Below are 144,179 nucleotides of genomic sequence, written 5' to 3'. Positions count from 1 at the left end.
TTCCTCCTGAGCAGCATCTCTGGACAAGAAGAACCCAGTCACCCTAGGGTCTGGCTCACTCTCGTGTTAGGTGCCTCTCTGGATCTCTCCTGGCTTCAGGTTTCTTGTCTCATCTTTTGGATTATCCAAGAGCTCCCCAGGAAGACCAGCCACATCAACAAAAGGAGAACTAATGAGAAGTGAGACTGACTTCAAAACTTTGTGTTGAAAGAGATTTGCAAATCTAGTACATTTTGGAAGTTTACATTTCCAGCGAATGGTTTAATTCTCTGGTTAATCTACAAACTCAACAGGAGAAGAAGACTTCATTTCTGGTTTAATTTCTAAAGCAAAAGAAGAATTCTGGGTTCTGGGATCTAGCATCTTAGCAACCTGTTCTTCATGAATGAGGAAACAGGATCGGAAAGGCCAAGCCCCTTGCCTAATTTCAGATCCATTAAAGAATCCTAAAATCCTCAGCCTGATGTTGTCTTCTTCATCAAAGACCCTCCCTGCAGTGCTTTTTAATGATATAAGATATACAATTAATAGGTTTGTTAGTGAGGTTGCTGAGGAGGGAGTGAGGGCATGTGCAAACTGGATGTTGTGTATACATACACTATGTCATTTAATTCTCAAATCACCCCTTGAGAAGGTTATTATCGTTCTCACTTTAGAAACAATAAAACTAAGGCTCAAGGTTAAATACTAATGATAATGATGACAGCTATCATGTGTTAAATGTTTGTTACATGCCAGTTTTAAATGATTTGCATGCAGCAGCCCTATTAGGTAAGCACTATTACTAAGTGAATTGTCTAAGAATACACAGCCTAGACTTGAATCAGGGCCTACCACTCCAACAGTTGTATTTGAGGTAAAGCAGATGTTCCTGAAGAAAACCAAAGTCCTATGTAAAAATGTGTGGGAAATTTCAAGAAACCAGTATCAAGCATGCAAACATGTTTATTGCATTTGTGTCCTAGATAAACAAACATGAATCTCTGCAAGGTGGATGGGCAAGGTTTATTTCATGTTTGTTTCCCCAGTGCATTCAGCATATTAGAGCTTAGCAAGTGTTATTTGATAGAAAAAGGAATGAATGAATGAATGAATGAATGTAAACTATTTTCATTGCTTTGCCATTAACTAATTTTATGACCTTAGGCAATGGCTTAGTCTCTCTAAGCCTTTGCTTCCTACTGTAAAATGCTGATGAGAAAAGGAAGAAGGTATGTAGTCCTAATCACTTAACTTACCCTCTGTGCTAATTTTTTTTTGGGGGGTGGGGGCCTTGAACTACTCCCCTGGAGCTCCCAGAGGGCTGAGAGAACAATGCGAGGCCTACGCGTACACCTTCAGAATAATTTTCCTTTCACACCAGTTTGTGTCAGGAGTCACCCCTTAGAGGTCAAGTCAGTCTCAAGATGGAGGAAGCAAAAAATTCTTAGGAACAGTATAGTGTCTCCAAAATTATTAGAGGCAATAATTTTGTCTTCCACAATCTTCACTCACTGGTATTAGGCCTGTGAATATGTGATGGTGCATGGCAAAAGACACTTTGCAGTTGGAATTAAGGTTGCTAATCAGCTGGCATGAAGTCAGGAGATTATTCCGAATTATTCAAGTAGGCCAGTATCATCACATGGGTGCTTTAAGTCAGAAGAGGAAGGCAAAAGAGTCAACGAGAGAAATATGGCAAAAGAGGAGGAGGCAGAAGAGACAGAAAAGATGCAGCATCATGAGGAATTGACATACTTCCTGGCTTTAAAGATGAAGGACGGAGGCCACGAGGGAGGCAGCCTCTAGTAATTGAGAGCAGTTCCCAGATGACATCCAGCAAGGGATCCAGAGCCTCAGCCCTACCGTCACATGGAACTAAATTCTGCTGGTAACCTGAATGTCACTGGACACAAATTCTTGTCTCTAGAAAGCAATGCAGCCCAGCAACACCGTGATTTTAGCCTTATGAGAATCAAAGCACGGAAACCAGAAAAATCCACCAGACTTTTGGCCTACACATCTGTTGGATAATAGATTTTTGTTGTCTTAAGCCACTAAATATGTAGTAACTCTTCATAGAGACTTTGGAGAACTAATACAGGTTTCAAGTAGAAACACAGGAGTCAATCTTAGGACCTGAGAAAAGGGAAATGTAATGCATCCACTTGGTTACCCTGGTGGTGGGTGAGCTGAAAAGTCAAAGAGAAAATAGAGGAAAACCTAGAGATTGGTACTAGCAGGGAATGATGACTACTCCTAGGCTTTAGGAACAAAAGGGGGAAACTGAATGACTGGAACCAAGGGGAGGATTAATAGGCACCATTTGGAACAGTATGGAGATGCTGCTCTTGCTGGAGATGCAACATTAGGTGTGGAAAGAGAAAAATGACTTCCCATTGACCAAACAGTGAAAATCTGGCTGACATGGCAACCTTGGAAACACAGCCTGCACAGCACAGGGTGGGGAGTGGTGAGGTAAAGGTGGGGAGGGAGACAGATCCCAAGTAAATGGGTCTAGGATTGAAATCTCTCTGGAGGTTAGACGGGAGGCAGCTTAGTTGTCTATCATAGATTTTTACCCTGATATATTTTGAAGCCATGTTATGCTCAAGTAGTTTAAAATTATTATATTTTTGAAGTAAACTTTTAAAAATTGCCATTATATAGTGATCCTTTTCAAGTCTAGTAATGCTTTTGGCCTTGAAGTATGTTTCTGATATCATAAAGCCAACTTTCCCTTATTTGGTGTTTCCCTGATATATAGTTTTCCGTACTTGTTACCTGTTGCAAATAAGCATTTGGCTAGATTTTTAAATATTCTTTTTTTTTTTTTTTTGAGACAGAGTTTCGCTCTTGTTACCCAGGCTGGAGTGCAATGGCGCGATCTCGGCTCACCGCAACCTCCGCCTCCTGGGTTCAGGCAATTCTCCTGCCTCAGCCTCCTAAGTAGCTGGGATTACAGGCACGCACCACCATGCCCAGCTAATTTTTTTGTATTTTTAGTAGAGACGGGGTTTCACCATGTTGACCAGGATGGTCTTGATCTCTTGACCTTGTGATCCACCCGCCTCGGCCTCCCAAAGTGCTGGGATTACAGGCTTAAGCCACCGCGCTCGGTGATTTTTAAATATTCTTACCTAAACATCTGTTTTTTAATTGGTGAATATAGTCTATTTATATTCATGATGGTTGCTGATGTATTTAGTTTTGTTTTTACCTTTTACTTGGTATTTTTAATCTTTTCTCTCTTTTTATGCTTCTTTCCCCTGACTTTTCTTCTGATTCAAAAGTTCTTTACTCTGTTTCTTTTCTGTCCTTAATTGTTATCTTTAAAATTTTAACATGCCTACCTAGCTTAAAGCCCCAAATTAATATTTCTACACCAATCCAGAAAATTGCGAGGAACCTAAAAACACCTGAGTTCTGGTAACCTGCTTCTGGTCTAACATGCTGTTATTTTCGAGTATTTTATTCCCATCTTGCTTTTTCTTTTTTATAATCTATTCAAAATATTTGATACATATAAAATAATATATTAAAATTTTATGGTTTGGCTCTGTGTCCCCACCCAAATCTCACCTTGTAGCTCCCATAATTCCCAAATGGTATGAGAGGGACCTGGTGGGAGATGACTGAATTATGGGGGCAGGTCCTTTCCTTGCTGTTGTCATGCTAGTGAATGGGTCTCATGATATATGATGGTTTCAAAAATGGGAGTTGCCCCGCACAACTCTCTCTTTGTCTGCTGCCATCCACGTAATATGTGGTTTGTTCCTCCTTGCTTTCTGCCATGATTGTGAGGCCTCCCAAGCCATATGGAACCATAAGTACATTAAACCTCTTTCTTTTGTAAATTGCCTAGTCTTGGGTATGTCTTTATCAGTAGTGTGAAAATAATTAATACAGAAAATTGGTACCAGTAGAGTGGGGTGGAAATGGGTAACAGGCAGAGGCTGGAACAGTTTGAAGAGCTCAGAAGGAAACAGAAAAATGTGGGAATGTTGGGAACGTCCTAGAAACTTGTCAAATGGCTTTGCCCAAAATGCTGATACTGATATGAACAATAAAGTCTAGACTGAGGTGGTCACAGATGCAGATGAACTTTTTGGGAACTGGAGCGAAATGGACTCTCATTACGTTTTAACAAAGAGAGTGGTGGCATTGTGCCCCTGCCCCAGAAATCTGTGGAACGTTGAACTTGAGAAAGATGATTTAGAGTATCTGGTGGAAGAAATTTCTAAGCAGCAAAGCATTCAAGAGTGACTTGGGTGCTGTTAAAGGCATTCAGTTTTTTAAGGGAAGCAGAGTATAAAGTTCAGAAAATTTGCAGCTCGACATTGCGATAGAAAAGAAAATCCCATTTTCTCAGGAGAAATTCAAGCTGGTTGCAGAAATTTGCATAAGCAATGAGAAGCCAAATGTTAATCCCCAAGACAATGAAAAAATGTCTCCAGGGCATGTCAGAGGTCTTCACAACAGCCTCTCTCATCATAGGCCTGGAGGCCTAGGAGGAGAAAGTAGTTTTATGGGCTGGGCCCAGGGTCCCCATGCTGTGTGCAGCCTAGGGACTTGGGGCTCTGCATCCCAGCCACTCCAGCCATGGCTGAAAGGGGCCAATTCAGAGCTCAGGCAATGGCTTTAGGGGGTGCAAGCCTCAAGCCTTGGCAGCTTCCACATGGTGGTGAGCCTGAGAGTGCAGAGAAGTCAAGAACTGAGGTTTGGGACCTAGATTTCAGAAGATTTACGTGGATGCCCTGGCAGATGTTTGCTGTAGAGGTGGAGCTTTTATGGAGAACCTCTGCTAGGGCAGTACCGAAAGGAAATGTGGGGTCAGAGCCTCCATACAGAGTCTCTGCTGGGGACTACCTAGTGGAGCTATGAGAAGAGGGCCACCATCTTCCAGACTCCAGAATGGTAGATCCACCAACAGCTTGCACCGTGTGCCTGGAAAAGCCACAGACAATACTAGCCTGTGAAGGCAGCTGGAAGCGAGGCTGTACCCTGCAAAGCTACAGGGGTAGAGCTGCCTAAGACCATGGGAACCCACCTCTTGAATCAGCATGACCTGAATGTGAGACAGGGATTCCAGGAGATCATTTTGGAGCTTTAAGATTTGACTGCCCTGCTGGAGTTTGGATTCGCATGGGGCCTATAGCCCCTTTGTTTTGGTCAATTTTTCCCATTTGGAATGGCTGTATTTATCCAATGCCTGTACCCCTATTATAACTAGGAAGTAACTAACTTGCTTTTAATTTTACAGGCTTATAGGAAGAAGGGACTTGCCTTGTCTCAGATGAGACTTTGTACTATGGACTTCTAAGTTAATGCTGAAATGAGTTGAGACTTGGGGGACTGTTGGGAAAGCATGATTGGTTTTGAAATGTAAATATATGAGATTTGGGAGGGGCCAAGGATTGAATGATATGATTTAGGTCTGTGTCCTACCCCAAATCTCATCTGGTAGCTCCCATAATTTCCATGTGTTGTGGGAGGAACCTGCTAGGAGATGATTAAATTATGGGGGCAGGTCTTTCCCATGCTGTTCTTGTGATAGTGAATGGGTGTCACAAGATTTGAGGGTTTTAAAAACCAAGTTGCCTTGTACAAGGTCTCTTTTGCCTGCCGCCATCCACATAAGATGTTAATTGCCTCTCCTTCCTTCTACCATGATTGTGAGGCCTCCCCAGCCATGTGGAACTGTAAGTGCATTAAACCTTTTTCCTTTGTAAATTGCCCAGTCTCAGATATGTCTTTATTAGCATCATGAAAACAGAATAATACACCAGGTTATAAAACATAACAATTGGTGGACATCCATGTACCCACCATCAAATGCATGGTTTATGTGCTACCTGTAAATTGTTATGTGCTTTTTCTCTATCCCCTTCTCATCTGTTTCCTCCTCAGAGAGAACCACTGTTCTGAATTTTTTGTTTATTACATGTTTTTATCTGAAAAATTTGCTGAGTTGCAGCAACAATGGAAAAATAGAAAAATTTGTTGAACTGTAGCAATAATAGAAAAATTTGTTGAACTGTAGCAACAATAGAAAAATTTGTTGAACTGCAGCAACAGTAGAAAAAAATTTAAAATTAAAAAATTTTAACAAAGGTTAACTAACTTTGTTGGATATGTTTAATAGTGTTACACTGTTTTAGGACTTTTTTTTTTTTTTTAAAACAAGTAGCTGCATTTTATTCTTATCTGCTGCTATATAACATTCCATTGAGATCATAATTCATTATCTATTGTCTTGCCAATAGGAAGTTCCTCCAGTTTTTCTATTATAAACAGTGCTCTTGTGAGAATTCACGTATTAGTCAGTTTTCACACTGCTATGAAGAACTGCCTGAGACTGGGTTATTTATAAAGGAAAGAGGCTTAATTGACTTACAGTTCCACATGACTAGGGAGGACTCAGGAAGCTTATAATCATGGTGGAAGGGGAGCAGGCACCTTCTTCACAAGGTGGCAGGAGAGATTGTGAACGTGTGAAGGAGGAACTGTTAAACACTTATAAAACCGTCAGATTTTGTGAGAACACACTCATGACCATGAGTACAACAGTGGGGGAACTACCCCTATGATCCAATCACCTCCCACCAGGTCTCTCCCTCGGACATGTGGATACAATGAGGATTACAATTCAAGATGAGATTTGGGTGGAGACACAGCCAAACTGTATCAATGCATGTCATCTACCAAGTATACTTAAGATTAGAAGAACTGTGGCATTGCTGAAAACTATTTAGCATTGTATTTTATCTTTACATTTCAGATCTGCCTACCTACTCCCTTCTGGAATTATCTAGATCTCTCTCCTGGAATCATTTTCCTTTCCCTGAATCGTCCTTTAGAAGTTACTAAATGAGGCCAGGCATAGTGGCTTGTCCTTGTAATCCCAGCACTTTGGGAGGCCAAGGCAGGTGGATCATTTGAGGTCAGGAATTAGAGGCAAGCCTGACCAACATGGTGAAACCAACCCCATCTTTACTAAAAAATACAAAAATTAGCCAGGTGTGGTGGCACACACCTATAATCGCAGCTACTTGTGAGACTGAGGCATGAATATAGCTTACCCCTGGGAGGCAGAGGTTTCAGTGAGCTGAGATCGCACCACTGCACTCCAGTCTGGGTGAGAGAATAAGAATTGGTCTAAAAAAATGACTTAATTAAGACATCACACTTTCCCATCTCAGCTCTGAGAATGTTGTCAGCCATTACCTTCCTCAAGATTAAAGTTTGAATAATTGTTCTTTGAGGAAAATTAATTACTTAAGAGAAAAGTACTTATGAATAATGACATTTCATAGTGCCCCTATCAAAGGGCTGAGTCTTTGCCCTATGACCATATACAAATCCTTCAATACCCACAGAGCTGACAATAGCATTTCTTGCTTCAGTTTTAAATATGAAAAACAGCCAAGGATATATAGGCACCCATAAAAAAGGGAGTGATCTAACATGAATGAGTGTAAAGACATTTCCTTGTTAAGTAGTGGAAAATTCATCATGAGCAGTACCTAGCAGACGTGCAGAGCAGCCATTGGATTGAGGAGGAGAATCAAGACTTCTTGATGTGATAGATTAAATTATTTGTCTCAAATTCTCCCCACTTTTTGCAGACACATCTTTGGCACACTTTTATGGTAGGGGAGCTTGCCTTTGGGCTTACCCATGTGACTTGCTTGGGCAAATGGCATGCAGGTTGAAGTAGGATTGCCAGCTCTTGGTCTAGATCTTGAGGGATTTGCATGTTTCTGATTTCCCTCTCTTGCTTCTATAATCACCATGTAAAGCCCACTAGCTGGCTGGTCCTGGGAGAAAAACGAGATGCAGATGGCGCAGAGTTGAGCCTGTAGATCCACGAAATTAATGGTAACCTTTTAAGACAATTGAGCCTTACTGAGGAAATAGCTAACCAATACAAGTAGAGATATTATCGAGATAATATACATCTCCTGATGTGCAAGGAGGAAATACATTATATGATTCACTTACAAAATAATATTTCATAATGTAAACATCAAATACTGATTTAACTAAAATCAAGATACAATAGTTATATTAGGAGGATGGGATGCAAAGTGAGTTGGGGTGTGTGTGTGTGTGTGTGTGTGTGTGCACTTGCAGTGAAAATTATTTACAAGGATAAAATACTCTTCTTTCAAAATAGAAAATTGTGGAAGAAAAATAGTTGCTCAGTAACATATGTTTTTTAAATTCATAGTAAGAGAATTTTAGCTGATAGTACGGCTTCTCAGCATAAAGACCAGAGTTCCCAGCCTCACCTGTAGTGGGATGGGGCCATTACACTAAGTTCTAAACAATAGGATGTAAGTGGAATTAATCTATATATTTCCTGAGTTATATTCTTAAATGAAAGCAACAAGCTCTTTCCATTCTTATCTCCCCATCCCATTGGATGAATTGTGGTCATGGTGACAGCCTGCCCTAGATTGGGTGATTAAGGTTCCTTCAAACTTGATGCTCTGTCATCAATTACAAAGAAAAATAATTATTTGTTTTAAGGCACTGTCATTTTATTCTCTGTCACAGCATCCAAACCTATATCCTAACACAGAAACCAAAATATAATGTATGAAATTGAACAATTAAGAATGAATGGTATATTATTTGGAAACATTTAATTAAATACCAGAAGAAATGCTTAAAAGATTTTAAAAAAATGCTGCCACTGGGAAGTCTTAAATTTATAGAGAGGGATAGAATAAGGAACCACTGTTTGTCCTTTTAATAAACTGTGTACATGCCTTATTCCTGTTAAAATTACATTAAAAATAACTCTCACACAGATTCAAACACAATTTTATAATTTGTGATTGCTATCACCTTGAGTGAAATATGTTCCAACACAGAAAATTGTGATTTAAGGTATTAGAGAAAACACGGAGATAACAAGAGTTTCATTTGAAGCCATACACTGCCGACAAAAGTTTGATCAACGACTTCGCTCTCATGTTTGTGATCCTAAAGCATAAATATATTATAAGACCAGTGGAGGGTTTCAAAACAACTAGACTATTACATGACAGTCAAGAAATTTGAGGAAAAAAAAAGTTTTGATGCAACTGTAGATTATCATTGTAGGGATAAATGAAGCACTTACTGGGCATTGCAAGGCTGTAGACCTACTTGCCTGAAGTGTGATCATGAGCTAAAAAATATATTATGTGGCCCACTTGTGACTTGAAATGAAAAAGACTGCATTAGCCTCAGCCATGTTGGAAGTGAGGAGAATGTTAACAAGACACTTTGCTGATATTCCTCTTTGGAAACACAGCCTCTTCATATATTGCTTTTATTTAAAAACATGCCTAATAGGTCCACAGTCTATTTTAAAATCAGCTTTTAGATGAGCAGAAAATCTAGGAGTTCAAAAATAATCAAGGCAGTGTGGACAAATGAATTGTTATTCATCAGAGCAAGAATCTAAGAATCTTGCAGTATTAGATTTGGAAGGGCCCTTAGATGTAATTTCCTGCAACTGCTTCATTTTTTTTTTAAAAAAAAGGGAGGCCAAATCATGGTGGTTATTGGCCTGGAGTCACTCAGTGACTTAAAGCCACTTTTTCCAGATGAAGAGAGTGAAACACAGAAGCCACAGAGCAAGAGACAAACAAAGTAAAAAAAGAGAAGGCCACTCCTTGTCTCTTTCCCTAGGTATCGGTCCCAGGTCCATAGGTCAGGCCTGATGTGAGGCATGATTTAGGGCAGGGAGAAAATTTACGTTGGGCAAAAAGTTGAAGTTTTGATTTTATTTTTTTAATTTTAATTTTTGACTTTTATATTAAGTTCAGGGGTACAAGTACAGGTTTATTACATAGGTAAACTTGTGTCATAAAGGTTGGTTGTACCAATTATTTAATCACCCAGATATTAAACCTAGTACTCCCTAGTTGTTTTTACCTGATCCTCTCCCTTTTCCCACCCCTGCCCTTTGAAAGACCCCAGCAAGTGTTGTTTCTTTCTTTATCCATGTGTTCTCTTCACTTAGCTCCCACTTATATGTGAGAACAGGAACATGGTTTTCTGTTCCTGTGTTAATTTGCTAAGGATAATGGTAAAGTTTTGACTTTAAAAAGACTAGACTTTTAAATATGTGAAAGTGAGCCACAGAAAGCATGATGAGATTGCTCTTCTAACTAAAAAGTCATCCAGAATACATGTAGTGTGCCATGAAATGTGGTCCAAGGGCAAGCACAGGAGGCCTAAGGGGAGCGGCTGATGACAGTGATATAGGAAAAAGAACTCTTGCCTAATGGCACCTCAGTGAGTTCCACCTGCTCAACAAATCAGTTCATGTGTTACAACTCATCTCACCTGTAAGCAGCCTGCAGCACACTGGGTGGTTGATCTTGGAATTCAGAGAGGTAAGAAGGACATGTGGAGGAGGCGGGAAGCAGAGAAAGTGGAGTTCAGTTTGCCAATGTTGAATTTGAGGAATGTATGAGGTATCCACCAGTAGGGATATTCCTACTAACAAATGCAAATGATAAGTAGGGAGTAAACTTTCACTTTCTCCTTTAACTCTAAAGCTTAGGAGAAATGTTTGCAATGAAGGTAGAATTTCAAAGAGACATTTGATTTTCCATGGTAATTGAAATCATGAAAGGTGATGGAATATTTCCGAGATAACATGTAGATGAGAAGAGAAGAGGCTGAAGATACAGGCCTGAGATATGGAGGCATTTGAAGGGTGAGTGAAGAGCAGCCCCCAGTGTTACTGGGAGATGGGAATGTGTGGCCAGAGATGGAAGAAAAACCAGAAAGAGAAATGTCACAGAAGCTGGGGAAAGAAAATGCTTTAAAGAGAAGGCATTGTGAATAGTGCTGAATGGAACAAAGAGGTGAAAACTGAAGGCTTTGGATTTGGTAAAACTAAAGTTATTCATGAGCTTGGTACAAGACTGTGAGAGGAGTGGTGGGGGTGGAAACACAATATGGAGGGCTTATATGTACTTTTTAAGATGAGAGGAACTTGAGCATTGTATTGTTCATTCTCACGCTGTTATAAGGACATACCCAAGATGGAGTAATTTATGAAGAAAAACATGTTGAATGAACTCACAGTTCCACATGGCTGGGGAGGCCTCACAATCATGCCAGAGGGTGAAGGAAGAGCAAAGGCATGTCTTACATGGTGGCAGGCAAGAGAGTGTGTGTAGAACAGCCCTTTATAAAACCATCAGATCTCATGAGAGTTATTCAATATCATGAGGACAACATGGGAAAAACCTGCCCATATTATTCAGTTACCTCCCATGATGTGTGGGGATAATGGGAGCTGCAATTCAACATGAGATTTGGGTGGGGACACAGCCAAACCTTATCAAGCATGTTTGAAGCTACTAGAAAGGAAGTGTCGATAAGAGAGAGGTTGCGCTGAAAGTAAGAGGGGTTGTAAATGATGGTGTAAGTTCCTTGAAAAGGCACAATTAGACAAGATTAGTGAAAGGAATTAACCCTAAATTTCTAAGAGTAGGAGGGATGTCTCTTCTTAAACAGGGAACAGAGAAAGAGTGGATGTGGAGTCATGATTACAGTTTAGTAGCTATTAGTAATAGTAACACACTTGGGCCTCATCAACAAAGGTATGCCATCAATGTCAAAGGAAGTGACAACCCCACTTAACTGTGATCTGGCCAGATTTTCTGGACAATGCTGTGTGCAGTTTGGATGGCACATCTTCAGTGGGAGATTGACTACCTGGAGGGTATACTTAGAGGCATTAAGCCCTGATGATACTTTCTGAAAATGATTGAAGAACAGGTAAATGTTAGCCTGGAAGAAGGCAAATTTGGCAGAGATGCAATCATGGTTTTAAAAGATATAAAATAGAAGTCACGGTTGGTCTGTTTGGTATTAGATGACAGATACAGGCAATGAGTGGAAGTTATATGTAGGGGCAAACCTTTTTTAGGGATATGACTAGAATTTAAGCATGAACTGACTTTTGACAAGGAATATTAGGAAAAGTGGGGAAAGCTAGCCAAGGTTCCACAGAGAGTTTAGGACTACATAAATGTTTCATTCAAAAAGTATTGAGTTTTTATCATGTGCCAGATACTATGCTGGGTTCTGACCACGCAATCTGAATCAGGCAATTAGCCTGGAACTAAGTGTGGGAAACAGACATATAAAAAGATACTTAAAATACAACCAGCTGCACTTGGCACTGCACACATCATTCTAGAAGATAGCCATAACTATTAATAAAATATTAATGCATTCTATTTATTTATTCATATATCTCATCACAAACACAATTAAGAATTTTATTCTTCTCAGATACAGCATTTTATGAGCACAATGATTGAACTCTTTAAAGAAAAAACACATGGTTGTTCACAACTAATAATCGGATTTTGAAAGACATAAGTACAATTATGCCAAAAGTTTCTGTTCTAATTCTGTGCAGATCAGAAGGAGCACAGGTCCTTTGAATTACTATATTCAAAACAAATCACTGAACTGAGATGGAGTAACAGATGCCTAGAAATTGCATGAAGGCGCTATAAACACTTCCTAACTACCTGTCACCTGTTCGTGTCAGTATTTATAAGTCAAGAGACATGGTTTTCACACGATGCCTGCATGTTCATTGGTTAAAGTAATTGGGAGAAACCAGGCCTACTGAATCTGGAAAATTCATGTGAGAGTTTTATGTAATATATCTAAATTTAGTGCAGAGATACCAACAGATACATGGGAACGCAAGATCAGAGAGTAGAGTTTCCTCACCCAGGCCTGGTGTGGAGTGTGGAGGAAGAGGAGCAGGCTTGAGACGTGCCTGGAAAGACACAGAATGGAACCCACCAGAAGGATGGGAGGGAGAGTCCAGGCAAGGAAGACTACAAAAATAAAGTCATGGGTGAAATGACACAGGATGTGTGTGTGTGTGTGGGGGGGGGGGTGTACGTATGTGCATGTATACACCTTTATACTGTGAGCAGTTCAGCAGTTCTGTAGAACAAAAACGTGAGGAAAGGTTTCAGTGATGAAATAGAGAAAAAGTCTTTTGAGCCTAGTTGAAGTTGACAATCATGTGAAGAGGTCAGAGTGGGCAAGACTGGGATTAGAGAAACCAACCAGAGCCTGTGGCCAGGGTCCAGAAAGAGGTAACAAGTACCTGGACCACTGCAGTGAACCAAGGGTAGGAAAAGGAAATAACATAGAGAAATACCTGAGACTTGGTTTTGAAGGTGACATAGTTTGGTTGTGTCCCCATCCAAATTTCATCTTGTAGTTCCCATAATCCCCGTGTTTCATGGGAGGGAACTGGTGGGAGGTAATTGAATCATGGGGGCAGTTACTCCCATGCTGTTCTCGTGATAGGGAGTGAGTCCTCATGAGATCTGATAGTTTTATAAGAGGCTTTTCTCCCTTTGCTTGTCACTTCTCTCTCCTGCTGTTCTGTAAAGAAGGACATGTTTGCTTCCCTTTCCATCATGATTTCAAGTTTTCTGAGGCCTTTCCAGCCATGAGGAACTGCAAATCAATTAAGTCTCTTTGCATTGGAAATTACCCAGTCTTGGGTATTTCTTCCTAGTAGCCAGATAACGGACTAATACAGAAGGTGATGTAGGATTTTGGAGTTTGCAGTAGAGGAAAGAGCCTTGATCAGGGTTTCAGTAAGTAAACACACTATCATTCTGGTTTCCCTTATGTGACCACGTGTTTTCCTGTGGCAGACCCATTCATCTACTGTGCCTCAGTTTCTCACTTGCCTGCAGTCTCAGTTGCCACTTCAAAATGGGGCAACCTAAGGAGAAGACAGCAAAGGTTTCTTCAAGCACAACAGTTCATGAGTATACTGTTTTCAGCTCTGGATAAGCAAATCACATTCAGACATTCAACAAATATTTGAGACTGACAAGGTGGCAGACACTGTGCTATGATAAATATTTTCCTGCCTTTGGAGGAGCAGATTAGGTTCTGGTCCCAGAACAAGTTTATTCCCTTCCCTGCTGGAAAGGAAATTTTCACCTTCATGCTAATTCTCCTAGGAACCTGAACTATTAGGCATGATTAAAACCAGGTCTTATCTGGAGTTGAAGCCGGTGCCATGAGATGAAAATACTAGGTACTGTAAAATAAATTTATTTTAAGGATAAAAGAACCCACAGAATGCTGGGCCTGCCCTAGGAACTAGTCTGTACTCAAAGTGAGCCATTAAGAATCATCATTTATCTTCATTGTGGTAATTTGTCCTTTTATGAAACGATTTCTGGATGTGCACTTTTACCACTGTTAGAAAGCTGGTAGTTTGGACAAATTCACAAAATAGGTTTCTAATTCCCTTCTGCTTCTATCGCATCCCAGTAATTCTCACATTATTTCTGGAAGATTAGCAGACACACAGTTGTAGTGACATAATTAGTATTCATAGGAGATAATAACGTCCAGGGGTTTTGTTGCTCTGAGAATCTAAATGAAAATATAAGGATAGCAAAAGTTGGATTCGTGGTAATTTCTTGGCCCAAATTGGGTGCTTGTTTAAATAAATTTTAATGTCATAAATGAGATTGTGTAATGCAAACATGCTGGATAAATCTTGTACAAGAAAGTAGATTTTGTTTACTTTATCTTTAGTGTCCTACCTGTAAACAAAGGCATTGCTCTTTCTGCAGAACTTCTGTTCTGCTATGAAATGGTTAATTCTGATAACTACTTCAGGCAATAAAATACTGACTGGAATCTTTCTGACATACTTTAGTTCTTGATTTTTTTAATGACTAATTGAAATGAAAGGTGGGGAAGCTTAATGTGAAGGAAAGACTGTGTTCTGTGCTGTGATTCTGCAAAGGGGTGTATGTGATACAGGGAGCTCTCTGCTCTGGAATTTTAAGTTACATATCTAACTGAAGAATCAATATTTCAATTAGATGCTGTAGTGGGTTTGGGATTACTGTTACTGTAGCTGAAAGATTGCTAGGCCTTTTCTTGGGAGGGGTCATTACTGTGAGCTGTTTTTTTTTTTATTTTCTTTTTAATCATTGCTTCCAGAGTCTATCCACTTTGTCTCAGTTCAAACTACTGAAGTGGCCAGTTAGAAAAGAACCAGAAAGGTAAATTATTATTACTTCCCTGAAGGCTTCTAATATCTGCAACGGCCATTTGAGAGAAAGTCACTGTTGTCTATTATTTTGTAAAGTCCTAGAATCTGTGACCCTTTGAATTGGCAGGACCAGTCTCACCATATTTTTTCAAATAGTGCTTCAACGATCACCTGGAGGTATGGTCAGTGAGAAGTTGACAGGACACAGTGTGGGTGGACCTCTTCCTCCCACCCTGGATTCAGTCAACCAGAGTAACTCCCCTTTCTTCTATTTATATGTTGAGTTTTATGTGAGATTTTATTTCCAAGATAATTTCATTATCTATGAGTGAAACATGACTAATGCCAAGTGAGCCTTTCTGACTTTCCTCCCAGATAGTTGTCCAGGCCCTATTGAGCTACTTCTAGGGTAGGACATTCACAAATTTGTCATTTTAAGTAACATCACCACTAGCACCATCACCAACCAAATGGTTCACTTCTAAGAATTGGAAATATTTGGACCAAGATAGTCCCATCTGACCTTGAAAGCCTTTCATCCTCAGAATGACATTTTGTCACCAAATGCTATTTTCTTGTATAGCCAAGAGTAACCATACAAATTAGTTACGATCATCCTGGGGATAAATGGAATGTCTTTCCCTCTTCTTTCTGATTTTTCCAAAAGGGATTCAGTAACTGCATGAAGCAATCACTCCTCCAGTCTTTTTCATCTGTGTTTCTCTCAATATGTATGGGGTTTTTAGCAATAGTATATCACAGAATTTAGATCATGATCTGGGAGAGTTGTTCAGAAATGTTTATTCCTATGCAACAATCTTACATGGCCAAACTGTCTGCTCCAAGAGTACTGGTTTTGCATCCAGAGCATTGGCTGAATCATATAAAATAATAACTTTGTATCTGTTTTTGCTGCTAGCTCTCTGAGAGCAGGAATTATATTTTAGTCAACTACCCTCATCCCTTAGAGCACTGCCTAATCACAGTAGGTGCTTAATAAATGTAGTTTTAAAATCTGGAATCAGAACACCTGTGTTTTCAGTCTCTTCAAAGACATTTACTTGCTGTTTGACCATCAATGAAGCATTTCACTCCTCTGAGCTTCTACTTCCTTAAATGTAACTTAGTGGAAATAAAAGTATTACCTCAGGTTGTTGAAAGAATTTAATGAAAGACCATGAGACCCTGTCAAAAGCCTGAGAAAAAAGAAGCAGATTATCAGAAGAATTCATAGTTCAAGAATTTATCAAGATATTTAAAACTTTGCCCTAGGATCAAATTGAGTCACAGGAAGGCCGTATACTTGCAACATATTACTCAGCCCCTCACAGAATGTCTTTAATTAAACTATTCATAATTGTAAGTTATTTCAGTATATATTGAAATATACCATAAAAATGGTTACAAAGATCTTGCAAACTGTCTTAAAGCAATGTTGATAAGGAAGATATTCTACTATGATTCTCAGAACTTCTTATATACTCATTTAATATTTAGAGCCATGAAAAAAATTAAAAATTTTAAAGGACTATTACAGTTTGATATTTGAGAATGATCTAAATATATCTCCATTTTTCCTTTGGCTGCTGGGTAGCTCAGAACCAAATTTGAGGCTCAATTAGAGAAAATACAATTCTCCACCAACAACAATAAGGATAATTGATCTAGTTATTCTTTTTGGTTTGCAGTATTTGTGCTTTTGTATTACATAGTCTTGATTTATTTTTTAAACTATGCTTTTATCTACTATGGAATTTCACATTCATGGGAGCTATTTTAAAATTATTTCATCAAATGTTTCTCAAATTACTTGTGGAATTAAAAAATTAACTTGATAGATACTTAAGAAAGCTGGATATAAATTAACATTTTGAGAAATTTAAATATCTGTGGTGGAAATGGCTAGCACCTGGCCCATCTTATAAAAAATGCAGAACAAAATTGAAATTGATCCTAACAGATATCTTACTGTTAGAATTTGGGATGAAATTTCTACTAGCTATAAGATTAATTATGTTGGATTCATAAAAACAATCAGAGATATATCCATGAGTCATTAAGTAAAACCAACAGGGTTCTGCCTGCCTGATAAATTATAACCCACTATCACATTCTTAGAGATTCGTCTCTATAAATAAGTACTGAATGTGGGAGCTGTGGCTGGGAGAACATGTATTCCATTGACTCATAGTGCCAGTGGTCTAGGTGTGGACAACTTCCTTGTAGTAGGCATTGTGTGTATGTGTGTGTGTTGGGGAATGATATTCAATATTCAACCTCTCTTCCTCTTTAGGGATAGCTCACACAATATGTGTAGATTTGGTGGGATGCAGACTGCTTACTACTGTATGAAAAATGAAATCTGGGAGATTCTTAGGACAGTCCCTAGTAGCTCAAAGCATAAGAACCTAACTTAAGTTGATCCAATATGCGTGCAACCTGAGACTCTGGCTTGATGATTTTGAGAAAGAATCAATCTCAGAGATTTTCTGGATAGTGAAGTGTATAGAACTTCCACAACCACAAACAAAATCCAACTGAAGGCAAAGTGGAAATGGAGAGATGTCAAGAGATCTGATCCTACTAAGTCTGAAACCTGACCTGGTTTTTGATACTATGTTTCTTGTACCTAAAGCACCCTAACTGGTATAACCCTCACTCCACAAGTCCAATAAATTTATATATCTACATATATGAAGGTCTGTCTAATGGATGCTGGGAATAGGTTAGAGGCTACTTCATATCACCTATTCTTTCTATATTGGGAAATTCAGGAATATTAATTCTGCAAAGTTCATTATCATCTGAGTGAGAAAAAAGTTGTTTAGAGGCTATCTGATATCACTTATTCTTTCTATATTGGAAAAATCAGGAATATTAATTCTACAAAAGTCATTATCACTTGAGTGGGAAAAAGTGTAAAGTGACAACAACCTATGAATATTATTGCAAACTTAATAGCACCTCAAAATTTAGTGGAAGCAAAGTTGCTAGAAAATGACTTTTACTGGACCCAAAAGAACACTAAAAATATTTTGGAATTCTCAATAATATCAGGAGAACATGGATGGCCTTTACAGGAGATCAGAAACTGATAAGAGAGCTAATACGTTGAGAAATAATATGACATTATAAATTCAAAAGGCAAAAGGATAAGACATAAAGGCAACAAAATGAAATGGAGCAGCATGAGGAAAGGGATGATTAAAAGAAAGCTAACACTGCAATCGGAGAATTAAAATCTGTATTTGAGGAAGTAAAGAATAGACCTTAGTAAATCAAATTAATTATGTGGAAATTAAACTTCAGATGCATTCTGAGAGACAGAGAGAGAGAGAGATTATATATAAATAAGTAGAGAAAAATAATCATCTCTATATAGTTATAGGTAATTTTATTTTCTTTTTGATTATTAGTTTTAAAAAAATTTCATCTATAATAAATAGGTATTAATTTAGAAGCAGAAAAGCTTTATTTTTTCTTAAAAATTATGTTTTTAGGCCAGGCGTGGTGGCTCATGCCTGTAATCCCAGCACTTTGGGAGGCTGAGGCAGGCGGATCACAAGGTCAAGAGATTGAGACCATCCTGGACAACATGGTGAAACCCTGTCTCTACTAAAAAATACAAAATTTAGCTGGGTGTGGTGGCATGTCCCAGCTACTCAGGAAGCTGAGGCAGGAGAATTGCTTGAACCCAGGAGGTGGAGATTGCAGTAAGTCGAGATTGTGCCACTGTACTCCAGCCTGGCCCCTGGTGACAGAGCAAGACTCTGTCTCAAAAAAAAAAAAAAAATTGTGTTTTTAATATACATTTCACTCCTGGGTATCTATCCAATCCAAACTTCTTTAGCATCCAGAGGACCAGGGAAATCTTAACTTGCATAGAAAAAAACAATCAAAAGATCCCTGTACCATGGCAACACAAATGTTTGTATCATCAAAGACATGAAGGCAGCTATTGTAAAAATGCTTCAAGAAAGTTTGAAAACACTGCTAAAATGGATGGAAGAATAGAAAGTCACATAAAAAGTGTAAGATAAACAAATGGAAAATTTGGAACTGTAAAGTACATAATAAAAATTTAAAAATTAACTGGATAGACTAAATAACAGAATGGATATGACAGAGGAGAAAGTAAATGAATTTAAAGATAGATCAATAGAAATTATCCAGCCTGAGTAGTAGGTGAGGACAATCCAAAAGGCCTAACATTGGTGTCTCTAAAGTTAAAGAAGGAGAAGATAAAGGGTGTAGTGCTAATAAAATAGGTGAAGGAATAATGACTGAAAATTTCCCAAAATTGACAAAATAAATTTAACTTATTATTAAACATATTCTGAAATTAAATCCACTTGCTTTGATGGTTTCACTGTCTAATTCTACAAACATTTAAAGAAGAGATAACAATGCTGTATAATCTCTTTGGAAATTAAAAATGGGAGTACACTTTCCAATTCATTTTAAAGGCCAGCATTACCTTAATATCAACACCAGACAAACACAGCACAAAAAGAAAACTACAGACAAACATCCCTCACGAACATAACACAAAAACCTCAACAAAAATATTATACGATGGAATCCATTACCAAGTGGGTTTATCCTGAGAGTGCAAAGCTGATTTAATGTTTGAAAATTGACCACTGTAGTTGTGATGATTAATTTTATGTAACAACTTGACTGAGCCATAGGGTGCTCAGATATTTGTTGTTTCTTTATTCTATTGGTTTCTATGAAGTTGTTTTTGAATGAGATTAACATGTAAATCAATAGAATGAGTAAAGCAGATTGCACTCTCTAACTTGGGTGAATCTCATCCAATCAGTTGAAAGCTCAAATGGAACAAAATGTTGACCCTCTAGCAAGAGAGAGAGAATTTGTCTGCCTGATGCCCTTCAGGCTAGAACATAGGCTCCTCTTGCCTGATGACTTTCACACTAGGGCATCACACATAGGATCTTCCTTGTTGTACAGTACCCTGCCAGGCTTTGGATTCAAACTGGGACATCAGCTCAGCAGATTTTGGATTTGCCAGCCTCCATAATCACACAAACCAATTCCTTATAATAAATTTTACACACACATATATGTTTATGTATTAAATGTGTATATACTTATACATTTTATTGGTTCTGTTTCTCCCAAAGAACTTTGAGTCATCCAGTAGCCAACCATATTAATAGTCTATAGAAGAAAAAAAACACAGGACTATGTCAATTTGTGCAGAAAAATAATTTGACAAAGTTTAATATCTATCCAAGATTTAAAAAACTCTCAGTGAAGATTGATATGGATTGGCTGTGTTCCCACCCAAATTTCACCTTGAATTGTAGCTTCCATAATTCCTACGTGTTGAGGGAGGGCCCTTGTGGGAGGTAACTGAATCTTGGGGGCAGGTCTTTCCCATGCTGTTTTCATGATAACCAATAAGTCTCACAGGATCTAATGGTTTTATAAAGGGGAGTTCCCCTGCACATACTGTCTCTTGCCTGCTGCCGTGTAAGATGTGACTTTGCTCCTCCTCTGCCTTTCACCATGATTGTGAAGCCTCCCCAACCATGTGGAATTCTGAGTCCATGAAACCTCTTTTTTTTTTTTTTTAATAAGTTTCCAGTCTCAGATATGTCTTTATTAGCAGTGTGAGAATAGACTAACACAGATAGAACTTCTTCAACCTAATAATAAACATCTATGGGAAACCTACAGGTTACATTATTATTAGTGATGAAAGCTTTCTCTTTAAAATGGGGAACAGGCATAGTTGTTCACACTAACCACTTGTATTCAACATCAGATTCAAAAATCTTAGCGAGAGCAATAAAGCAAGGAAAAAGACATAAAATTCATATAGAGTAGGAAGAAAGAAATAAGACTATTTTTGTTTGTAGATGACATGACTGTCTACATAGAATATCTCAAGGAATATACAAAAATATTTTAGAATTAATAAGTGAGTTCAGCAATGTCATATACATAAGATAAAAAATCAATTTCATTTCTATAAACTAGCAATAAATACATGGAAGCCAAAATTTAAAAGGTAATGCCATTTATAATTACTCCAAAGAAAACTAAATACTTAGGAAAATATTTAATAAAACATTTACAAAATATATATGCTGACTATAAAATACTGCTGAAAGAAATAAAAGAAAACTTAAATAAATGGACAGACATATATTCATGAGTTGGAAGACTTAACTTAGCAAAGATGTCAACTCTCCCCAAAGCTATCTATAGATTTAATACAACTCCAATTAAAATCCAAACAACCTTTTAAATATATATACACACTGATTTCAAAATTTATATAAAAAGACAAATGACCTGTAGTCATCAAAACAATTTTGAAAAAGAAGAATAAAGTTAGATGAATAACCATACTACCTGATTTTGAGATGTAATAAAAAGCTGTGATAATATTTGGATGTAATGGGGTGGTGAGAAATCAGCATCACTAGGAAGTGAGATGTATAATAGGTTAAATATTCTGAAGAAATAGGAAAGCTAAGTTGAAGAGATGATGAGCTGAAAGATAAATTTCCCATTCATATTTTGAATAACAAAAATATTACGTTTTGCTAGTGCAAGCCAGAGGACTGGGAGATACCCAGGTGGCTGATGTAAGTTACTATTACATTTCTTTCTTTATACTTACAACATTATCTAGAACAAACAAATTTAATATTTCACACATCTGTCTGAAATGGTTATTAAAGCACATTTGGCAATTGTTGTCCATCTCCAAATTGTACTGAAATAACAGAAGTAATATAAACATAAAAAAGATTCCAAGGCAGTCCTGCAAGCCAGGAGCAATGACTTCAGTAAATCAGTAACTCTGAGGAATTTCTGGGGCATAAACAGAAAAGGGGATCAAATCAATGATGCAGCAGTTGTGAGGGAATCCACAACACAGTACAGGCTAAGAAGGAGGCCCCTGAAAAAGTAGTTTTCCAAAATAAGTCTGGGGAAAAATTACAATATGTGGCAATGGCTGGAAAATGGGAAGAATCTTTGCCAGAGTTGGCAGGGTTGCTAATTAAAAGGCTGCCAAAGCGCTGAGCCTGCCCAGCACCTTCAGTGTGGATGGCTTTAGGGTTTGCCCTTAGCATGAATTCAAGAGAACGCATTTCTGGTAACATGGTTGATTTGCTACTGAGTTTAATTAACTTGCGCCTTAGAGGTGAAGACAAGTATAGGATCATGCCCGGGGGAAGGTCTGGCTGCTGCCAGGTGGTCAAGTCCCTGTAATCCAAAGGCACATAAACTCTTTGCAAACCCTGAAAAGAGGCCTATGCCTCTTTTGCATAGGCCCCTGTAATTACAATCCACAATCCCATGCACTGAAAACAACCTCCTCCCACTACCAGGCCTCTCCACTAGGCATAATGTGCACAGTGCCTGGGGCTCATGTCACTGTTCGGGGCCCAATAAAATATTCTAATTTCTTTTGAAATCAGAATATTTAAAAAAGAGTATACTTCAGCCTGAAATACACTCATCTTTATACCAATGTAGTTATGAAATATAATTTTAACTACTTTTGTATGGAGAACGGGGCCCATAAAAGTATAACGGTGCCAGGCTCACTATGAATAATAATAATTTTATGTCTTCTTTGTAAGTATAAACAGGTAGCTAGGAATTACCAAACTTTGTAAGAAAATAACATGAAATAGCAAATCAATCTGAAAAAAAAGGAAGAAAAAATTCCAAGGAAGCAGAGTTAATGATGGAAAAGATATAAAGTTTTGAAAATTTGAATTAGTATTTTCAGAGGTTTGAGAGCATTTCACATCTAAAAAATGAAATGGATTCTCTGAAAGCTAGTAATTATTTTGCATTTCATTTAAAGTTTTTTCCACGTATAGTAGTCCCCCTTATCCACAGGGATACATTCCAAGACCCCAGTGGATGCCTGAAATTGTGGACTGTATGGAATTCACTATACTGAATACTGAATACACTATGTTTTTTCCTAAACACTCATATGATAAAGTTTAATTTATAAATTAAGTACAATAATAGATTAATAACAACTAATAAACAGAACAATCGTAACAATATACTGTAATAAAAGTTATGTGAATGTAATCTCTCTTTCTCAATATTTCATTTTACTGTCTTCACCCTTCTTGTGATTTATCATTAAGTCTTTCTATTATAAGGCATTGGGTCTGGTTTCCATTCCATGATGTGAGGCAGCTGTTGACGGTCAATGTCAAGATGCATTACTTGGGTTTGTAAAATGGTGATGCTCCTACTTGATCATTCTTTCTTCATTTACAAGCTAAAAGATTTCTGTAAATAGAAACTTCCCCTCATCAGCCTTTTGGTTACCGTGAAGTTCAATTTGTGCCAAAAAGACAAAATAAATGCTTTATTTTGTAAATTATTATTAATTTTTAGACTAAATGGTCTGTGCCCTAGCTACTTCCAAGGATTAACCAAAGTGTTTGTGTTCACTCATTTTTTTTTTGCTTTGAAGTACTGCTGTAAACTGACAGATTTTAATATATTGATGTGTTTTAACCCATGCATTAAATTCTCTTCTTCATGTTCACATTATTTCATATTTGGCTAGTAGGAATCTCTTCAAGTTATTCTTCAGGCCAATTCTTAACATTTCTGTCCCAGACTAATAGTGAGCTATTTCTCCAGGCATCTTTTTGGGTTCTGGTAGTGGGAAATAGTGGTAGAAACTACAATATGCACTACTTTTCCTCTCCTATATAAAAACAGATATGTTCAGAAAATTATCCTTTAGTCTCTAAGTTGTAACTTTCTTCCTTTCTTTATTATTTGTCTTTTATGTTGCTTATAATATTTTTATTCCTTATTTATTTTTGCTTTTGTGTAAAATTTTAAACTCATTTAAAACAATTTTAAGATTCTGGCTAAATTCTATAAATGATTAAAAATACATCATGAGCACGTATTTGTAACCTAGACTAACATACTATCCAAAGTATTATTATTCACATTTGAGAGTTAAGACATTTCTAAAATAAATAAACCCTGTAAGTTTACCATCTATGCATTTCTTTTGAGAAAACACACACACAAATTTTTTTTTTTTTTTTTTTTTTTTTTTTTGAGATGGAGTTTCGCTCTTGTTACCCAGGCTGGAGTGCAGTGGTGTGACCTTGGCTCACCGGCTCACTGCAATCTCCACCTCCTCAAGCAATTCTCCTACCTCAGCCTCCCGAGTGGCTGGGACTACAGGCTGCGCCACCATGCCCAGTTAATTTTTTTTTTTTTTTTTTTTTTTTTTTTGGTATTTTTAGTGGAGACGGAATTTCACCACGTTGACCAGGATGATCTCGATCTCTTGACCTAGTGAAAAATTTAAAGCTTTTTACATATATTACTTTAACAGCCCCTTCTTTCTTGCTAATAGAATTCAGAATTTTGTCTAAGTACCAGATAGACATGTGTACAGGAATGGCTGGCCCCTTTTCAGCCTCAAGGAATAAATCATGGTTAGACTAAGCTGGACACAGTGATCTTATTCTCCTTGCCGGTGATGGGAGAAAAGAAGCTCTCTCTAAGTTCTAGAAAACACTGGGTGCTTCTGGAAAAAGATTTTCTTAAGCCCTATGGAAAGAAATATCTTTTTCTGTCTCAGATGCTATTTGTCTATAAATAACTCTGGGAAATGCTATCACCATTTTAAAACCATAAGAGGACTCATTGGTATGCTGAGCCTGGCAGAACAGAAAGATGAACACCTGGTGCCTTGATGACATGGTGGAGCTGCTTGATTAACCAACAGGGACTATGGCCAGGCTTCTAGTTATGAAATACCAAATTCCACTGCTCTACAAATCACTGCTGAAGGGTGCAGTGGAAGGGAGGACAGTGACAGTCTGTTCCTTGTGGGTGAAAGTGTCTTGATTGACTCATAAACTCCATGGAAGAGGAGGTTGAATAGAAGACACACCAATGAGCAAAGGAGCCAGCTGAGCTCATAGTTAGGCCTAAATGATTGTTATTTTTAATTAATTAATTATTTCTTTATTTTTTTATTGCATTTTAGGTTTTGGGGTATATGTGAAGAACATGCAAGATTGTTGCATAGGTACACACGTGGCAGTATGATTTGCTGCCTTCCTCCCCTTCACCTATATCTGGCATTTCTCCCCATGCTATCTCTCCCCAATTCCCCACCTGCTCGTCCCTCCCCCATTTCCCCCCAACAGACCCCAGTGTGTAGTGCTCCCCTCCCTAGGTCCATGTGTTCTCATTGTTCAACACCCGCCTATATTATTGAGGCTGAAATTAAATGGAAAGGATTCGCAGAACATAAGAAGCACAATGTAAAGAAAAAGAAGAACAAATCTGGAAGAAGTAATATTCCAGGTGCTTTCAAGAAAACCTGGGGAATATAGTGGTGCAGAGGAGAAGTAAATCTGTGCTAAAGATTTTGTCCATTGGATAGGATAAACAGGGGAAAGTTCTAGATAGATCAGCAGTTCTCAGCCCTGGCTGTGCACTAACATTATGTGGTACATTAAGTGCTAACATTTAGGCCCTACCTTGGACCTAAACTCTGGCAGTGGTGCCTGGTTATCATGTTTTTAAATATATATGTTACATTGCAGTCTTTTAAAACAAGATTAATGAATTTATATCAGGCATCTTGAAACAAAAGCAAGGCAGAATAATAATATTACTCAAGATAGATTCAAGATATAGTCTGTGTATTAAATGAGACACACAGGGATGTTTAATTTTGATGTCGCATATGTGGACTGGTCTTTAATATTTGAGATGTGAGCATTTCTATGAATCCAAATTACTTTGGAATTTTCTTTAATTTCATTTATCCAAGAAGACCAGTGGGCTCTCTTGGGAATTGAGGCCCTCATGACCCTTCCTGAGATTATTGAGAGCCTGAGCAGCCTACAGAGGATGTCCATCCAACTCCAACTCCAGAGCAAGGAGAGCCCACTTCCTGTACCTCCTCTCTGCAGTGACTTCTCACTGTTGTGCAGCAAGCACAGGCCTTTCTCTGTCCCGCCAACATAGCTGAACCACACTGAGAAAAGTCTCTTTAATGCTTGCTGCTACTATATCTCACTGGCCCAGCTACCAGCACAAGCCAGGTGGCCATTTGAAGGAAAGCATCTCTACTTCCTCAGGGCTGCATTTTATTCTTTCAGATTTATCCCTGTTTCTTCTAAGGTTCAATGCCCCAAACCCATCCATATACCTGTTGTAAAACTCGAATGCTGACCCTTGTTCTAGCTTTGAATTCATCATGGAAGATAATAGATTTTGGTGCATAAACAACCACCCTAACTCTTACTAGCGTAAGATAACAACCATTAGTTATTGCTACATATAGCATAAGATAACAACCATTAGTTATTGCTATATAGCGTAAGATAACCATTAGTTATGAGTCAACAGGCTGGGTGGTTCTGTTGAACCAGGCCAGGATAGGCTGATCGTGGCTGGGCTCCATCATGTATCTGTGGGAAGCTGGAATATCAGCGGGGTCTGGCTGGTCTGGGATGGCCTCAGTTGGAATGGCAGGTCTGTCCTTGCTGTGGTCCCTTATTCTCTAGCAAGCTGGTTTGAGCTTATTCTTGTCACAGCAGCAGGGTTCTAGGAGCAAGAGGAAAGGTGTGTAAAGGCTTTTGAGGCTTAGGCTTGGACCTGGCACAACATCACTCTGATACTCTGAGAGTGAGTCACAAGGTCACTCTAGGTTCAAGGGTGGAGGAAATAGATCCCTCTTCTTGGTGGGAAAGTTTGCAAAGTCTCATTGCAAAGGTGCACAGATTCTGGGAGGAGGAGTCAATTTCCATATTTGGAACCATCAAGCCTTCATTCCTTTCCTTTCTTGGACCAGGGTCACCACATTTAGATGTACAGGCTTCATAGTACACAGTTCCAGGGACCATGAGTCACATTCTAATTCTGTTCCACAAGGAACAGATCCCATCATTCTTTCTTAAGATGTTCTTCAGATACTTGAAGAGAGCTATTCACTCACTACACACACACACACACACACACACACACTCTCTCTCTCTCTCTCTCTCTCTCTCTCTCTCTCTCCTCAAGGGCAGCTTAGTCTCTGCTATTCTAAAATTCAGCTAACGTTGTTAACATATTACCTGTTTAAATATATAGAATGTCGTTAACTCCAGCTATTTTACATGGTGGTATTAAACTTGCTTAAGCTATGAAAACTTCCACTATTGACCCTTTAAAATAAATATTTATAAGTTTCATTTTTAGAAAAAACATTTTAGTGTCTATTTGTTTGTATTATCTACAGCTAAATATATTCTGTGGGTAGTTTAACACTACTATTTCTAAAAAATAACCCCTGGACTTAAGTATACATTTTTGGTGAGGCTATGAGATCATTCAAGTAAATGAAGAGCCTTGGCATTGTTACATCTCTTCCTTATTTTCATGAAAAAGGGGACTTTCATTAGGGCAGAGTTTTCATTTTGAAAATATTATTCCATTAAGATTGTTGCATTGCTGGGAGAGTAGATGAGTATCTATTTCTGTACATTAAGATCCAAATGCCATGTAAACTGCCTCCTTGAAACTAACGATTTTATTAATAGGTTCCTCTAGTGTTCTGTTCAGCATGGAGAGTAGGAGTGAGGCAGCGTCTTTAATTTACTGAGGGATGGAACACCTTTATGCAACTATTATTTCTGGAAGCAACCTTTACCTTTCTGAATGATCTATTTGTGCAATAGGATGGATGTTACAGATTTGCATTACCAGAGGTTAGAAATCACTCATTTCTGCAATAACTCTGGCAAGCTGATAAGAAATGTATTTTTTTCTTTATTAAACTGAAATTGAGAGTTTGTTAATAATCTTAATTTTTAAAAAAACACTCTATTCATATCAACTGAATCTCATCAAATATATTTATAGTAAAAACTTGCTAATTTGGTCATGTTCTTTAGGAATATGTGATTATTTAGAGAAGGCCTGGGGTAAAGTTCATCTATTAGTATTATCTAAAAGGTGGATTAATAAACAATAAAATGGTTTGAACCCAATTTCAAGGAGAATGCATATCTTTTAGACAATAAAATCTGCCTTTAAGTCCTTAGAAACACCTATTACACTCCAAATAACATAATTAAAGTTCATTTATATCGAAACTCATGTTTGTGTGCTAATTATTAAACATTCTTGCCTTCCTAATGAGAAAAGCCTTGAGATATGCTTGAAAGAAATAAACCTACAGTTCTGTGAAAATATATAATTTAGGCCACTACTGGACAATAGTTTATGCATGAGAGTCCATTCAGGATGAATAAAATCTTTGCAAGCTATGTTTATTTTTTTCTTTTTGTTCCAAGCAGGATAAAGTCAATGAGAAAACTGATATTCAGCCACTAACATATTACTATTATCAGGACATAGTAATATCAGATTTTGAGAAGTAGCAGTAGAATATGTTTTTCTGTTTCTTGCACTTTACATTTGGAGACATTTTAGAGTTTTCTGAGGGATGTTAGCATATGGTACTTCACTTGGTGCACAAGTGATACCTGAATTAGCGTCTCCTTTTGTTGCTAATGACAGAGATGCTCACACTGGTGAAGTCACACAGAGAGATGGCCACAGCACTGGAGAGAAAACTAGTTCATTTCATTCAGGGCTTCATGTGCCCAGCTGGAGTGGATGAGGCACTGGGCTATAGAGAAGGATGCTGCAGGTGCTGGTGATGGAAGCTTCTACCTCCCCTTCCTCTCTCCTGACTAAGCTTATCTCTAGTCTCTGCTTTACTTGCAAATTTTGCAAGGAAATGAGAATGTACTTTAACTTCCTGAACTTCAGTTTTCTTGTTTATAAAAGGGAGGCTTCAATTTGATTAGTGTTTCTAAAACATCATTCTTCCACATACCATATGCACAATTTTTGCCATGGCCATGATCCATCAGTATCTGGTGTGGTTTGACTGTGTCCCCACACAAATCTCATCTTGAATTCCCATGTGTTGTAGGAGGGACCTGGTGGAAGGTAATTGAATCATGGGGGCAGGTCTTTCCTGTGCTGTTCTCACGATAGTGAGTAAATCTTGTGAGATCTGATGGTTATTATAAGGGGGAGTTTTCCTACACAAGCTCTCTCTTTGCCTGCTGCAATCCATGTAAGGCATGACTTGCTCCTTCTTGCTCTCTGCCATAATTGTGAAGTTTCCTCAGCCATGTGGAACTGTAAGTCCAATTAAACCTCTTTCTTTTGTAAATTGCCCAGGCTCAGGTATGTCTTTATCAGCAGTATGAAAACAAACTAATACAGTATCCTTGGTTTGATATCTCTCTATTATTTCATAGACTTTACCTTTCTAAATTTATTGATTGCTCTCGGAGTTCCCTCTTGGTGGGAAAATTTGCAAAATCTCATTGCAAAGGTGCACAGATTTGGAAAAAGGAAAACTTTCTATTACTATCTTAAATTAAAAACCAGCATTACTTTCCATAGAGAAAACTGTTAAAATAAATACCATGAAACAAACAATGACAATCCTCACACATGCAGCTGTGTAACATGATGCAGCCAAGACCTTCTTGCTATCTGTTAAAAGGGAGACCGGCAAGTATTAGAGAGTTGGAAAAGACAGTACTTCATGTAGACGTTCTCCTTGACACACTCTAGTAATGAAAGACAATTGAAAAGGGAACACCTCTTTCCTTTTATGAGCCAGTCACTTCATTCATTGTCTGTGCAGCACCCAAATATCTTCTCTACCAGCTGTGGTCTGCATCCTGCACTTTGAGAAACACTCACAGAGAGGGAAGGTCTTTGAAGGTTCTAAGAAGCTTTCATTTATCTGATTTTAAAGACCTGAAAGATTGGAATCCCATGGCAATCAATGACTATCTTTCACAGCTGTCAGGTACTAGAGTTCTTTTTCTACTTCAGCTCTTCCTGCTGTTCTGGAAACTCTGGTAGAAGCAGAAACAGCTGTTCACCGTCTTCCCACAAATTCCCCTCTCATGCCTGAAGATGATTAGTGAGTCACCACTTGGTTTTTGCTCCTCTAAGCCAAATTATGTCAGGTCCTTAGCTCTCTCCTCTTCCATTTCATTTACAATTATGTTTGTGGCTGATTCTCAACAAATTTCTACATGCATCTTTTGGATCCTTGAATTCTTCCTAGTCTGAGGCCAGGGTGTAAGAAGTTTTTTGGAGGTCTGTTATCTTATCCATATTACTTGAAGTCACCTTTCTTAAAAGAAGCATGAAAGTGTATATAAGACTACTTCTATCCCAGGACCAGGGTTTGCTTGGCTGCCTCCTGCTTCTAGTTTCCTTTTCTAAATCTGTAGACCAGAGGTGCCAACTGGGTGGCCTGAATACTGGGACTGGTACTACTTGTGTCTAGTCCTGTACTATTCCAGGTGTGATCTCTGGGCTGGCAGCATCAGTTCACCTGAGAGCCTGTTAAATATGCACGTTTTCAGGCCCCACCAAGACTTACTGAGCCAGAATCTCCCGGCATGGGGCCCTAATCTGTGTTTTAACAAGCTCCCCAATTGATGTTTAGGTCCAATAAAGTTGAAGATTTGGCTGGATCCCACATAATATTTTAAACATTTTTGCATATGGCTCTGATTTTTAAAAATTAGTTCTTTCATAATAATGCAACTTTCCAGCTTCTCTTTAAAAATTCCACCATCTGGAAATAATTTTCCGGACTTTACCTCCCTCCTAGAATCGAGCCTGTCAATATCTCCCAGTGATAATCTCTGCATGGCGATCCAGTGTCAGCTGCCATTTTCCATATGCAGGCATTATTGATTTTCCTGGAGTGGAAGGAAGGTGAATGTAAATTATGTCTTGTATGCAGATTGCTATCCCAAGTGGTCAAATGAAAGACCCAGAGGGCCATGGGCTTCAATGAAAAGGAAAAAGAAGATTTGTGAGTGGAAGTGATGTGGCTTGCTTTCGTCCTCTCCATTGTTTTCCTAGCCCGGTAAATATTTGCATATGTGACTCCAACTGTGTTTTAGATTTGTTTGACTTTTCCAGTGACAGCTACCTCCTTTGACTCTGCATATTGCCTCTAATTCCTGCTCAAACCCTCTGCCTATTCAAACCCTGGGTGCTGACCTCCTGCAGCCCACTCTGACCCTTGGCTATTTAACTGCTGCATGGCATGGATGCCACAAGTCACTCTTCAATTGATTAACAGCCCCCGTGCTTTTAATTTAGTACACTGGTTTGTTCAGAATGTGCTGGGCCATGTAAAATGGAGGGAAAGCCTGGATTTGGGGAACAGGAGAGCTGAGTTTGATTTTAGGCTCTGTACTTACTGGGCTGTTAGGAGAACTAAGTGGGAAACACATGGAAAGTTCCTATCATAGTGTCTGACACATAGTAAACACCAAGTCAGTGGTATTTTTGAAGGAGTTTAGTACTTGTTTATTTGGTAATAATGTTAACTATGTATTTAGCGCCTACATGAGGCCAGGGCTGTGCTAACTAGACATTAGGGTACAAAGATGAGGTGAGGGAGTCAGGCACATAAATTATTGCAATAAAGGCATATGTACAAAATACTCTGGGAGTGTGGTTAGGGGGAGCATTTGAAAGATATCGCATAGGTGGTTGTCGAGCTGGACAGTCAAGGCTGCGTAAGAATTTTCTTAGCAGAGAAGAGAATGAAGGGCTATCCTGTGTATTAATACTCAGACATATGAAAGAGCATGGTACATTTTGTAAATGTTCCAGAAATAATGGTTAATTCCATGTTCTTGGGGTGAATAGGAAGAGACTGACAACATGTGAGACTGGAAAGGCTGATGCGGTGAATGGTGAAAGGCACTTTCCCAAACTTAAAAGAGTTTAGATTTCATGTTGGAGTAAATTTTATGTTTTGAAAAGGCCACTCTGACCCCTGGATCTTCTCAAAAATCAATTAAATTATGCTCTATAGATTGTATAAGAAAGAAAGACATAGATGTGAGAGAAGAATCTTAGAGAAGTTACTATCAAAAATGGTGGACAAATATTTTTAAGGGACAGTCTAGTCTCAGATTTATTGAAAACGTAGGAAACCTATTTCTCATGTATTCCAGTGAGTAGAAGTTTTGCTGCATCAGACATTCGGCTAAGTCAACCCAAACTTTGCGATTGAAACTAAAAATTACCAGAGTCGTGAGAGTTGTTGCCTTGGCAACACTGACAAAAGTGCAGTCAGAGAAGGATTTACCTCCAGCTAGGCTGGGTCGGAATTTTCTGCAGCTAGGCTGTAGGTAAATTACTATTTGGTCTACTTTGGGCCAGCAAGTTAACACCATAGCAAAGTCTAGCTTGGCATTTCCTGACTTGGAAGTGCTTTAATTTTCTCCTCTCGGCAAAGTATACCCATGGGCTTTACTCTGGGTTGGTCCTTTGTGAAGCAGATGTGTGATTCGATGGGCTTTGACAGGCCTGCCAGGCCAAAAAAATATCTTGCCAGGCCCAACATTCCCACTCTGAGCTTTTTCTGTTGGTTAACACATTATTTCCAGAAAGCTCTGTCAAAATGTAGAAGCGTTACTGGAGAACTACAGCACAAGACGCAAACAGCAGAGAAAAATGCATGTAGTATCAAAGAACACTAGATCGGCAGGCAGAGGTCTGGGTTCTACCCATAAGGTAACTGTAGCAAAGACCTCTGATCTTGGGCAAGTCTATTATTATGATTACTATTTGAATATTAGTTTTATTGTATATATTGATATAATAATATTTATTCTCTGTTGGGCAGCTATGAGGGTCAAATGATGTAGCAAAGGTGTTTTGTAAACTATAAAGTACTACGCAAAATACAAGAGGCTATTATTTTAAATGTCTAGGATCAAGATGGAGGATAGTAATTTTTGATTGGGGTGAGGAGGGAACACAGAGTGACTACCGCATGGGAAACAAGGTTGTGGCAGAAAGTGCGAAGAGGGGGTTGGGCTTCCACGAGGACATGGCAGAGAGAATAGGATTGCCCTCCTTGGATATCCCTGCTTTTTGAGTCTCGTCTCCATGATACCCTAAGCCAGGCGTCCCCAAACTACAGCCCTCGGGCCGCATGCAGCCCCCTGAGGCCATTTATCCGACCCCCCGCCGCACTTCAGGAAGGGGCACCTCTTTCATTGGTGGTCAGTGAGAGGAGCACAGTATGTGGCGGCCCTCCAACAGTCTGAGGGACAGTGAACTGGCCCCCTGTGTAAAAAGTTTGGGGACGCCTGCCCTAAGCTATTCTCTCTCTGTCTCAGCTATCCTGAATCACTTGCCATCTACTCAACAGATCGTGTTGTTTCATGTTTGCATTTTACAAAAACTTTTCTCTCTACCTGGATTTCCCTGCTGTGTCTGGTCCACCTAAGTAACTCTGTCTTCTTTAAAGATCCATCTAGATAGGTTAGATGCTTCACCACAGAAATCCAAGATACCTTTATCTTGTATTTCTCATATGGCAATTATGTGTACATATTTGTCTTTTCCACTTAGCTGGTGTTATGAACTGAATTGTGTCCCCCAGTGCTTCCAAACCTCCAAATTCATACATTGAAACCCCAATCCTCAATGAGATTATATCTGGGGACACAGCCTTTAAGGTGGTAATTACGGTTAAATGAGGTCATAAGGGTAGAACCCTAATCCAATAGAACTAATGTCCTTATAAGAATGGGAAGACTGGAGTTTGAATGCAGAGAAAAGGCCATGTAGGGGCCCAAGGAGAAGGCAGCCCTCTACAGCTCAACACCTCATCAGATGCTAACTCTTCCGGGACGGTGATCTTAGACTTTTAACTTCCAGAAGTGTGAAAAAATAAATTTCTGTTGTTTAGGTCACCAAGTTTGTGGCGTTTTATGACAGCATCCAGGAAGACATTTTGATGGTAACCATCTTAAGGGCAAAGACTGCATATTATTTATTTTTGTACAACCAGGGACTGGAAAATAGTAGATACTAAGCATTTTATTCTCCTATGAATGAATAAATTAATCAAGTAGCATATCTTAGCTCAGTTGGTAGATCAGGTGAGGCCAGAACCTGACTAGCTGTTTACTCTGGGGCAGTGACTGTGACTGTGGAGGCCTGGAGAATGAGCAGTAGCAGGAACTTAGTGTGGTCACAGAGCAAGTCAGGGCAGGCAGATGTAAAACCAGGAGAGTTCCATTGTAGGTCACAGGCAGATGTGTAGGCTGGTCCTGGAGTAGAAGTCAGAGAAGTTCAGTATCAGAGGAGCCTGGGGGTGTGAGTAATACTTGCCTAAAACCCTATAAAGTACTCCATTATCTACAGGATAAAGGCAAAGATTTTAACTCAGTCACTGCGGTACTCTACGACATGACCACAACCTACTATCTCTGTCTACAATTAGCCCTGTAAGTTGCACAGTAGGTATTTGTTTGTCTCTCAAACGATTATGTCTTCTTCACTTTTGCTTTTACCCAGTACCCAGAAGAAGGCCTGCTATATTGTAGGTACTCAATAAATGTTTGCCTAATGAATGGGATAAAGTCTAAGTAGGCTCTATTCTGAGTGTTTCTCAGTCACTTAAAAATTGTCTTTATAGGCAAATGTCATAGCACTGGTCACCAGGATTTTTAAGTGACTGAGAAACACTCAGAATAGAACCTTTTTGTAGGATCTTAACATTGCTTTCATAGGGCTGCAGTAATCACCAGAAACTTGGGGGCTAAGAACAACAGTAATTTTTTTCTCGTAACTCTTTCCTTATCTCTTCCGGATTCTGGTGGTTCCAGGTGTTCCTTGGCTTCTGGCTGCAAAAATCTAATCTCTTCCTGTTTTTACCTGGATTTCAGCTCTGTTTGTTCTCCAGTTCTGTCTTCTCTCCTTCTTTTCTCTATACTTGTCATTGGACTTAGGGCCCATCCTAATCCTATCTCATCTCAAGATTCTTAACTTTATTATATCTACAAAGACTCCTTTCCAAATAATATCACATACATGGGTTTGCATAAACATGTTTTGAGGGATCACTATTCAACCCATGTAGATCCCCAGAGAACTTGCCACCAAGAAATAAGCTAAGGAAGCCATTGGTTGAAGCTGGGTCTAAGATGAATGCTTAAGCTCATAGCTCAATTGCACAGAGTGGTAAGAGGCAAGTAAGATCAGCAGCACAACTGGATTTGGTGTTAAATCCTGGAGCCATTGGCCTAGTACTCCTTACATTGCTGCAGACTAGGAAAGGAGCACAGAACCCAAAGAAAAGACATGTAGACTAAATAGCCTCGAAATGAGTTTGGAAGACTGCAAAAGCAGAAGTTTTTTTTTTCCCTTTGACATTAAAGCTGGGTTTAAGAAATACAGAGACTGATACTATCCAATTTTTAAGAGAGTAAAGGGAAATGATTACTTTCATTTTGATGGTGAGGATAAAATTGGTACAACATTTTAATACGTAACATATTGAAATTTTTAAAAGAAATTTGCATACACTGTGATCCAGCAATTCCTCAAGTAAGGCAAAGATTTAGCTGCGAGCATATAGCAAGAAGAAAAAAACTGGAGATAACCAATATTTTCAAAAATAGGTGATTATTCGAATACATGACATTTATCACAAATTCAATAGATAGAAAACCATATTCCTATTAAAAAACAAGCAAACAGTTGGTGTTGCTGCAATGTACTCTTTGACCTGATGTGATGATCATAAATAGACTGCTGAATGAAAAAAGCAGATTAAAATATATATATGCAATATTGTCCACTTTTAGTAAAAACATTTACATTTTACATTAAGATAAGGATGTATGCACTCATGTGAACAGCAATTATCTCTGGTTTGTACAATTATGAGTAATAATTTTGCTAATTTTTGTCTTTGGTCTATCATGAACAGGTATTACTTATGTGAAAATGCAAGTTATTTTAAAATATGAAAAATGTGGTCTCATAGAATAAACTTTTTCTAGACTATGTGTATCATCTGCTACTATTCTAGTTATCTAGCCATATCTCTGATCTAATTTGCATAGTAATGTTAAACAGTGGCATTTATTCTTATGTTGGTAGGAAACAAGAGCAGACAAGTGAATTTGTTTAAACACTTGTAAAGCGCCGGCACCCTGGCTGGCTTGAGGATTCCAAAATTCATCTTAATATTTTAGAAGATGCTGGCTGCTGAACCTTCTGTGCTGGCCATACTCTGTGGCATTAAAAGCTGGAAATGTAACCGCTTCTCACTTTTGATCTCCTACTTAAAATGATCAGATGTCAGATTAAGTGAAAGGGGGTTAGGGGAAAGCCCTTTGTAAATGATGTGCAGCTGTGCAAGCAAGGGGCTTATTATATCAGTGTCCCTGAAGGCATGTTGGAAATGCCATGGCTTTTGGGGACACCCAAACTCCCTTCCTTGGAGCCAAAGACTGGCTTGGAGGTGAGAAAGTAGCCTAATGTGGGGAAGAATGAAGGGCCCACCAATTCAAGCTGGGAGACTCCACTTGAGTCAATGGTATAATGTATCAAGGATTCTGCTGCTCAGGGAGAAGTCTGAAAACCTCAGATTGAATCACTCCCCTCATTTTAGAGAAGCACAGACCAAAGCCCAGGGCCAGGATGGGTGGGAGTGACTTTCCCATGGTCACTTACTGGCATCGCTGGATTTAAATGAGTCATTAAATTTATAATAGTAAGCCATCTTGTCTCTGGACTTTATTGGTGTCCTAATGTTAAACAAAAATCTAGAACCTCTCATATATAGTCATGCACTTCTTAATGATGGGGATATATTCTGGGAAATGTATAGTTAGGCAATTGCATCATTGTGCAGACATCAAAGAGTGCTTTCACAAACTGAAGTGGAGTAGCCTACTACACATCGAGGCATAGCCTATTGCTTATAGGCTACAAGCCTGTGCCGTGTGTCACCGCACTTAATACTGTAGGGAACTACAATGCAGTGATAAATGTGTGTATGTAAACATATCCAAAGATAGCAAAAGTAAAGTATGGTATAAGAGATATTAATAAAAAGTGGCATACCTTTATAGGATTCTTACCATGAGTGGAGCTTGAAGGACTGGAAGTTGCTCTGGGTGAGTCAGTAAGTGAGAGACAAGTGAAGGGTAAGGGCTAGGACCTTGCTGGACACTATGACAAACTTTATAAACGCTGTACACCTAAGCTACATTAAATTTATAAAAGCATTTTCTTTAATAGCAAATTAGCCTTTGCTTTTTTAACCTTAGAAACATTTAATTTTAAAAAACATTTTGACTCATTTGTAATACACAAAATAGCTTAAAACACAAACACATTGTATAGATGTACGAAAACGTTTTCTTTCTTTGTATTCTTATTCTATAAGCATTTTTTCTATTTTTAAATTTTTTTATTACTAAAAGGTTTTTAAAAACTATTTTTTTAAAACACGAAGACACAGACCCACACCTTAACCTAGACCTCCACAGGGTGAGGATCATCAGTTTCAAGGTGTCCACTTCCACATCTTGTCCCACTGGAAAGTCTTCCAGGGCAGTAACCCACATGGAGCTGTCATCTCCTATGATAACAATGGCTTCTTCCGGAACACCTCCTAAAGGATTATCTGAGGCTATTTTACAGTTCCCTTTTTTAATAAGTAGAAGGAGTATACTCTAAAATAATAACAAAAAGTATAACATAGTAAATGCATAAACCAGCAACATAGTCATTTTTTTATCACTTTCAAGTAATATGTACGGTACATAACAGTATGTGTTAGCTTTTCATATGACTGGTTTGTTTACAACAACATCACCGCAAACACATGAGTAATGATATAGGGTGTCTCCAGTGTCACTAGGCGATGAGAATCTTTCAGCTCCATTATAATTTTATGGGATCACGGTCTTATATGAAGTCCATCACTGACCAAAATGTTGTTATGTGGGACACAGCAGTAAAACAATGGCTGCCTCTGATCTGGCCAAAAGTCCGCAGTGATAACAGCAACAGCCCTCCTCCTTCTCTACCCGGTTATCCCCGAGATCAGCAAATATGGAGTTTTGATCAACAGTGATCCCAAGCTCTAGTTCCTTCTGAGACCTCAGACCTTACACCAAGTGCTCTTAGTCACAGGGAAATGGCTCCTGGAGGGACTCAGTAATCAATGCAGACCATAGTCTCACAGTGTGCAGCTGTCCCACCTCATTCCAGGGACAACACAGGAGGACCCCTTCGATTTTATTAAAGAGGGAGGATTTTTTCAAAAGTCAATCTGCTACAAGGTGCTGTGAAGGAGCAATGATTACTTATGCATAACCCTTGTTCCTCGAGAATCTTACAATCTATTAGATACATGGAGACAACCCATTTTATTACCATAAAGAATGGAATAAGCATTTAAGACAGAGTCAAGCAAACCTCTGCAGGAACAAAGAAGAAAGAGCAGTTCATTCTTTTACTACTAACACGTGTGTGGAGCATCTGCTCATGCAGGGTACTGAACTGTTTCCACACAGGAAGTGGCAAAGAATTGTTCACTCCTAATTTCTTGGCTTGATTGCCCTGAAGACTAGAGCACTTACTAATTTTTGTTGAGCCTGGAAATACAGTTATGTTCTTTAAAAAATACTAGTAGTCATCTTTAGTCAAATCTAAGCTTCATCATTACATAGTTGTACATACATAGCCAGACATAATCATAAAGGCTCAGGTAAAGTAGAAATTACAGATGCAACTTTGCATGTGACCAGATTTCTCTGGTTGTGAGTTCTCTGTTGTGAATTCTGTGTCCAGTAAAATATAAAGCCCCATGGACTCATGGAAATGTAGAGACCCAGAGACTTAGAAGTCATGCAGGAAAACCCATTCATTTCACAGATGATTACATTAAAATGTGATTACTACTCCAATCACATTACACTGTTTTATTTTTTGGTACTAGTTATCACTATTTACAAACATGTTTATTGATAAAAGGTGAAGATGAAAGGTTATTTTTCCTTCAAAATTTGCCCAAGTTATTTGTTGTTACCTAAAGGAAACTCACATATCTCCCTTGGCCATTTTACTCAGTCCTTTGTACCACCCCTTCTAATTCCAAGGAATGCCCTACAATAGTATCATTAGGCAATACTAGTAATATTATTATAGATATATCTGGTTCAAAGGCTTTTCAATGCTCTATAATTACAAGGTTATTGTTTTGGTGTCCACATTTGGGTTCCTTTTATTTTAGATCCTCTTCCTACCAGTGGCCAAGACAGTGCTGGAGGACTGGGGAAGACCTGGTCATCGCTTCTTCTTTGGCTATGACCCTCACACCATTTTATGCTTTCCGATTGGTCCTTTCCTAATATCTGGGAAGGTCATATGGTGTTGGCTAGCTGCCTCTTTCTGCATGGGAAGAGGGACCCTTCCCTCCTATGTAAGGAAATCAGAGAGAGGCTCTTGTTCTGCCTTGTCTAGGCTGAAGAAATCTTCCTGACTTGGCGCCGTCTGTCTCACCTTCCAGAGTTTGATGATCTAACTAAAACTTTGACATCAATGCCTCTGTTGTACGTGTAGATTCCTCCAGAACCTCAAAAGATGATAGGTAGCAGTTGAGGGAAGTATTATAGCTCCTATATGTCTTTTCTCTCTCTCACACACATCTATCTGTAACTATCTACTCTATGTATTATTGCCCACTTTTCCATGGTTTTCATAAACTTGATAACTAACAGAATCACCTACTCAGTCATCCACTTGGAGATATTCATTCATTCAGAAATAAGTTTACATGGGAGCCAATGAGATTCCTTGCAAATCCAGTTACAGATTAAGTCCACTGGTTTTCTTCCCTTAACATCTCTGTGTTCCATTTCCATCTCTCTGTCTCCACTGCTACTGCCTTAGTCTGGGCTTTCATTAACTTTTCTCATCTTTATCCCTCTGCCAGTCTTCCTTATTTTAATCCTTCATGCAGATGGCCAAGGACAATCTTTCTAAACATGATTCCTTTCACTAACTCCCAATGTACATGGTAAGCTGGACAGGACGGAGAACACATGCCTTCTTGGGTTATTCAAGACCCTTCCAGATTCAACCCATGCTCACATCTCCTGTGGGACCTCTTATCACCCTGTCCAAGTTGCCTGTGTCTCAGCTATCCTCATCAACCTGCAGTTCCCAGCTCAACAGGTGGGTTCATACCTCTGTTTCCCTGTTCACTCTGTAACGTCTGAAGACAATTTCCATTGCCACCTGTTTGCATTTCAAGGTTCACCTATAGTGTCACTTTCTTTCTTTTTTTTTTTTCTTTTATTTACAAATAATTAAGCCGATACTGTAAATTTATTAAAATAGATTTTCAACAGTAGCAGATGCCCTGGAGCCTCCTCCTAGGCTTTATGTTACACTGGGTGTCACTTTCTTTCTAAAGCCTCTTGTCCTCTTCTCCCCCAAGCAGATTTGACCATTTTCAGTAGAGAATCCTATCGGGGACTCTACTGACAGGACTTGTGAAACCATTTATTACTCTTCCTTTTCAATGTCCACACTGGATCTAGGCCCTATCAGTTCACGTGTGTATTTTATTTATCTCTGTATTTTTTCTGTTCCTATAGTGTGAATGTGTCTCCCGCAAAGTGCTGAAGATAAACTCCTAATCCCCAAGATGATGGTATTAGGAGGTGGAGTCTTTTGAGATGTGACTCAGTCATGAGGGTGGAGTCCCCATGATTGGGATTAGTCCCCTTAAAAAAGAGACTCCAGACAGCTGCTTTACCCCTTCCTCCATGTGAGGACACAGTGAGAAGGCACTATCTATTGAGAATGAGCTCTCACCAGACATCAAATGGGCTGACACCTTGATCTTAGGACTTCTCAGCCTTCAGAAATGAGAAATGAATGTCTGTTGTTTACAAGTCACTGAGTCTATGGTATTTTGTTATGGTAGCTCAAATGGTCTAAGATACCTTCCCAGCACAAGGCCCACACATGTGGTAGGCACACAGTAAATGCAAGTTCAATTAGTTGAGGTGACATGAATTGGATGGTCATCATCACACAATCCACCAGTTTCTTCAGGTCGGACCAGTACTCATTCTTCCTTCTCTGCTTCTCCTCACACTCAGTTTATTTCCTTCATAGCCCCTGAGGCCAGTTTTTAAATGAAAACCTAATTTTCAGACATCTCTCCCTTCCTCTATTACAATGGTTTTATTGTATTTCAAATAAATCTGACTCCTTATTAGTTAGGAATGTTCATATCTAAACTTTTGCCAGTCTCAGAGCTGTATGTACATGGCTAGACATATTTATCAAGGCATTATAGAAAATACAGGTGATGATTTGTATATGAACCAATTTACAGCCGAAGTCTGATCTAAAAAGTCCTATACGACTTGGTTCTGGACCCTTCTGCTACTTTATCTGGTCCAGTCCCTACTTCCTCACTACATTCCAGCACTCTGTTTTTGTTTTACCTCAAACACACCAAACCCAATCCCCTGTCAGGTCCTTTGCACTGGGGGTTCCCTTTTTCTGGGGTGCTCCCTCTGCCCAGTTTGTATCATGAGACATTCTAATAATTCAGGGCTAAGCAAAAATGCCACTTCTCAGGGAAAAATTCCTGATCAATTCACCCCTACATTAATTAGATTGCATTGTCTTATTTTTGGTGCCACTCATCACTATTTATAAACAAGATGCTTATTGATTTATTCCCTTGCATATTGTCTTGTTTCTGTGCACAAGAGTATAATAATGATGGCTAACACTTACATAGCTCACATTACATGCTGGCCATTGTTCTAAGTGCTTTCATGTGTATTGCCCACTTAGTCTTTACAAGAGCCCATGAGGAAAGAACTGAGGCAGAGAGGGGTTGAACAATTTGTCCAAGGTCTCAGTCCTCTTAATCACTGTGCTGTGCTGCTTGTGTGTGGATGTGGATCTTACAGATTCTGTTTTCTACCATATTTTTGATTCTAAAAGGATATTGTTTATATCCTTATGATCCAGGAAATGAATGAGTGAATAAACAAAAACAGTATTGAATATGCTGCCGCACCTTATTTTACAAGGTGCTGGTATTGTATCTTAGTGGAATAAGTTATGAAGAGGTAAAGTGAAATGCTTCTTGGTTTAAGTAAATTATCTTTATCCTAATTCTCCAGATATACTTTTCTAGACATGAATCCAAAATCCCTCTACCCCACAACAACAACAACAACCACCTTTGTTTAGGGTAGAGTAGCAGCGGAAAGGTTCACTCTATTCTTGGGAAGACATAAAACTTCACTTGCTATGCTCCATAAAGTATCCAGAATAATTCTATGCATAGCTATTAAAGGACTCTATAAAAGGCACTGAATGTTGAGACCACTCAAGCAATCTGATTGCTTAATTAAATGTCTAGAAATGCTCAATATGTGCCAATTGAAACTGTATCACCCATAAAAAAGAGCTACGTGCTTTCTCTTTTTCTTTTAATTTTTAGTTTATAATAGCAATAACGACATTGGCTCTGGGCATTTCCTGGAGATTAATGACTGGCTAGGCTTTATGGCCCAGGCTCTTCTTCCGTGGACAATCAACTCCTCCCTACTTGTTTTTCATCCCTTGAAAAGCACCATACGGCTCCCTCTGGTTTGCTAAGGAATGTCAGTATTTGTCAAAGCTTGTGTGTGTGGGGATTGGTTTGTGAATAGTGATTTGTGGATTCTTGAAAACTCTGTGGCAATATTGACATCTCCAAAGAAGACAGGTTCCTGACTAACCTCAGAGGTGGCCTTTGATATACTCAGTGTATACACAAGAGCTTGCTTTCCTCCACTGAACATTTCAGTGTGATGGTTTAAAGGGGCTTACAATGAATTTTTCTGCTGTCAAAGCTTTGTTCTTTTGTCTTCTGCTATGTGATTTTCTTAAACTCATGTATGGACATAAAATGCTTTGAAATCACAGAAAAAATCTTCTTTTGAAGTCAAAGATGTTGATGGTTGCATCTAAGGAAATGATTCTAAATACGTAGAGCACAATACAAGCAAGTTAAGTTTCTTTCACCCCATCTCGGCAAGACTAGGATTGCGGGAAAATCTACAACTGGTTGCAATTTTAATTGTGCTTCTTTGCTTCTTAATTGCCAAAAGAGAGACTTAATTTAAAACATGATCACTCTCTCTCCAGTTCCAAAATGTCACCATGGCAAATCTTTAGCTACCCCTTCCCATTTGTCAACAGCCATGCTGCCTTGGATTTTGTCTACTGTAATAATGATATTAGCACCAAACATTTGAATAGTGCGTTAGAGTTTACAGAACGCCTTCCAGGGTACACACGATCAATCATGTTTTCCAGAAGAGGAAACTGTTCTGAGAGATAAAGTGACTGGCCCAAGATCATCTATTCTGTAAGTGAAGGAGGTAGTTCACATTTTCTCATTCTGCATTCAGTCTTTTCTTGGGTCTTTCTATTTGCTATCTTCCAAAGAGAGCTCATATTAGGCTTTTTAAAAATCATTTAAATAATTTCTTTTTTCTCTGTGAGAGCAAGTGACAAGCCTTAAATAAAAACAGTTGCTACTGTTTATTGTTAGCTATGGACATACATTTCACATATATTATTTCATTTTGTCTTCACTATTCAGTGAGGCAGGAACTATTACCATTTTACAGGGGAGAAAACTGTGGTTTAACAAGGTCAAACATTCTAGTGGATTCAGACTCTGTAGGTGAGCCTCCAAAATCCATAATCTTTTGGCTATGCTATCATGCTACTCAACAGAGACTATCCTCTATGGGAATTTGATGGTTTGGTAGCTTTATTTCTGTTACTTAATATCAAATATGGCTGTTCAGTGATCCAGGAATGAAACCTTTGAGAGCTCAGGGCCAATAATACTGTTGACCACAACAATATGAAAATATCCTACCTGAATGGTAGCCAGAATGGAGCTCTCTTTAGAGGTGGTATGGGGTGGGCTTTGGCATTCCTCTTGATAATGACAGAAATATGTAATCTGACAAATATCTTTATTTTTTAATTTTTCTTAATTGTGACATCAAGTGGTATGTATATATATCTATATCTATATATAGATATCAAGTGATCTATATAGCAGGTGGTTGGATGTCATATCATGGGATGGACATCTGCAGGTTTTGTGATTGCCAGGCTTAAACCTTAGGGAGGCATAGTTTAAAGACTCCTTGGGCTACTAGGAATCAGATGAATTCTTTACCTCATCCCTTACATTCTTTGTAGTAAGGAAACTAAACCCTAGGAAGACTTGAAGACTTGCTCAAAGTCTTTAAGCAAGTATTGATTTAATTTTGTTTTCTGGAGGTAAGTGATTGATGAGTTTTGTAGCTGCTCTAGGAATTGCATTTGTACTGCAGGGAATGAGATAGATACAGGCCCTGCCCTTGGAGAGCTTAGTGTCTAAGGTCAGAGGTTAGAATCTTTGTTTTAGCTTCATTCAATAATCAACTGAACATGTTACTCATTTTAAAGCTATATTCCTGTCTTTACTCACCTTGAATCCTTGCTGGTGATGTATGTATCACCACGTTCTTGTGATGCAGTACCTGGGACGTCAGCTACACACAGGAAATAACCAGTTCCCCTTTTAACCTGATGAATTGGAGTGGAATAACAGACAGATCTTGAAGGTGCCCTTCACATACTTCTGGGCTAGAATCAGGCCTAGGCAACTTGCTGCCTCCCTAATACTTTCTTTTCCCTTAGAGCTTGACCGTAGTGCTAATCTCCTGCAGAGGGATAAGAAATCAACGGGATCACCGCTTCCTTTGAAGGCTTCACTTCCCCACTTCCTCCCCCCTCTGGCTGTCTCCTCCCTTTCACAGCATTTCATTCCCTGATGGTCCCACTGGGCCATTTTGTTCCTCAGTGTCCCTGACAGACATCAGAGCTCCCCCTGAAGATTAAAGCGAAGAACAGGGCATATGGTCACAGTTGCATCCAGCAAGGATTGAAGATCTTGAGAAATGAGATTGTTTTGTCAGTTTTTCAAGTTATTCATTTATATGATTTTATTACACAGCCTCAGGAGAAAACAAAAATAAAACCAAACAAAAACAAAATTTAAAAAATAGCACCTTGGAATTCTAGAGTCCACAGTAATTTATTTCTCCGAAGAGTTTTCTCCTGTGGTTTCTCACTCTGGAGAACCTGATTTGCCGTCAATATTTAAGATGAAAATAAAGTAGTTCTTAAAAAATGAAGATCACTTAAAACACAGTGCTACTTAAATGTCAAGGAGCCATTATGTTTAATAGCATTTTTTAAACTATTAAAGTTGAGTGGTTACTTTTTATTTTGCATTTAGTCACTCATCAGAGGTATTTATTTAGTCTTCTGCGCTATAAATAGTGATGATGTTAGTAGAGAAAATTCTCATTCTGAATAATGGTCTCATTTATGTAATATCTCTTAGAAAATATTTATATCTTACTGAGGAATGAAAATGTACAAACCATTAAAAGAGTGAGAATGCCGTGAAAATTATGACCTTAAGGTTATAGAATTATGAAATCAAAAAAATGTGATAATTAGTTTGTGTTGGTGAAATGACATATACTGTATATGTGTTTTAACCACCTTTAGGGGAATGGGCAACATTAAAAACAAAAAGATCTTAACATTTCTTGTCAATAAATTTAGAATACAGTATCATCCTGTCCCTTTCCATGATATAATCAAACACACAAGAGCTGAAAAGAAAATATGGAATATAAATATAAATGAGATTCTTTTACTCCTGTGTGTTAATTTATGAAGAAATTTTTAAATAGCCATTCTTCATTTTTTTTTCAGAACTCCTTTATTTTCATTTTACACATTTATGGTAAATCAAGCTTTCCAGAGACAAGTGACTGATAGTCACTTAAGAAAAATATTTAGTGATTTTTTAGAAATCTTGCAACCTTTCCTTTAATTTTTTAGTCTCCTGTCAGATGCATTAAATTCTTGATGATAGGAGCTCTAAACTAGAGAAAAATTGCAAATTCCATACAAAAATGTCATTATCTTTTGAATGTTTGTTTTTTCTGAGTGCAAATCAGAAATGTAGAAAATGTTGAGAACACAGTAGAGGGTACAGATGTGTGCTGCAGGGAGCTAAAACATGCAATTCTTGTGTAGACAGCATCTGATCCCTTAATGTTTGTGATTCCGAAGTCCCCTGATCCCGAATCTTATGTGGATAATAACCTTTAATGAAAAAGACCCCCACTTATGGGGTGCCTACTGTATGTTGCATATTTACCAATTTGGTCAGTTAAGATTTTGGGGGCTGTAAGTGACAGAAAAATCAAGTAAGTTGTGATTCTATCCAGGATTCAAACAATATCACCTGGAGTTGATGTTCCTCCAGGTTTTAGCTGTTTCTTTATGTTGTTAGATGTAACCATGCAGTCAGAGCAGTGTTTCTTAACCTCAACACTACTGACATTTTGGGACAGAAAATTCTTTGTTGTGGGGCCCATACTGTGCATTGTAGAATGGTTAGCAGCACCCAGTCTCTATCCGTTAGATGAGAATAGCAGCTTTCCCAGAGTTACGACAACCAAAAGTGTTCCCACATATTGCCAAATATCCCCTGCATGTCATTGAGAGCCACCAGAATCACTGGAATAAATTAACCTGGTGCCAGGTGCACTTCTTGCAGCTATATCTTTCCCTATTCAGATCCAGCAGAGAAGGGCACTTCTGCTCCAGAATTCTCAGGGAAAAACTTTCTGAGATTCACTCTTATTGAAGCTACTGAGGAAGGTGGCCCACCCTTGAAGCAGTCGACCTAAAGTCATTCCTGAAGCCAGCTGTGATTGGCAGGCCCAAGCCATATGCTCCACCCTAGAGATGGGAATGCAGCACGAGTCATATGATGAGATGCTGGGTAGAGAGAGAATATCACCCAGTGAAAACCAGGGGAATAGCTGCAAGGAAGATAGAAGTTGGGTGCGGCAAATTTGCAGAAAAGTGATCTCACTGAATTTCACAATAAGTGAGGCACGGAGAATAAGTGAATTGCCAAAGGTCATACAGCCAATGCACGGTCAGATATACAATTGTTTTATGTATGAATCAAAGTATGAGAAATAATGCCTTTCTTTCTGCAATCATAGAGCTGTTGTTTTGGGGAGCTATCCTGTTAACAAATTCTTCATCTCTAAGTATATTTGCAGTGCCTTTCTGAAGCAGAGTAGGATATCTGCTCTCAGTAGCCTGACATAGAAATTAAAACGTATTTCTCCCAGTTACAGTATCATAAGTGGTCAAACGATGTATTTATAATACTGCTACATTTGTATTGACACCTACTTCTGGTTCATTATGAGTTAAATAGACTTGTTTGCTAATTTAGAAAATCAATCATAAAGTATAACATTGTTTCTATCAAAAAATGCATTCCGAATACTAAACGATCAGCTTACCAATGAACTTCTGGAAATGTAGTACGTGTCTAAGCTAGGGGTTGCCTGTGTTATGAAGCCAGCACTGTACTTTTTGGTGATTCATTTATTTCAGGAGACTTGAAGTATTTGTTCAAAGTTTCAAGCTGCTGGTTGAATTTCTAATAATAATGAAATTTACACAAGCTCCCATGTTACAGACCAGAAAATGACCCAAATCTAAGAATATATGAAACAATGAGAAGTTGCACAATGAGCTCCGGGGATCTACCTGTCACTTGCCATCTATATTCCGTTTTTAATCAAACGTTTGTTAATCATATCTGGACAGGTTATAAGTCACTATATCTTAAGAGATTTCAACTCAATATTGAGCTCGAAGTTGATTTACTTACATTAGGCAGAAAGGAAACATGATTGTTTTTACCTGTGAAATGCATTGGCTTCATTTTAAAGCTACCCAAAGCCAGGAAAGCAGAGAAAGAGAAAGAGAGATCCCTGCCCTTCCTGAGGTTAGAATTTTAGACTTATCTTTGGAATCCCGGTAGTTGTTACACAATTTTCCTACCTGCCTCCCATCAACATCTTCCATAATTTAACAAATTCCCTTTGAATAGGCTGCCATTTTGCACAGTGGCCATCTGCTTGTCAACTTTTAAGCTATTCTTTTGCATAACGTGATGATAATGAGCAGGGAAATCCCATTACTTAAATTTAGTGAAATTTTAGCTCACTCAAGGGGTCTCTTTGGTGAGTTATTCTCTTTAAGAGATGATGTGAAAGTATCTATTTAAAATAAGGTTAAGAGCATTACTGCAGTAATTTTTACTTTTAAAAATGGGTACCCTTGGAAACATATTTATATCAAGAATGTTCAAGAATTGCAGAAAACAGCTGTACACAATCTTGAGAAAAATAGCTTTAGCTTTCTATAATTTTTGCACTGTTTAAGAACTGCACTAAAGGAATTTGAAATCAAGATGATTGACATTAAGCTTTTCTTTAATGCTGCACACATGGGCTTTAAAAAAAAAGTACTCTGCACGCAAAACATAATTGCTCTCTGCTTCTGCAAAGGGTTCCCTTCAATATAATTGCATTTTCCTGATATAACTGATTAAAATAAATTAAATGAGCCACTCACTTATTCTTCCAGTTTGCAAACTTTGAAATTTTTAACAGGGTTTTTAAACAGGCATACATTGTGCAACTCTACATATTATTTAGTAAAGTGTATTATAAGTGCACTTTTGAAAACCTAGATAACAAGTTCTTAATAAAGAGAAAAGATGACACAATGTCTAGACCAGGGGCCATCAAGTAAATCTCTTCTGATGCCTTTTCAAGACAGCTGGTTCTTACCAGCTTTGTCTAGGCCCACTCTAAGATGGGAGCTGCCTTTGGTGAAATTTATTTTCCTTCTTACTTGTTTGCATCACCATTTGGTAAATGCTGATGAAGGAGAAGCAAAGTTCTTGGGCTGGGCTTCCATTTCCATGTTCTTTCATGATCCTTAGTTTTACTATTAAAAAAAATTATGGATCTGTAGCTGTAAGTATGTGTATCTATTACATTATTAATTATGTATATGTATATGTTTTACAAAGATGGGCCTGTTTGAAGACTTTTTATAAAGAGGTCCCAACTAAGCTTTCTTATGATTTATGCATTTATGAACACATGTATTATTTCAGAGGTAAATCGATGTCATTTGCACTAGAGAAAATATATCAGAGCTTATAAATATGTTGCAAAATAATAGCTACTTGGCTTAAAGTAACTTATTGAGTATGTGGCAGTTGTTTAAAAAAAAGAGTTCATGCATTGATCAATGGAACGATTGCAGAATGACTATAAACCAAAATGGGAAGGGAGAATAGAGAGAACAGAAATCGTGATAGAAGACAGAGTAGCAGATGAAATATCGGAAATAATCTACTCATTTTCAGTTTTCTTTCTAACTAACATCATACCTCACTGTGCCTGTTGTCACCAGGTGTTATAAACCTTAAATATGTGGTTTATTATTTTTTTCTCCAAGAAATTTTGGGGGAGTTAAGGAGAGCGAGCTCGTCAAGTCTTTAAACATTCTGGTCAGGTTTCCTCCAGGGGCTTGCTGCTGGAAGAATGTCTTATGGGTAAATTTCCACTCTCTCAGCAGGGAGTGTTTTGCATGAACTGACTCCCAGGAGAATATGTTATTTCATACAACAAAGCTCAGGCAGTGACTCATATTAAACTGACCAGGATGGGGGAGGGGAAACGTTGACCTGGAGGGAGTTGAGGGGAGGGTAGAAGACACAATTTACTTTCTAAAAACTGACTACAGCTCTCTGGGAAACGAATAATCTCTGAGGTTTCTGTGTTTCCTTGTGATGTCTTTGTATAAAAAGTATTTGCAACGTGTCATAAGGATTTTTTAAGAGAAAACGAAGATTCTCAGTCAAGGGAAGAAAAACCAAGACTTTCTTAGACAAAAAGTAAGGAAACTGTCTTTCTCACCTACAGTTGTTAGTTATAATATCAGCCATAATTGATAGGATAGACATGGCTAATTTAATAAAGCCAGTTACTGATCAGCACCAGAAACTCGACTCATAAAGATACTGATTTTAAAGGAAATCCATTTCTTGCCTGGATTTGCATGTTTCAATGCGACACAACCTAAACATGAATTCTTCTCACATTAGCTAAAACAACTTGAATCTCAAATACCTTTCCTTATTAAAAAGGTTAGAGATTCACTGACTATTACTGCCCTTATGTTTTCTATTGTTAGAGAGCTGTTTCTTGATAAAATGATACAGCTCTGCAATTCGATCCTTTTAATTATCTTTTTTATTATTACAACATGTACCAGGGTCCTAAACTTTCGAGGATTTATTGATAAGGGCGTCTTCCACTTGTATTGCCCCATTTTATTGCTGTTTTTATAATGGTTTCTAACTAATAAAATGTTATCTTATTCATTTTGTTTATGTGTAATAAATCAGAAGCCTTTCCCCTTCTTCGGCTAGGCAGATACGAGTGTGCACGGGTGGGGGAGATTGTCTCAATGTGTTAAACCAATGATGTCTTTTGCATACAAACAGAAATTCATACAAGAGCATTTCATTAAGGAAAGTGTCGCTGATTCTGCATGACCTAGGGAAAATTAATATTCTAAATACAAAATCATGTGACTTGGGGTTTTGCCTCTTTCCAGCAACCAAAGCCGTGAAAAGCTGTCTGGAGTAAAGCTTAGGTTTTTTCTTTATTCCTATAAGCAATATGATTTCCTTGATGAAGAAAATAGATATGATGGAAAAAACAGTGTGTTCAGTTTTCAGGCAGCTTTATGTCCTGTATGTTATATTCATTCAACAGATATTTATTAAACCCTTGAGATGTGTCAGACACTGTGGTAGGTGCAGGAGTAAGCAGGAGACGTGATTCCTGCCCCCAGAGAGCTTATATTTTTATGGGGAGAAACAGATACCAAACAAATGATTATGTCAATGAATGTGTAATTTAATTGTGATTAACCATTGGGAAGGAAAAGTTCAGGAAATTAAGACAGTACGTTGCATTAGAATTCATTCACTCACTCAAACGACTTTTCATTTTTTTTGCTTTATTCAAAAGATAAGGAAGGCACCACTGCAGCCTGGTGAGGGAGGCTTGCCCCTGCAGACTGTCCCCAAGCAGTGGGCAGGACATGGTGCTGAGAGGAGGGGCTGCCATGTTAACCAAGAGCTGAAAAGTTTTCTGGGCACAAGATTACATGGGCAAAGGCAAGGGGAAGGGCAGGGCATGCTTTCAGAGGAGAGTGAATAGTTCTAGGAAACCAGGGAAGGGGACCTGCAAGGTCTGGAAGTGAGCCTGGAAAATCAGGTTGAAGGCAAGTGTTGAAGAATGTTGTGTGCCTTGCAGACATTTGGACTTTATTCTGAGAGTTGTGGGGGACTCTGATAGGAATTTAAAGAGGGAGGTCATAATGGACATATTCAGTTACTGATAGAGCATCCATCTGTCCATTTCCCCTTCCTGAGGGTAGTTCCACTTATTTACAGGTAGCTACCCGTCTCCCAACAGCCCATATGCTCCAGGGGAAGTTGAAACAACCTCCAGCTGCAGGGCTTGACCCTATTAAGGATCATCGGAACCCTCTTAATACTACTTAATATCCCTCTTAATACTACTTATCCCTCTTAATATCTCTCTGGACCTGACTGGATTGGCCATTTTGGCTGATGACAATAAGATCACGACTTCACTTTAGCTACAGGGCCCAATTTAGGAATAAATATATGGCCAGTTCCTACCAGTTAGATGCAAAGGGGGCATCTGTGGGAAAATTCTGGGAAAGCAGTTTCTTTTCTCTTAACAGAGCCATTGAACAAGATGCCTGTTCTTCTTATGAAAGCCAAGGGATACAGACATGGAGCCCAGATTGCTATGGCCAGCATGCTCTATGGTTGCTGACCTCAAGCTGAAGTTCTCACTCACAGTACAGTACAGTCTGCATGGGGCTATATGCCTCTTACTCACATGTGATCCTAGGTAGGGTACACAACGGAGATACTCATAGTAAGTACCTCATAGGAGGCTTGGCAGGGTGGTTGGCTCATGGTAAGTGCATAATAAATGTTAGTTATTTTTATTCATTCATTAAATGTTTACTGAGAGTCTGCTATGTCCAGGCACCATGCTAAGTACTAAGGATAGAAGGTAAGCAAGAAAGACATAATCCTTGTTCTCAAGGAATGTGCAGGATATGGCTTATCTTTTATTTGTCACTTGCATGGATTTTATTATTCTCCATATTGTAGTTAGTGACTGACATGTACTTTATTCATGTTTATATCTTCCCATGATGCCTATAATGGTGGCTTATAGGTGGTGAGAACTCACTGAATGTCTGTTGAAAGGAAATGCCAAAAGAAATATGCATCATATGCCTTGTAAATGCAAACTCTGAGCCAAGCTATAGTAGCAATATTCATAGAGAGATTGTGTGGTTTAGTGGTTAGAAGAACTGGTGTTTGTTTCAGAAAGGCTTTCCTTTAAATTCTGGCTCTGATGCTCAATAGCTGTGTGATCCTGGGAATGTGACTCTTTCCTTGTCCTTAATATGATAATACTGGTCTCATTAGGGGTGTTACAAGGAATTAAATGAGATGAAGATTATATATACTATATATTATACATAGTGCATAGTCTAGAAGTATGTGATATATTATATATTGTACATAGTGCATTGCCTGGAAGAAAGTCAACTCAATAAATTACAGTTCTTAATTGTTGGGCTATTTCACTGAAATGAAATATTCACTTTGTATTCATTCGGGTATTTTATTTTAACAAATTTTAGTCATTTTGGTTGCTCACCTTCCAGATACTTTCCTATCTGAGGAGAACCCCAAGGAGGGGGCAAATATTTCTTATCTCTACCAGCTAACAGCTAGATCCATGTCCAAAACTTGAGTGTGAATAACCAAAGGTTTCTGTCTAGGACTTTGAATAATGAGAGAATGATGTGAAGAGACAGGGACAGTTAGACATTATCCATGGCATCTATGCTAGACTCAAGAGATCACTGGTGTAGAGTGAATGTCCAGGACAATTGAGTCTAGCAGCATGGAATAGGTTCAGGGGGACCACATGGCTGGTAGTGATGGGGTGGGATCCTGATTCTGCTCACAGACTCTTGAGCCTAGTTCTTCTGCCTTCATATCCATTCCTTGAACATCCCAACACTGTTTATTCATTCCCTTCCTGTGTAAATCAACCAGAGTTGCTTTCTGTTTTTTGCCACCAATGACCTTTGTTGCATTTGTGATTGCATAAATGCATCTAACATTTGCATTCTATAAAATGTGAGAACTTCTAAACCAGAAATTCAAATTTTGTACTTTTATGGCATTAATAGAATGACTTATGAGTTACTGAAGGTTGTGGTATTAAAAAGTAAACTTAAAAAAAATCAATATGAAATCTTCTCACTTACTCTTTCTAAAGCATTAAAAGCCAGAAACACAGCTGTGAGGCTACCATATAAAAATAACCTTATATTTCTTGAGCTTGGCTAAAAACCAGTTATGATGCTGCTCAGATTATGTTATATTCAGTGTGTCATCTTATTTTGCGGCAATCTTCACTGTGTGTGTAACTCAAGAAATTGTTGACTATAAGCCAATCCATGGGCCAAAACCTTAAATCTAAACTCTGTCCCAACTTTTTACTTTAGCTTACTTTTGATATGTAGTCTTTGTAATAGGCATTGTCTCAGTTTTAGAGGAGGGATCTTCTATTAACAACATTTAGATCAGTTGTAGTTAAAACTTTTTTTTTTTCCTATCTGGAAGGTCGTTTTAATAGAATATTCTATTTGAATAAACCCAAGTCCAGAGGCTACTTGGTTTTTATGCTACTGCTCTCAGGGAAGATTGGAGGCTTTTATTGCTCGTGGTCTCTTCCATGTTAAACAATATACAAAGCAAGATAGAGACAATGATGAATTCATAAACAAAACAAATTTGAGAGGAGGAAAATGGGGATCATGGCAGACTAGATTGCAGCTCTGACTCAGACAGAGCAGCATACGGAGGCTTGCATTATGAATTTTAGCTTTGGAACGACTGCAGGAATAAACCAGGAAGCCCAAGAAAACCCACAAACCCTCTGAAGGAAGCAGAATGCTCCTGCAGGACACAGGAGACACCTCAAATATGGTGAGTGCCCAAACTGTGAAAATGGGAAAGGGAGATTGTCTACCTCTGAACACATACCCCCACTGGGGAAACTGAAGGTCTAAATTACGGAAGAAGATTCTGACCTTACCTGGAGCTCAGTCAATTTAGAGAGCTAAGCAAGGTACAAGAGTACAGGAAGCAGTGAGAAAGGCCCTGTAAGCTTACTGGGTCTGCAAGCTGGTCATTCCTGCCTGGCCTCACAGGGATCCTTCAGGAGGGCTGCCAGAGGTACTGGAAAAAGGCCACAGGAAGAAGAAACTATCAATTTGAACTTATCAAGAAGCCTCCTGGCCAGAACTTGGGGAAGGGTGTGTATCTAGTGTTCAGACTCCACTGGTGGGGATAAGAAGAAAATCCATACTTGCTTTCACAGCTGGGAGGCAGGTATTCTGGGGCAAGTTCTTAGCCTTGCTCATCCACTGCCTGGAAACAGACTCAGTGCTGTTGGGGGTGTACAAAGGAAGTAAGGCTGGCCCTCTGGGTTGCATGAGAGCTAGGTGAGGTCTGTGACTGCAACCATCCCCCACTTCCTTGACAACCTGCATGACACAGTAGAGACAGTCACAATCCTCCTAGGAACATAACTCCATTGATCTGGGAACCTTACCCCCATCCTCCACAGCAGCCACAGCAAGACCCACCCAAGGAGAGTCTGAGCTCAGACATGCCTAGCCCTCCCCCCACCAAGTGGTCCTTCTGTACCCACCCTGGAAACTAAGACAAAGGGCATATACTCTTGGGAGGTTTAGGACCCCACCCACCATCTGTTCCTCATACTAAAGCAGCTGATGCTCTCTGGAAAGGACCACTTCCCAGCAGGAGGCCAACTAGCACAAAAATAGAGCATTAAACAACTAAAGTTAAGAATGCTCACAGAGTCTGTTTCACCTACCTGCCATCTCTGCTGGAACAGTTGCTGGTATCCATGGCTGAGAGACCCACAGATGGTTCACATCACAGGACTCTGTGCAGATAGCCCCCAGTACCAGCCCAGAGCCTTGTAGACTTGCTGGGTGGCTAGATCCAAAAGAAAGTTAACAATCACTACAGCTCAGCTCTCAGGAAGCCACATCCATCAAAAAGGGAGAAAGTATTATATCAAGGGAACAATCCATGGACAAAAGAATCTGAACAACAGCCTTCAGCCCTAAACCTTCCCTCTGACAGAGACTAACCAAATTGGAAGGAACCAGCAAATCAACTCTGGTAATATGGTGAAACAGGGCCCTTAAATATCCCCCCAAAATCACACTAGCTCACCAACAATGGATCCAAGAAGAAATCCCTGATTTACCTGAAAAAGAATTCAAGAGATTAGTTATTAAGATAATCAAGGAAGCACCAGAGAAAGGGAAAGCCTAATGTAAGGAAATCAAGGAAATGTTACAAGAAGTGAAGGGAGAAATATTCAATGAAACAGATAGCATGAACAAAAAATCAAAACTTCAGGAAATAATGGACACACTTATAGAAATACAAAATGCTCTGGCAAGTCTCAGCAACAGAAATGAACATGTAGAAGAAAGAAATTCAGAGCTTGAAGACAAGGTCTTTGAATTAACCCAATCTACCAATGACAGGGCAAAAAGAAAAAGAAAATATGAACAAAGCCTCCAAGAAATCTGGGATTATGTTAAACAACCAAACCTAAGAATAATTGGTATTCCCGAGGAAGAAGAGAAATCTAAAAGTTTGGGAGATATGTTTGGGGAATGATCAAGGCAAACTTCTTTGGCCTGGCTAGAGACCTAGGCATCCAAGTATAAGAAGCACAAAGAACACCTGGGAAATTCATTGCAAAAAGATCATCACCTAAGCACATTGCCATCTAACGTTGAGGTGAAGGAAAGAATCTTAAGAGCTGTGAGGCAAAAACACCAGGTAACCTATAAAGGAAAACCTAACAGATTAACAGCAGATTTCTCAGCAGAAGGCCCACAAACTAGAAGGGATTGGGGCCCTACCTTCAGCCTTCTCAAACAAAACAATTACCAGTCAAGAATTTGGTATCCGGCAAAGCTAAGCTTCATATATGAAGGAAACACACAGTCTTTTTTAGACAAACAAATGCTGAGAGAATTCACCAGTACAAAGCCACCACTACAAGAACTGCTAAAAGGAGCTCTATATCCTGAAACAAATCGTGAAAGCACACCAAAACAGAACTGCTTTGAAGCATAAATCTCACAGGACTTTTACAACAAAAATACAATTAAAAAAACAAAACCAAAAACCCCAAGGTACACATGCAACAGATAGCACAATAAATGGAATGGTACCTCATATCTCAATACTAAAATTGAATGTAAATGGCCTAATTGCTCCACTTAAAAGATACAGAACTGCAGATTGGATAATAATTTACCAACCAACTATCTGCTGCCTTCAAGAGACTCACCTAACACATAAGGACTCACATAAACTTAAGGCAAAGGGTTGGAAAAAGATACTTTATGCAAATGAACACCAAAAGTGAGCAGAAATAGCTATTCTTATATCAGACAAAATAAACTGTAAAGCAACACCAGTTTAAAAAGACAAAGAAAGACATTATATAATGGGAAAAAGTCTTGTCCAACAGGAAAATATCACAATCCTAAACATATAGGCACCTACAATGAAGCTCTCAAATTTATAAAACAATTGCTAATAGACCTAAGAAATGAGATAGACAGCAACATAATTATAGTGGGGGACTTCAGTATTCCACTGACAGCATGATACAGGTCAGCAAGACAGAAATCAACAAAGAAACAATGGATTTAAACTCTACCTTGGAACAAATGGACTTAACAGCTATATACAGAACATTCCATCAAACAACTGCAGAATATACATTCTATTCAATGGTGCATGAAACTTTCTCCAAAATAGACCAAATAATAGGCCACAAAATGAACCTCATAAATGCAAGAAAATTGGAATTATATCAAGCACTCTCAGACCACAGTGAAATAAAACTGGAAATCAACTTCAAAAATAACCTTCAAAGCCATGCAAATACATGGAATTAAATAACCTACTCCTGAATGAGCATTGGGTCAAAAATGAAATCGAGATGTAAATTAAAAAATTATTTGAATTGAACAATGATAATGACAAAACTTACCAAAACCTCTGAGATACAGCAAAGGCAGTGCTAAAGGAAAGTTCATAGCCCTAAACGTGTACATCAAAAAAACTAAAAGAGCAAAAACAATCTACGATCACACCTTGAGGAACTAGAGAAACAAGAACAAACCAAATTCAAACCCAGCAGAAGAAGGAAATAACCAAGATCAAAGCAGAACTAAATGAAATTGAAATTTAAAAAATTACAAAAGATAAACGAAACAAAAAGCTGGTTCTTTGAAAAGATAAAACTAATAGACAATTAGCAAGATAAACAAAGGAAAGAAGAGAGAAAATCCAAATAAACTCAATAAGAAATGAAATGGGAGATATTGGAACTGACATCATAGAAATATGAAAGATAATTCAAGGCTGCTATAAAGACCTTTCTATATATAACCTAGAAAATCTAGGAGAGACTGATAAATTCCTGGAAATATACAACACTTCTAGCTTAAATCAGGGAAGAATTAGATATCCTGAACAGACCAATAACAAGCAGCAAGATTGAAATGGCAATTTAAAAAATACCAACCACAAAAAAAGTCCAGGACCAGATGGACTCACAGCAGAATTCCACCAGACATTCAGAAAATTGATACCAATCCTATTGACACTATTTCACAGGATAGAGAAAGGGGGAGCCCTCCGTATCACCCTTACACCAAAACCAGGAGAGGACATAACCAAAACAAACAAACTGCAGATCAATATTTTTGATTAATATAGATGCTAAGATCCTTAACAAAACACTAGCTAACTGAATCCAACAACATATAAAAAAGATAATCTACCATGTTCAAGTGGGTTTCATACCAGGGATGCAGGGATGGTTAAACATATGCAAGTCAGTAAATGTGATACACCACATAAACAGAATTAAAAACAAAAATCACATGATCATCTCAATAGATACAGAAAAAGCATTTGACAAAATTCAGCATCCTTTTATGATTAAAACTGCCAGCAAAATCATCATGCAAGAGGGACACACCTCAATGTATTAAAAGCCATCTATGACAAACCCACAGCCAACATAATACTGAATAGGGAAAAGTTGAAAGCATTTCCTCTGAGAACTGGAAAAAGAGGAAGATGCTCACTCTCACCACTTCTTTTCAACACACTACTGGAAGTCCTAGCCAGAGCAATCAGACAAGAGAAAGAAAGAAAGGGCATCCAAACTGGTAAAGAGGACGTCAGACTGTCACTGTTTGCTTTTGATATGATCCTCTACCTCGAAAACCCTAAAGACTACTCCAGAAAGCTCCTAGAACTGATAAAAGAATTCAAAGTTTTTGGACACAAAATTAACATATACAAATCAGTAGCTCTTCTATACATCAACAACGACCAAGCAGAGGATCAGATAAAAAAAATCAACCCCTTTTACAATAGCTGCAAAAAATAAAATAAAATAAAATACTTAGGAATATACCTAAGCAAGGAGGTGGAAGACCTCTACAAGGAAAACTACAAAACACTGCTGAAATAAATCATAGATGACACAAACAAATGGAAACACATCCCATACTCATGAACGGGTAGAATCAATATTGTGAAAAGTCATACTGCCAAAGTCATTCTACAAATTCAACTCAATTCCTATCAAAAGACCACCATTATTCTTCACAGAATTAGAAAAAAACAATTATAAAATTCATATGGAATCTAAAAAGAGTCTGCATAGCCAAAGCAAGACTAAACAAAAAGAACAAATTTGGAGGCATCACGTTATCTGATTTGACACTATACTGTAGGAGAATGAAACTGGATCCTCATTTCTCACCTTATATAAAAATCAACTCAAGACAGATTAAGTACTTAAATCTAAGACCTCAAACTATAAAAGCTCTAGAAGATAACATTGGAAAAATCCTTCTAGAAATTGGCTTAGGAAAGGATTTCTTGACCAAGAACCCAAAAGCAAATACAATAAAAACAAAGATAAATAGCTCCAAGTTAATTAAATCAAAGAGCTTTTGCACAGCAAAAGGAACAGTCAGCAGAGTAAACAGACAACCCACAGAGTGGCAGACAATCTTCACAATCTACACATCTGACAAAGGACTAACATCCAGAATCTACAACAAACTCAAACAAATCAGCAAGAAAAAAAAAATCCCATCAAATAGTGGACTAAGGATATGAATAGAAAATTCTCAAAAGATATCCAAATGGCCAACAAACATGAAAAAATGCTCAACATCACTAATGATCAAGGAAATGCAAATCAAAACCACAATGCAACACCATGTAACTCCTGCAAGAATGACCATAATTAAAAAATCAAAAAACAGTAGATATTGGTTTGATGTGGTGATCAGGAAACACTTCTACATTGCTGGTGAAAATGTAAACTAGTGCAACCTCTATGGAGAACAGTGTGGAGATTCCTTAAAGAAATAAAAGTAGAACTACCGTTTGATCCAGCAATCCCACCACTAGGTATCTGCCCAGAGGAAAATAAGTCATATGAAAAAGATACTTGTACACACATGTTTATAGCAGCACAATTTGCAATTGCAAAAATATGGAACCAACCCAAATGCCCATCAATCAACAAATGGATAAGGAAACTGTGTGTACACACACACACACACACACACACACACACACACACACACACACACATATATGCTGGAATAGTACTCAGCCATAAAAAGAAATGAATTTGTCGCATTTGCAGTGACCTCGATGAAATTGGAGGCAACTATTCTAAGTGAAATAACTCAGGAATGGGAAACCAAACATTGTATGTTCTCACTGATGTGTGGAAGCTACGCTATGAGGATGCAAAAGCATAAGAATGATAAGATGTACTTTGAGGACAAATGGGTGGGTGGGGGGCAAGGGATAAAAGCCTATAAATAGGTTGCAGTATATACTGCTTGGATGATGAGTGCACCAGAATCTCATAAATCACCACTAAAGAACCTTCTCATGTAACCAAACACTACCTGTTCCCCAATAACCTATGGAAATAAATATTTTTTAATGGAGATAATAAACATAGAAAAGGTACAGTAGAAATATGGTATTATAATCTTATGGAACCCCTGCTGTACATGTGGTCTATCATTGACATTAATGTTATGTGGAGAGTGACTGCATATGGAATTACTCATGAGGCCAATATTAGAAACCATTTGAAAAATAAAGTAATGAAAAACTCTTTAAAAAATTAGAACATTAGAGATGATCTAATCTAGAGAAATCAGACAGCCTTTATCATGCATGTCACCTTTAATCATGGGTGTGGTTACATAGAGTGTTGTTGAGAATATTTGTGAACTTGCATTCAAATTCAGTGGGAGGCTGGGTGCAGTGGCTCACACTTGTAATCTCAGCACTTTGGGAGGCTGAGGTGGGTGGATTATGAGGTCAGGAGTTCAAGACCAGCCTGGCCAACATGGTGAAACCCCATCTCTACTAAAAACTACACAAATTAGCTGGGTTCGGCGGAAGGCACCTGTAATCCCAGCTACTCGGGAGGCTGAGGCAGGATAATTGGTTGAACCTGGGTAGCAGAGGTTGCAGTGAACTGAGATCATATCACCGCACTCCTGCCTGGGTGACAGAGTGAGACTCCATCTGGGAAAAAAAAACTCAGTGAGAAAGAGTACTATAATCAGTGCATAACGTTTGTCATAGGAGGGTAGAGTCATGGTACATGTCAATTATTTGTTCTCTGATGTAGTCCAAAACCTTCATCTCACGAATGAAAAACAGAATTCCAGAAAGGAGAGGGGCATCTCCATAACTTTTTAGCTTATGATGTTTCTTTTCACAGATACATTTCTTCAGTTTCCCAACAATTCTTTATACAATGTGATTTCAAGACCCTGGCCACACTGTTCTGTGTACATTTTAGTTTATTATGTGAGAACAGCAAGGTGTCCTGAAAGGCATTGGCTATGGATTTTGGACATAGCTAGGTTTGAATCCTAGCTCGTCTACTCCTCTAACATCTCTGAATTTTAGCTGCCACATCTTAAAATAAGATTGATACTTATTTTACACGCATAGGGTTGTGACAATCCATTCATTTCACGAGTATTTCTTTTGCACTTGCTATGTGTCAATGCACTAGGGCTAGAACAGTAAACAAAATAGGTGAAATCCTTTACCATCATGAAACTGACTTTCTAGTAGATTAAATGAGATTTTATTTGTGTCTCTGTGTGTCTATTAACAAGTGTCTGACACATAGTGGATACCCACTAATAACGGGTTCCCTTCCATCCCTTGCTGGCCCTGAACTCTACACACTGCTCTATGTCTGATGAGAGCAGAACAGCTGGACCTGAAAATAACCTTCCTTTTTAGGGACATGTACTGAATTTGGCTAAGAGCAACCTTAATTTACAAGAACTCTTGAGAGATAGTTATTTTGCTCTGTGGGTCCTTTCCTGGCCTGAGAAGGGTGTAACTGGCATCTACAGGTGGCTACAGATCATTTGTGCCCTGCCCTCAAATGGTAATTTCAGCCAGGGTCTTCTTTTGCATACCCATTAGATGTCATTTTTTTGTCACTGTTTGTTCTAATTCCCTCCCTCCTTCCTACGCACATAGAACAAAGGAAGAATGAAATTCATGAAGAATAAAACCTGTCAGTGCTCAGAAAATCAATCTCTCTCTCTCTTTCCCACCCCGCTTTTGCCTTGCAAAGAAAGGAAGGACTCTAAAATCTAGCTGCTCACATCTCTTTCTTGAGCTTTAAGGGGGTTCTATCAGGAACAGAAGAAAGGGTAGAAGCCTCCCCTACTCACCTGCCTGCCTTGTAGCTGTGATTTGCACATCTCCTTCAAATTTCCATCCTGTAAACATTAGGAAAATAAAAGTGGCTACTCACCAAGAAAAGACTAGGTAGGTAGTTAATAAATAGATTCAGTTCTTGGTGGGGAAAGGAGAAACTTAAATACAATAGATTTAAAATGTAAAACGATTTCATTGGATAGTTCCTAGAATCTGGAGAAATATATAGTTACAGAAACAGTTCTGGTAATGTGAAGCAGAATTGGATTAATCTCCTTCTCCCCTAAATTTGATTATTTTCCCCAGGTAGCTCACACTCTTACAACATAATGAAGAGCTAAGTGCCTAGGGGAGTTTTCCATTTCTTCTCTTTCCTGCTTGGTTTTGGGTGTGCATGGAAAACAGTGCTTGTGGAAAACTTGGTTGTGGTCTGTTTCCTATGGTTCACGGTCCAGGTGAAGCCAGTTAGAAATAGATTTCTGTTTGGAGCAGTGTATAGACTTTTTTTTTCTCCTATGCAAAAACAATGATGCTGTTGGTGTGAGGGAAAGTAGGAGGACATTTCCTGGCCACAAGATTTGGGGGGCGGGCACAGTTTGGGTGTTGTTTCCACAACTGCTTTTCACTTCCTGGCTGTGTAAGCAAAGAAAGTGAGAGGGGAGAGATCTTAGACATGCACAGAATCTTGCCTATGTGGAAAACTATCAACTTTCAAAGTGCTGCACTGCCAGCAGCGTCCTCTGAATCCTGTACTGGCTGTGTGGAGGAAGCTGGGCAGAAATGATTTTCCCTGTTTCATATTTTAGAAAATGGAGATGTGGCAGGGCAAAGCACCTTGCTTACACTTACTGAGTTAAGATAGAGATGGTTAAGATAAGACAAGGATGAGAACCCACATCTCCTACACTTCAACTGGGTCCTGTCCCACCTTCCCACCAAGGCTGGCTTCACTTGTCCAGGAACCTGGTACCTTAAAGCTCTTGATAGTTGTTTGTATTGCTGGTCCCAGTCTTGAGTAGTTGGCCATTCCACTGAGGGTCTCAAAATCTGTGACTGTTACCAGTGCCTAAGGCTTAGCCAAACATAAATTTCTCTGTGTCCCACAAACCCTAGACTAAAGATGTCATTTGGGCTTCAAGCCACACACTGATTACAGGGTCATAAGACTCGTCTCTTCCATCCACTAATTTAAGTTGACTTGTTGGCATTACAGTTTCCATAGAAAAAGTAATGATGAGAATTGTTTGCCTCATGGGGTTGTTATAACTAAGGGGGAAAATTAATGTGAAGATGTTTTGTAAAGAATAAAGTACTGCATAAATGTAATTTATTCATGTATTACATAGCAGTTACTGTGTGCCAAGCCCTGTTTTGAAAGCTTTACGAATATTAGCTCAAGTAATCTTCACACTAACACCATGAGCTAAATTTTATTACAATAATAATCCTCATTTTACACATGTGGAAACTGCTTGCCCATATCCCACAGTTGGCAAAAGTAGAGCTGAGATATGAACCCAATACGTAGCAGACAGAGTTTACATCCTCAACCACAACCCCGTGCTGCCTGTGATATGTGATGGTTATAACTGTGATTAGAGATGTAGCTAGAAAACACACAAACAGCTCTCACTTTTTCTCTTTGAAAAGCCTGTGAAAAATAAAATTAAATTATGCAGAGAGTGAATCAAGGAATGTTGAAGATAAAAGCAGAAATTAATAAATTATGAAAGAGAAAGATGCGGAAATGACACACACTTTCAAAATCTGATTTTTTGGAAAAAAGACATAAAAGAAACTTCTTAAAGTCTAGTGAAAATAAAAGAACAGGTAAAAGCACAACCACAAACAGGAGAAATGTTAAGATATGTCATGTATTAGAGAGGACATGGAAAATGTATGAGTACATAATCTACAATTCTATAGCAATATGTGAAAAAATGTTCCCAGATCAATTTCTTTTTTTCTTTTTTTTTTTTAGGGAGTTATCATTCTTTATTCTTTTTTTTTAATTGCATTTTAGGTTTTGGGGTACATGTGAAGAACATGCAAGATTGTTGCATAGGTACACACATGGCAGTGTGGTTTGCTGTCTTCCGTCCCCTCACCTGTATCTGTCATTTCTACCCATGCTATCTCTTCCCACCTCCCCACCCCCCGTCCCTCTCCCATTTCCCCCCAATGGACCCCAGTGTGTAGTGTTCCCCTCCCTGTGTCCATGTGTTCTCATTGTTCAACACCTGCCTATGAGTGAGAATATATGGTGTTTGATTTTCTGCTCTTGTGTCAGTTTGCTGAGAATGATGGTTTCCAGGTTCATCCATGTCCCTACAAAGGACGTGAACTCATCATTTTTGATGGCTGCGTAATATTCCATGGTGTATATGTACCACATTTTCCCTATCCAGTCTATCATCGTTGGGCATTTGGGTTGGTTCCAGGTCTTCGCTGTTGTAAACAGTGCTGCAATGAACATTCATGTGCACGTGTCCTTATAGTAGAATGATTTATAATCCTTTGGATATATACCCAGTAATGGGATTGCTGGGTCAAATGGGATTTCTATTTTTAGGTCCTTGAGGAATCGCCACACTGTCTTCCACAATGGTTGAATTAATTTACATTCCCACCAACAGTGTAAAAGTGTTCCTATTTCTCCACATCCTCTCCAGCATCTGTTGTTTCCCGATTTTTTAATGATCGACTTTCTAACTGGTGTGGAATGGTATCTCAATGTGGTTTTGATTTGCATTTCTCTGATGACCATTGATGATGAGCATTTTTTCATATGTTTGTTGGCCTCCTGTATGTCTTCTTTTGTAAAGTATCTGTTCATATCCTTTGCCCATTTTTGAATGGGCTTGTTTGTTTTTTTCTTGTAGATCTGCTTTAGTTCTTTGTAAATTCTGGATATCAGCCCCTTGTCAGATGGGTAGGCTGCAAAAATTTTTTCCCATTCTGTTGGTTGCCGATTCACTCTACTGACTGTTTCTTTTGCCGTGCAGAAGCTGTGGAGTTTGATTAGGTCCCATTTATCTATTTTGGCTTTTGTTGCCCTTGCTTTTGGCGTTTTGGTCATGAAGTCCTGGCCTACACCTATGTCCTGAATGGTTTTGCCTAGATTTTCTTCTAGGGTTTTTATGGTGTTAGGTCTGATGTTTAAGTCTTTAATCCATGTGAAGTTAAGTAAGGTGTCAGGAAGGGGTCCTGTTTCTGCTTTCTGCACATGGCTAGCCAGTTTTCCCAACACCATTTATTAAACAGGGAGTCTTTTCCCCATTGCTTGTTTTTGTCAGGTTTGTCGAAGATCAGATGGTTGTGGGTATGTTTTATTTCCTGTGAGGCCTCTGTTCTGTTCCATTGGTCTATATCTCTGTTTGGTACCAGTACCATGCTGTTTTGATTACTGTAGCCTTGTAGTATAGTTTGAAGTCCAGTAGTGTGATGCCTCCTGCTTTGTTCTTTTTGCTTAGAATTGACTTGGCTATGCGGGCTCTCTTTTGGTTCCATATGAAGTTTAAGGTGTTTTTTTCCAGTTCTGTGAAGAAGGTCATTGGTAGCTTGATGGGAATAGCGTTGAATCTGTAAATTACTTTGGGCAGTATGGCCATTTTCACGATGTTGATTCTTCCTAACCATGAACATGGAATATTTCTCCATCTGTTTGTATCCTCTCTTATTTCATTGAGCAATGGCTTGTAGTTCTCCTTGAAGAGGTCCTTTATGTTCCTTGTTACTTGTATTCCTAGTTATTTTATTCTCTTTGTAGCAATTGTGAATGGCAGTTCGTTCTTGATTTGGCTCTCTTTAAGTCTATTACTGGTGTATAGGAATGCTTGTGATTTTTGCACGTTGATTTTGTATCCTGAGACTTTGCTGAAGTTGTTTATCAGTTTCAGGAGACTTTGGGCTGAGATGATGGGGTCTTCTAGATATACAATCATTTCATCTGCAAATAGAGACAATTTGATTTCCTCCTTTCCAATTTGGATACCCTTTATTTCTTTTTCTTGCCTGATTGCTCTGGCTAGAACTTCCAGTACTATATTGAATAGGAGTGGTGAGAGAGGGCATCCTTGTCTAGTGCCAGATTTCAAAGGGAATGCTTCCAGTTTTTGCCCATTCAGTATGATATTGGCTGTTGGTTTGTTGTAAATAGCTTTTATTGTTTTGAGATACGTTCCGTCAATACCTAGTTTATTGAGGGTTTTTAGCATAAAGCGTTGTTGAATTTTGTCAAAAGCCTTCTCTGCATCAATTGAGATAATCATGTGGTTTTTGTCTTTGGTTCTGTTTATGTGGTGAATTATGTTTATGGACTTGCGTATGTTGAACCAACCTTGCATCCCCGGGATGAACCCTACTTGATCATGGTGGATGAGCTTTTTTATATGCTGTTGCAATCTGCTTGCCAGTATTTTATTGAAGATTTTTGCATCTATGTTCATCATGGATATTGGCCTGAAATTTTCTTTTCTTGTTGAGTCTCTGCCGGGTTTTGGTATCAGGATGATGTTTGTCTCGTAAAATGATTTGGGAAGGATTCCCTCTTTTTGGATTGTCTGGAATAGTTTCAGAAGGAATCGTATCAGCTCCTCTTTGTATGTCTGGTAGAATTCGGCTGTGAACCCATCTGGACCTGGGCTTTTTTTGGGTGGTAGGCTCTTTATTGCTGCCTCAACTTCAGACCCAGATCAATTTCTTAAGTTAATTTCGGTAATTTAGATTATCTCTGGAAATTGATCAAGGAATATTCATATATATTTTCTCATGTCTTGGCATAGAACATCCAATATAATTCTTTAATGGCAAAACTGAAAAGGATGCCTGTGAGCATGAACATATTCACAACCATCAACCTGATTTGGCAAAAGGATAAGGAAAAGAAATAGGGCAGAATAGTTCAAAAAAAAAAAAAAAAGGGAGACAAAATTATGTGTGATGGTGTTCTTAACAATATACAAATCTCGTAGTATAGTTTGAAGTCCGGTAGTGTGATGCCTCCTGCTTTGTTCTTTTTGCTTAGAGTTGACTTGGCTATGCGGGCTCTCTTTTGGTTCCATATGAAGTTTAAGGTGTTTTTTTCCAGTTCTGTGAAGAAAGTCATTGGTAGCTTGATGGGAATAGCGTTGAATCTGTAAATTACTTTGGGCAGTATGGCCATTTTCACAATGTTGATTCTTCCTAACCATGAACATGGAATGTTTCTCCATCTGTTTGTATCCTCTCTTATTTCATTGAGCAATGGCTTGTAGTTCTCCTTGAAGAGGTCCTTTACGTTCCTTGTTAGTTGTATTCCTAGGTACTTTATTCTCTTTGTAGCAATTGTGAATGGCAGTTCTTTCTTGATTTGGCTCTCTTGAAGTCTATTACTGGTGTACAGGAATGCTTGTGATTTTTGCACGTTGATTTTGTATCCTGAGACTTTGCTGAAGTTGTTTATCAGTTTCAGGAGATTTTGGGCTGAGATGATGGGGTCTTCCAGATATACAATCAAGGCTACAGTAATCAAAACAGCATGGTACTGGTACCAAAACAGAGATATAGGCCAATGGAACAGAACAGAGGCCTCACAGGAAAAACAACATACCCACAACCATCTGATCTTCGACAAACCTGACAAAAACAAGCAATGGGGAAAGGACTCCCTGTTTAATAAATGGTGTTGGGAAAACTGGCTAGCCATGTGCAGAAAGCAGAAACAGGATCCCTTCCTGACACCTTACACCAAAATTAACTCCAGATGGATTAAAGACTTAAACATCAGACCTAACACCATAAAAACCTTAGAGGAAAATCTAGGCAAAACCATTCAGGACATAGGTGTAGGCCAGGACTTCATGACCAAAACGCCAAAAGCAATGGCAACAAAAGCCAAAATAGACAAATGGGACCTAATCAAACTCCACAGCTTCTGCACGGCAAAAGAAACAGTCAGTAGAGTGAATCGGCAACCAACAGAATGGGAAAAAATTTTTGCAGCCTACCCATCTGACAAGGGGCTGATATCCAGAATTTACAAAGAACTAAAGCAGATCTACAAGAAAAAAACAAACAAGCCCATTCAAAAATGGGCAAAGGACATGAACAGATACTTTACAAAAGAAGACATACAGGAGGACAACAAACATATGAAAAAATGCTCATCATCACTGGTCATCAGAGAAATGCAAATCAAAACCACATTGAGATACCATCTCACACCAGTTAGAATGGCGATCATGAAAAAATCGGGAAACAACAGATGCTGGAGAGGATGTGGAGAAATAGGAACACTTCTACACTGTTGGTGGGAATGTAAATTAGTTCAACCATTGTGGAAGACAGTGTGGCGATTCCTCAAGGACCTAAAAATAGAAATCCCATTTGACCCAGCAATCCCATTACTGGGTATATATCCAAAGGATTATAAATCATTCTACTACAAGGACACGTGCACACGAATGTTCATTGCAGCACTGTTTACAACAGCAAAGACCTGGAACCAACCCAAATGCCCAACGATGATAGACTGGATAGGGAAAATGTGGTACATATACACCATGGAATATTACGCAGCCATCAAAAACGATGAGTTCACGTCCTTTGTAGGGACATGGATGAACCTGGAAACCATCATTCTCAGCAAACTGACACAAGAGCAGAAAATCAAACACCGTATATTCTCACTCATAGGCGGGTGCTGAACAATGAGAACACAAGGACACAGGGAGGGGAGCACTACACACTGGGGTCCGTTGGGGGGAAATGGGGGAGGGGCGGGTGGTGGGGAAGTGGGAAGAGATAGCATGGGGATAAATGACAGATACAGGTGAGGGGACGGAAGGCAGCAAACCACACTGCCATGTGTGTACCTATGCAACAATCTTGCATGTTCATCACATGTACCCCGAAACCTAAAATGCAATAAAATAAAATAAAATTAAATTAAATTAAATTAAATTAAAAAAAAAAAAACAAAAAAAAACAATATACAAATCTCGACCAAAGAAGCAAATACATTAATAAGAATTAGGGAAGGTGGCAGGTTAGAAAATAAACATCCAAGTTTAAGTTTCCTGCATACTAGCATTAATTAATTTTCTAATGACATGGAAAAATCCTACCCCCTTTATAACATCAGCCAATATTATAGAGTAAGTATAAATAAATAATAAATGGGCAAGCATGTGTACTACATTTCAAAATCAACCTGTTTAAAATTTCAAAACTTTATCCCATTCTTGTGGCCATGGAAAGAGAACCTGCTTGGCTCCAATACCGCCCACCATTTAAAGGCCACGCCCTCCCCGAGATGCTCCCAGTCAGTGAGGGAGAGTGATTGGGTACCAGCACATGGCTATTTCTACCAGAGGTGGAAATCTTCCATTGCAGATACTTTGGCCTAGGCTCCCCCCAGCAGTTGAGTGAGATTTTCTTGGCTCCACAGCTGTGTGAGGCTATTTTTACCCATTTCCTCCTCCCCCATTCTTCTTGGTGGGGTGGAATTGTCCTTTCCCTCTCCCCTCTTTTTCTCAATAAGACATTTGAGGTTTATTCCTTTCCTTCTTTATGGATGTCAGGTTTCATCTGTGGCTGACAGTGTTTCTGCCTTTTCCTTCATTCTTTCCTATATTTTTCTCAGGCTCCCCTGCCACCCACCCAACAACCTTAAAAAGACACTAGAGAAAATTATCTCTAAATATGTTGGGTTTACTCAGGAGTAAGAAATAAGGATGATAATCTAGAATGCATGGAATGGCACACCACCAGGGAAGGGTAAAAGGAAACTTGCATTAGCAAAAAGAAATTTAAATCAGATGCTTAGAAACAAATTTACTGGTTCCTGAGATTGAAAGCCAGGGTTGCTGCCAGTTCATTTGTGGAGTTCCCATTACTGGGCAGGTAGTCTGAGAGAATCCTACATGAGTTACTGTGGTCTTAAAAAAAATGTCTGGTAATACACCTTATCAAAGCAGGAGATGCATGAAGGTTAAAGGGTTTCTTATGGGGTTTTTAGAAAGTCCTTAGGAATGTTTTTTATCTCAGGCATGTAAGCTTGCACTTCCTCTCTTTCATACCTTCCCAGCCTTATTTTGTCTGGGTCCGACAAAAGTGATTTCATCTTGGTATCTGCAACTTTCACACCTCACAACACATCTCTTACATGTTTCATTCTGTTTTCACTTTGGCTTCCTAAAGAACTTGAATTGAAACCCACTAACAATGCTATTTCAGAAGCCCCCTTCCAGCTTAATTTTTTTTTTCTATTTAGCTCTGTCTACTATTTAACATTCTCTGTTGTACTTAGTTATCTTGTTCATTGTCTTTATCTCTATCTCACTAAAATATAAGCTCCATGAGGGCAAGGAATTCTATTTGTTCTTTATGTCCAATAACTAAAATAATTCTTGGCTCATATTAAGTGCTCGGTAAACATTTGTTGAATGAACTAATGAAGGCAATGTCATTAAATGAGACTTGAATAACATTCCTGAAAAAAAATGAAAATCCCAGTAGAATTTTTTAAAGTTTAAACTGAAAAATAAATATTTAAAAATAGGCAAGAAAATGTCAAAAAGAATAGGAAGATATGATATGAGATACTGAAAAGTCTAAAGATGCAATAATTAAAGCAGTCTGGTGATGATTTAGGCATGGATGGACTGGTCAGTAGGGCAGAATTAAAGGCCACTGTTGTGTATTTTTGAAAACTCAAGGCATGAATAAGCATAGCATTTAAGAAAATTATTATTCGATAATAATTAGGAAATAAATGATATTAGGAAATCAATGAGAAAATAATGAAAAGACAATTCGCAAGAGAATAAATACAAATAACTTATCCAACTATGAAAAAATTTGACTCATGGAATTACAATAAAAATATACAGCACCATTTTTACCTTTAAATTTGGCAAAAGTAGGATAGGTAGATAGAATATATCGAACAGAGAAATCATGTATTCTTTATGCCATTAATGATACAGTCAACAATCTTTTTGTAGGATGACTTGATGCTATACATAAGAAAATTGATGGTTTTGTGTATCTTTTGAACAAGAACTTTCCAATTTATGATTGCATCTTAAGAAAATAAATATATGAGCAAAAATTTAAAGTATATTTCTTACCATATTGTTTATAAAAATTTATAAAATGAAAAAATTTAAATACGCAACACTAAAAATTTGGCTGAATAAATTACACCACGTGCACATTATGATGTGTAATTTAGCCATATGAGTGATTTTGAAGAATATTTAATGTCAGAACGATGCCAAAGATTTTACTGGTCAGAATAAACCAGAAAAATAGAGATAGGCATAATCTAGTTTGAGAAGAACTTAGAAATTCTCAGAACCTTACACAATGGCCCATATTGTGACTCTGAAGAGCAGCTTTCCTCCCGCCACATGTTGGTTTAGCATTTCAAGATATCGCCTTCTTATGGGAAAATCCCTGGTATTTTCATCTCTATGTCACAGCAGGAAGAGGGCAGATCAGATAGTCCCTACTAGGTATTAAAATCCCTCTACTTCAAAATGACATATGTCACTTCAACTTAAATTCTTTTTGACAAAGTAAATGGCCACATCGCACCTCAAAGGGCAGGGAAGTAAGTCATTCTGTGGGCATGCAAGGAGAAAAGAACAAGATATTGATGAATAGTAGTATTCTTATAGTTAACATGTATTGTTGAGAGCTTAAAATAACAATACGTCTTGTAAAAATTGTATGTATATATGTGTTTGTGTGTGCATCTCTGTGTGTATCTGTTTAGATACAGATATAGCTAAGATAGATATGGACAGATACATATATGCATTTAGAGTCAACAGAATCTTTCGGTAGCAGGACAATCAACAATTTTTATTTTCTTCTTATCTGCATTTTCTTTTTTTTCTTGATATTTTTTAAATTGTACTTTAGGTTCTGGGATGCATGTATTTTCTAAGTTTTTTTTTTTTTTGCAATAAGCATATGTTATTGTAGTAAGAAATCAAGTTATAACATTAAGAAAGAATGTATGTAATATGTTCACAACTGTTGAAATTTGAATTTTATGAGTCTTTTTTTTTTGAGATAGTCTTGCTCTGTTGCCAGGCACCAGGCTGGAGTGCAGTGGCACGATCTTGGCTCACTGCAACCTCTGCCTCTCGGGTTCAAGCAATTCTCTGGTCTCAGCCTTCCAAGTAGCTGGGACTACAGGCACATGCCACCACGCCCAGCTAATTTTTGTATTTTTAGTAGAGACGGGGTTTCACCATGTTGGCCAGAATGATCTTGATCTCCTGACCTCGTGATCCGCCCACCTCAGCCTCCCAAAGCGCTGGGATTACAGGTGTGAGGCACCATGCCCTGCTTTTATGAGTCTTTTAAGAAAGTAAAGTTCTTTAAATTTCACCCTTTGCCATTTTTGATTATTTCTATCTCTTCTCTCTACTACTTTGCTCAGATCCCTAAGCAGAATAAATTGTTGTTAAACTTCTGTTTGAGATGATTGTCATTAATTTCCATCCCATTTCAATAAGATGGTGCTCAACTCCTGTGACAGAATTATGATTAAAATAGCATTACTCCTTTTAAGGAGTATACAATGAAAGGACAGTTGGAGTTAAGTGTATTCTGATGGCATGCAAGCAATTGTCACTAAAAAGATTTAAGATATGACCTTTTATTCTCAACCACAAGTGTTCTTAAAGAAAAAAAAAAAAAAAAAACCTTGTGCATTTTGAATATCACAGCACTTGACCCCATTTGGCTTAGCAAAAAACTCTGAAGGTTGAATTATAACCCTGTTTTCTATTTCATTCTTGCCCCTTAGAATTCAAGTGTCTGAATTGGTGAAGGCAAAAGTCCTGCTTCACTGAGGCCTCCATAGCCTGTGACTCCATCTGAGCAGTGCCCCTTCAGAAGCTGCTTAAACATTTCCCAAAGCTTACAGAATTGCACTGCATTCTGTAAGCATGGTGTCCGTTATATGGTATTGAGATTAATGAGATGAATCTGCCTTAGATGAGGGGTCTCCAGATAGCATCCAAACCAGCCCACACACAGGACAGCTTGTGTGATAAAGCAGAGTCTTTAGAGAGATGAACTTGGACTTCCACAAGTTCTGATGAGATCCTCACTCTCCTTCAGATGTGAGGCTCCAGAAGGAGGACTTTAGGATCTAGAAGTTTGCATCCCAGTCTCTCCTGGAGAATGTTGCTAATCTGTTTGCTAAGAATTCTGACTTTATTAACTTTCTTCTGAATCTTTAAAATAAACAAACCCTATTTAATTTACCTGAGAAATGTCTATGCCTGTCAGTCTTTCATTCTGAGCTGGCTATTTACATTTGTAAATGTAAATATGAAGCCCATGATGGAATAGAAATAAACTTGAGCTCACTTAAGCAGAAAAGTAGTATCCTGAAATTTAAGGACACATGCAGAAACACCCGAAACCTGTGTTCCAATTCTGGGAAAAATAATCAGAATGGTGCATCTTGGGTTAGGGGATTTAAGACTTCCAAGTCAAATAAGTTACAGCTTCAGGACAATGTAAGGAATTAAATTGTATTAACTGATGACTTCCCAGTGGATGATGTGAGGCAGTGCTCGGTGAAGAGTCACGTGGGTTTCTAGTAATTCACTATAAAAAGAGGTATGTTGAGAACTCTCAAGAGGCTCTCGTAGTTGGGCATACCAGTGTCTCTTGATGTCCAAATTCTTCCCCATTCACAATGCAAGGAATATGCTTCTTCAGCATCTTGCAGTTAATTGGTGCCATGTGACTTATTCTGGCCAATGAAGGATGAATGGAAGTGAAAAAGATTACCTCTGGGCTGAGATAGTAAAAGGAGTATATGTCATTTCAGTCTTGCTTGTTCCTGCTGAATCAGACAATGAGGAGGCAAAGAATTGCAGTAGTGTCTCTAACAGTTTAGAATTTGAGGTTACCTCATAGGGAAGGTGTGTTAGTCCATTTTCACTCTACTAATAAAGACATACATGAGACTGGGAAGAAAAAGAGGTTTAATGGACTTACCATTCCATATGGCTGAGAAGGCCTCACAATCACTTTGGAAGGCAAGAAGAAGCAAATCACATTTTACATGGATGGCCTCAGACAAAGAGAGAGCTTGTGCAGGGAAACTCCTTTTTAAAAAACCATCAGCTCTTATGAGATTTATTCACTATCATGAGAACAGCACAGGAAAGACCTGCTCCATGATTCAGTTATCTCCCACTGGGCCCCTCCAGTAACATGTGGAAATTCAAGATGAGATTTGGGTGGGGACACAGCCAAACCATATCAGAATGCTTGCCCTGAAGAGGTACCTGGACCAGTAGCTGACATTACATGAGTGAGAAATGCATCTTTGCAGTAGTAACCTATTCATATTTGGGGATTATTTGTTATTACAGCAAAAATCAGTCTATCCTGACTAATTTACTCTGTACATGGTTTGTAATCCATCTTCAAGCTGAACCCGAGTCTGGCTTTATGTCCTTTCTGATCTGGTCTCAACTTGGGCCATTGCTGAGTGCCGATCATGCTATGGCTGTTTTATTCAACACTGGGTCTTCCAAGCCATCTTATCCACCACAGGACAAGATCCTATCTTTAAGGTCCTTGAGCCAATAAACTGCTCTGAGGAAGCAGATGCCATGCCACACTTTTCAGAAGAGTCCTTTATTCCTTCCAACTTTTATTCTCTAAAGCAGTTAAGAAAACAGATGAGCTTTGGTGCAAGTCTAGTCTCAGTCATTTCTAGCTAAGAAAATGGAAACAATGAGAAATTTGCTTAATCCCTCTAAAACCTAGATTTTCTTACTTACAGAATGGAAATGGTAATAGCATTTATGTACAAGACTGCTAAGAAGATAAAATGAGATAAGTGAGTAATATGCCTGGCAGGAAGTGCTATCACATAGTATATGCTCAAGCTAGTTGTCAGTGTTCTTACCATCTCTTCCCCAGATCATGGTCAGTTTCCTATTTCCCAAGTCCTTTCCTTATATGTCACAGTTTAGCCATTACCAACGAATTCTGTCAGATGAGGGATGACTGGACAATATGCCCAAAAGTCTTCATCTAATAATCGTTTTCTTGGGGTTTAGAGGGTAGGAATTTTATCTTCTAAAATGAAGGCTTACCAAAAGGACAAAGTGCCAGGGGCATAGTTCCATGTTGTGGCATGTATGTCCCCAAGCAATCTTTTGTTGGCCAAAGGAAAGAGTAAGCAATCTCTCTCTTTCTTGGCCCCTCTTTGCTTACTGATTTGGCTGCTGTGTGTGGGCCGTAAGAATGAATCCTCCCTATTTTTGGCTCCAGGTCCTTCTTGGGGATTTTCCACTGGCCCCTGAACTCCAGCTATCCTAAACGTTTTTCATTTCCTCCAGAACCATGCATTGCCTACCTCCTGGTATTCATATGTTTTCTTCCCTTGGTCAGAAAAATCCTCCCTTTTACCCTGCCACCTTCACTTGGCTACCTCGTATTCAAAGTTAGGTTTTCACATAGACATCACTTTTCTGACTCTGCAGGCGTGGGAGGCTGCTTCTACTGTGAACTCCATAGCATCTCACTTCTTCCTACCACTCCCATGTTTATCCTAATTGACTGTCTACTCATTTCTCATTAGAGTTTAGGCTGCCTGAAGAGTTGTAGCCCAAGCACTGCTCACATAGGACCTGGCGTAGAATGTCTTCTACTCAGAATTTTCATATTCATCTTAAATTTTCATATCTACTCTCTGTATCTAAAAATCATCTTTCAAAGATCCCTTCCATTCTTCACTATTCTTTGTCACCCTTGTCCCCAGTATCTCCTATCAACCCTTCCCCTCCTCAATGCCCATATGCCAACTAGTTCAGTTCATTCTGGAATGCTACAGTAAGAGGCATGATAGTGTAGAACTTGGCTACTCAAAGAATAATCTGGGACACAGAAGCTTTGGCATCCCTTTGGGAACTTATTAGAAATAAGGAATATCAACCTTACTCCAGACCTATTGAATTGGATCTGTCATTTAACAAGATCCACAGGTATTTCATTCTGAAGCACATTTAGGTTTAAGAAGTGCCAATGTTTGATTTGTGCATTTTAGGGTCTAAACATCAGTTTCCTTTTATTCTAAATGAGAAAAATAACACCTATACCACTGAGTTTAGGTAAGGATCAAATAAGGCAGTTCACATAAAACACTTAGCATAATAAAGGTACTAAAACATCCTTCCTCTTCCAGGGTCATTAGTCAGTATGCTTTTGCATATGAATGACAGTCTCCAATTTGCCCTGGATAATACTTATAGACTCTTTCTGTTTTTGAACTCCTGGAGAGCCCATCTTTGAACTGTAACTTCTAGAAGGATCTCTTCTTCCAATGAACTCTGAGTGGACATTACTGTTTTGGGAAATACCAGTTTTTAGTGCACATATTAACATTTTAGAAATGTCCTCATTATCAACTAAGTTATTAACTCCTAAGTAATGAGGCCATGTCTTAAAGCCTTTTTGTTTCTAGCAGTTGGAAAAATAGAATGCCCCAAAAGAGGAAGAGCTCAAATATGTTCTGATTTTGATGACGATAATGACAATTGCTTTCTCTTTATCCTAACTTTCTGGGGAGGTAGAATTTGTTACTCTCATCTTCCTAACCCAATGTAGTGCTATATTCTGTTTCAGCAGTGGTACCCTTTTGGCAGTGAAATATTATAGAACCCCACTAGATATTAAACATCAGCTCTGGCTAAAATTGCCCAGAATACCTCACTTTAAGTCTCTTTGTCCCATACCCACATGGCTACAGGAGCCTAGGACTCAAAAGAACTGGCTTTGAGTCCTTCTCAAAACCTTAGCAAAGATCTTGGTCATGTCACTTTCAGCCTGGTGACCCTCAAACAGCTCATTCTCAAAATATACTTATTTACAAAATGGAGGTAAAAAGACAATACTGAAAAAGTGGCATGAAAACTGCTGTTTTATGTTTTAAAGGGAAATGACATCTCCACTGTTTTATACTTTTTGTCCTCAGATATTGTGAGTTATCAGAGAAATCCAGGATCTAGGACCAAGGGTCTTCTGAGAAAAACTGACAAGTGGAATTCAGATTTTTAAGCATATTATTCTTTAGAGGAGGTATAGGCCCCCAAAGAGCTAATTTGGCCTTATATGTAATAAAGGGGAGAGAAGTAGATTGTGGAAGTCTTCTCCGGAAGTGTGGCATCTGGCCTTGTTGGAGCTCAGAACATGATAACCCCAAATATGGCACCTTGGTCTGCTAAGGATTTTAATCTGAAGGAAATTGAGGAAACCACAGAAGCAGGAAGGTTGCTATATTAGTCAGGGTTCTCTAGAGGGACAGAACTAATAGGCTAGACATATATATGCAGGGGAGTTTATTAGGAGAATTGACTCACATGATCACAAGGTGAAGTCCCACAATAGGTCATCTGCAAACTGAGGAGCAAGGAAGCCATTCCAAGTCCCAAAAACTCAAAAGTAGGGAAGCAGACAGTGCAGCCTTCAGTCTGTGTTCAGATGTTCAATAGTCCAAAAGCTGAAGGACTTGGAGTCAGATGTTAGAGGGCAGGAAGCATCCAGTATGGGAGAAAGATGTAGACTGGAAGACTCAACCAGTCTGGTCTTTCCACGTTTCTCTGCCTGGTCTGGTCTTTCCACATTTCTCTGCCTGCTTTTATCCCAGTTGCACTGGTAGCTGATTAGATGATGCCCAGCCAGATTGAGAATGGGTCTACCTCTCCCAGTCCGCCCAGTCAAATGTTAATCTCCTTTGACAACACCCTCACAGACACACCCAGGAGCAATACTTTGCCTCCATCGCTCCAATCAATTTGACACTCAATATTAACCATCGCAGTTGCTCTCTGACTTTTACTCTCTTTTATTTTCTGGAGACTCTCTCTGGTGTCCTGCCCTACACCAGCAGGGAGCGAATGTCACATAGAGAGGCGAAGCAGAATCTGAACAAATAGGCTTTGCTAAGTTCCCCCCAGGTTATTAATACTACATTATACCTTTGTCCTCTTGTCATACTGCTGCATGACTGTTTATAAACATCTTCCAGTTTTTCCTGAGTCTTTGGGTCTTCATTTATGAAAGTTCCCTGTCATGTAAACTTATATTAAACATATGTGTTGTGCTTTTCTTGTTGCTCTGCCTTTTGTTAGAGGGGTGTCAGCCATGAATCTTGTGATGGTTGAGGAAATCTATCTTTTCTGTCCTGCAGCCTGTAAACCTTCCTTCTCTTCCCCTCTCCTTCCCTAATCCTCTATCACAGCCTTCTTCTCTTCTCATTATGGGTTTTCTGCACCCCCATTCTAAAAAAGGTCCATATTGAATACCTTAGAGGAAGTATAGATGGCTAATAAACATAAGGAATGATGCTGTACTTCAATATAGTTAAGTAAAAGGCAATTATTGTTGTAATAAGTTGCCTTGGAAGTTGTTAAAGGTCAGATTGCCAAATAAACAAGAACACCTTTTTGATGAGCTATCTTAACACAGTATATAATTCCCTGTGTATTTCTCGAGATATAAATGATTCCATTTCAGATATTTTGATATTTACAGAAATACCAAAAATAGATGTTGCCCAGCTAGTCCAGAACTGCCCACTGGGGCAGAATTATTGCGAGTATCCAAGGGGAAGATGATGAAGATGACAGAGTTTTGTGAATAGTAAAGTCCTGTGTGGGAACAAAGTATCAGCAAAGATTTTTTTTGAGAATTTTGATTTGCTTTTTCTATCCCATCTGGTTCAATATGCTTTTTAAGGCTGGACCCTGATTAATCAGCTAATATCTCTGACATCTCCTGGAAAGGGGTGAGATATGGTGGATTCCTGAAAAGAGCTAGGGCTCATTGACAGTGGCCTAGAGCATTCTCCAGTTGCTTTCTTTTGCTTCCACAGAGCAGGAGAAGCATGTTCTGTCTTATTAGATTTCAGAGACATGGACACGGTACAATATTCCTGATTCAAAACTGTCAGCTAAAAAGAGGGGACTGAAGTTTTGAGTTAGTAGTTTGAAAAGATATTAAATGAAAGGGAAGAAAATAGTTGCAAGACCTAAAGACAGATTCTGTGATCAGAAAGATCTCTGTATTTCTCACCCATTATGCTTAAAAAATGGATTGATTATGCCTCCTGGTATTCTAAATGAGAAACTCATTAACATGGTTGGTACGAATGGAGGCAGCTCTTTCAGCCATGTAAAGAGAAAGGGGCAGAAACAGAAGGTGGAAAGAACTACCTACATTTACATTTGGATGAAAAGTGATTTAAGACCTTGATATGTACATTGGCAAAGAAAATGAATGAAAATTTACACAAGAAGAAAGTTAAATAACGAACACACTAGAAAGTGTTCCTCTTGTCTTAGGTAGCCCACACAATGGTGGATATGAAATGGTTAAACTGTGAGATCCTAGACTACATAAACACAGTTGGGTTATTTAATTACGTTTCTCAAAAAAATTGCCCCGGTATCCACATTTCTTCCCAATTCAGGTCCATTTGAGAGTTACCTTATCTACTTTCTTCCTCTGGAGCTGGGATTGTTCTTTTCAGCAACTATCAGTGCCTGGAAAACAGTTTGTCACTTAGAACTCTCTTTCCACTGCAAATAAACTGCAATAATAACAGCTTTCATTTGTGGGGCATATATCATGTACCAGATGTTTTTCTGGGTATTCGTATGTTAATTAACTTAATTCTCATCAACACCCTATGACATGTCTTCTCATCCTCCTTCTTCTACAGATAAGTAAACTGAGGCAGTTTGCCCAAGGTTATAGTGCTGGGAAGTACCTGATCAGGGATTTAAAACCAGCCAACCTCCTCTAGACCCCAAACTATACCTCTCCATCTTCAACATCTTTACCCTTTTATGAAAGACTCTATTTTTTCTTATGTTAACTTAGCTCTCCCCAGTCTCCGCAAGATACCTATTTTGTGGGGTTACTAGGTATCCCCCCAGAGCAATGATTTGGTGGTGAAGTAAAGATGAAAAATCTATGGTAAAATATGCTTCTGCTGTGCAGTATTGCTCTAATTTTGTAGTTTGTAATATGATGCTTCTAGAAGAAGGTTTATTGTGCAATATTTCTCAACTGTATGAAATCATGAAACCTTTATTTGACATTATTTAGTTGTTCATCTATAACATCTGGGCAAGCTACTATTGTGCAGGTCACAACTGGGGAACATCACTTCACTTAAATGACAGCTGGACCTGAGTGTTCTCCCAGACTTCACATCTCATGGGGACCCAAACATCGGAGAACTTCTCCCAGCTGCTTCCTGATTCTTACCCTTTCATCTTTGTGGGCATAAAATCCCTCTTCCTTTGAGGCTAATGGCACTCATCTATGCCACTCTTTTCTACTTCTCATTGCCTTTAATTGCTTAACTTCTGGCTCCTTCCTCTTCCGCACTGAAGCCTTTGGCAATCGTGTAGCTATTTTTGTCTCCACCCCAGTTCCTTCAATTATCGTGGGCAGCATCTATGTAGATGAGTCACCCAACAGCCAGACCTCCCAGCTCCTTTTTCTCTGTGACTCCCATGATCCTTACACTCACTCCCCTTCAATCACCTACACCCCTGGTTATTGCCAGGAATCCTACACCTAAAGAATGTGAATTTCCGTATCCCACAATGACCTAAATTTCCCTCCTTTCAGCCTTCTCACTTCCTTACAATGCTTCTGATTTTTAACCACATCGAGACTGCTATACTTTCAAACTTCCTTTGCCACATGGCCTGCCATGCCCTTTCCAATACTTTCCTTTCTTCTTCATTCATTCTAAATCCCATGGCATGCAACTTCAATAACTTTATTGGGGTATCCTCAAATTTCTCACCCACTTATTCTTTTGCTAGACTTGTCCAGTTCTGCTTGGTTATTCTTTCATTCCTGCTACCAAAGGTCTTTTTTTCTTGGAAGTATGAAGGAATGTGATATTTATTATTGTCTCTGTCCAACCAGTGATACTCTTGTACTTCCTATTCCAGTCTACACAATAATAGTGGTTTGTACTTCTTTCCTTCATTTTTCTCCCTTAATTTTTTTGCGGGATACCAAGAATCAGCCTTCAATATTGGTTGTACCTTCAGATGAATTTAGTTTCAGGAGTTCATGTATGTAATACATTTCCTTCTGTAATCAGCTTATCACAGATTAGCATTCTCCAGCTTTCTAGCATCTTCAGTGGGCTTCGTATTTTCCATATCATTTTGCATTACCGTTGTCAATGGATCCAGCTCATCCCTTTCACAAACAACCATATTGCAGAACAATTTCTGTTCTTCTTAACACCTTTTGTAGCAAACCAATTTAGGCCAAATTAGATTTCCCCTGATTTAATTAAAATTCCTGCTGTTCAGGAGACATTTTGTGACGTGCAACCAGCATGAACCAGCAGAAATCCAGGTGTGTGTGTGTGTGTGTGTGTGTGTGTGTGTGTGTGTGTGTATTTAAAAGGTGCTTTCATGGTTTGTACCTTCAGGGTGCTAGACTCTTGACCTAGCAAAAATCACAATGACTTCCGAGGCTTGATATTGGTATATAGTAGTATCTTGATAGGTTCTTTACTCCAGGATTTTTAAAAGATGATAAAAGGATTAGTTGAGCAAGACTAATCCTTTACTGTGGAAAGAGATCCAATACAGGTGATTAGACAGAAATGCTTACAACAGCCACATATACAATGATGTTCTAGTATCAATATCCAGGTCCTTTTCTGCAAGGAACTAAATATAACCCAGATCCAGTCAAAACAGGAAAGCATCTTTTATAAGGCCTGGATTCTCTGCCTTTTTCTCCTTCCATTTGATTTCCAGGTGTATGCCCTATACTGCCTCGTCCTACTAATTTTTTTTTCTCTGTCATTTTTTCTGGTGATTAATCACTGTTCACTGAAAGCAATGCCTTTTTTTTTTTTTTTTTTTTTTTTTTTTTTTTTTTTTTTTTGAGACAAGGGCTTGCCCTGTTACCCAGGCTGAAGTTCAATGGCATGATCATAACTCACTGTAACCTTGAATTCCTGAGCTCACGTGACCCTCCTGCATCAGCTTCCTGGGTAGCTGTGATTACAGGTGAGGGCCATCATACCTGGCTTTTTTTTTTTCTTTTTGTAGAGATAGGGTCTTACTATGTTTCTCAGGCTGGTCTCTAACTCCCAACCTCAAGCAGTCCTCTCACCTTGGCCTCTCAGAGTGCTGGGATTACAGGCATGAACCACTGCACTCAGCTAAGCAGTCTTCATCAATTTATTTATTTATTTCAGTTTTGCTTCTTTGATATGCTCTGTAAAATTAAAGTGCCTATTTTTTGTTTGTTTGTTTTTCTAAGTCTGAAGAAGACTTTTTTTTTTTTTTTTTGCTTCATGATGTTGCCCTCTTTATAAACTGGGAGCCAGATCCTGTCTGAGTCCATTGTCAAGTAAGGCTGAGTAGGGTGAACATTTGTTCTTATTTGTTAGGTAAAAGAGCTCATTGAGGTGTGATCTTAACATGGACCTCCATATTGTTCAGAGGCAAGAAAGACACTTGCTGAGTAAGTGCCTATAGCAGGCACTGTCAGGTTCCTGTCTATACATCCTGCTTGCCAGTATATGCATCTCTGTGCCTGGGACCTTTTCCATTCTTCTTCCAAGTGCACCTGTGGGAGGAAGAAGCAAGCCTGAAGTACTTGGAGATTAACAATCCCTAAGCAACCTTGAATCAATGACACTTGTATGGCTGTATATATACCCCAGGTCCCTCACTTTTTGAGTGAGATATTTGTGAAGAGTGTGTTTTGCGTTATTTCCCAGAGTTTCCCCTGGGATGAAGCTCTAGCCACCCACCAGGGTAACTGGCTAAATAGCACACCCTTTTTTGACTGCCTTCTCTTCCTTGTATGATTTCCCCTGGTCCCCTACTGGGATTCCCAGCACATTCCAAACAAATGTCTTACTCAAATTCTTGTCTCTAGTTCTGTTTCTGAGAAGATCTAAATTAAAATAAACATTACACATTGCTCCAGCAGCAGGAACTCAGGGGTATTTCATTCAACTATTTAACATACTCTATTGTGAACTATATTAGCTGAGGACTTTGAGTTTCATTTTAAATACCTATAAAGACACCAAAAATTTGAGTGTTCTGTAAAGTAACCCAAGACCAATTATACCTAAGGAAGGGTTATATTTCTTTAGGGATTTCAAGGCCTGATAACTTCTGTTAAGTGGGGTTTTCAGACTGTAAAATGCAAAATTATTCTTGAGATCACCAACTGTGAGCCTAGGAAGAAAAAGGGAGCCAAAGATTGTTTCTAATGATCCTGAAATTATTAGAGGATAGTAGCAGTGTGAAATTTTGAAATCTGGTTGATTAATGCATTGTAGCTGTAAAACAATTGCATTAAATTCTGAGATGTCTAAAAGTAAATGTTTTCAGTATGATTAGAGCAGCTGCTATCGTGATCTAGAGGAATGTATTCAAATGCTTATCGCTAATAAAGAATATGTGTAAACATAGGATATTCATACATTCATTCATCAATTCATTCTGTCAAGTATATTTTTAGGCTGTTGAAGTTCTCTATGGAAATTTTCAAGTCAGTGGTTGTGTTGTTCAACTCCAGAATTTCTGTTTGGTTCTTTTTTTTTTTATATAGTTTCTATCTCTTTGTTAAACTTCTTATTTTATTTACATATTTTTTCTACAACTTTATGTAGGTGCATATCTGCATTCTCTATAGCTCACTGAGATTCAAGTTGATCAAATTTAATTCTTGGTTTGGTATTCTCCATTTCTTTAGGGTTAGTTGCCAGTGCTTTATTTGTTTTTTTTTTTTTTTTTTTTTTTTTTTTTTTGGTGGTGGCATGTTTCCCTGACTGTTTGTAATTCTTATGGCCTTGTATCGTTATCTCTGTTTTTGAAGGAGTTGGAACCTCTTCCAATCTTTATAGACTAGTTTTGGCAGGGAAAGTTCTTCACCAGCCAGCCTATCCAGAGACTCTGGGTAGGCTGGCTGGCAGGGTGGGATGGGCTTACTGCTATGTTTCTTCAGGTGAGCTGGCTTAGTACCCAAGTCCATGAGGGTGGGCATAGAGCCTGGAGCCTCAGGATCAACCTGGTGATGAGGTCCACTGGAGTGGGCCTAGAGCCTTGGTCCATGGGTGCCATTTTGACATATGAGGATTCCAAGGCTGGTCTCTGCTGGAATAGTTTTGGAGTTTGGGTCTGCAGAGGCTGATCTGGAAGCTAGATATCCGAAGGCCAGTCTGTTTTCTGGGTCCATGGGATTGGCTTGGGGGTCTGGGTCAGTAGGGACTGGACTGGCAATAGGATGGACCTGGAGCCTGGCACTGTGATGGCTGGCCTGGTGCTAGAGTGGGCTTGCAGTCTGGGTTGATGGGGGCCAGCCTAATGCCTGGGTCTACAGGGATTGTCTTGGAGCTTTGGGCCTCAGGGGCCAACTTGGTCCTGGGGTAGGCCTGAAGCCTGGTTCACCATGGTCAGTTTGGTGCCATGAGTCACTGGGGCAGGCCTGGTGCTGGGGTCCACAGCAAAGTTGGGTGCTCACTTTGTTCTCCTTCCCCTACTTGGAGGGCTTCTCTTCATGCTGTGCTGTGCGGGCTTGGGGAAGGGAAGAGGTAAAGTGGGTAATATGAAATTGTCCTTCCTATTGTCTTCAATGTTTTTCTTATTTCTGTGCTACACTTGGATGATGTAATCTCTCACCTGGATTCCTTAGCTCTTGTGAAGTTGCTTTTGCACATGCAGAGTTGTTTAAATTAATGGATCTGCAATAGGATAAGCATTAGAAACTCCTATCCTGCCATCTTGCTGGGATCACTCTCTAGACCCATTCTACCTGATATTATTTCTCTACATAATTGCCTATTTGTTTTACATCTCCCACACTAGGATGCATGTGGGTGGTTAAGGGCTTTGTCTTTTTCATTGCTCTATCTTTAGCACCTCACGTGGTGCCTGACACCATTCAATATCCATTTGTTGAATGAAGCAATGAATAAAACCCAAGTTCTTCTCAAATCCAAAGGTGTATAGCAGATTGAATAGATCTGAAAATTCTGACAAAACTGTTGTTGTAATTTCATGACTGTTCTGCCTAGGATGAAGCTAGCTTTAGACTCTTATATTCATAAAAAGTCACTAAAAATTTCTGTAATAAACTGATTTTTCATGGACACGTGTCCTTTGCTTTGTCTTGTGGGCTAGATACAATAAGCATAATTAAAGCAATAAATAAAAGTGCCACTAGCCACATGGGACCCAGAATTCACTCCCAAGGACGTTCCATGGTTTCTGACCCCTGTTTTTACTAAATACACACTTTAAATAGAGGAAGGAAAGTGCACATAAATAATGAATAACTGGATATAAGTCCACTGTCTGCTGTCCTCCATAATTCAAGGCCACAGCTTTTCTGAGGTGGTCTTTTTGCTCCATGAACCTGAAGATGATGCTTACACTGTTGTTTCTAGAGGCCAGAGCTGTTTACAATGTTTATCTTTTATTTAGTCTACTTATAGCCAAAGAACTGTTTCATCTCCTGCATGCTGGTGTTCTCCATGGAGCTCTCATATTTCTGCACATCTTGTGAGCAGGGGTATTGGAAACCTTTTCCGAATTGTCTTTTTGAGTAAGTTTGTATAGCAAAGAGCCTTGGAAGATAAAGGTAACGTCTCCTTTTAGAACAAAGATTGGGCAGGTTTGCCCAATCTTTATAATAGGTGGGATTTCTTAAACTCATGGCTCCTTCTCTATAATGCAATCCACTGTGCAGGCGTTATCTGGTCCTCTTCACATCTCTCTGTGGGAATTGAGGCTTAGGAAGCTGGCACAAACAATGGTGATATTTTAGCTATTGCTGTGGCTGTATTGTCCTTGTTTGTGACCCAGGAGCCTTGTATCTTCTGCCAGCATCCATAAAACTTTGACAGGTTAAGTTGCTAACTTGCAATGAGTGTAAAATATCAGACCTTTACAGTCTTGGCAATTGGAATTTGGTCATTTCTTGTTGATCAGGCAGGATACATATGATAAAAATATAAATCCTGGTGATATTTATGAGGAAATGTCTCAAAACTACATCTCATGGGGAGCAGTTGAAGGAACCCAAAGAATTTATTCTAAACAACAACAGCCCAAGAGAGAACATGAGTGCAGCCTTCTTGCCTTCGAAGAGTGACATGAAAGAAAATAATGCTCTTTGGGCTGCCACGGAGGCCAAAGTCCAAGCCAATATGTGGAAGACATATGGAAGCAGATTTCAGCCAACTGGCAAGGACCTACACACCTCACCTGCAAAGAGCTGCAGCTAATGCACAGAAAAGGACTGGATTTTATAATAAGATAGAAATTGTTTTGTTCAAACTTTAATTAGAGAACAAAATGGATTCCCTAGGTGGGTCCTGTGTTCAAGGATATGGAAGGTGCTAAACCACATCTCTGGAATCATTTATAGAGAGCCCACTCTTCTACTAGATGAGATATTATTTCAGATAATATCTTAGGTTTTTTTTAGAACAATCTCAGATTCTAGACATTTTTGGTTATCATATTGCTGATAAGTCCCTTCCAAACCATAGGTTCTGGGAGGTTATAATGCAGATTTTGTTGTAAACTTGCCTGAAACTCTAAGCTACTATCTATACTCCTTTTCATAGCATTCAGCTGACTTCTCATAAAAGAAAATTTCTAGTTTAGAGAACACCCAGAACCATATATGAAAAGCTTTAGGAAGATGCCAAGTTATACTGACTACTTCACACAGTTACTCAGCATCTACTTTGTACTAGACCCTGTGCTGAGTAAGGAGAATTTGGGAAAAAGTGACACCAAGTTGGGAACACAGATAAGCAATTCCACACATAGAGCACATCTTTCTTAGGGCTAGGACGGATGTATACCCAGAGTTCTGTAGGAGCAAAGATGGGAACCACACGTAGAGTAGGCATAGAAAGAGAGTGAGGCGACACTTCCCAGAGAAACTGAACAATTTTAGAAGTTTAGGGTAGGGTGTAACAGAGATGGGAAACAACCTGGTGTCCAAGGAACTATGAATAGTATAATCTGTCTAAAGCAAAGGTTGCATATGGAAGAATGAAAGGGCTGGGAATTTAAGCAATAGCCATGTCACAAAAGGTCTTGTGAGACAGAAACTTGTAGAATTTCCTTTTGCAAAGATGACTTCAGCTGCATGAGCAGGGTAGACTGGAGAGAGAATGACTTAGGGGCAGGAGATCAGTCAGGAAGTGGCTGCAGTAATCCAGGATGTTGAAGGTTGAACAAGTGTGATGAGTGTATACTCTGAATTCCGGGCAGAAAAGTATGCTGGATTTGCCTTAGAAACCCGTTATGTGTCAAGAGTAATTTCAGAGTTCTGAATCTTGGATGTTGTAGCCTGTGTAGGCAAAGGACTCATGACCAAATGTGCAAGGGCTGATCCCATTGATGCAGACATCTTGGCACCAGGTCAGCTGGGTTTGGAGGACATGGGCCATCCCTCCTATCTTTATTGGTCTGGGCTTTTCCAGTTCTTCTGAAAGGCATTGTGGGTGCTGGGTGCATTCTCCAGTGTCTACGGCAATCCTTTAAAGATAGATGCTGAAATATTTGTGAAAGGGAAAGGGCTTGGTTGCTAGGAAACCAATGGCCGCTATTAACCACACCTACCAGGCATCTCCAGATGAAATCTTTTATCTTTAGAAAGGAATTTCTATTCCTCCCTTCGACTCCCACTGCCTTCATACTTGTTTTCCTTTTGGGGTGCAACAGCCATCTGGCCTGCTAACAAAGGGTTTCTAATTGATTATGCAAAGTGTTCATAGTTAAAAGTTGGCCAGATGTGAGTCTTTCTTTTCTTCACCCCTCCTTTGAAAGCAGAAGAAAACTGGGCAGGTTTTTTCTCTCTTTCTTTGGGGCTAAGAACAAATAACACAGTGACAATACCTTTTAGAGTTCTCACATCCATTTCTTTTTTCTAACTGATTTTTATTGATGAATATCCCCAACCTCAGACAAAGAGCTGGCTAGACAGACACAGATCAGAGGAGGAAAGAAGAGGAAATTTCCCCCCAGTACATCATACTCAGACTGGGGAGAGATGATGACAGGCAGGAAGGATGAGCAATAGGAGTCAGGATGTGCTACCCTCTTAAAACAGTGGCCCTGAGCCTGGCGCGACAGCCCTGTGCCCGGTTCTCAGAGCGTGCTCAAAATGGATTCATAGCAGAAAACGAATCTGTTGAATCAGAATTCTCAATGCCCAGTCTTCCTCTGCACCCACCATAGGTTCCTAACAAAATGAACAAATAGTCAAAGCAATTTAATCCCAGCCCAGTGACATGAATCCAGGAGAATAAAAAAGAAGCGTAGGAGCATAGCTGGGTACATGGAGGACCTTGGGGAGGCCCCTAATAGAGCTCTCACGCCAGGCATGGTAACCAGGAAGTCAACTACATGTTGAAAGTTGTTATAGGCTGAATTGTAACCTCCTCCCTCACGTTCATATGTTGAGATTCCCCAACTCTCAGTGCCTCAGAATGTGACTATTTTTAGAGAGAAGGTATTTAAAGAGATGACTAGGTTAAGATGAGGCTCTTAGTTTGGGATCCTTAATATAATAAGACTCCAGGATATGAGCACAGAGGAAAGGCCATCTGAGGACATGGCAAGAAGTCACTCATCTACAAGCCAAAAAGAGAGGCTTCAGGAGAAACCAACTTGCTGGCCTCGTGATCTTGAACTCCCAGGCTCCAGAAGTGTTAACCAATACATTTCTGTTCTTTCAGCCAGCCAGTCTGTGGTATTTTGTTATGGCAGCCCTAGCAACTTATCTAAGAATATTTACACAGGCCGTCCAAACCTGGAGAGAAGCAAACTTAATCTTATCTTTTTCTGCTTATAATTGAAACAGTGAGAAAAGCAGCAAGGGAGAGTCTAATGACACACCGAAGGCAAATAGGTCCCAAAGAGTGTTGTGCTCTGATGCAGTGAGGACTCCGAGGCTCCATGCTGAATCGAAGCAATGAAGCCAGAGGCATTCCTCTCCCTGAGGGAATAGCTTAATTCCCTCAGCCCTCCAAGTGTCATTTAACACAGTGTCAGAAAAGAGAGTAGCCACCAGGAGTCCCAAGGGTGTCACATCTAGTAGAAGCTTGCACTTTGGTCAGCTGAGGAACCCTGACCATCTCCTCCAACCATCCAACCTGAAAAGATACACTAAAAGGAACACACAGTAGCTATCCTCAAAGATGCATTTTGAGGAAGAAATGATTACGGTATTCTTAAAAGTCCAATCAGAACAAAGAGAAGTTCTGTTAAGGACTAGTCAGTAAAAGCAAGATGAAAAAAAGAAAAGAATAAAGAGTATGTCAACTATAGGAATAAACTACAAGAAAAACTAAAGAAAAAGAAACATTTATCCAAAATATAGACAGAGAATCCAGTCTAGAGGAAAACATAACCCGAGGAACCAAAGGCAATTCCCCATGTGTTTCTAGTTATTACGCAACAGGGTAAGAGTGTGAATTCAATAAAAACAAATGCTCAGAGAAGAGCTACTAAAGCAATAGAACATGATGCAGAGGGACACTGAAGCCCTAAGGAAGAAAAATGGTAGAATAACATACTTTCAATACAGAACTAAAAAATAAAATTTAAAAAGTAAAGAAGGGAACAGACATCGCTGAAAATTTAATTACTGAAAATATGAAAAGGCTTGAAAACAGCACAAATGAAGATGGATTACAAAGAGCAAGAAAAGTAACTGGATAGATGCTGATGGGACAGAAAACGGCTAAATCTAACATTTAGTTCATTTAGCAAATATTATAGAGTACGTACGTGTGACATCAATGAGTTTACTGTCAACAAGCACAAACAGGCCAGCATGTCACATGGTGATAAGTGCCAAGAAGAAACACGAAGCAAAGAAAAGTTGGAGAGGACAAGGGTGGGGCTGTGGCTATTTCATACAGGATGTTCAGAGCAGACCTCATGGGACAACTCTAGAGATGAGACCTCCATGAAGTGAGGGAGCCAGTCTGAAGGTATTTAGGGAAAGTGAGTTCCTGGAAAAAGGAACACAAATCTACAGGCCTGGATGAGAACATGCCTGATACATTTGGGAGCTTCATGGTGCCCATTGAGAAGGGAACAGAGAATGAGGAAGGTGCTAGGAAATGAGGTCAGAGAAGTGGAAGGAGCCAGATGTGCATTGCCTTGTAGGCCATCGTGGGGACTGGGTATGAATTCCATAGAATGCTTTGAAAAAGACAGGGAAAAGGAAAAGAACAGTGTCACTGTGGCTGAATTGTTGAGATGAGACTGTATGAAGTGAAGGAGTGTGCATAGAGACCAGTTTGGAGATTACTGCAGTAAATGAAGTGAGAGATGATGGTGGGATAGAGCGGGGCAGAGGGGAGGTAGGTGAGAAGGAGTTAAATTCTGGATCTATTGAAGGGAGAGATCACAGAATTTGTAGGATCAGATACAGACTCTGAAAGAAGGGGATGAACCAAGGGTAACTGCAAAGGTTTTGGCCTTAGAATTTGGAAGGATAAGTCCCCATTTATGAGACTGTGGAGATTGTGGTAGTAGCAGGTTTGCAAAGGGAACGGAAGTCTGGATTTGGGTGTGTTAAATTTGTACTTAATTTAAGTAAAGATACAAGAGTTGATTAGATGTACAATTCTAGAATTTTGAGAAAAGCTCTGGATCAAAGATACAAATTTGTGAGTTAGTGTATAACTGAAGTCTTTGAAGCAGAGAACCCAACAAATAGAACAGAAAAATTATTCAAAGATACAATGAAATAAAAAATCATGACTCTGCAGATTAACGGAACTAGCTCTGCTTCAAAACAGTTCGATGGAGAGCCCCTAAGCAAAGAGAGCACACAGTGTGGAGACATAGCCTGATTTAGTTGCTGAATTTCCAGGAAAAACAATGAGCTCTTCAGGCGTCCTGGAAGAATAAGTCGCAGAAGCAGGAGACAAGAAGACTGACCACAGTGTTATTCAATAGTTGAAGGTAATAGACTAATGTCTACATTTTTTGGAGGAAATTGTGATTCAGTAATGTCAGTTATAACCAAGATGTTGTTCAAGAATAGGATAACAGGCAGATATTCTTAAATAACTCATATAACTCAGGAAATACTGCACCCTTGAGCTCTTACTGGGAAAAAATTACTTAAAAATGAAATCAGTTCACCTAAGAGATGAATGAAAGCATAGCACCGAGGAATGGAGGATGTGGTCACAGTGAGCATTGAATATGTTTAAATATAGACCTAATCCTAAAAAATTGTGAGAATTATTGCTACAAAGCAGAATGCAAATACTGCAGTCCTGACAGTGTAAAATGATGCTCTAGCTAACAAAAATCAGGAGGTGGTGGGAGGTTTGGTGGGAGGAGGCGTGAGAGTGCTAATGGCTTCATCGCTCATGGTAGTCAGTCAATGCTGCGTAAAATTGAAACTTATTAGTTTAAAAACATCTAATGTCTTTAATGATGATCATCATAATTTTATTACCTACAATAAGACTATGTTTAAGTATCTATTATAGTAAAGAAACATTTTTAAGATGAGCAATTCCTTCCATTTCATTTTAATTTTTTACTGTTTTGGTAAATTCAAATAAAATTAAATACTCAATAAAAAGTGCTTATAGCATGATTGTATTTTTAGAAAAGTATCCATCAATTTTCTATCTGTATTTATATATAGAAAAACATGTGGAGCAATATTTATCTAGAATATTGATGGTTAGTTTTGGGTGAGATCATTTGAAGTGATTTTTAATTTGTTGGGATTTTTGGGTGTATGCTTTTCTGCATTGCTTGAATTCAAATAATATTTTATATTTATACATTTTTAAAAGTAACCGTGAGAGATTTCCTGTAGGTGGCTCCTAGAAGGAGTAAGAAAAAAACATTATTGTAGAGTTGGTCTGTGAGGAAGACTTCTTCGAAGAGGGGCCTTAAAGACAGTACTTCCCATTTGAAAATACCTAGATGGACCTGAGGAAATTAAAACTATATGAAGCTGTAGAATCACACAGAGAAAATCTGAGCAAAGATATCTTTATTCAAGAAGTAGAGAAAGTCTCCTTATGTTTATCACCATCATATGCCACAGTATAAATAACTGTCTCTTGCAAGGTAAAGGCTTTTATCCCCATATGTAGTAAAGGGTTAATTTAGCAGATTTGGTGTGTTCAAACCCTGCGTATTCTAACTGGCCCTTGACTGACTCCTGAGGTAACCTCTGTACTGTTGGAATATACTGCCTGGTAAGAGTGTATTTGTATGACTGAAGCTTTAGCCCCATACCAGATAGTTTAGGTCGCTTATGCTAATGATGTGATTTAAAGTGAACACTGGTTTTTGTTCACCTTAGGCTTAGCTTGCATCAGTTTGACCTCTGGGGGTGCTGAAGACTGAGTAGTTAAGGTCAGTTACATAGGCACTCCATGCTGACATGATCAACCCCAAATAAAAACCCTGGACACTGAGGCATGGCTGAGCTTCTGCGGTTTTGGCAATGCTTTGTGTGTGTTGTCACACATCATTTCTGGGAGAACTAAGTGCTGTCAGTATGATTCCACTGGGAGAGGACAACAGGAACCTGTACTTGTCTCTTCACTCTTCCCTATGCACCTTCTCCTTTGGTGATTTTGATCTATATCCTTTCACTGTAATGAACTATAACTATGAGTATAAAAGTTTTTCTGAATTTTTTGAGTCCTTCTAGTGAATCATTAAACCTTAAAGTGGTCTTAAAGACCTCCCACAGAACTCGCTTTACATAAGAACTAAAGCTCAGAGGATTGACGTGACTAGCTTATGATCACATAACCAGTAAACAAAAGAACCAGGATTGAAACCTAAGTCTTCCTGGCTGTACAGCCTCACTGTTATCTCTGCAACAGAGGTTTTCAATCTATTTTTTTTCTTTTTAGCAGCATAATGCTTTGGGATGCATATACAAGAAAATGTAACACGATTCCCAATGCACAAATCAAAAATAGAACAATACTGTATTCCTGTTGAAGTGTGGGTGGATGGTGGCCACATGTCATCTGGCCCACCTCCTATCCCTGAAATGGAACGCATTAACTTCATTAGAATCCTCTGGAAAAACGGATGTTGGGAAATGCACCCTGGATTGTGTCATTTAAAAACATTAGAGTGAAACGATTTTCTCAGAACCAGTCCTTGCACTCCGAGATGCTGTTTTGTGGAAGCTAAATGGAACCTGGGCTATTTGGAGTCTGTAATTCCAAACTGGTCTATTGATACATCCAATAGTGACTTAACAGCCTCTGAAGCTTCGTCGTGCCAAGCTAGATTTTTGGAAACAAGGCTGGAAACCCACTCCAAGCCCATTTGCTACCTGTAGACCATCCTCCCTCATCAGCCTTTTCTGTCTAACCCCCCACCCATGGCCATCTTGGGCATCACGTGATCCTGGAATTTGCTCCTGACCCCTCAAGTCATAGCTCAGGGAATCCTCTGCTTAGGATGATGAACTGTTCTAGTTTGCCTGAGGTTGCCTCAGTTTTACCACTGCAAGCTCCGTGCTCCAGGAAACCCCTCCGTCTCACATAAATAGGATGTTGTTGTTGTTGTTGTTGTTTTTCCCTACATCAGTCTTCTGTAGCAGTGCCCTTCAAATTTGAACGTGAACACAAGTCACAAAAGATTTTGAAATTCAGCCTTTGATTCAGTAGGTACAGTGAGGCCTGAGATTTTGCATTTTTAACAAGCTCCCAGGTGCAGTTACTGCTATGGTCCTGCTGGTGTCGGGACCACACTTCGAGTGACAAGGGATAGGGGCACACTGCTTTCTCTGTCTCGGTGATCTTTGCACTGGATTGTAATTTACTGTGTTGATTTTTCCCATTAACCTGTGCGTTCCCCAAAGAAAGGAACTGCATGGAAGCACCTGTATTCCCAATACTAATAGGGTGCCCCACACAAAGTAGGTGTTCAAAAGATTCCCTTTGAGTGAGAAGAAAAGAGAGTAGAATTGCTTAAGAGGGGCCCAGGTTTGTGCTTGAGGACCAGCCAGAACCAGTAACTAAAAACCAGTTGACTAAATGCTTTTGTGTGGAATGAGTAAGGAATTCTATGGCAGGCTTGGGGTAAGGATTTTGAGTCTAGTTTGATGTCACTCCCGTAAAGAGACCACTGGCAGGTGTGACCGGAGGTAGCACATGGGTCTGAAATGGAATCCATTAACCTCATTAAATCTGCTGGACAAATGGTTGTTGAGAAATGCACCCTGGATTATGTCATTTGAAAACACTCCAAGATGCTGCTCGGTGTAAGCCAAAGGGAGCCTGGACTATTTAGATTCTATAATTCCAAATGGGCCTATTGATAAATCCAGTATTGACTTGATTTGTGTTAGGTAGAATCAACAATGCCCCAGTGAGATGGCCTGTTCAACAGAGGAGGGGAAGTTACGCAACTTACCCAAGAACCCAGAGAGCAGGCTGCACAGAGCTGAATACCATTGTATGATTCCTAATTAGAGCTCTTTCAACTACAACATACCAAATCCCAGAGTAAAAAACAAAACAAACAAACCATTGTGTGCCAGGCAGGGGGAATGTAGTTTTGTCCCCGATTGCAGCATTTTCAGAGTATCTGGGTAATAGCATTGTTCCCCTCACAACAGAACCATCAAAGATTGAAAAAAATTCAACTTCACCAGCTCCTAAAAGAAATGGTCATTTGGCCAGTGGCCTCTGAATTGAGCTGATTGAATCTGCACTAGGCATTGCCTGGAGCCAGCAGGACTGCAGCCTGACATAATTCTTCATTTACTCAAGTTAAAAAGGGGAAAGCAAGTTGCCCCTTATCTGAGAATCCCTTTTATTTGAAGGATTTTGGCTAGACCTTGATGGTAATTAAATTGTTTTTAGGGCATAATGCGTAATATGTAATATTTGCTTTCTAATGACCACCAGATGGTTTTTCAGCGCTAATGAGGGGTGTGTAATGATTCCCAGATTCCTCATAGAAGCTGTAGAAGTCACATGCTGTTAACCAAATGGATTCTCTGGGCAGAGTTAGCACTATCCAGGGCTGGTCACCAAGCCTGGACTTAGGCAGCATTGGGATAGAGATTTTCCATACTTGTTGGTATTCGCTGTTGGCTCTTGGCCGTGAGGGCATGCTTAGGTGACATCAACTTGAACGTCAGCACATAGTAGGCACTACATGGCACTTGCTTGTCGAATTCATCAAAGGATGTCAAAGTTGGGATAGATTTTATAGTATAAGTTTGCCCACTTTTAATAAGTGTCAAAATCCCCTTTCATTTTTTAAAAATTACTTTCCTTTTTTAACTTTTATTGTGAGTTATAGCTTTGCAGAATAACTAAAAGTCATAGATTATCAAAAAGAACAAAGAATAAAAGGAAAGAAGCAAAGGAATAATGAAGAGAAGAGTAGAAAGAAGAATTTAAAAAAGGGGGGGAAAGCCATTTATAGGCTTACTGTATCTAGATCAATTTACCTAAATCTGGTTTGGCTAAAACAAGTTTGTCTATGAATCATTTGCCAATTTACATGTGTCTAAAATTAAATCCTCTTTTGCATCATTTTGGATCTTACTCTTTGTCCTTGCATCTTTTTGGCATGTAAGTATTCCTAACAAAAAGGCACTTCTAACTTAAAAGCAATTCTAACTTATTTTTCTCTATCAAATTAGGATTTGTGAAAATTGTAATGTTTTATAAATAATGAGACACATTCAAAAGAGGGGTGATCTTAGCAAATTATTAGCAGATATTTGGAGAACTGATCTTTAGGAAAACTGGTTTTAGGTGAAGTGGCTGTTACTATACCCATTACCTATCTTTGACAAATCTCCATAGTTGGTCTCTGTCTAGTCTTTTTGACATAAGTCTATTCATGTCAGTATAGACATAGGACATTATCAACACATGCACATATACACACTAGTATATGTATATATATATACACACACATATACACACATCACACACACATATACCTGTGTATATATATATACATATAAAACATATTTATGTATATATATATGAAATATATACACATATATGTATGTTTCATTAAGTACAGAATATTAAATATGCCTTACATGTATATTATATAAAATGATATTTTAATTTAAAAACTGTTCAATTAACAGAAACAATATATCACTAGAAATTCTGTAACATTAAATACCTAAATAGTATTTGATTCCACTGATAGGTCATTGTTGGATATTGTAATTATTCCCAATGTTCTGCTATTACAAACAGCACGCTCCATGGCTTTCTTTCCTTTTTGTTCCTAGCAATGTATCTCAAACATCTTTCATGATAGTATGTATAGATGATTCTTCTGGACAGTTACATCGTTTTTTCACACAGTGGATATGCCATAATCTTTCAAAACTGCTCTACTGTCTTTGGGGCCAAACTTGAGTGTGCATATATAGTTTTTCTCAGATTAAATACTTAGAGGTTGTATGCAAACTTTTAAAGCTTTCAATACATTTCCACATTTCCCTCCAGAAACATTGTGCCAATTCATAGGTCCACCAGTGGGGTATGATCATGCCAATTTCCTTTCACTGAACTCAACTCGGGGCTGTCCTTTCTTTCTTTTTCCTTTAATTCCAAAAACAATAATGCTCATATTAAAAAAGAAAATTAAAAAAACAAACCAATAATGAAGAATTATGTAGAGAAGAAAAGGATAAAATCTCCTTCTTTCACTGTATCTCTTCTCCTGATCTTCCCATTTAGTTTTTCTACCAAGAGGCACCTCTGTTAAAATTTGGTGAGCATCCTTCTAGAACAACTCTTCTGCATTTATGTTGCATGTACTTGCTCATAAATGGAATCAGACTCTGTATACACACATACACACACACACACACACACACACACACACACACACTATATTGCTCACTTTTCTTTTCTCACATGACAATATATAACAAACATCTTTCCACGACAATATGTACCAATTAACAAATCACAAAGTTGAGACACAGAGAGAATTGATTTGTCCAAGATCACCAAGAGAGTGATTATTTAGCCAGGACTAGATAATAATTCTTCTGATACCTACAACAGTACAGAGCAGTGGGTAAAACAGGCAGTGTAGACACTTGACTTCAAACTCCCAAACTCTGCCTCTTGTCATGTGGCCTTTAGTAACTTGTCTAAATCTCTGTCTTTCCTTCTTTGTGAAAAGGGGACAATAGTAACTCAGCGTAGCTGGGAAGTTTAAATAGGTAATAGCCTTCCTATCTGTAGGTTCTGCATCTGTGGATTCAACCAACTGTGGCTCAAAAATATTCAGAAAAAAAAATTTACAGTTTCAAAAATCAAAACTTGAATTTGCTGTGCACTGAGTACTACATTGAATCCAAGTGAATGAAGTGATGTGTTGGCATTGTATTAGCTATTGTCAGTAATCTACAGATGCTTTAAGGTGTATACGAGGATGTGAATAGGTTATATGCAAACACGATGCCATCTTATATAAGCAACTTCAGCATCTGCAGAGTTTGATATCTGAGGGGGATCCCAACATGCGCAGATACCAAGGAATGACTGTGTATTTAAGATTACTGTGATAAAAGTGCTTCTCTCTGAAAACTAGTCAATAAAAGAATGTAATGATTATCATAGTTTATATTAGATAGCTTTACTCATCATTATTCCCTTACTGGCCCCCCTTTTTGTTTTGTGCCAGATCCTTGCCACGTGCTGAGAAAACCCAGATATGTAAGATACTATCTCTACCCTTGAAAGGCTCAGGGTCTTGTGGTCTGAGAAAGATGCACAAGCAGACTGTTACACTAATGCAGGCCGGTGCTGTGTTCAGATGCACAAAGGAAGTGACAGGCTCTGTCTGAGGGGCACTGGAGGGAAGAGAGGGCATTCCTTGACTTCCCTCTCTAGAAAGTGTGCACCTGTGTTTCCAAATATGCATAAAGCATTCTAGGTAACTGAAATAAGCAGCAGGGATACATAAAGGGCCAGACATGATAGGATGTGGTGATTTGAGGGGGCAGAGTTTGGAGCCTCATGTGCCTCTTTCCGCACAGACTCATACATGCACCCTCTCTTCACATCATGGCCGTGCCAAGCATTTCTCAGACTTGAGTGTGCATCAGAATCCCCTGGAAGGCTTGTTGAAACACAGATTGCTGGACCCCAATCCCAGAGTTTCTCCTTCAGAAGGCTGGGCTTGGGGCTTGATATTTTTCATTTCTAATAACTCCCTGGCAACAAGGATGCTGCTTGCCAGGGAACCACACTTTGAGAACCGCTGGCATACCACAGCAGCTCTCATCCTGGCAGCAAATTAGAATCATCCAGAGAACTTCAAAAAATAGCAGTGCCAGAGCCCTGTCTCCCACATATTTCACTTCAAGGGATCTAGGGTGGCACTCTTAGGCATATTTTTGTTTGGTTTTCCTTTTGATAGACTTTTAAAAATAGCAGTTTTAGGTTCGTGGTAAAATTAAGAAGGTACAGAGATTTTCAATAACCCTGTTGCTCTGCACATGCACAGCTTCTCCCATTATTAACATCCACCACCAGAGTGTACATTTGCTACAGTTGATACATTTACAGTGACACCTCATTATCACCTGAAGTCCAGTATTGAGGTTCCCTCTTGGTGTTGTACACATTATAAGTTTGGACGAAAAAACAGTCATATGTATCCACCATTACAGTAGCATGAGAATCACTGTCCTGAAAATCTGCTGTGCTCTGCTTATTCATTCCTCTCTTCCCCTGTAACTCTTGGCAACCACTGATCCTTTTACTGTCTCCATAGTTTTGTCTTTTCCAGAATGTCATATGGTTGGAATCACAGAGTATGTAGCACAGTTAAATTGGCTACTCTCACTTAGCAATATGCATTGAAGTTACCCCATGTCCTTTCATGGCTTATGGTTTATTTTATTTAGTTCTGAATAATATTTCATGTTTAGATGTACTACCATTTATTTACTGATTCATCTACTGAAAGGACATACTGGTTGCTTTAAGTTTTAATAATTATGAATAAAGCTTCCATAAACACCTGTGTGCATGTTTTTGTGTGAATATAAGGTTATAATTCCTTTGAGTAATATGCCAGAGAGTATAATACCAGAGAGTGTAACTGCTGGATTGTATGGTAAGAGTATGTTTAGTTTTTTTTTTTTTTATAAAACTGCCAAATTTTCTTCCAAAATGATTCTACAATTTTCCATTTCCACCAGCAGTAAGTCAGGGTTCCTATTGCTTCATATTCTCACCAGCATTTGGTGTTGTCAGTTTTCTGGATTTTGGCCATTGTGGCGGGTAAGTAGCGGTATCTCCTTGTTCTTTTAATTTACATTTTCCTGATGACATATGTCATAGAGCATCTTCTCTTATGTTTATTTGCCATCTGTAATCCTTCTTTGCTGAGGTGTCTTTATGGTCTTTTGCCCATTTTTTAGCTGGGTCTTTTGCTGATTTTTTAGTTTGCCCACTTTTTAAGTTCTAAGTGGTCTTTGTATATTCTGAATAATGGTTATTTATCAGATAGGCGTTTTTGCAAATGTCTTCTACCAGGCTATGGCTTGTCTTTTCATTATCCTGACAGTGTCTTTCAAAGAAAGAGTAATTTTTAATTTTAATGAAATTAGTTCGTCAATTCTTTATTTTATAGGTCATGTCTTTGGTGTTGTATAAAAAAGTCATCTTCAAACTCAAGGCCATCTAGATTTTCTCCTGTTATCTTCTAGGAGTTTTATGGTTTTGCATTTTAAATTTTGGTCTGTGATCCATTTCAAGTTCATTTTTGTGAATGGTGTAAGATCTGTGTCTAGATTTGTGTATTTATTTTTGCATGCGTATGTCTAGTTGTTTCAGCACCATTTGCTAAAAAGACTGTCTTTGCTCCATTGTATTGCCTTTACTTCTTTGTCAAATATCAGTTGATTTAATTTATTTGGGTCAATTTCTGGGCTTTCTATTCTTTTCCACTGGTTTGTCTACTTTTCTTCTTCTTCTTCTTCTTCTTCTTCTTCTTCTTCTTCTTCTTCTTCTACTACTACTACTACTGCTTTTTAAAAATACCATACTCTCTTGATTATTGTCACATTGTAGTAAGTCTCCGGTCAGCTAATGTCAGTACTCCAACTTTGTTCTCATCCTTTAATATTGTGTTGATTATTCTAAGTTTTTTGCTTCTTTATATAAACTGTAAAATTAAGTTTCTGGGGATAGCCACGAAATAACTGCTAAGATGTTGACTGGCACAGCATTGAATCTATAGATCTTGACAATATTGAGTCTTCTTATCCATAAACATGGGATATGTCTCTATTATTTAGTAATTCTTTGATTTTGTTCATCAGAGCTTTGTAGTTTTCCTCAAATAAATCTCGTATATATTTTGTTAGATTTGTACCTAAGTATAGATGTTTAGGGGTGCTAATGTAAATAGTAACATGTTTTTAGGTTTGAATTCCACTTTTTAAATTGCTGGTATAAAGTAATAAATTTTTATATATTCATCTTGTATTTTACAGCCTTGCTATAATTGCTTTTTAGTACCAGAAGGGTTTTTGTTTTTCTTTTGGTCTGTTTTTTCCCTCCCCAGTTTTCTGCATGGACAATTATGTTAGCTGCAAAGAAAGACAGGTTTTATTTCTTCCTTTTCAATCTGTATATCTTGATTTTAAAAAAATTTTTAATTTATTATTATTATTTTTTAAAATCTTCTCACATTAGCTAGGACTCCTGGTACAATGTTAAAAAGCAGTGGTGAGAGGGAATATCTTTGCCTTGTTCCTGATCTTAGCAAAAAAGCTTCAAATTTCTCACCATTACCTATGATGTTAGCTGCAGGTTTGTTGTAGCCCATACTTTATCAAGTTGAGGAATTTCTTTTCTATTCCTTGTTTCCTGAGAGTTTTTATTATAAATGGGTGTTAGATTTTTTCAAATTTTTTTTCTGAATGTATTGATATGTTCATGTGATTTTTCTTATTTAACCTGTTGATGTGATGTATTGCATTAATTAATTTTCAAATGTTGAACCAAACTTGCATACTTGGGATAAATCTCACTTGGTTGTTTTGTGTAATTATTTCTATGATTTTCTTTAAAATTTAATTTGCTAATATTTTGTTGAGGATTTTTGCATGTACGTTTATGAATGATATTGGTTTGTAGGTTTCTTTTCTTGTAATGACTTTGTCTGGTTTGGGTATTAAAATAATTCTGACCTCACAGAATGAGTTAGAACATATTCCCTCTGCTTCTATCCTTTGAAAATGTTGTAGAGAATTGATATAATTTTTTTATTTTAATTTTTGGTAGAAATCACTTGTGAACCTATCTGGGCCTGGTGATTTCTATTTTGAAAGGTTGTTAATTATTGGTTCAATTTCTTTAATGGGTAAAGACTAATTCAGATTGTCTATTTCTTCTTATGAGAGTTTTAGCAAATTGTGCTTTAAGGAATTGTTGCATTTTGCCTACATTACCCAGTTTGTGGGCATGAAATCATTCCTTTATTATTCTTTTAATATCCATAAGGTCTATAGGATATCCCCTCTTTCACTCTGATATTAGTAATTTCTGTTCTCTCTCTTTTATTCCAGCTATCCTGGCTACATTTTTAAAAAATTTTATTTATTTTCAAACAGCCAGCTTTTAGTTTTGTTGATTCTCCTATTGATTTACTGTTTACAATTTCATTGATTTTTTTTTTTTGCTCAATTTTTATTTTATTTATTTTTTTTCTGCTTACTTTAAATTTAATTTGCTCTTCTTTTCCTAGTTTCCTAAGGTGGAAGCTTAGATAAAAATTTTTAGATTTTTTTTCTTTTGTAATATATGGATTCAGTGCTATACATTTATTTGTAGGCACTGCTTTTGATCATTCTCAAATTTTGGTAAGTTGTATTTTCATTTTCCTTCAGTTCAAAATATTTTTAAATTTCTCTTGAGATTTCACTTTTGGTCTGTGTATTATTTGGAATGTTTTATTTACTCTTCAAGTGTTTTGGAATTTTTCAACTACCTTCCTGTTATTAATTTCTAGTTTAATTTTTTTGTAGTCCGAGAGCAGACATTATACAATTTGTTTTTCTTTAAGTTTATTAAGTTGTGTTTTGTAGCCAGAATGTGGTCTGTTTTGGTGAATTTTCCATGTAATCTTAGAAAGAATGTGTATTCTACTATTGCTAGATGAAATAATCTATAGATGTCCATTATATTCAGTGGATTAATGGTGTTGCTGAATTTAACTATATTATTTTCTGATTTTCTGCCTGGAAGATCTGACTATTTCTGAAAAAAGGAATGTTGAAGTCTTTAGCCATAATACTGGATTCATCTATTTTCTCTTGAAATTCTGTAAGTTTTTGCATCATATGGTTTGCTGCTTTGTGGTTAGGTAAATCAAATTAATGATTATTATGTCTTCTTGGAGAATTGAACCCTTTCTCAGCATGTAATGACCCTTAATAATTTTTCTTGCTCTGAAGTTTGTTTTGTCTGAAATAAATACAGCTACATATAGCTACTCCCACTTTATATATATATATATATATATATATATATATATATATATATATATTTTTTTTTTTTTTTGAGATAGAGTCTTGCTCTGTCACCTAGGCTGGAGTGCAGTGGCATGATCTCAGCTCACTGTAAACTCCGCCTCCTAGGTTCAAGCAATTCTTGTGCCTCAGCCTCCCCAGTAGCTGGGCTTACAGGAATGCACCACCACTCCCAGATAATTTTTTGTATTTTAGTTGAGACAGTGTTTCACCATGTTGCCCAGGCTCATCTCAAACTCCTGAGAACAGGCAATCCACCCACCTCAACTTCCCAGAATGCTAGGATTACAGGTGTGAGCCCCTGCCACTTTCTTTTGATTACTGTTACATGGTATATCTTTCTCCAACTATTTACTTCTTACCTACATGTATCTTTATATTTAAAGTGGGTTTTTTGGCCTGGTGCAGTGGCTCATGTCTGTAATCTTAGCACTTTGGGAGGCTGAGGTGGGATTACTTGAGCCTAAGAGTTTGAGGTTGCAGTGAGCTATGATTGTGCCACTGCACTTCAGACTGGGTGACAGAACTAGACCCTGTCTCAAAAAAAATGAATGAATGAATGAATAAATAAATAAATAAATAAATAAATAAAGTAGGTTTCTTGCAGAAAACATGCAGTTAGGTTTTGCTTTCTGATCCCCTCTGACATTATGTATGTTAATTGAAGCATTTATTTCGTTGTTCAAAGTGACTATTGATAGATTACTATATACCATATTTGTTTCTATTTTCTATTTGTTGTCCTTGTTCTTTGTTTCTATTCTGGCTTCCCCGTTTTTCTGCCTTCTGTTGTTTTGATTGAGTGTTTTGTAGGATTTCACTTTCCCTTCTTTCTTAGCACATCAGTTATACTTCCTTTAACGTCTCTAGTGATTGCCCTAGAGTTTGCATCATACACTTACAGGTAATCCAGATAGCTTTTTAAATAACACTATACCACTTCACAGGTAGTGTGAGTATCTTACAGTAACAAAACAATCCAAATTTATCCCTCATATCACTGCTGACATTCATTTTACTTATACATAAGCATAACACAGACATATATATATCTTAAACATAAACATATATATGTAAAGATATGTATATCTTATGTTAAGCTATGTATAGCTTAAAATATATGTAATCTTAAATCTAAATACATAATATATAAGATACATCCATATCTAAACATACATATATATCAAATCTTAAACATATGTACATATAAAAGTTCATTTTTGACTGCTATAACAAAATGCCATAGCCTAGATGGCTTATAAACAACAGAAATTTCTTACAGTTCTGGAAACTGGCAAGTTCAAGATCAAAGGGCCAGCAGATTCAGTGTCTGAGGAGGGTTCACTTTCTGGTTAAGAGAGAAGAGCACCTTCTTGCTGTGTCATCCCATGGTGGAAAGGCAGGCCATGGTGAAAAAGGAGCACTTTCTTTCTGTGTCATCACATGGTAGAAAGGTCTCTTCATCCCCTTATAGGGGTACTAAACCCTTTTGTGAGGGCTCGACAGTCCATGATCTAATCACACATCAAAGGGTCCACCTTCTGACATGATCACTTTGGAAATTGAGACATAGAGAGGCAGAACAATTGTCTAAAGTCACACAACTGAAAGTGGTAAGTAAGGATTCAGGCCTCAGCAGTCTGACTCCAGAGTCCTAACTCATTGAAAATGTGGTTATTGGAAAATATGCAACAGACTCTCCTGAGCCTAGCCAGGTTTCAGAAAACCAGGGAGGAAAATTCCCTTTATTACTTGAAACAGTCCCTTTCATTCTCACAGCTTAAGATCACTCCCAACCCATTACCCTGAGAATCACAGCTGTGGGGCATGAGGATTCAAGAATAGATAACATCAGCCTTGACTTGAAAGGAGGCTACAGTCTAATGGTTGAAAGAGAAAGGAATACAAATCTGAATAGATACAATAGCTACCCTTACTGAATGAATGATCATTAGTGAGGCCTTTCAAGAGAGTTGTATGAGGTTAATATTATTAGTCTTCATATTACAGATGAGAACATTGAGAAATGAAGAGATGAAAACATTTGTCTGAACTCAACCAGCTGTAAATGGCAGTGCAGGCTTTGAATGACAGCTGCACAGCTTCAGAGCCCCTCCCTTTATTTCACAACACCTTAAGTGCTTTGGAGTTGGGCATGCTGGCCAATGGGCAGGGGCTGTTTATTTATTTATTTTCTTACTAAGTTACTGCAGGCAGCCATGGCTTCATGGAGCAGAGTCTTTATATTGCCACAGGGTGGATTGCCATGTGTGCTCCTGTCACCTGGCTGAAGGGTGGTTAAGCCATCTCAGCTCTTTCCACCTGTTGCAACACAGGCAGGGGAGGAGGGGGGGCAATTGAGCTTTGCTTCTTGTTCTAATGACTTTAAAGGGTAAAAGTTTAAGTTGATTCTCAAAAACTCAAATGCCTGTGAGATAATATGTTTCTGTTGTTTAAGCCAAAATAGAAACAAACAAAAAACAACTGAACAAAAAACAAAACAAGATTTTAAAAAACACTTAAGTACCTATGGAGTCTAGGCTGGCAAGTGAGTGAGGAGGGACTTGTAGACGGGAGGGCTCACACCCTCCAAAGTGGATCTGCTGCCTCTCACCCTCAGCTGCTGGGCCCACTGCAGAGGAGATGCAGAGGAGCTATGGGTTCAGAGGCATCACATATATTTTTTTTCAAAAAAAGAGATATATCAGTTTTTGTGCAAAAATCTCCCAATTTCAAAAAGTAGTTTATTTATTCAACAAGGTTTCTGAGGCAAATACCATGCATGGTGTGTGCTGGGTACTGTTCGATGTGTGCTGAGTATAACAATGGAGGGAAAAAGTACCTGTTCTCAAGGAGTTTATCTTTTAGTGTCAAAAGACAGTCAATACACAAATATACAGTATGCCGTAAATATAATATCCCAGTGGTGATATGTGCTATAAAGCAGGGAAATAGAGCCAATAATAAAGACTTGATCCTTGGTGGCTGCTGGGTATGCAGATGGTCAGGAAAAGTCTTAGTGATCTGACCACTGGAACAGAAATGTGAAAGAGGAAGAGTGAGGTCAATTAAGATGAGATTCTGTCTGGTGTGTGGAGGCTCAAGGTCCAGAGTGGCTGGAAGGGAGGCAGGGAGAAGGAGAGTAGTGTGAGATAGAGTCTGAGAGGAAGGAGGGCAGATTATACACAGCCTTAGAGGCAATTGTAGAAAATTGGTCTTTTGTATTGAGATGAGAAGCCAGTGGAAAGTTCTGAGCAGAGAATTGACGTGATTGGACTTCCTGTTTTGAAAATGATCACTTAGGCTACTGTTGGAGATGGGGGCAGGGCAAAGGCAGGAACAAGGTAAATGTTTAGAAAGCTCTTGTAAAATAACCCAGGTGGGAGATGATGTTGTCATGGACTAATATCATAGGGATGGAAATGGGACAAGGTTGTCAGGTTCAGAATATACTTTGAAGGAGATGCTGGTAAGACTTTTTGATATGGAGTTTGAGAAAATAGAGTAATGGAGGATAATCTCAAAGTTGTAAGGCTTGACCTGCCACTTTCCTTGAAGAAGAAGACTGGTAGTTGAAGCAGGTCAGGGAAGGAGGTGGAATCAGGGGTTTTGGAGATATGAAGCTGGAGATTCCAAGTCAGTATACAAGTGATGAGTTTGAATTTTGTATGATTTGGGAGCTTGAGGGATGAGTCTGTGTAGCATATAAAAAGTATTGAAAGCTAGAGGAATGAATGACATTACCTAAGGAATGTATATGAATACAGATTAGATGTGGTCCAAGGACTGAATTCAATGCGAGACCTGTCAGCATGATTATATTTTTCTCTTGATTTGTTCCACTATGTATGTGAAAGCTCAGAATAGGCAGAGCATTGGATGTAACTAGAATTGGGAAGTTGACAGGTGTCACACTCACAATAAAGGGGCAGAAGTGAGGAAATTGAGGGTATGTGCAAGAAGACGAGTATACTCGTGGACCATACTCTCTAGTTATGGGGAACTACATATGTGGGTAAGGAGAATGAAAAGGAGATAGAATCAATGGATTGGAGGTTCCCATAGGATTGAAGAGTTGTTGGACTTAGAGTACTAGAGAGAATGATCTGGAAAAGTACAAAGTGCTGGTTAGAGAATAGGAGAGAGACATAGTGATCACGGAGAGGATGCAGTTATTGGTAAGAACAGTGTTTATAAAGGTATAATCAATGATAGATACGGATGATAGTATGTGCAGGTGGGACAGTTGATCCTCCAAAGAAAGTAGGCCAAAGAATTGAAAAGATAGTTACTACAAGTATCATCTGCAAAGGTAGCTCTTGAACTTCATATGCCCCAGTATCACCTAGAGGCCTCTGTCCCCCATGTCTGTTGCAGTCTAAGAATTTGCATATCCAACATGTTCCCATGGGATGATGATGCGGTTGTTTCAAGACCGTACTTTGAGAATTACTTCAATTAATAGCTACAAAGATAGTGAAATCGTTAAAAATCATGTCAGGATAGTATCTTAACCATCAGGGAATCAATTAAAGGGCTTTCACCAGAATACATTTTTATTACCAGTTAGGGAGACATACAGTGTAGGACAATGAGCCTCAAACTTCATTGTCCATCACAATTATCTGGGGAGTTTGTGAAAAATACAAAGTCCTGGTGAAGTTCAAAATCTGAGAAGTCCAGAGATTCTGAATCCATAGATTTGGGGTGAGGTTTATAAATATGCATATTAACAAATGCCAGAAGTATTTCTGAGTCAAGTAGTAAAAGGACCACACTTCAGAAACACTGGAGCAGATGAGTATAGTCAGCTATTTGACCTTGGGCCAGTTTACCAGCTTTTCTGAGCTGGAGATTTCTTCTCCGCAAAATGGGAATAAATATTTTGCCTGTAAGATTAGTGTGAGAATTGAATAAAATACATGTGGAATCCTTTTGTAAACATCAATTCTCTATCAACTATTTAATTTGTATTAATATAAGCAATTATATTGAGAGAAATCTCTTTCTATATCCAGTGTTTCAGTTGTACATGGAAGGAAGAGTGAGAAAAAAAGTGAACATTTGCATTTGTTTATTATCTATTTTGTGCAAGGAACTGTTTTAGCCATTTCACTTATGTTTTAAAATTATATTCTCACAGCAAAGAATTTCTAGGTAAGAAATTTCTCAGGGGTTTGTGAGAAACAGTAATGAATCACACTATTCTTCCTTTGCATTTTTTAAAAAATTATACTTTAAGTTCTGGAATACATGTGCAGAACATGCAGGTTGGTTGCATAGGTATACATGTGCCATGGTGACTTGCTGCACCCAATAACCCGTCATCTACATTAGGTGTTTCTCCTAATGCTATCCCTTGCCTAGTTCCCCACCCACTGACAGGCCCTGTTGTGTGATGTTCCCCTCCCTGTGCTTATGTGTTATCATTATTCAACTCCCACTTGAACATGTGGTGTTTGGTTTTCTCTTCCTGTGTTAGTTTGCTAAGAATAATGGTTTCCAGCTTCATCCGTGTCCCAGCAAAGGAAATAAACTCATCCTTTTATGGCTGCATAGTATTCCATGGTGTATATGTGCCACATTTTCTTTATCCAGTCTATCATTGATGGGCATTTGGGTTGGTTCCAAGTCTTTGCTATTGTGAACAGGGCTGCAATAAACATATGTGTCTATGTGTCTTTATAGTAGAATGATTTACAGTCCTTAGAGTATATACCAAGTAATGGGATTGCTAAGTCAAATGATATTTCTGATTCTAGATCCTCGAGGAATCTCCAGTGTCTTCCACAATGGTTGAACTAATTTACACTCCCACCAACACTGTAAAAGTGTTCCAGTTTCTCCACATCCTCTCCAGCATCTGTCATTTCCTGATATTTTAATGATCGCCATTCTAACTGGCATGACATGGTATCTCATTGTGGTTTTGATTTGCATTTCTATTCCTAGGTATTTTATTCTCTTTGTAGTAATTGTGAATGGCTGTTGACTCATGATTTCGCTCTCTGTTTGTCTATTATTGGTACATAGAAATGCTTGTGATTTTTGCACATTGATTTTGTATCCTGAGACTTTGCTGAAGTTGCTTATCAGCTTAAGGTATTTAAGCTGAGATGATGGGGTTTTCTGAATATACAATCATGTCATTTGCAAACAGAGACAATTTGACTTCCTCTATTCCTATTTGAATACCATTTAGTTTTTTCTCTTACCTGATTGCTCTGGCCAGAACTTCCAATAATCTGTTGAATAGGAGTGGTGAGAGAGGGCATCCTTGTCTTGTGTGGGTTTTCAAAGGGAATGCTTCCAGCTTTTACCCATTCAGTATGATATTGGCTGTAGGTTTGTCATAAATAGCTCTTATTATTTTGCGATATGTTCCATCAATACCTAGTTTATTGAGAGTTTTTAGTGTGAAGGGGTGTTGAATTTTATTGAAGGCTTATTCTGCATCTATTGAGATTATCATGTGGTTTTAGTCACTGGTTCTGTTTATGTGATAGATTACATTGGTTAATTCGTGTACATTTAACCAGTCTTGCATCCCAGGGATGTAGCTGACTTGATCGTGGTGTATAAGCTTTTTGTTGTGCTGCTGGATTCAGTGTGCCAGTATTTTACTGAGGATTTTTGCATTGATATTCATCAGGGATATTGGCCTGAAATTTTCTTTTTTTGTTGTGTTCTGCCAGGTTTTGGTATCAGGATGATGCTGGCCTCATAAAATGAGTTAGGGAGGAGTTCCTCTTTTTCTATTGTTTGGAATAGTAACAGAAGGAATAGTATCAGCTCCTTTTTGTACCTCTGATAGAATTTGGCTGTCAATCTGTGTGGTCCTGAGCTTTTTTTTGGTTAGTAGGCTAATAATTCCTGCCTCAATTTCAGAACTCATTATTGGTCTATTTAGGGATTCAACCTCTTCCTGGTTTAGTCTTGGGAGGGTGTATATGTGCAGGAATTTATCAATTTCTTCTAGATTTTCTAGTTTATTTGTGTAGAGGTGTTTATAGTATTCTCTGATGGCAGTTTTTATTTCTATGGGATCAGTGGTAATATCCTCTTTATTATTTTTTATTGTGTCTATTTGATTCTTCTTTCTTTCTTTCTTTATTAGTCTGGCTAGTGGTCTATCTGTTTGGTTAATCTTTTCCAAAAACCAGCTCCTGAATTCTGAAGGGTTTTTCATGTCTCTATTTCCTTTAGTTCAGCTCTGATCTTAGTTATTTCTTGTCTTCTGCTAGCTTTCGAATTTGTTTGCCCTTGCTTCTCCAGTTCTTTTAATTGCGTTGTTAGGGTGTTGATTTTAGATCCTTTTCCTTTCTCCTGTGGGAATTTAGTGACATAAATTTCCCTCTAAACACTGCTTTAGCTGTGTCTCAGAGATTCTGGTACATTATGTCTTTGTTCTCATTGGTTTCAAAGAACTTATTTATTTCTGCCTTAATTTCATTATTTACCCAGAAGTCATTCAGGAGCAGGTTGTTCAGTTTCCATGTACTCATGCACTTTTGAGTAAGTTTTTTAATCCTGAGTTTTAATTTGATTGCATTGTGGTCTGAGAGACTGTTTGTTTTGATTTCCGTTCTTTCGTATTTGCTGAGGAGTGTTTTATTTCCAGTTATGTGGTCAGTTTTAGAGTGAATTCAACGTGGTGCTGAGAAGAATATATATTCTGTTGATTTGGGTGGAGAATTCTGTAGATGTCTATTAGGTCCTCTTGGTCCAGAGCTGAATTCAAGTCCTGAATATCCTTGTTAATTTGCTGTCTCGTTGATCTGTCTAATATTGACAGTGGGGTGTTGTGTGGCAGTCTAAGTCTTTTTGCACTTCTCTAAGAACTTGCTTTATGAATCTGAGTGCTCCTGTATTAGGTGTATGTATATTTAGGATAGTTAGCTCTTCTTGTTTCATTGATCTTTTTCCCAGTATGTAATGCCCTTTTTTGTCTCTTTTGATCTTTATTGGTTTAAAATCTGTTTCATCATAAACTAGGATTGCAACCCCTGCTGGTTTTTGCTTTCCATTTGCTTAGTAAATATTTTTCCATCCCTTTATTTTGAGCCTATGTGTGTCTTTGCACATGAGATGGGTTTCCTGAATACAGCACATCAATGGGTCTTGACTCTTTATCCAATTTACCAGTCTGTGTCTTTTAATTGGGGCATTTAGCCCATTTACATTTAAGGCTAATATTGTTATGTGTGAATTTGAACCTGTCATTATGATGCTAGCCAGTTATTTTGCCCATTAGGTGATACAGTTTCTTCATAGTGTCAATGGTATGTGTCATGGTTTCCTTCATGTCATAGTTTCTTTTCCATATTTAGTGCTTCCTTCAGGAGCTCTTATAAGGCAGGCCTGGTTGTGACAAAATCTCAGCATTTGCTTGTGTATAAATTATTTGATATCTCCTTCAATTATGAAGCTTAGTTTGGCTGGATATGAAATTCTGGGTTGAAAATTATTTTCTTTAAAAATGTTGAATATTGACCCCCACTCACTTCCAGCTTGTAGGGTTTCTGCCTAGAGATCCGTTATTAGTCTGAGGGTCTTCCCTTTCTGGGTGACCTGACCCTTCTCTCTGGTTGCCCTTAACATTTTTCCTTCATTTCAACCTTAGTGAATCTCATGATTATGTGTCTTGGGATTGCTCTTCTCGAGGAGTATCTTTGTGGTGTTCTCTGTGTTTCCTGAATTTGAATGTCAGCCTGTTTTGCTAGATTGGGGAAGTTCTCCTGGATAATATCCTGAAGAGTGTTTCCGACTTGATTCCATTCTCCCTGCCACTTTCAGGTATGCCAATCAAATGCAGGTTTGGTCTTTTCATATAGTCCCATATTTCTTGGAGGCTTTGTTCATTCCTTTTCATTCTTTTTTATCTAATCTTGTATTCATGCTTTATTTCATTAAGTTGATCTTCAATCTCTGATACCCTTTCTTCTGCTTGATTGATTTGGTTATTGATACTTGTTTATGCTTCACAAAGTTCTCTTGCTATGTTTTTTAGTTCCATCAGGTCATTTATGTTCTTCTCTAAACTGGTTATCCTAGTTAGCAATTCATCTAAGCTTTTTTCAATGTTCTTAGATTGCTTGCACTGGGTTAGAACATGCTCCTTTAGCTCAGAGGAGTTAGTTATTACCCATCTTCTGAGGCTTACTTCTGTCATTTCTTCAAACTCAATCTCCATCCAGTTTTTTTCCCTTGCTGGCAAAGAGTTGTGATCCTTTGGAGGAGAAGAGGTGTTCTTGTTTTTGGAATTTTTAGCCTTTTTGCACTGTTTTTTCCTATTTTCGTAGATTTATCTACCTTTGGTCTTTGATGCTGGTGTCCTTTGGATGGGCTTTTTGTGTGGACTTCCTTTTTGTTGATGTTGATACTATTTCTTTCTTTCTGTTTGTTAGATTTTTGTTTTTTGTTTTTTTTCTAACAATCAGGCCTCTCTGCTGCAGGTCTGCTGGAATTTGCTGGAGGTCCACTTCAGACTCTGTTTGCCTGGGTATCACCAGTGGAGGCTGTAGAACAGCAAGGATTGCTGCCTGTTCCTTCTTCTATAAGCTTCATCACAGAGGAGCACCTATCAGATACCAGCCAGAGCTCTCTTGTATGAGGTGTCTGTTGACCCTTGCTGGGAGATACCTCCCAGTCAGGAGGCACAGGGGTCAGGGACCCACTTGAGAAGGCAGTCTGTCTCTTAGCAGAGCTTGAGTGGTGTGCTGGGAGATTCACTGCTGTCTTCAGAGCCAGCAGACAGGAATGCTTAAGTCTGCTGAAGCTGCATCCATAGCTGCCCTTTCCCCCGATGCCTTGTCCTAGGAAGATGGGAATTTCACCTATGAACCCCTGACTGAGGCTGCTGCCTTTCTTTCAGAGATGCCCCACCCAGAGAAGAGGACTCTAGAGACGCAGTCTGACTTTGCCAAACTTCAGTGGGCTCTGCCCATTTCAGACTTCCTGATGGCTTTCTTTACACTGTGAGGGGAAAATCACCTACTCAAGCCTCAGTAATAGTGGATGCCCCTCCCCCCAACAAGCTCAAGTATTCCATGTCCACTTCAGACTGCTGTACTGGCAGCAAGAATTTCAAGCCAGCGGATCTTAGCTTGCTGGGGTACATGGGGGTGGGATCCACTGAGCTAGACCATTCGGCTCCCTGGCTTCAATCCCCTTTCCAGGGGCCTGAACAGTTCTGTCTTTATGGCTTTCCTGGTGCCAATGGGTATGTAAAAAATTACTGCAGCTAGCTCAGTGTCTGCCCAAGCAGCCACCCAGTTTTGTGCTTGAAACCCAGGGCCCTGGTAGTGTAGGCACCAGAGAAAATCTCTGGGTCTGTGGATTGTGAGAACCATGGGAAAAGCATAATGCCTGGGCTGGAATGGGCCGTTCCTCACAGCATAGTCCCTCACTGCTTCCCTTGGCTAGGGGAGGGAGTTCCCCAACCCCTTGCACTTCCTGGGTGAGGCAATGCCCCCCCTGCTTCAGCTTGCCCTCCATGGGCTGTACCCACTGTCTAACCAGTCCCAGTGAGATGAGCCGGGTACCTCAGTTGGAAATGCAGAAATCACTGCCTTCTGTGTTGATCTTGCTGGGAGCTGCAGACTGGCACTATTCCTATTCGCCCATCTTGCCACCCACCCCTTTTGCATTTTAAGCAATTAAAAGATAAACATAGTAGTCACATAAGAATCAAATGCCTTAATAATCATAAAACTGTACTAGAAGTAGAGGTGAACTTCCTACCTGCCACTCCTATTTCACGCATATACTCCCCACCATATGATACATAAACATACACAGACACACACACACAGACACACACACACACACACACACACACACACCCCACACACACCACACCCCTTATGTCAATTGCTGCACTATTGTTTCTTGGCTCCAGTCCACCTGTTTATACTCATATCTGAAATGCCAAGGTTTGGATTGCATTTGGGCTTTCTCGGCTACCTTGCTAGGAGCTGCCAATAGGGGGCACAAGAGAGAGAGAGAGAGAGAGAGAGAGAGAGAGAGAGAGAGAGAGAGAGAATCAGAGGCCAGAGAGGAAAGGAGAAACTGTCTATTGGCTTCCCAGCTACTTTGGGTTCCTCTGAGTATCACTCAGCCTCTTCCCTTCACCCTGGTAGTGGTGTTTCCTTCCTATAGAAGCATCTAAATCCAGTTTGCAGCTTTTTAAAAACACTTGTAGAACATACCTCATTATAGTCCCCCTGCCGTGCCACAGCAGCACTCCTAGGCTGGCAGTGCCCCTTCCTCAGAGGTCTTGGTCCCAGCTCCACGGGCTGTTCTCCAAGTTCTAAGTTGTAATGATGTCAGCTTCCTCCCTGTGTTTCCCCAGCCCGTGGGGTGTTAGCTGCTTCTTGCAGTTACTGCCTCTATGATACTCTTGAACTCTCTTTTATTTTTTCAGTTACCTTGGTAACAAGTTTATAGCTAGTTAACAATTCTTTATATTAAATGCTTTCTTCAAGTAACTGGTGTGATTTCTATCCCCTGAATGTGCGTGCACACACGCACACGTGCACACACACACAACATGCACACATGCCAGGGAGGGCAGACAAACAACTGCAGCTCTCCCCTTCCACTTACTTTCAGTTTCCAAACTGAAATTAAGACCTACTCCACTTAGAGTACCACATGGAAAAAGCAGAGAGTGTGTTTATGAACAGGTTTATTCCTTTTCCCAAAGGGGAAGAGGGAGCCAGGAAGGAACAGAACTATGCACATTCTCCTGATGAGAAGGACACCCTTCATGGGTGAAGTCACTCCTCAACTGGTGATTATGTCACATGCCTAAAACACATGAGTAAATGACAGTACTCAGGCTCAAACCTGTCTGGTGATGCAAAGTCCCTATTTTTGCCCATTTCACGATGTGGACTTTTTTCACTAGCCTATGTCCCATTAATGGAGTGGGGGTCCAGATTTCAGCCCACAACTCTAGGGTATAATTTTATATTTTAGGAAGAAAAGGCATTTCTATGGCCTGGAAGAGAACTTACTTGTCATGTAAGTTCATCTGCCCCAGACAGCAGTACCTTCTTTTTCCGTTTTCAAAAATTTTTAGTAAAGGCCAAGCTCTTAAAAACACAGCTATGTCTGATTATTCAGTGGTGGGATGGAGAAAGAGATTATACTGATCACTGAGGTCATCTTTTCCTCTCATGTGAGCACAGGACTGAAGATGTTCCTCTAGGGACTACTAGGGATCTGGCAGCTTGTAGATTCTCTTGCTCATATGTCTTTTACCTTGCCCTGAAATGTAATTTCTTTAGAATAGGGGCCACATTATATTATTTTATTCATCTGTGCATCCCTCCAGCTCAGGAGTTCTTCAATGGAGTTACAATTCTTGGGGCTCAGAATTTGAATAGGAAAAGAATACATCTTTATTCTCACTAACGTCTAACAGAAATTTAGCATGTTCTTCAATTATGATATAGGCAACAAGCCACGGTAGAATCAGTAGTGTCTGTAACTTTGTAATAGAAATCCCAGGTGTTTCTATATCACATTACAGGTTGTTGCAGACCTCTTAAAATGTCTCAAGCTTATCACTGCTCTGACATTATGGTAGTCATTAGACATACTACTAGATTGTGTTATGATGTTTAAATAAAGAAACACATATATTACCATGTTACAATTTTTAAAAAGTATTTTGAAAGCTGTATTTCAATATAATTTGTTTCCTTTGTAATCCTATGTTTCTTGTTTTGTGCATTCAAATGCATTATTCTGAGAAAGGAATCCATAGGCTTCACCAAACTAACACATAAATTCCTGTCTTAGTGTTTAACTCAGTATCTGGTTCAGAGATTGGTGGCTAGAATATATGGTAAATGAAAGGATTAGATTAAATAATTTCTGTTTCAAGGAAGACTATTTAGTCTAAATTAATAGATAAAGCTGGCATAACAGTTATAATTTGGAAAGTAAGTTCATTTAAATTTATAGTTCTCACAGTATACCAAACCAATTCTAGATGAATTAAAGAGTTAAATACATACTTAAAATCAAATTAATGAGATCCATTCATTTGTCAGATATTTATTGGATGCCTGCCCACATACAACAGTTCTAGGCATTGGAATAGCATTGAATTAAATTCCCAGTCTATTCAACAATTGGTACTGGAACACTTGAACATCCATGCAACAAACCACAATTCTTATCTTGTATCACATGCAAAAACCAATCCAAAATGGATCATACTCACGAAATTAAAGCCTCAATCTATAAATCTTTTATAAGAAGTCATGGTAGAGAACCTTTATAATTTTGGCTTAGGCAAAGATTTATTAGAATCAACACCATAGTATAAATCATAAAAAAATTAAGAAATTACACATCATTGAAATCAAGAACTTCTGCTCTTCAGTAGACCCTTTCAAGAGGATAGAAGACAAAACAAAAACTGTAATAAAATATTTATAATCATAAATCTGATAAAATACTGGTACTCAGAATACATAAAGGACTCTCAAAACTTATTAGTAAATAAATGCCTTGATTAAAAATTGGCAAAGAGTTTAAACAGATACCTCACCATTGAACATGAATTGATGGCAAATAAGCACATAAAAAGATGTTCAGTGGCCAGGCATGGTGACTCACAGCTGTGATTCCCAGCACTTTGGAAGGCTGAGGCATGTGGATCACCTGAGGTCAGGAGTTCAAGACCAGCCTGGGCAACATGGTGAAACTCCGTATCTACTAAAAATACAAAAAATAGCCAGGCATGGTGGTGTACACCTGTAATCCCAGTTACTCAGGAGGCTGAGGCAGGAGAATCGCTTGAACTCAGGAGGCAGATGTTGCAGTGAGCTAAGATCACGTCACTGCATTCCAACCTGGGTGACAGAGTGAGACTCCATCTCAAAAAATTAAAATAAATAAATAAATAAAGATACTCAGTGTAATTTATCACTAAGGAAATGAAAATTAAAATCATAACACTCTACCACCGTTTGCCTACTGGAATGCCCAACAAAACAAAACAGAGCAAAAGTGGACAACTGACAACTAATAATACCAAGTTCTGGAAAGGATGTGGAGCACGTGGAACTCACACATACTGATGGTGAGAATGCAAAATAGTACAGTAATTTTGGAAAACAGTTTGGCACTTTCTTGTAAAATTAGACATACACTTAATCTACGAACCGCCAATCCCACTCCTAGGTATTTACCCAAGAGAAATGAAAGCTTATGTTTACAAAGCACTGTGAATGCAAATATTTATAATGGCTTTATGCATAACAGGCAAAACCTGGAAATAACTCAAATGTCGTTAAACTTATAAATGACTGTGGTACAATTCATGTAATGGCACAATTCTTAGCATTAAAAGAGGAAAAGAATTTATTGCAAAAACAAGGATGAATCTCAAATGTATAATGATGAGTAAAAAGAGCTGTAATGGCTACATAGTACATGGTTTAATCTTTATGGCTTTCTGGAGAAGGTAAAACCAGAGATACAGAAAACAGACTGGCGATTGCTGGTGAATGGTGAGGGGAAGGGCTGGTACAAAGGGGCATTTGGAAATTTCTGAGGGTGATGGAATTGTCCTACATTTTGATGGTAGTGGTAGATATATGATTGTATATTGGTAAAGAATTTAAACAGATATCTTGTCAAAACTCATAGAACTCTACACTAAAAAAGGTAAATTTTATACTATATGAATTGCATTTCAATAAAAAATAAAAAAAAAATAGACAAATGAAGGAAAACACCAAAACGAATGTCCACTTCTTGTGGAGAAAAACACATTTAAAAAACATATGCACTTAAATACATGAAGGTCAGCTGATGCTAGGAACCATGAAGAATAGAGGACCAAAAGGAGATCAAGGATGAGAGTGCAGGTAGGCTGGCTAAGGAAAATATGGTACATGCACACCATGGAATACTATACAACCATAAAAAAGAATGTTATCATGTCCTTTGCAGGAACATGGGTGGAGCTGGAAGCCATCATTCTCAACAAATTAATGCAGGAACAGGAAACCATATTCCATGGTCTCACTTATAAGTGGCAGTTAAAGGATGAGAACACTTGGACACAAATAGGAGAACAACAGGCACTGGGGCCTACCTCAGGGTGGAAGGTGGGAGGAGGGAGAGGAGCATAAAATAACTATTGGGCACTAGGCTTGGTATCTGGGTGATGAAATAATCTGTATAATAAACCCCCATGACAGGAGTTTACTTATATAGCAAACCTGCACATGTACACCTGAACCTGTTTTTCTTAAACAAGCAAACAAACCTAGAAACCCAGACATATAAATAAATGAATTAAGTCAGCAGAGTCCTCTCTGATTGTATGAATTTAGAATGAGTTTGGATGAGTTCATTGTATTTTAAAGATGGTGGAAAGAGAAAAGTGAATATTTATCAAACCTTCTGCAAGAATGATGATTTTCTAAACTCTGTGTTGGAAGAAAGAATGAAAAAGATAGATTTTCCTTTCCAGTATTTACAAAATTCTATGAAACTAACCTCTTAAAATGTTATAGAAGATGGTATCTGGAGCAATCGGAGACTTATAGATTAGTGAATGATTAAGAACGTGGCCTGAAAAAGGGTTTTAAGCAGAATATGACCTGGAGCCACCATGAGGAATGGGAGAGGGGATGCAGGGAAAGATGGGTACCAAGATGGTATCTTTGGAGTGTCCCTCCTGCGCCCCAACCATGGGACCTTACCCCTTGCCACAGGGTTTTCCTTTAGAGCCTCAACACCTTCTTCTCTTTGACTGGAGTTCAAGAGGTTAAATGAGTAATTTCCCTTTGCAGGTGCTGTGATCAGGTGTTCTGGTTCTATATATAAAACTCCAGTGCTCATGTGCAGATATCCAGAAAGCTCAATTAATCCCAAACATCCCTTCCCACAGAGATATCCCAAAATAAAATCTTCAGCACATGTAAAGTGGCTTAACTGTTTCCCTGACTTAATGACTGAATTTAAATTCATAAAGGGTTTTTATGAGGCAGATGCTGAGCTTTATTCCCCAGGTTCATGGGCAACTGAACGAAAAGACAGAAACTCAAACTAAAGCTGGAGAGTTTGGGGCTGGACATAAGGAAGAACTTCTTAACCCCTGGAGAGATTAAACAGAGGAATTGGCTCTGTGGAGCAGTCAGGGAAGTTCTATTTCTAGAGCTACTCAAGGGGAAAAGACATATGTCGATTGTCTCATTGACATTTATTGATTGGGGCACAAAATATACCATATTAATCTTTAAGAACTTTAAGTGTGTCTGGCATAGAGTACATGAATCTGCTTGAAATACCCGGTATTTGAGATACATGAATAAGTGAATAAATGACTAAAACAGTGCAAATGATGTGTCTGACATAAAAAATAATAAGATTTGGTGATGCCCTAAAGCATTTGCATCAGTGTTCAAGGGCCGCAAAGATGCTGTGTAACAGATAGTCACAAACCTGAGGGACACAGAGCAATAAATATTTAATTTGTTTCATGAATCCATGGGTTATCTGGGAATATCTGTTGCTTCTGCCTTGGGATTTTGTAGGGACTACTGGTTTATCTTGATTCTGTACCATTAAGTCTCTCATCCATCAGCCAGCTAGCTCACGCTTGTTCTCATGGCAGACACAGGAATCCAAGAGAGCAGAAGTCAGCAAGAACCCCAACTCTCTGACACATTCTACTGACCAAAGCAGGTATAAGTCTAGCTGAGATTCAAGGTGTAAAGAAATAGACTGTGCTTCTATATGAAAAGGGGCTATTAAGTCATATTTGCGAAGCTTGGAATGAGGGGAGGGGTTGTATTGGGGCTCTCCGGAACCAAAAGCACAGTAGATAATTGAACATATAAAGGGTATTTATCGGGGGAATTGGCTTATGTGATTATGGAAGCTTAGAAGTCCAACCATAGGCTGACTGCAAGCTGGAGAACTGGTGTAACTTTCAGTCGAAGGCCAAAAGCCAAAGGACATAGAGGTTTCATGTCCAAGGGCAGGTTAAGAAGAATGTCCCAGGCTGGGCATTATGGCTCACACCGGTAATCCCAACACCTTGGGAGGCTAAGGCTAAGGTGGGCAGGTCACGTGTGGTCAGGAGTTTAAGACCAGCCTGGCCAACATGGTGATACTCCACTCTACTGAAAATACAAAACTTAGCATGGCATGGTGGTACATGTCTGTAATCCTAGCTACCGGGAGGCTGAGGCAGGATAATCACTTGAACCCAGGAGACAGAGGTTGCAGTGAGCCAAGATCGCTCCACTGCACTCCAGCCTAGGTGACAGAGCTAGACGCTGTCTCCAAAAAAAAAAAAAAAAAAAAAAAAAGGCCCAGCCCCATAACAGCAAAAGAGAACTTGCCTTTTCCCTGCCATTCTGTTCTGTCTGGGTCCCCAGCCAATTGGATGGTGCCAGCTCTTACTGGGTGAGAGTGGATCTTCTAATAAAGATGGTGGATCATCTACTAAAAAAAGGATGAATAAAAACATGGCCATAACAGACATTTCAGATTTAATGAGGCACATACCAGGACATAACTACATGGAGTTAAGATGGAAAAGCTTTGGGAGGCCAAGGCAGGTGGATAACGAGGTCAAGAGATTGAGACCATCCTGGCCAACATGGTGAAAAAAACGTCTCTACAAGAAATACAAAAATTAGCTGAGCATGGTGGCACGTGCCCGTAGTCCCAGCTACTCATGAGGCTGAGGCAGGAGAATTGCTTGAACTTAGGCGTAGGAGGTTGCAGTGAGCTGAGATGGCACGACTGCACTCCAGCCTGGCGACAGAGCGAGACTCCATCTCAAAAAAAAGAAAGATGGAAAGCTTCACATGGCAGGTCATGTGATCTGTCTTCAAAGACAATTATGCCGTTCCAAGAAGAGAAGAGTCAAGGAGATTCTAGATAGAAAAACAACAAGGATATAGGCTCAAAGGTAGGCAAGAACGTGATGTACTTGGGGGTGTAGAGAAATGGGGAGCAAGTATGCACCATATATGACAGTGGCAGGAGGAGAAGTGGGTAAGGCTGTGCTAGGACAGTATCTGATTTGTTTACATTTATTTGCTTGTGAATCCATCTTTCCTACTGGAATGCAAACTCCATGAAGGTGGGACTTTGATTTCCCCAGCCCGTAGAACTCTGACTGGCACAATAAATATTTGTTGATTGAATGCATGAAGAATGGCCTGTAGGCCTTGTGAGGGGAGTTGAACTTTAACCTAGGGGTGCTGGGCAGGGACTGAATTTGTTGATAAGTGGTTGAGAATTATGACAAGATTTGAGCCTCAGAAAGATAACTCTGATGCTGGAAGAAATGATGAAGAAGGATAGAAAATGGAATCCTGGCAATGGAGGCTGGAAGCAGCAGCTATGCAAAAGTATCTGAGTTTCAGAACAGAAGAGGCTATAGCTCTGTGCTTTCTGGAACAGAAGTGACCCGGGGAACTGAAGGGAGTGCATGCTAGAACTTCAAGTTTCTTGCTGAGGCATTTGAGATATTAATTATCTGCTCAAGATTTTACAGAGAAATGTGTCAAGGCTAAGAACTGTTGATTGAGGTTTTTCTTTTGTTGATTATTTTTCAACACTTATTATTCATCTGGCATGCTATAGAAACTGTTGAAATACACATTTTTATTCATCAATCTGCATAAACTTTTTTCATTTTACTGCATAAGCCATATAACTATCATTTCAGAAACAAATAAAATCTCTCTACAAAAATAAAAATAATTGAAAAAGTGGATGTAGCATTATTTTTCTTCCAACTCAAAATTTGTCCAGAATTCAAAAGCATCATCAGCATCCCTGAGAACATGTCAGAAATGCAAAATTGCAGAGCCACCTTAGATGAACTGAATGACAATCTACATCTTAGGAAGTTAACAAGTGATCCAAGCAAGGCTTGAGAAGATATACTTTAAGGAATATTTACTTCAGATACAGATTTTTTCTCCCCAAATGAGGCCTATTTAAGGAAATTTCTATTTAAAGCCACATGAAAATACATACCTATCTTTCTAATTAATGAAAAGTTAAATTTGAAAGCATTTGAAAGATTGTAAAAGATAGAAAGCATAATTATTTATCAATGTCGTTATCAAATATTCGACTCTACATGTTGGTTTGGGGTTTTGCTCTGTCCTGTAACTTAACATGATTGTGTGTGTGCTGAGTCATCACTGCCCTGGAGGCTTGAGCCCAAACGAAACACAATTTGTACACTGGAGATAGGTTCAGCACCCTGCAGTAGAAATTCCCAGCTGAGCCCTGCCTGGATCAACCAAGATTATTAACATGAAAATCCATGAACATGAAAATCCATGATTAGTGTTATAAACCACTGAGTTTTGAATATTTAGTTGCCAACCATTATTGTACAAATGCCGACCAATACAATATTTCAACATCTACTCATATAGACAAATGTATTTTATTAAAATGTATGGCCTTGAACTCACAATGGGCACTTTTTGCCTAAGTTCGCTCCACTGACAAATAGGAATGTAAACTCACCCCTACTTGGCTCCACAGCCTGTGCCTCCACCATGACACATTTGCCTTTTCTGAAGTTTATGATGGATGTGATTTTCTACAGATGTGCAATGTTACGGTGATGCCGTAGTAAAGCTCTGTTCCCATGGGCCATATACGTTCCATTTCTTCTCCAGTTGAGTGTTCTTCATTCTAGAGGCAGACTGCAAATATGTGGCTTTGGAAGCTGGAAAGAGGCTACCTGGCTGAAATCTTTGTGATGGAATCTATGTCAACATACAAAAAAATGTATAATTAAGATTCATATCCCTTAAAAAGGATATGTTGACAATTCAAGTGGCTGTCTTAAAAGTTTCACATTCTACCACCACTTTGGTACATTAAAAGAGCTGCAAGAAATCTGATCCCCTCAAAAACGTATGACCTTAGTATATGTTTTTAGTAGTCCATTTATAAAGATTTTAAGAAGAAATTAAAACAGTAGTATTTGAACAAGAATAGCAAAATTGACATGATTTGGGAAAATGTGCACATATGTTTACAATATACATGTAAGTACATAGATAGTATATTTGTTTTATTGTTGGCTGCACATACTCATATAGATCTGCATAAACTCTTGCGTATGTGTGTATCTTTTCCTGGTCTATGCTCTTGTGTGTGTGTATCTATCTTTTCTGGTTCTATGCTCTTGTGTGTGTGTGTGTATCTTTTCTGGGTCTATGCTCTTGTGTGTGTGTGTGTGTGTGTGTGTGTGTGTGTGTGTATCTTTTCTGGGTCTTTGCTCTTGTGTGTGTGTGTGTGTGTGTGTGTGTGTGTGTATCTGTTCTGGGTCTATGCTCTTGTGTGTGTGTGTGTGTATCTTTTCCTGGTCTATGCTCTTGTGTGTGTGTATCTTTTCCGGGTCTATGCCCTTGTGCGTGTGTTTGTATCTTTTCTGGGTCTATGCTCTTGTGTGTGTGTATCCATCTTTCCATGGTATACACTCTTGTGTGTATATGTATCTTTTCCACGTGTATGGTGTGCCCCAAAAGCTGAGTGTGCACAGTAATAAGAGCATCGAAGTCAGAAGCTCTGAATTCAGGTTCTCGTTTTTTCTACTTTTTGGCTGTGTGGCCCCAAAGAAGATACTTTACTGCTAAGCTTCATTTTCATTACTGAAACAGGGTTAACTGATCATTTCTTGTCTACTTTAGAGGCTTGTTGAAATAATCATATGAGACTTATGATCTCATAAGGGAAAGACCTAGCATTTATTAAATGCCAGGTACATTGCTCAGCACTTGACATGCATGCTCTCATTTAATCCTTAGCACAATCTATGAGGTACTGTAGTACTAGCCCCAATTATTATATTATCCTCAATTTACAGATTTCATGACTGAGGCTAAGAGCTTAATTAAACAAAAAACTATTCTATAAATTGTAAAGTAATAGTAAACTGAAAGTTCCAGTATGACTACTACGTTCACTTTACAAGAAAAATAGGAAAAATTTTCAATATATGGATCCCACCTTCTGAGACTTGAGTGACTTGTGTCAATAACTGAAGAAAATGTAAGAAAACAAAACTAAACAAAAACAGGCAAAAGAGCCTTCTGTGCAGGTTCAGGCAAGTATCAGGTCCTAGACTAAGACAGAGAATGAAAAGAGGGAGTTCAGAAAAGATGTATATAAACAACTGCTGTAATGGAGATATCTGTAGAGAGAGAGATTATGTCACCAAATTGTCTATCCATCCCCCACAACCTTTCTGGATGTTCTTCCTGTGGTGAGAAACATTCCCATCACAGTCTTGGGGCTGCCTCTAGCTCTAGAGAGAACTGCTAAAGGCTCATACTGTCTTCCCTGATGTGTTAGGGTTCTCCGGAGAAACAGAACCAACTGGGTGTGCATATACCTGGAGCAATTTATTCCAAGGAATTAAGGAAGCTGTTAAGTTCAAAATCTGCAAGGTGAACCAGCAGCCTGGAGACCCAGAAAGAGCTGATGTTGCAGTCCAAGTCCAAAAGCCATCTGCTGGCAGAATTCTCTCTTACTGGGAATTCTAGCTGGTGGGGAGTCATTCGTTTGTTCTAGTCAGCCTTCAACTAATTGGATGTGGCCCACCCACATTAAGAAGGGCAATCACTTTACTTGAAGTTGACTGATTTACATGTCAATCTTATTAAAAAATACCCTCACAGGAACATCCCAAATGATGTTTGGCCAAATATCTGGACACTGTGGCTTAGCCAAGCTGACATATAAAATTAACCATTGTACCTGGCTAAGCATTCGATACTAGGCTTAGTGCTGGGTTGCAGCAAGGCCAGGAACAATAAGCTTATCAACTGGACAAGTCAACAATAGTTAGGGAGCCCTAAATAGCTTTCTAATGGGTTCTAACACTAGTGTTTGGTGTGGACCATGTGAAGAGTGCGGGCCTGGGGCAAGGCTCCATGCCAACTGACTCTATGACCTGGGTCTCCCTGCCAAAGTCCCTTTATTCCTTATCGTAGCATAAAAGTTGTGCTGAATGCAACTGTACCATGGTATGTCCTACGGTGCAGCCCTTTAAAAGGACCCTAGCACACCCTACAAAGGCTACCATAATCCTGTCTGCCTCCCCAGCCTCCTTGCTGCCCCTGCACTTTGTATTTTATGCAATCACAGTGCATGCTACCTCTGGGCCACTGCACTCACTGTTTCCTCTGCCTGGGTTATCTTTGCTCGCTTGGCAGAAACCTTAATTTAAGGCTCACCCTTAGAGTTCTCTCCATTATCTTTCAGATATCCTCAGTTATCCTTCTCTACTAAACATGAAATGGACTAGCCTCTTCTTTATAAAATCTATGACACTTTTCTGTATTTATTTATTTATTTGTTTTTGTATCTGTGTAACCAACTGACTGAGAATTGAACACATAAGAATTGCTCAATGCTTGTTTACTAGACGGTCAGTAAATAAATGGGTGCATGGGCATAGGCACGAATGAATGGCAGCCAGGCTTATACCACTTGCAATGACAGAGCTGGGATTTGAACCTATACTTTTCTGACTACAAAGTCATTGATGTTTACTTTAGAACAAAGACTCCACAGTGACAGTTGCAGCTGGTGCCAGGCCGGCTATATCCAAATCACTAGAGCAGCTGCTTGGTAAAAATAAATCTCCACCCAGATCTAATACACTCTTGGAGGACTGAGAATGGAGAAGAAGGGTGTTTGGATACCTGTTTTAAACGAAATTCACACCTGGGCTTGCATTTCTAGGAGCCTGTCCTCCAGGAATAACACACAGATGCATATGGTTGTAGTACACAGATGTTATTTCCACATTATTTAAGATAAAAGGTGGAAAAAAGAAAACAGCTTACATTTTCATCAAAAGGGGAAATGGCGGCCAAATCAATTACACTGTATTTATCCTCTGGAATACTAGGAAGACATTACAAAAGAATGAGAAAAAAGAACCAAAATGAAAAGATCTCTGAGACATATTTTTCAATAAAAAAAGGCAGGTCATGAAAGAGAACATATGTTATGGTTCCATTTATTTATTTTTATTTTTATTTAGTTTTTCTGAGACAGGGCCTCACTTTGTCATCCAGGCTGGAGTGCAGTGGTGCAATCTCAGCTCACAGCAATCTCACTTCCTGGGTTCATATAATTCTCCCATCTCAGCCTCCTGAGTAGCTGGGACTACAGGTCTGTGCACCACCACTCCCAACTAATTTTTGTATTTTTTGGTAGAGACAGGGTTTCACCGTGTTGGCTAGGCTGGTCTCAAACTCCTGACCTCAAGTGATTTAGCTGTCTTGGCCTCCCAAAGTGCTGGGATTACAGGCGTGAGCTACTGTTCCTGGCCCCATTAATTTTTTTAGGGAAACAAAAAAACTCAACACACATGTGCCTATTACTTCCTTATGTATGTGCTATGGTCTAAATGTTTGTGTCCCCCTCAAATTCGTATGTTGAAATCCTAACCCCAAAGGTAATAGAATGTGGGGTATTTGAGAGATGATTGGGTAATGAGGACAGAGCTCTCTGATTGGGATGAATGCCTTTATAAAAGAAGCTCTAGAGAGCTGCCTTGCCCCTTTTTACCACACGAGGATGTAGTGAGTGGTTCTGAAGGCTGGGAAGAATAAGGAAAAAAAAAAAGAGAGAGAGAGAGGATGTAGTGAGAAGGCATTGTCTATGACACAAATCCACCAATGCCTTGATCTTGGACTTCCCATCCTCCAGAACTGTGAAAAACAAATGTTTGTTGTTGACAAGCCACCTACTCTATGACATTTTTTTGTTATGAGTAGCCCGAGTTACTAAGACAGTATATAAATGCACAAATGTATTGATAAAAGTATGAGAAAACAGCAAACTCTTAACATTGGTTTTTAAAATAATTTGAGAATGAATTGATTTAAAATCAAAATTAAAAGCTTTCGGGTATGAGGAAGTATTTGGGGGATGACAGAAACATCACAACTGAATTGTGGTAGTAGTTGCACAACTGCATATATTTACTAAAATTATTAAATTTTTTACTTAAATGAACATATTTTATGGTATGTAAATAACACCTTAATAAAGCTGTCTTTCAAACAAACTTTCCAGCTGATTTTGATGTGCACCTAATTTGGGGAACCCTGGCTGCAAAATAATTTTTTTCATTTCTTCCCTTTTTTCTAAATCCCATCTTCCTTTCTTAAATGAATAAGTATTTATCCTTCATTAGGAAGGATAATAATGAAATCAAGAACACATGATAAAAATCCATATGCCATAACATTTCTATAAAGTGTTTATAACTTTGCATATTTGAGGATCAGTAAAATAAAAATCCCTAAGGAATTCTAACTTTTCTCAAGTTTGAATTTTTTTAAAAAAGTTTGATTTTAAACCCTACTTACTTCTGAAGTCTATGGCTGAGCATCATTCTTAAAAAACATGCCTAGAAGAATGCATTTTGAAACATAGGACTTAGTACTGCCCATTTCACCAGGCTGTATAAGATAATATGAAATAACTCTATTAGATGGGAACCTACTGTACTCTCTATACCTGTCCTACGCTGTTCCTCACTCGGGAAAGCTGGCTTTGGGATCTCTCCTCCTAGACTTCAGTTTATTGATCATGGTTGGCTCTTGGCCCATTGGAGGCTAATTTATAGGTTGGTGAGAACCTGTGTGGTTGCTTGGCCAAATAATAGCTCTAACTGCCAAGACCTATGTTGCCCCACTGAACCAGTGAGATCCTATTTCTAGTGGCCTTTAAAGGCACCCTACTACAGAGAGAATCAATTCATTGCCCTAACAGTGGTGCAAGAGATTGGAGAACAGTGCACTACCCATTCAGTCATGAGCTGGCACCTGATGACTCAGAACAGTTTCCCATATGATGAGCACATTTCAGTCTCTGTGTAGTCTGTCTGGGCACTTGTTCCCTGCTCTTCTTCATTTCCTGTAGGCTTTATGGAAAACTCCTCCTCCTTGCTAAGAACCTTGAATGAGGTTCTGCACCTTGCAAGTGAAGCAGCCTAATTCACCCAGCACAGGAAATGGCCCAAGAGCATCCAGGAAGGGTGCTTGCTAGTGATGTCTCTCCATCATTCATGCTGCATTTTATAAACATACCAGTGCTTGTTTGAAATAGACTACACACACCAGCTCCGTGGCTCCTCTCTGCTCATATGAAATGGATACTATTTTTATTATCATTCCCCTTTTAGAGATCAGGAAACTGAGATAGGAAGTGGGGCTGGAATCAAACGCAGGTAGTCTGATGTCAGAACATGCACCCAAGCCAATGTGCCATTCTGCTTTCAGTCGATACCAGTTCTCTTTTTCTTCCTAGTTTTTCCTCATAACACAATTTCTTAAGAGTCTTCCATCTGCTTGTGAGGTCAAACTAGGTCACTGCTTAATCTGTCCATTTACCTTGAAGCTTCATAATTCAAAAGCCTCCACCACCGCAGATTGTCCCTTTTTTTCCTGCTTGCTCTTTCCTCCAGTGATTTGCATAACAGAGTATCTCACATTTCTTGAGCCTTAACTCAAGGGAGTCAAATGTGCTCTGCAGTAGTAACAAGCATGAAACAGAGGGGAATGCAGTGGAAGGAAGATAACTTCAATATCTGACCTATTTTCTTCTTTGGTGTTTGACACAGGAATGACTTTAGAAGTACAAAGTATAACTTGAGGGACTATGGAAACTTTAATCACTCTGGTACAATTTTTCATACAATTCTTCCAACTAAAAATATTTTCTGTGCCTTGAAAGTGAATTTTCTCTTCCTTTTAAAATGCACACGTTCATGGAGAAGAAATACACATGACTTCGATAACATCAGAGTGTGAATGAGTTTATTTCTGATAACAAAAGAAAAACCCAGAGTTATAGGACCTTGGTTCTCAGTCCCTATTCTGCCTTTTCCTGGCTTGGTAGCTTTGGGTGAGTCACTGAGGTTTCCTGAGCTCTAGATTTTTCACTTGTAAGACGTCTTCCTCGTGAGACTCTGAGGATGATACACCATATGCATTAAGCTCCTTATGTGCGGTTGGGTTGAACTTACTTCAGTGTGACACTAAACAATGTCCATTTTTGTGAACAGGAATAGCAGGAGGTCCCTGGGTCTTTGTCCTGTACTTAGGTGTAACCTCACCTTCACAAAATCATGAAATTTCTTCATCTGGGGAAAATCTCACGTTCTATACAGAACGCTTATGAGGATTAAATAACAAGGAAGTAAAATAATGTTGAAGATATAAATTGCCAGGAAATACAAATGATTATGATTGCTACGTGAATCCTTGATTCCAAAGACATTTCCCTAGTGGAAAATAAGCTGTGTGTCAGAGAGGGCATGGTGGTTATCCTTGTTACTATATTCTAGGGGTAGATATGATGGTGGTAATGCAAGCTAAAGATTCGTAAAAGGAGGCAAAGGTACTCAAGGGTGGATGGGGATAGTTGGGGATAGATAAGATTAGATAAGGAAAGTGGAGGATGGATTAGGGTGATGGGGGGTAGGTGAGGCTTGCTGAAGATACATGAGGTTGGGAAGAGTGGTCAAGGATAGATGAGGCTAGTTGACACTAGGCAAGGATGAAAAGGCTGGGCAGGGGAATATCTGCTGGAGAAGGGAGGAAGCAGAAAAACCATTTTACTGCAGCCAGGCCATTTTAGCAGGCCCTTTTAGTAAATTAAAGATGGAGTTCATTGTTGCTGAGGATGCTAAGGCACTAAGGGCTCAGGGGTTGATCAGCATCTGAAACTGAGAGTGAGGAAGTATAAAAAAACTAGAATATGATCCTAAGGAATGTTGTATCATGTTGTTATGTGACAAGCAAAAAAAACAGCTGATTTTTTTTTTCATTTTTCCTTTAATTAAAAACTTTTCATGATATTATGGATTGACCTACCTCTTTTCTAGGCTGTGTAAGGAAGGAGGGAAAGTATGGATTCTTCTTACATGGCTGTATCTCTAAATGGCTTCTGGTTGATGAGCTAACAACGCACCCCACAGGGGGAGCCTGGGTGGACTGCAGGGCCAGGCTGTGGTTACTTCCAAAGATGGTTCTAAAACAGAGGACCCCTCTAGTGTCTGCCATACCCTTCCCCTCTGCTTCTGCCATACCCAGAATCACCAATTTCTCATAAAAGTTTAGAATACATGACCATAGAAAGATTAATTTACTGAAGTGCTTGCTGTGGGTTTCATGCTAAGATTGTCTCAAAAGTGACTTTTCAAAAAGCACAGATGTGATTGCAGCACTCCCTGCTCTAACACCTTGCATGGCACCTCCCTGCCTATGAATAAGGTTCAGATTCCCTAAAATAGTGCTCCTTGACTCCCGTAGGACCTCTTTGGTTTTCAATGCCATTCTTCATATCTCATAATCCCTATCTGGTTCCTGGGTCAATCACCATTTCCCAAATAGACACTGTGTTTTTTCAGCCACATGCTTTTATCTCCATCTCAAAATGATCATGCTCTGGGTCCCTGTGGACTTCACAGCTGTCCTTTGACACATCCTTAGAGGACAATGCACTCCATTCCCAGGGGTTGCCAGAGTCTACAGGGATACAGTACCTTCTTTTGTCTAGGCTCACATAGCAATTTTACTATAGGGTCTTTATAAAGGAAGGTTGAATTTAAGTTTAATTTTAGTTTGCAACATACACATTCCTACTTCCAAAAGAAAGCATTCAAGGTGGCAACCGTATATCGTTGTTTATAGAAACTCAGATATACACAAATCTCCTTTGCCCTGCCCAAAGTGTGGGGCTGCCCATGTTAGATTCCTGTGGTGGTCATCATTTTGATAAGTATTGCAAGCATCATCATTTTAGTTCCTGGATTTTGTTTGTCACAGATATTTCTGTTTCCCTCAAGCCAGCCTGTGTGCTGACTCACTTGGCAGCACGTTCAAGATTGAAGGACCCCTCCTTTCCCCATATGCGTAACCTATCCTGGATTTTAATTTCAGAGGAAGAGCCATAAATATGTGTCCTTCAGTTTGAAAAGGCACACTAAGAATCTGGCAGCTGGGCAAAGGAGGCTAAAGATAAGGTTTCCTAAGGCAGGAAGAAGGGGGTGCATAGCATAAAAGCAAGAAGGGATCCATAGTGTTGATGTTTTGCATGTTGGATTCTTGCTGCACTTACAGGCCCTGCGGTTCCATTTAGGAGATGGGAGGGAGAACAGTCCTCAGCACATGCAGAAATCAGAAATGGCCGCACATCTCTTATTCCAAAAGAGAAGGGCAGGCAAGATCTGCAAAAGATGTGATTTCTGCTGGCTAAGCAGGAGGAGAGAAAGATAACAGCAGCTCTGCAGACCTGGGACTCAGCTTCCTGACTTCAGCTTCCAGCCCTAGATACTTCTCCATGAATTTTCAGGGCAGATCTGCCCTTTTTACCCAGGCTCTCTTCAGCTTGCATTTGTTCCGTAATACTTTGTGATCTCTGCCCAGTGGTTATTTTATGGGATTGATACATAGTAGCATTGCAATTGTGCAGGAAGCTTTGTTCAGAGAAAGAAACATTGTTTCCATGCCAACAAACTCCAAGAGGCCGCCAACCCACCCTTCCCTCCTTCCTTCCTTCTTCCTTCCTTCTTTCCTTTCTTCCTTCCTTCCTTTTCTTCTGCCTTCCCCCTCCCTCCATCCCTCCCCCCACCTCCCCCATCTCTTTTCTTTCTTTCATCTTCTCTCCTTCCCTTCTTTCATGTTTCCTTCCTTTTACCTCCTTTTCGTTTTTTCTTTTCTTCCAAATGTTTCATGCCACACTTAAATTAGAATTGTCAGAAGGACAACCACAACAGGAAAGAGGATCCAGGAAGAGGAAAGGCTGTGGAAACGGTCATCAGAGTTCATTAAATCTGCATGTTGCCCTTTCAGTTGTGTGGTTTTTGACATGTACACACAAAAATAGTTTTATACATATACATACGAAAATAATTTCCTAAGGGCTAATTTTGCCCAGAAATGGAGCAAAATTAGCCCTCAGGAAACTCATGCAATGCTTTATGCTAAGATTAAGTCTCCAAAGTGACTTTTTAAAAAGCATAGATCCAATTGCAGCACTCCCTGCTCTAAAACCTTCCATACAAGGAAGGAAACAATGCATCCTTCTTACGATGTGAAGGATTATTAGGCGAGCTTTTGGTTGATGGTGTGGACTTCCTCACTGAGACTGGAGATAGCATCTCATGTAGAGAGTAAGAGAGAAGGTGGCGGTGGAGTGTGCTTTGGTAGAGGCAAGGTCCAGAGGTAACATTACCTTGCTCTTGTTACCAACAAAGCCAGTCCTCCCCCAAATAGGGTATTTCCCTTTTCAGTGCTGTGAAGCCAATACACAAAACTGAAAGTGAGCATTGAGAAGTACAGATATTATTCAATGGCATGGAATTGAGAGGCAGGAGCTTGGCTCTCAAATCAGCCTCTCAGCTCATGAAAGCTGGGAAGCCACAAATATAGGGCATCTTTAGTGAAAGGGCTGGGCATTAAAAACAAGGGGAGGAGACTGGGTGTAGTGGCTCACACCTGTAATCTCAGCACTGTGAAAGGCCAAGGCAGGCAGATCATGAGGTCAACAGATTGAGACCATTCTGGCCAACATGATGAAACCCCAACTCTATTGAAAATACAAAAATTAGCTGGGCACAGTGGCACGTGCCTGTAGTCTCAGCTACTCGGGGGGCTGGGGGCAGGAAAATCGCTTGAACCTGGGAGGTGAAGGTTGTAGTGAGCCGAGATTGCACCACTGCACTCCAGCCTGGGTGACAAAGTGAGACTCCACCTCAAAACAAACACACAAACAAAAAACAAGGGGAGGAATATTCCAAGTCTTTTCTGGGAATGGGTAGACGAATTCTTGGAACTAGAGTTCTGCCTTCCTTTCTGTCCTTTTATAGTTTCTTCTGGTAACTGTCATGGTAATTGTCAACTGTCATGGCACTATGGGAGTGTCATTTAGCATGGAAATTAGGTTATAATGAGGTTAGGGGTTCTTCTTAGGTGAAGTGAGGTACCATCTTAGATTCCATAAGTCTTGACTGGTTTAGTCACGAAGGGGAACTTCTGACCACAGGCATCCTGTTTCCTAAAGGTCAGTGGAGTTAGGGCAGGGTCGAAAATCACCTATGCCATGTAGGCTTTACACTGGAAACACTCCAACCTGAATGGAGGGTAACAGTTTTAAGGACCCAGATCATTTTTTTAAGTCTTTATACTCCTACTCCCCACCCAATCTTCTCCAACATACTTCCTTTCACATAGCAAGTGCTCAATAAATGCTTATGGAGATGAGTCAGAATGAGGACTAAGATGCCCCTTGGCCTCTTGCTGACAGCGCTTGCCTCCTTTTCACTGTTGTTTCCCCATCCTATCCCAGTGACACGCTGATTTTCTAAGCTGGGCTTGACTGTGCAATGACATTTAGTTTGTAGGTGACAGACGCTCAACTCAAATTTCCCTGAGAGGAAAAAAAGAGGTGAATACTTTTCACAAAACTGAAAAGTTTGGGGAGAAAAATAATATCCAGAAAACTAAAAATTGCCATGAGGATATAGAGTCTTTATCTCCCAAGGTCCATTCCTCCCTGGATGAGGGTCATTGTCCTTCCCTATAGTGGCCCTCCTGAACTTCAGGCCCAAATGTAAGCAGTGGGAAAAGTGCTTCCTTATCAACTAGTCCCAGTGCCTCATGCTGATTGAGTCCTCTTTACTGAGATTGTACCAAGTGCCTATTTGTGAGCCAGGCCAAACCTGAGATTTGTGTCTGCCTCAAAGGCAAGGGATGGGCTTAGGCCTGCCAAAACTCAAGGACTAAACATAGACAGGGTGGTTTTTGGAGGAAAGTTGGGGTTCTGATAGGAGAGAGAATAAAGATGAATACAAACAGGAAAAGTTGGGGATTGAAACAACCATCAACCCATCTGGTATAAATTATCTTCTTTTTTATATTTGATGGTGACTATGAACTTCAAAGTGGCGTTTCCTTGCATGTGGCCAGTTGTAAGTGGCTGACAGTTCAGCACAGATGCTATAATGACTAAATCAGAAAGTCCATTTTCATGCTCTCTAGTTCATCCATTCCCAAAGATGTTTATGAGCACTTAGATTGCAGCTTCCGGACACCAGGAGAAAACATCACTATCACGCGACATTATAATTCTAATACCAGTAATTGGGGAAGGAAGCGTAAATGATAATAATCTGGGGAAAAGTCATCTCTCCTTCTCATTTCCTGCCCGTGTGCCAGGCTGTGCTCTACTTTGACAGGCAGCCGGGGAAGCATATTTGAACATATCCTTCTATCGCTATCCACGCTGTCACCGCTGTCATTCCAGTCTTCAAGGTCTCTTTCTGGGATTACTCTTTGGTCTCCCAAATCAGAATTGCAGCCTTGTCCTCTGCAAGGAAACCTCTGGAGGTTTCATTTTAGTGAAACCTCCATTCTGGTGCTTTGGTGATCTTTGGAAAGCAAATCACAGCCCAAGACAATGCACTGCCGGTCTAGGCATGTCACTCAGGTTAATCCCATCTCTAACTCTAGCAGTGTTATTTCTCAAACTTACACTATTTGTCTCCATATTTTACAATATTTTTGCTGTATCATGTATCATCTTTACAATGCTTTGTTTAATATTTTCTTTAAATTTACTCTTATTTAAACTTGCCCTTGTTCTAAGCCACACTTTTCAATTAAATTTCAATTTTGATATGTTGCTTTTTTTTTTTTATCATTGAGTGTTAAGAAAAATTAAAGTAAGTAAATAATGATTTTAAAAATGTTTCTAAAATGATCTGGAATGCCAACAAGGGTAATACGAGCCCTCAGGATTAAATCCGAACACAAGATGGCCTTAGGTCTTCTTGATCTGGCCCCACATCACCTTTCTGGCTTGGTGTCTTACTCCAGTCGGTTCTCCAGACTCCACTGATTTTTTCACCCTTCACATGTCGTGATCCCTTAGAGTCTGTGCCTTTGTACATACAGTTCCTTCTACCTGGAATTATGCTCTTTCACTTTCTTCTTTGTTGGACAGACCATTTTTACTCTACAATAGTCACCCCCTTCGTGAGACTCTGCAACGTGATTATTGTTTCTTCTTCTAACAGTTGATCCAACTGTGAGCTGGACATACATATTGTAGTGTGTCTGTGGATTACTCAGCCAACTTTCTTTTTTAACCTCAGTCATAAGCTCCTTTAGGGTATGGGGTGATGTGATTTGTATATGTATTCTGGGGCTGAGCACAGAGACACCCTCATGAAGGTTTGCTGTACTTGGTACAGTCACACTTCATCACACATGTTCAATTTCTCCTTCTTCAATACCAGTGAGGATCATTTTACTTTCAGAAACTGCAACAGTAGGTATTTGCAGAAGGTCCATGGCTCATTCTGTGGGTACCATGTCTGCCCACAGAACCACCCATTATGATTAATTTTACAAAGCAGTGATCCTTACATTTTTTTTCCTGGTCAGTTACAACAGAGAGTTATATACAGAATGTTCATATATGTGATACTCTACTGTGGAAAAGCACAGGGTTATTATCTACAATTTCCTAAATGCTAACTAACCATAACTCCATCTCCTCCTTTCTCACCCAATGTAGCAAATTCAAAATGGTAGTGAGAGTTTTATTGCCAAAGAAATAAAGTGAGAAGTGGAGGCTGCAGTGAGCCGAGAGCACACCACTGCACTCCAGCCTGAGTGAGAAGAGTGAAACTCTGTCTCAAAAAAAAAAAAAAAATAGTAAATCATTTGCAAATATTTTAAATTATTAGGTTAGTGCAAAAGTAATTGTGGTTTTGCCATTACTTATAATAATAATTTTTGGCAAAAATCATGTGTAAAACATCCCACAACTGAGTCAGTTTTTCCCCACTGTAATACAAGCTCCAAGAACACAGGTATTTTGCTCAGATTTGGTTTTTCCCCACAAGTACATTCCCAGCATTTGGGCACAATGCCTTAAACATAGTAGATTCATGGAAAATATTTTTATTAAATGATTTCACTTACGTGTTGCTGACACAGCACTTGATTGTCTGAGTGGAATAACTGTGTGTAGGATGAGTTAAGGGAGGGAAGATATTTGTAAGAAGATGTGCACAAAACTTGACCTACAGTCTAAACTCCTTAAAACCATGCACAACTACACTCCAAATGTGCCCTGATGCTCAATTCATAGCAGTGCTTGCCATTTTATTTATTTATTTCTGGAAATGGAGTCTCACTCTGTGTGCAGTGGCATGATCTCAACTCACCATAGCCTCCACCTCACAGGTTCAAGCAATTCTCCTGCCTCAGCCTCCCACACAGGCATGTGCCACCACATCCAGCTATTTTTTAATTTTTATTTTTAGTAGAGATGGAGTTTCACCATATTGGCCAGGCTGGTCTAGAACTCCTGACTGTCACCTTGAATTTTTGCAATCAATAAACACTAACAAAACAATTTTTCTTTTGTGTTGGCTTATGATATGATAATTTCATGTATGATGTTGGATTCCATTACTGTGTCTAGTCCTTTAATAGAGGGTTCATACAAGGAATATCTTTGGATGGAACAGGTTATCTGTATATTTTATAGGCTCTTAAATTTTTATTTAAATTTCTATAATGAAGAGAAATTGCTCTAAGTTTCTTTCTTTCTTTTTTTAGATACAAGTGTCCCCTCACCCACTTACCAAAGGGGAAGGGTATTCATCCCAGAGAGAGGGAGACCTACTACGCCAAACACATCTCCCACCTTGCCTGTTGCCACCCTCCCTTCTCCGCACCCCTGAATGACTCTTTCCTTACCCCAAGAATCCCAATGCTCCAATTGCTCCTTCGTGTCTCTCGGTCTCACTCTAAGCTGCTCCTTTCCTTTTCCACCGCGTAGTTGATGGGGACATGGACATGCAGGCAGAGAAGCTGGGTTAGGTGCTCTTCGTGATCCCTCTGCCATGAGATTATGTGCTTTTAACTGTGAGCTCCCTAAGATAACAGTGTAGAGAAGGCCTACTTGGAACTCCTAAGTTCTCTTTTGTCTGGCGTTTTCTTTCCTTTTAACAATGTTTATTGGTATCATAGGCTACCACATGCCATGGTGATTACCAGTGTATTAGTCTGTTTTCATGCTGCTGGTAGACATACCCAAGACTGGGTAATTTATAAAGAAAAAAAGATTTGACAGACACAGTTTCATGTGTCTGGGGAGGCCTCACAATCATGGCAGAAGGTGAAAATCACGTCTTACGTGTCAGGAGACAAGAGATAACAGGAGCCAAATGAAAGGTGTTTCCCCTTACAAAAGCAGTAGATCTCATAAGACATATTCACTACCATGAGAACAATATGGGGGAACCACCCCCATGATTCAATTTTCTCCCACTGGATCCCTCCCACAACAGGTGGAAATTACGGGAGCTACAGTTAAGATGAGATTTGGTTGGGGATACAGCCAAACCATTTCAACCAATATGCAGTGGTGTTAGCCATTGTTAATGATGGAAAGAGCAAAGGCACAAATGTTCAAAGCTCCAGCACCATGATCCCTAGACACTGTCCTTCCTCATTACTACCTAGGGCTGAAAATTGCCAAAGAACACCCATCACTTCGAATGTTTGCTGTCTATCTTGTGCAACAGATAGGTCTTCAAAGGCTTCTGAGCCAAAGATTGAGACATCTCTGAAGAAAAAAATGCATCTTAAAGTCAAGCCTCATGCTAAACTGGAGAGAGTATTAAGTACCACTAGAAAACCAGCCAAGTAAGGTCAAAGACTTTGGGTTGGGATGTTTAGGGCCTTGCCTGGCTACACAAGGCCTGTGTCCAGCAAACTCTCTGGATTGATAAAACACTGACCAGAAGTGACCCCCAAAGGCCTGATTCCCCAAATTAAAAAATACTGTGGGCTTTAAAATCCAATAATATCCAACCTAAGCCTGCATCAGCCTAACATCTTTTCTAAGCTGTAACTAAGGCTATTATTCTTACATAGTCATTAAAACTAGAAGTCCACTCTTAAAGAGAAGATCAAATTTGAAAGGAAATATATTTTAAAAAAATCAGGACTTCAAAACTTAATCATCATAATGCCAGGAGCCATTCTATCCCATTTCTGATTTATGCTTCCTACAAATAAAGATTGGTAAATTGAAAGTTTTTATTTGGCATTTATTGTGCATTTTGGAGGATTTGTAAATCTGGCATTTGATTTGTTGGCATTAGGGCTGCCATAGAGGACTTGTAAATCAGTTTTCTGATGTGGCAAATCAATTTCGTTTTAGAGGTGAAGCTCGGTGGCTAAGTGAGATGGGGGAGAAAAGGGATATAAATTATGTGGCTTCAGACAGGAGAGTGTCATGAGCAGGGTCAAGGGAAGCCCTCCCTGCATCCTGGAGGAACTAAAGTCTCCAGGATTGTAGTCTTTAGATTATGGGTTTCAAACTGGCTTCCATGGGCCAAAATATAGTACCTAAATGTGTTTCATATAACTCATACATTTAAAAAAAAATTGGATTAATGGTTATTCCTGGGAGAATTCATGTAGAAATGCAAGTGGAAGTAATATCTCTTGAAAAACCATCAGAAGTTCCTGTCACATGGCCTGTGAGTCCTCATGGCAACAGCCAGCTGCAGGTGCAGAGCTGTGGCCTCCTTTACCTGAGGCATGAACCTCCAGCTCTGCCACAGTTCCCACCTGGCCTCTCTACCCACATCACCTTCTTGCCCCCTAGGAACATTTGATCTCATGACCCTACTGTAGACACTAGGACATTCTGAAGACTATGTTTGGGAAAGAAGCATACTAAAAAATTATTTGTTGTTTATCTGAAACTGAACTCTAACTTGGCATCCTATATTATACCTGATAACCCTACTGTAGTAAGCAGAATTCTAAGGTGACCACTAAACTGTCCATATCACTTATGTATATGATCTGTATGATTCCCACCCCTTGAGTGGGGCAAGACTGTGGCTATAATTAGGTCATATGACAAAAATGAAGGAATTTTGCAAATGTAATTCAGGTGATCATTTCTAGTTAAATTATCATGGCTGAGGAGTGATTGTTTGGTACTAAATATGGCCCCTGCTATAAAGGCAAAAACACTGGCTTTATCCCTAGAAAGGAATGTGATTGAGGCAATTTTCCATAGAAGATATATTAATTTATTTTGTGTTGCTGTAATAGAATACCCAAGATTAGGTAATTAATAATGAACAAAAACATCTTTCCTCTCTCTCTCTGTCTCCAAAATTTATGCCATTGATATCAAGAATATCAACATATTCTTGATTCTAGTCACTCATCAATAATTGTGTTACATATAAATTCTTACAGTTGACATTTTGTCACAATTACTTTCTTTAAGATGTCTTTAATGAGTAAAAACATCTGATAGTTCTTCCCAAATTGTCTTCAAAATTTGATATTCGTCAAACTTTTTAAATTATTATCCATCACAAATTTGTCCAAAACATTATTTTTCAATCAATTGGCTGTAATGTTACATTTTAATCTTGATTTACTTTTCCTAATTACTATGTGGATTAAATGTCTGTTTGTATTTTTTTTTTAGTTTATTGTATTTCTGCTCCTATGTTGTTCCTGTTCACTTTTTTTTTTTTTTTTTTTTTGAGACGGAGTTTCACTCTTGTTATCCAGGCTGGAGTGTAATGGCGTGATCTTGGCTCACCGCAACCTCCGCCTCCTGGATTCAAGCAATTCTCCTGCCTCAGCCTCCCTAGTAGCTGGGACTACAGACGTGCGCCACCATTCCCAGCTAATTTTTGTATTTTTAGTAGAGACGGGATTTCACCATGTTGACCAGGATGGTCTCGATCTCTTGACCTTGTGATCCACCTGCCTTGGCCTCCCAAAGTGCTGGGATTAGCGCCCGGCCATTGTTCACCCTTTTAAAATCCATTTATCATTAGAGTATTTTGCCTTTTTGTTTTGCATCTAAAGGAGCTTTTTATATACTCTTTATATATTCTTGATTCTAGTCACTTATGAATTAATCTCTTTATATATTCTTGATTCTAGTCACTTATGAATTAATTGTGCTACAAATTCTTACAGTTGGTAATCTGTTGTTTTACTTTCTTTAAGATGTCTTTAATGAGTAAAAACCTCTTAAACATCTTCCCAAATGGTTTATAATAAATAGGCATTTGTTTAAAAACAGAAAAAAATTTGTAAAATGTCTCAGGTGAAAGATTTAATATATACATTTCACTTTAAAAAATGTGTGTACATTTGTGTGTTTATTTGAAAGAACATATACAACAATTTTAACATTTTATATCAAAAAGAAGATTGTAAATATTATTAAATATCTTCATATTTTATGTATTTAATGTTATGCAATTAATATTTACTGTCTGGAAATTAATAATGACATTACTGATATTTTAGAAAAAATGTAAAGTCTAGCAAAGAAAGTAAAAAGACTGCTTTCTATATCAAAATAAGGTGATTCTAATACAGGAAAATAATTAACTATATCTAATGTCTTCTATAGTGAGGTCATGAACCATCATTTCAAGTATAAAACATGTAAATTACCTGAATTTCTTAAAAAACATAGCTCCAGAAAAGTCTTACAAATAACATAATCATTGTCATTCATTAGTATTATCATTATCAAATAGAAGAAGCTAAAGTTCAATACCAGGGCTTTGTGATAAAAACAAACACAAAATAAATCACATCTACTGCTTGAGCCCCACTGTAATGAGACTGAGTAGAACTTTTTTCAGAGCCAGATATACAGCTTCGTAAAGGCCACAGTTAGGAAGTGCATGGCTAAAATCATAGTTGAAGAAACAAATGAATTTTTGAACAAATGAATTGGTAGACTTAGAATTTCTATCTCACCATTTAGGAATATGGTATGAAAATTTATGAGCCTGATCACAACCCTTACATCACACTTTGTGGTATTGGGAGAGTGTGTGTCAAAAACTAATTCAGCATAAATTAGAACACATTGAGTTCAGGATTTATTAGAACTTCACATACTGGCCCTCATTGATTTTGTTGCTGTAAGGATAATAACCATATTGTATGTTTTAAAAAATATAGCCATTGTTGAAAAGATCAGGCAGGAGTTACAGATTTAACTTGAAATGTCTTATATAATAACAATTGTTGGTGTAATCCATCAAAATGTTATAATGGCTCTTGACTTCGTAAATTCACTTCATACCCATGATAATCTTAGGAAGCACAGAAGGATCATTTGTTCCAAGGAGGCAATCAAATCTCAGGAGGTGTACATTCCCAGAGAAACATAATGGACAAGTGATAAAACTGAGATCAACTCCAGATCATTTTCTTCTAATTCAGTATTTGTTTTTTCTATCTGATAATGGAGCTTAGGAAATATGGCCCATCAGTAACTGATTAAACTGCCATGGATATCTGTTTTTTCATGTCCTAGATGTAGTTGAGAAATTAATCAGTTTTATAAGAGAAAATGCATTCCATTATGAAATAATTAAATCAGCTCCCCTCTTCCAGGGACAAAAATAAGGGAGTAGTTCAGTTACTTGAAGAAACCAAGTGAGTTGTTCAGAGAGTCCACTGGAGAAGCCTTGAGAGTAACAAAGATGTCAAAATACAGACACATCAGGGGAAAGAAAGCAAGGCTCCTGCCAGGGATCTGTCTTAAACAAGCATGCGGTTATCTTTTTGTTGTAGTGTAAGTGGAGTTGGGGAAAAGCAATGTCCCCAGATTAAATCTGGGATGGCTGGTTTCACTGAGCAAGTTGGGGAAGGGGGGAGGTAGGAAACGCCAACTGCATGAGTGAAGACTTATGGTTGGATAGGTCAGATGGCCTGTGTAAAGAAGTGTAGAATGATAAAACTGAATATAGAAAGCAAATCCTTTGAAAGATAGCAGGAGGGCTTTTGATAAAATATATTTTATGTGGTTTACAGCAAAAAAATTTAGAAGAACAACATCATTCCTTTATTTAGTTTTTCATTGAATAAACGTAAGTCCAGTGTTAGCTGTTGGGAAATTGGAGACAGAAAACACTTATGTCAGCCAAGCACGGTGGCTCACACCTGTAATCCCAGCAATTTGGGAGGCTGAGGTGGGCAGATCACTTGAGGTCAGGAGTTTGAGACTAGCCTGGCTAATATGGTGAAACACTGTCTCTACTAAAAATATGAAAATTAGTTGGGAGTGGTTGTGGGTGCTTGATAATGCCAGCCACTCAGGAGGCCAAGGCAGGAATGGCTTGAACCTGGGAAGCAGAGGTTGCAGTGAGCCGAGAATGCACCAGTGAGACTCTGTCTCAAAACAACAGCAACAACAAAATATAGAAACAAAAATAAAAACAAAACAAAAAACTCTTATGTCATCCTGAGAGAGTTCCAAGTTTATGTGTAGTTGAAGAACCACATAAAGAAAACATTGTAATGCATTGAGATGGGTGTAATGAGAGAAGTCTGCGGAAGCACCCAAGAAGACTTGCAGAAAGAGCTGATGTGTGAGCAGAGCCTTGATGGGTGTGAGCTGAGCCTTGAAGGGTCTCTAGGAGTTAGAAAGGGAAAAAGAGGGGAAAGGATGCTCTCCTGGAAAGAAAATAGCATCCGAAAGACAATGTATGTGAGCACCGGGGCCAAGCAAAAAGTCAGCACTGCAAGAGGATGAAGAGGCAAAAACACAAATCACAGGAGTTAGGAAAATGCCTGTAAATAGGAATCAGATTTGCTACAAGCTTCTCGTCAGCCATGAAAGACAGGAGTGTGTCAAAGTTGCATCACCCTCATTGTCAGAAAGGGTGAGCACTAGTTTCTTGTGAACCCTAAATCCACACAGGCTTTTGATTAGGAAATATGGAGGTAAAAATGAGCAACTTTTTAAAGGCCAACAAACTGCTACTGAATAACCAACTACATTACACCAAATCAGTTGGTATCATTAGAAAGGGGCACATTTGGCTTGAACCCAAATTATAGAATATCAAAAAAACCAAAAAGCATCAGGTTTCACCCAATCTAGAGAGCAAATGACCAATTTAGTAGCTTTAATTTCTGGAACTCTAGGAATTCCATTGACCCAACTATATTTCCTCTACATAACATCAGAAATCCCAATATAAAAGCAGAAAAGTGACAATGTCTTCTGGAAAATAAAGTAAGACCCATTAATGTTATACCTTGCTCAGACACCAAAAAAAAAAAAACCCAAAACAACAACAAAAAAAATCAGAGGCCAGGTTCGGTGACTCATGCCTGTAATCTCAGCAATTTGGGAGCCTGACACAGGTGAATCACAAGGTCAGGATTTCAAGACCAGCCCAGCCAGTATGGTGAAACCCCATCTCTACTAAAAATACAAAAAAATAGCAGGACATGGTGGTGTGCATTTGTAATCTCAATCGCTTGAACCCGGGAGGAGGAGGTTGCAGTGAGCAGAGATCGCACCACTGCACTGCAGCCTGGGCAACTGAGCTAGACTCCATCTCAAAAAAACAAAAAAATCAGAAAAACATTTTCGAATGTGTAGTTCTTACGAATTTTTCTTGAAGAAACCACTGGAATATATGTTTAGCCAACAAACAGATGACTGGAAAATCCATAGCAAAAACCAAAACCAACAACAACAAAAATAACCCTGTTAGGATTATAACGAGAAGAATAAAGACTAAACAAATAAGAGTATTTTAGCTACAAAACATAACACAAATGCTACATGTATTACCAATGTCGAAACTATGCAAATTACAATAGCTGAAAGAGAAAGATGAGAAATAAATGAAGGTCGTATAAGTATGCTTATGTTCTTATCCTTTATGGCCAGGAGTAAAAAGATATAATTTAAACATGATAATTTATGGAAAGTCATTCAACGAAAATTAGTGAGTAGGGTAAGGGGAGATGTGGACATGTATCAGTTTTATCACTGTTATATAAATTCAGTTGACATTGTCCAAAGAAAGACAGCCTTAAGTGTATTATGTTAGTATAATTATAAATAAACTATCCAGAAGATATACATAAATCTTCCAAACGATCAGAAGAAACACAACACACACCGTATAGTGAAAGATTTAAGTAAAGAAAATATATATAAACAGAAAGCATAACATGATGCCAATATTAAATGTATCTGATATGTAAATAACTATAGAAAGGCTAACTACTGTATTTTAAAAATACATCTGGATTTTACCAAGCAAAATCCCATTATATGCTGAGAAAACATACTCATTTAAAACAAAGAATGGTTGAAAATATAAGAATTAGGAAAGATTCACTAGGAAAAAATGCATATATAAAAATAAGCAGAAAGTAATTCATTAAAAAAATTGTTGAAATAAAAATATAATGTTTTTAAGGGAGGAACAATAAGTAGATAAACTCTATTGGATAAACCAACTCAGGGAAAAAAGAGAGAACATACAAATTAAGTCATAAGAGGCAAACCACTACTGAAAAAAGAAATGGAAAATATGAGACTACTTTGCTTCTTGCAAATAAATTGGAAAGCATA

The sequence above is a fragment of the Saimiri boliviensis genome, chromosome 3 (genome assembly GCF_048565385.1).
Source record: "Saimiri boliviensis isolate mSaiBol1 chromosome 3, mSaiBol1.pri, whole genome shotgun sequence".
Lineage (NCBI taxonomy): Eukaryota > Metazoa > Chordata > Mammalia > Primates > Cebidae > Saimiri > Saimiri boliviensis.
Note: the sequence above shows the minus strand (reverse complement) of the source record.